This window comes from Dipteris shenzhenensis, chromosome 5, assembly GCF_047967505.1.
Source record: "Dipteris shenzhenensis isolate YYH24624 ecotype China chromosome 5, Dip_SZ_1.0, whole genome shotgun sequence".
Taxonomy (NCBI): domain Eukaryota; kingdom Viridiplantae; phylum Streptophyta; class Polypodiopsida; order Gleicheniales; family Dipteridaceae; genus Dipteris; species Dipteris shenzhenensis.
In genome coordinates, this window is record NC_141600.1 from 51,346,770 (window position 1) to 51,466,001 (window position 119,232).

The following is a 119,232-nucleotide window of genomic DNA, read 5'->3' on the forward strand; positions in this document are numbered from 1 at the left end:
TGCCACTGAATTAAGGCTAAGTCAGTGCCATGCTGAATTAGCTAGGGAATTGCCAGTTGACTCTCTTTGACGTCTAGTTCACCCTTATAGCTTGTACCTGCCCCAAGTGATCGCTCATCTTGAGCCACTACATGCCACTCAGGTTTGGAAGAGTGCTTGTATAGCTGAACATGACCTAGAAAACAGTGTTGTCCAATTAGTTAGCTAGCTTGGTCTCTATTCAATTAAGAAAGCTCACCCTCTGGGCACATACCTACATAGGCCAACATTTTTAGCTCTGAGGATTTTATGAGCTTTGAAGGAGAGATGGGTGGAAAACCCAAACCTTGGGGCCTCTATGGCTCCCAACTCTAGTTTGCAACACCAATCCCATACTCTATCCGTTACGGCATCTCAAATTAGAAAACCTTCTCCAATACAATGGGAGGGTTTGGGTTGTTCGAGCCTAACATGGTGAACCCATTCATAATGCAAACCGGAGTGCTAGTAGAGCTATAGAAGCCACCATCATCAACTATGTTAGAAGCCATACAAATGAGTAACAGGAGGGGCCAGTGTCAAGATTAGCATCCCCGCCCCTCTGTATCCAACTTGGGGAGGTGTTCTGGATAACACTCCATACCTGGCAGCTACCCCCTATAGACTAGTGCCTAAATTAAGTATGCATATGCCTAGGCCACCATCAGTGAGCTAGTATGACCAAGCTCACATGCTAGCAATCCTCCCTTGGAGTAGCTTCCTTAATTTAGGGATTTGGCCCCAGCAATCCTCACCTATTTCCAAGGCATGATAACATTTGGTGTGGCAGATGCACAGGAAATCATCTCACCAATGAGTGTCCTTGTATTAGGGTGAGGACAACACTCTATTGTGCTCATTGTGAGTGATGGGGAAACCATTATACCTTGCAATGCTATTATCCTAAGGTCATCCCCTAGCCAATTTATCAACAAAGGCCACCTCTGACATTGCCTGCACCATGTAATCCATCCAACTAGGGACACTTCGCTATTCAAGGAGCCCCTCTTGCCAAGTAAGGGCAATACAGGGATCAATATATTTTGCTACCCTTGCCCATCCTGGGTCTTCACCACCTCCATCTCAGATCACTCCTATGAGTGAGGTGATAGTAGAGGAACCACCTAGTGGTTGGGAAGATCCATGGAGATCACACCCTCTCAGCCAATGATTATTCACAATATTGGAGTCCTCCAAACTAGTCCAATTACATAAGCCGCTATGTTATGCAAGTCAAGCAATATATCCCCGTCTATTAGATGGCCCCCATCTCTCAAAAGGCTAGGGATATGAATACCTTGACCTGTAGAACATCCATACAATGCTATACATGTCAAGGTCCCCATCGATCTACTGAGTGTCCATACAAGATGCTAGGCGATCAGCTAGTGTCATGCTATAAGTACACGGACCTCACCTTTCCCTCTAACAAAAGCCATGGATCCTAAGACCATCATCAATTTACTGAGATTAGAAAAAGGCCAAGTATCATCAGTGTCCCTTAATGTGATAATCCAGGTGCAAGCTAGGGCTTTTAGTAAGGAACCTTGCAAGCAAGCCAAAAGGGACAAAGCTAGCACATCCCAACCTAAAGAGGCAAACCACAAGGAATGCAGTTAGAGTGGGACAGGGATATAACAGGGTGATCATTCAAAGTAGATCCGAAAGAATAAGCAAGCCGAAAATGTAATGCATTCCATTCACGTCATTCTCGCATCTCAACATACATACAATCCAAGAGAGAAAGATTACAAGACCAAATTTAAAGATAGGTGATGGAGAAAGCATATGCTTTCATCATTTGGTTTTAAAATCTCGTCTTCCTTTGGAAAGAAAACCACTTTCGGATCTTCATCAACACTTAATAATTTATTTTCTTGCCACTCCAAATGTTTATGAAATAATCTAGAACTGATTGGCATTGGATATTCTTTATACATACCATCATCTTTAGAATCAACTCTGGAACTTGAATCATCATACTCATCTTCATGTGGAGCATATTCTGATTGCAAAATTTGCACTCTTCCTTGAAGCTCTAAAATGTCACAAACATGTTAGCAAGATCTCCAATCACCTCTTCAAAAATTTGATATGCCAAGTCATCATGCAAATTTGAATAAACTGAAAGCTTGTAAAGAGTTTTTGGACCTTTTTGCTGCAAACAATTCTTCCAAGAATACAAGGCACAAGATTTCCAAAAATCAGAAAACAATGAGCATTTTCGTATCTATTTTTTATGTTTTGACTTTGCCATAATGATTAGAAATTAAAAAATTATGCAAAAAGTGGTACAAAACACTGCAGCTTCAGATCTTGGTTACTGTGCCAAAATCAAGTTTCGAATCTCAATCCCATAAGTCTCTGTTCTGGATCCCTCTAGAATCCTAGACACCTCTCTAGAATTTTGAATCTCTGTAAAGATGCACTTTGTACTATGGAGCATTCCCACAAATATTTGCTAACAAGGGATATTGATCCTTGTTTTGCTGACGATTTTCTAAAGATAATCTTGCGCTATTATACATTCTTAAGACCATTTTTATATATAGCATATTGATCGGGGGAATTTAATCACTGGGGATATTTAATTGATAATTAAATACCATTTTTTTTTCTATAGTGCACTTTCGATTAAACCCATAAAAACCTTTATCCATAGAGGAAGTGCATTGGAGCATTCGTGCTCTCTTATTTATTCACAGATTCTTTTGTGTATAGACAGAGACAGAACAAGTTTTATTGATCAATTCTACTGCTCTTTATCCATAGAGGAAGTGCACTCGAGCATTCGTACTCTCTTATTTATTCACAGATTCTCTTGTGTATAAACAGACACAGAACATTATTTATTGATCAATTATACTGGCATCACATAGCAGAACTGCTAAAACTCCATGAGTATAAAACATGCGTCTCAACTGAGCCATGCGAGGCTGATGAGAACCCAACATAGGCCCTCTCTGGTAAGAAATCACATAAGGCAATTGTGTACTCCAGGGCTGGATTGCCCACCGGTTTTGTATTACTAGTAGACACGTACACTCGCAGCCCTTTTGTGCTTCCATCGTAATCCACCCATGCCATTAGATTGCCTCCTTGGTTCAACGTGATCCCTAAGCTGCTTAACGATGCAACCTTGACAGAAGCAACGCTGTTGACATCTATCCCTACGTGATTGTCGGAGGGATCCCAGCTCTCCTTCGATGTATCAAACTCAACAGCCACCAATTGCTTCAGAACAGCGGTCTTATTGAACATGCCAAAGGAGCCAGACGAGACGTACCTGACTAGTGGCGGCTCGGACAGATGTGGACCCAAAAAGAAAAGGATGCCGTCTCCTTCGTAAGACTTATTGGCGCTGGTGAACGAGATCTTGAACATGAAGGAGGTATTGAAAGATGCTGTGGTCTTGGTTGAGGGATCGCAGATACGGATTGGTTTGTTGAACATCAATCTTCCCGAGCTCGAAATGAAGTACGCATCAGCTACTCCCAGTGTCAGTCGGACTTCGTTTGGAGTGAAGAGAGAAGCATCGCCTAGATAACTGAAGTTACTAGACGCTCCTGTCCATTGAAAGCTCTCAGCCCAGGCAGTGATGATAGAGCCCAGATAGAGAATCGCGGTGCACAGGCCAAGAGTTGCAACAGAGAAGTAGAATGTCATGTCGTCCAAACAAGATTAAATGAGCCTTGTCTTGCTCTGTTTCTCTCTCACACCCTCACACACACATACTCACTCCTCTCCATCTTTCACTCACATTTAAAGACACGCCCCTTCTCTCTCTCTCCCTCTCTCTCTCTCTCTCTCTCTCTCTATCACAGACACACACGCATGATGATAGTTATCCTTAGTTCCATGAAAAAACGAATTTAAGAAGACATATACATTTCCTTGCGCAGGACGCAGCTGACTGACTTTCTCGTCTACTCTGAACAGGCGAGCGGACGAAAACCGGCCCTAGGCATCAGCATTGCAGGCGGCAGCCGTTTCTATCCTTCTTATGACGAAAAGTCGATGCCCAACGAGCCGAGTTTCACTCAAAGGAGTCCTACGCCAGCTGACGATTGCCTACATTGACCGGCTGCAAAAACTCCCAAAACCGAAATTGACCAGACCAAGCCTCCCTTCAAATTTGACGACGTGCTCTGTGAGTCGGGCTTTTCTTTCCCATTGGAAGAGTGGACCTAAACAAGAGGGCACAGTTTGTGTACCCGACAGCCATTGTCTATGATCTATAATGTATGGTGGAAGCTTGGGAGGACATCTAATAGCTTTAAATTTATTAAGTGTTTTGATTCTTCAAAGCTAAATTGTATTCTCTCAAAGAAGCCGTGCATCATCAGAAGTACATTGTTTCTTTTATCTACAAAGTTTACTCATTTAGAGTTTCGTGCATCATCAGAAGTACATTGTTTCTTTTATATACAAAGTTTACTCATTTAGAGTTTCCTCCATACACATACTTTGTATTTATTTCCCATGAATACAAAATTGAATGGCTCCGCATGTTGACATGAAGCTATTGGCATGTTATTCTCGAAATGATGGAGCAGTAGTAGATGTTGATGCGAGGCTGAATTGGCTTTTATTGATGTGAGGCACCCTACGAGGCTGAATTCGCTTTTGTTGATTGTTGATAGATTGTTTGCAACTTGTTTTAGTGTGCAATAATTCATGCTTTGTTTGTTGGATTGCAATCTTGGCTTCAACATCACCTATCAAGTTATTGGTATGTTATTGGCAATTGATTCCAATAGTGGTGCATTTGTCCATATGTGATCTAAAAGTAATTTATGAAGTGTTGTTGGTAAGTTATTTACTAGCACTAGGTGATTTATAGACATTAATGAGTGTGGCATCTTTGCTTCTTATTTCTTGCAAACATATTAATATTGAAGTCACCAAGGATAAATGTTGGGATAGTAGTGGGAATTGTTTTTCTCTTGTTACTAAGTGTTGTTAAGAAAGAGTTTGTATTACTAGATGGCAAGTGGTAAATTGCTATGATATAAAGGGATGTGCCTCTATTAGTGCCTAATCTTGCTTCAATTAGGTCATAATCAGCTGTTGTTTGTGTGCTTGTTTGTGTTAAGTTGTATTTACTATCATATAGAAGTGTTGTTGCATATTTGCTCTAGGAGCTGCAATGGATTTATATTTGTTAAGTACATAAAGTCTTAGAGTGTTCACACTATTCTATTACAAAAGAGAACATACCAAGCAGACTAAGTCTTAGAATGTCTACACCATTCCATTGGGGAGTAGAATGTACACACCAAGTATATCAAGTCTTAGAATGTTCATACTATTCTATTATAGAATAGAATGTACACACTAAGCACACACCGTCTTAAGATATTTATACTATTCAATTATGGAGTAGATGTACACACTGAGTATATCAAATCCTCTTAGAATGTTCACACCATTCTATTACAGAATAGAATGTGCACACTAAGCACAGCCTTAGAATGTTTACACTCTTCCATTACTGAATAGAATATACACACTAAGCATATCAAATCCTCTTAGAATGTTCACACTATCCTATCATGGAATAGAATGTACACACTGAGAGTATGAAATATAATGTAGACACTCAATACACGAAGTGTTAAAATGTTCACACTATTTTTGTTATGAAATAGAATGTACACATTAAATACAATAAGCCTTAGAATGTTCACACTATTCCATTCTAGAGTAGAATGTACACACTAAAGGTACATAAAAATCACGGAACATAATGTACATACTAAGCATATCAACCTCATATCAGCTCTTGGAATGTCTACGTTATCCTATTGTAGAATAAAATGTATACACTAAGCAATGTTAAATGTTCACACTATTTCATTACGAAATAGAATGTACACATTAAGCACACTAAGCCTTATAATGTTCACACTGTTCCATTCCAGAATAGAATGTACACACTATGGTATATCTAGAGTGTACATGTATACATTAAGTGCACTAAGCCTTAGAATGTTTACACTATTCCATTTCAGAATAGAATGTACACACTAAGATATATGTAGAATATATATGTAGAATGTACATGTTAAAGGACACTAAGTCAAAACGTTCATACTATTTTAGTAAGAAATATAATGTAGACACTCAATATATGAAGTGCAAAAATGCCCACACTATTTCATTATGAAATAGAATGCACACATTAAGCACACCAAGCCTTAAAATGTTCACAATGTTGCACTCAAGAATAGAATGTATACGTTTAGATCAAAGATCATGCTATGCAAAATGAAACAATAATAAATGAAAACTTTATAGATTATCTTTTAAAAAGACATAACTTACACATAGATGTGATTCATTCTTTGAGGACAAAGATAGCATGATGATTTAACTTCCTAAACAAAGCACATTGAAGTTATCTGAGTGACTTCAAAGACATAAATAAAGTTAAAATGCTTTTCAAAAAGAAATAGAAGAATATGCTATACAAAATGAAATCTCAAGGGAAAAGTTCAATAATGGGGCTCTTTCTTAGGTAACGTCAAAAGCATAAGTGAAGTTCCAATAGTTTTCAAAAAGAAATAGTAAAGTACGCTACACAAAATAAAACCATTAAAAACTTCATACTCCATATTTTATGTTTTCAAAAGGACTTAATTTACACATAGCATAGGAATATATACACATCTCATTACCTTCCTAAAAACAAAAAGTATTAAATGTAAAATAAACGGAGTAGAGGAAATGCCCACGTACCTGTGGAAAGAGAAGTAGGCTAAAAGGAAAAACATACTCTTGAAGCAAGTAGTGGAGCTCAAACCACACCTAAGTATACAAATATGTCCATTTAATTGTGTAGAATCAAAATAATAATGACCGTAAAAAATGTGAGGGAAAGAGGGGAGTGGAACTATGGGAGACAAAGACACAAGGAGTGTGGGTGTGTAAAGAATGTGTTGAGCCACACCACAAACTCAAAGGTTTTATTAGGATTAGGTATTCACCCTATAACTATCTTAAGACAGTCATAGGTGTCATAACATTTTAAAGGGTGGCAATGTGCCTTTACCCAATAACCTCCCACCTAAAGGCCAATGTGCCTAAAGGGGAGAAAAGAATAAAAATTACAGCAATATACAGTCACTGTATACAAGACCATAAAATAAGAATGGTCTCAACCTAATCCCATGATGCGGCGACAATGTGCAAACCACTCTGTAGGCAAGCTCTTAGTGAGCAAATCTGCAGGATTATCATCAATATGCACCTTCACAAGCTCAAGCCGCTTGTCTTCTAGTACCTCCCTGATGAAATGGTATTTCACATCTATGTGCTTGGTCTTCTGATGAAAGACCGGATTCTTTGCCAACATGATAGCACTCTGACTATCACAATGCAAGACTGGCATATCTCCTGTAATGCCCAAATCTCCCACCAGCCGAGTAAGCCATATTGCTTCCTTGCAAGCCTCAGTGGCTGCAACATATTCAGCTTCAGTGGTTGACAGTGCAATGCATTTCTGCAACCGAGACACCCATGATATAGCACCTCCTGCAAATGTGAAAATATAACCGGTAGTAGACTTTCGGTTATCTGCATTCCCTGCATAGTCTGAATCTGTAAAACCATGCACCAATGCATCCTACCTACCATAGCATATGCACAAGTCTTTGGTACCCTTGAGATACCTCAAGGCGCCTTTCACTGCTTCCCAGTGCCGCTTGCCTGGATTTGCCATATACCTGCTGATGACTCCCACCGCAAAAGCAATATCCGGACGAGTGGCAACCATGGCATACATCAAAGAACCAACTGCAGATGCATACGGAACCTTGGCCATCTCAGCCTTATCATCATCTGATCTGGGGCTGTCCTTACTACTGAGTTTTAAATGTGGAGGCAATGGGGTACTAATAGACTTCCCCCCCTCCATTTTAAACCTCTGCAGTACTTTGTTAATGTACTCCTTCTGTGACAGAAACAAAAGTCCCTTGGACCTGTCACGAATAATCCGCATACCAAGAATATGGTTTGCATCACCCAAGTCTTTCATGTCAAAAGACTTATGCAGTTGCTTCTTCAAAGCACTAATCTCCTGCTGAGATTTGCTGGCAATCAGCATGTCATCCACATATAGAATGAGTAGCATCAAACTGCCATCCTTTGCCCGTTTGGTGTACAAGCAATGATCGGTCTCACACCTATGATACCCTTGGGACTGCATGAAGGCATCAAACTTCTTGTACCATTCCCTTGGTGCCTGCTTGAGTCCATACAAGCTCCTCTTGAGCTTACACGCAAGCTGCTCTTTCCCTTTAACAGCATATCCCTCTGGCTGACTCATGTAGATCTCATCATGGAGATCTCCGTGAAGAAAAGCAGTCTTCACATCCATCTGACATAAATTCATGTCCTCATGAGCAACAAGAGCTAACACTGCTCTCAAAGTAGTCATCTTGACTACAGAATCTCATCAAAGTTAATGCCCTTCTCCTGCTTAAATCCCTTGGCAACCAATCTGGCCTTATACCTCGGTAAAGCATTTGAATCCACTTTGACTTTGTAAACCCACTTGCATGGCAAAACCTTTCTGCCTGCAGGTAGCTGCACCAAGTCCCATGTATCATTTTGAAGTAAGGAGTCCATTTCTGACTGCATGGCTTTCTCCCACTTCCCTTTCTCTATTCTTCCCATAGCTTCCCTGAAGCTGGAAGGCTCACCACAATTTGTCAGCATGATAAGATCAGCCACATTATTGGCTCCTGGAACAAACCTGTCAGGAGGCCGTTGTACACGGGTGCTCCTCCTAACAAAATGCTCTGTATTAGGCTACTGTCTAGCCTGTTCATCATGCATGACGGGTGGCTGTACCACCATATTTGGCTGTCCTACAGTGCCATTTGCTGGCATATCCAGTGGTGCATCATTGGCAAAATTGTCTGGCTGATTTTCAACCTGTATACCCTCTTGAATAGGGTTATTTACAGCAGCCTGCTGCTGCATATTAATGGGAATTCTTTGCTGTCCGACATCAAAATAAACAACCCTCCTGTATTCCACAGGTTGCACGGGTTCTTTGTGTACACTATCCTCTTTAAAGATGACATCATTGCTCCGTATAATCTTCCGTTTAACAGGATCCCATAACCTGTACCCCATTTCACCTTCGTCACCGTAACCATGAAGATGCATCTGAAAGACTTTGGCTCCAGTTTGGTGCGCAGTTCTTTGCGTACATGAGCAATGCACTCGCAGTCAAACACACGTAAGTGCTTGTATGAAGGTGGCTTGCCAGACCACACCTCCTCTGGCACTTTCAGCTCCAAAGCCTTGTTCGACGACGTGTTAATTAGGTGAACTGCTGTTTGCACGGCTTCTGCCCAAAAGCCATGGGGCAATGCAGCATAAGACAACATACATCGAACTTTCTTCTGAATAGTTCGATTCATCCGCTCACTCACACCATTTTGAGATGCATTATGAGGGGCTGTGAGTTCCTGTTTAATGCCCTTAGCTTTGCATAACTGTACAAAAGCATGTGACACATACTCACCCCCATTATCGGATCTGAGGCATTTCAGCCTGCGTCCTGTCCGATTCTCAACCTGAGCGACAAACTTCTTGAAAGCATCTAAGGCATCGCTCTTATGCTTCAAGAAATAGACCCACACTTTGCGTGTGGCATCATCAATAAAAGTAATGAAATACTTTGCACCCCCTAGTGATAGCTGTGGCATCTCACACAAATCAGTGTGCACTAGATCAAGCGGTGCTCTATTCTGGGGAGTTCTCCTCTTATGAGGCGTCATAGAATGCTTTCCAAAAATGCAATGATCACAAGTAGGCAAATCTGAAAATGAAAGAGACGGCAGATAACCCAAACGTGACAGTTCTTGCATTCCTTTAACGGACATGTGTCCCAACCAACTATGCCACAATGAAACCTTTGGCAGCTCGGTTATGGCAACAACATGATTACCTACACTGGAAACATAAAGAGGGTACAAGGTATCACTCTTATAACCCTCAGCCACTACAACCTGGCCATCAGTAATCACCCAATGTTTGGAATCCCCAAATGTGGTGTGGTAACCACAGTCATCCAACAAGCCAGTGCTAATCAGATTTTTCTTGATTTGCGGCACATGGCGAACACCATCAAGCATAAATATGCGTCCGTCAGGGAATACTATCTGTATACTACCAATCCCTGCAATCTGACATGCATAGTTGTTCCCAAGGTGAACAACTCCATGAGTACCTGTGTAGGAAGTAAACCACTCCCTATGAGGCGTAACATGAAAAGAAGCACCTAAATCCAAGAGCCAGGTGTGCATGTCATGGCCATCAACAACCAGGGTATGTGCAATCACAACAGAAGAGTATAAAACATTATGTCTGTCACTGTCACTGTCCTCTGCTGCAACATTCACTGCATCAGTGTCATCTCCCTTGGCCTTGCCTTTGCCTTTGCTTCCACTGCCTGCATCCTTTGCCTCAGCCTTCTTGGCTTTCTGATCCCGTATAAACTCGAAGCACTTAGACTTCACGTGTCCCTTCTTGCCACAGTAAAAGCATTCAATATCCTTTTTGCCACGGGAATGACTGCGGGATTTGGACTTGCCAGCAGATCTCCCCTTCTGCTGAGTCCTACCTCTTTCCTGTACCTGCAAAGCATTGGAAGACTTGCTGCCCGCATTATTCTTCCTGCTCATCTCCTCCATGAGAAGAGAGCTCTCCACATCAGCATACATAAGAGTGACATTTGAATTAGACAGGGTTGTCTTAAAAGTGTCCCAACTCTCAGGAAGGGTACACAACAAGAAAGTAGCCTTGAACTCCTCATCAAGGTTCAATCCCTGTGTAATAAGCTGCGTAAAGATGGCATTGAACTCACTCAAGTGTGAGGTCATAGCTGTACCTTCCTTCATGCGAAGGTCGACAAGCTTCTTCAACCAATAAACCTTACTGGCTAAACTCTTTTGGGCATACAACTTCCCTCTACTTACCCAGTGCAATTTAAGAGGGGGTGTTGAGGATGGTGTCAATTGGACCATACCTATAGGGCATTATAGGCAAACCCTAACCCTAACCCTAACCCTAACCCTAAGGGGTTCTCATGTATATATTCATGTTTATGTTCAATACAACACAGTGTACAAGTAGCTCTCTCTCTCTCTCTCTCTCTCTCTCTCTCTCTCTCTCTCTCTCTCTCTCTCTCTCACTTCCCACTTTAGCATCCTCATGGGTTTTATGGATTCCATACTTTGTACAATGCATCTCAAGTATAAACAACAAACCACATGCATGCTTAATTGATCCTTTGCAACAAGTTCTTGCAGTATCTATACTAATTATTTCACCCAAGCCAACAACCCTTTTTCTTTGAAAATCCAGCTGCTTCACCTTCTCATTCATTGTAGACGTTTTTTATAAATAAAAATTCACAAGACAAATTGACAAGCTATTATTTATTTAGGATACTTACATGTTATTAATAAATAATTCATCTTATGTACATAGTTGTAAGGCGACAAAGTAATAAATAATCTTTATAGCTCTCTAACATAATATATTTGGTCAATATCATGTGTTTACTAACCTTTGAATTGTTTCTATAATGTTTTCATATAAGAATCATTTGGATTGTTATCCCAATATCATTATGTTGTAGGATCTCATAACCACCAAACACTATCAAAATATCATTCACCAAGGGTTTTGGCATATTGTTGATGATATATTGCTAATCCCATGATCATCATCTTTATTATTGTCTAGTGCTACATCCACATTATCTTTGCTATGCCATTTGTACAATCCGATGAATTTAAAATTCCATAAAGTCAAGAATCACCTATACAATTTAAAAGAGAGAGTGAGACTCAGAGTGTCTAGATTGAGTGCAAGAGTAAAATAAATTATAATAATTGTAATTATCCATATAACCATTGTCTACCAAATAATATTAAACCAAATCTAATCCCCTCCTCTTCCACTCATGGCTCTAGCAGCTTGAAGCTTCTCCCTCCCCCTTCTCCCCTCACATTTGATACCCTGGGCATATCTTCTTGCATGCACTCAAGCGTGGCTACTCTATGTGCCTCTACTACTATAGCTCACTGATGTATTCGTTCTCTAGGTACCTTCCTTCACCCATGAAAATCAACCTTTAAGGTTTAACATTCATCCTATGGTTGTGAATTGCTTTGCACATACACAATTTTGACTTTCTTTTGGTTCCTTGTGACCCAAGTGTCTCTCTGAGGCTACTTGAGTTGATTTTTTGAATCTCAAAATAAGAAAGAGTAGCGAACCACTACCCAAGTTGAGAGAGGGATGTTGAATGGGGCAGGGGAGCGAGGGAGAGTGGGAGGGATAGGGGAGGATGCTCGGAGGATGGATGGAAAAGGAGACAAGGAGAGATCCTTTGATTGCAAGGTTCCCAAGTGCAGTTCAAAGCTAAAAGCAACAAAAAAGGATTGGCAATGTCAATAGGGCCCCCCAGCGAGAAGAAGCTCACTATTAAATAATTTGTTGAGATTGGGGGGGGGCGACAGGAGCCAATTACCCTAAGCAATATTAAGGTGCCGACAGGGGTTGAGAAATTAAGGTGCAGGGCAGTGGGAAGTTTCCATGGGCATCAAGATGTTTCAATGTACCACCTCTTGCAAGTTGTATAAAGGGAGGAGGGATGATAGATTGTAGATAGAGGGGTTGTGAAGGCCTCTTGAAGACAAGGAGGAAGAGAAAGGGAGGAAGAGGGAGAGAGGAAGGGTTGAGCAAAAGGCAAGGGGAAGGGAGAGGAGTTGGAGAAGTGAGAGGGGAAGGAGGGAGGGAGGACAAGGGGAAGGGGCTAAGGGAGAAGAGTGGGAAAGGGGGAGGAGGGAGGAGGTAGAGAGGGGGAGGACGTAGGAGGAGGGAGCGGGGGATGACGGAGAAGAGTGAGGGAAAGGGGGATGACGGAGGAGGTAGAGAGCAGGAGAAGAGAGGAGGAGGGAAACGATCAGAGCAGGATTAATTAATATTTAGATTAGGTTAATCCGCAAAAATGAGGGAGTGAGGGAGAGATGATTAATTAATTAATACATTTAGGGAGCATATGCGATGTCAATAGTACTTGACAAGAACATAATTGACAAAAATCCATAGCTTACATCTTGAAGGTTCACTTCTGCACTGCTACCATTGCGCAACTCCTCAATCAAATGCAAAGCCCACTTCAACATTCATCACACACCAATTTGTCTTTCCTTGCCTTGCCACCCCTGCTGGTAGCTCACTTCATCCCCCCTCTATTGTCCTTGTTTTACCCAAGTGCAGGTTCCAAGGGTGTTGGTCACCTATAGTCGTGTTGTTGCTTGTTGTAGCATAGGTGTTCACAAGTGTAGCATAGGTCCTCGGGTCATGTTCTATTGAGAGGTGTAGGCTAAAGCATGGAAAGCAAATCTCATGCACTCGTGAATGAGAAAGAGGGCTTGATTATAACGATTGATGGAGGCTCTCACCTCCATGGGAGTTCAAGCATTTAGAAGGGGATTTCAAGGTTAGAAGTGGGGACAGGGTTGAGATAGTTAACTAGGAGTTCCAGGGTTCAGAGGGGGTTGCAGGGTTTAGGAGGAGTCCAAGGTTGAGGAGTAAAGAGCTAGTCTCCTTCGCGGATTCGAGGGGTAAGGGTTGAGGAGAAGGGAGGGAGGAGGAGGAGGGAGGAGGAGGAGGAGGAGAAGGGAGGAGGAGGAGGAAGGAGGAGGAGCAAGAGGGAGGAGGAGGATATGGAGGAGAAGGTAGGAGGAGGAGATGGAGGAGAAGGGAGGAGGAGGAGGAGGGAGTTGAAGAGAGGGAGGAAGGAGGAGAAGGGAGGAGGAGGAGGAGGGAGTTCAAGGGAGGGAGGAAGGAGGAGATGGGAGGAGAAGGGAGGGAGGAAGAGGAGATGGAGGAGAAGGGAGGAGGAGGAGGAGGAGGGAGTTCAAGGGAGGGAGGAAGGAGGAGAAGGGAGGAGGATGAGGAGGGAGTTCAAGGGAGGGAGGAAGGAGGAGAAGGGACGAGGAGGAGGAGGGAGTTCAAAGGAGGGAGGAAGGAGGAGATGGGAGGAGAAGGGAGGGAGGAAGAGGAGATGGAGGAGAAGGGAGGAGGAGGAGGAGGGAGTTCAAGGGAGGGAGGAAGGAGGGGAAGGGAGGAGGAGGAGGAGGAGGAAGGAAGAGGGAGGGAGGAGGAGGAGGGAGTTCAAGGGTAAGGGCATGCTAGAACATGATAGTGTAAGAGAGCATGGACGCAATGGAAATCAATCGCATGAACACAATAGTGAGCTTGAACACTGAATCCCAAAGAGTGGGAGCTTCATTCCATTTGAGAAATATTTATACATGTTGGTCTCTTCACTTTTGGGGGGGACCTTTTGGGTCTCTACACAAAGTGGGGGGACCTTTTGGGTCTCTACACAAAGTGGAGGGACCTCCGAAAGTGTAGGCTTTTAGTATTTTTCTCTCTAGATTTAGTCTTTCTCTCTCTAGATCTTGATTTTGCAAGTATGATTGGATCTTTTCTAGAGAGGATTTTGGCTATCCTCATCCTTTAAGATTTATCATACTATCTTTCAGGATCAAGATATTACAAGCGGAGCTTCGCTGCTACTCTACACACAATGCTCTCATAGCTGTTGTCCTAGACTGCACTTTTGGCCCTTATTGCCACAGGGTTAACAACTCCCTTGGACCGATTTGATTATCCATCCATGGGTTATGGTTGGGTCTTCAAACGATGTTGTGATGCGGTTGTCTTTACCCAATGAGTATGGTAAAGATGGCAGCAATGATAGATGGAGTGAGCTTCTTGTCAATTTATTCCTTGTAATCCACAAACACCGTAGATTGCTTGCTCAGTTTTTAAGAAGCCAGTGTCAACCATTTCTTCAAATAAACACACATAATGCCCTTGAAGAGATATGGCCCTTTGAAAAAGGCAACTTGTTGTTTGAGCATCTATCTGTTGATTTGGATTGAACTTGAGGTTGAGCAAATGGTTGTCAATGGTGAGGGACACCTCCAAGATGACTGCTAAGGCTTCACTGTATCTTACACTTTCCTTGAGTGTTTTTTCATAACTACTTTGCATAATTGATGCATGTCTGTCCAAGGCTCTGATGAGTGTTTCCTATCTTGTCCATTTGATTTTAAAGTTTCTATTGATTAACGGCCAATTGTGAGGAGCATCTACATTATCTAGATCATGATGATTGGCATCCCACTGGTAGCAACGGGGCACCACATCAAATGTGGGATGCATGCGAAAGGAAGATGGAGCCTGCATATATTCAAGGAGGTACTTTTCATTAAGCAGCTTTGGTTTACGCCAAGCAAGTTGTGGCTCCAATTTCATGCTGATGTTTGGAGTGATTTGTGCTTGGTGGATACTCATTGAAATTCCCAAGAGGTCCCATCCTCCTTTGACTGTATGTTTGGGTATTGCCTCCAAAAACCACCAATGGGATTACCAGGCATGGGAATCCTATCTGTATCTTGTTGCAACTCCCTTGTGGGTGTGCAAATTGGATTATCCAATTCTTGAAGCTCATTGATGGAATCATTAATGGGGTCTTCCATAGAAAACTCAAGGGAGATATGGAGGGACATGTGGTCTTGGGGGTGATGAAGATGTTATAGGGGAAAAGCTTGAGGTCGAAGCAAGTAGTGAATTCGAGAAGTTAGAAGTAGGGACGTTGGAGTGGAGGGAGAGCAGGACAAATTGATTTAGCAACTTGATAATCCTCAACGGATGGATTGTCAAGTGTTGGAAAAAAGTTAGGTGTAATTGGATGATAGGAGTTAGATTTTTGGATTAGGCGATAGTGTTGAGATGGATGGTAGTCATAAGAGCATAATTGGTGGTTTCAACCTGAATTGCTTTGCCTTTTTGAGCATATGTCAATCTGGCTGGAGGTTTGCTTTCCTTAGTAGACCGTCTGAGTTGCTGTGGCTTTGGTTGGGGTGTTGCTGGTGGCAATTCTTGCTCTTCTTCATCAACCTGTTCTGTAGATGACTGTGAAGTTAATGCTTCTATCTCCTATGTAGGTGAGGTTCTCCATTCTGATTCCTCATCAAAGATTACATCTCTAGAGATAATGACCTTGCAGTTGATGGGATCATACAATTTGTATGCTTTGCTTTCTTCAATGTAGCCAGCCATGATGCATTTGCATGACTTTGCATCCAATTTCCTGTGATGATCATCATGTATGTGGGCATATGCTATGCAACCAAATATGCAGAGATGCCCAATGTGTGGCTTGTGTCCAATGAATGCTTCATAAGGAGTCATACGCTGTATCAGTTCGGTAGGATGCCGACTAAGCAAATAGTTTGCAGTGGCTATTGCTTCTACCTAATACTGATTCGGAAGATGCTTTTCACTAAGCATTGCTCTAGCAATGTCTACTAAAGTCCCATTCTTCATTTCTGCTCTTGCATTCTGTTGAGGAGTATCTACACATGTGAATTGTCTTTGTATGCCACGATTTTTGCAAAAGTTCATGAATGCTGAAGACATATATATACCTCCTCTATCTGATCTCATGACCTTGATCTTTCTGCCCGTCTTGTTTTCTACCATGGCTTTGAATTCTTAAAATCTGGAAACACTTCAGATTTCTCTTTCAGAAAGTAGACCAAACAATATCTACTGTAGTCATCGATGAAAGTCAAGTAGTAAAGTGAACCATTGATGCTGCAGGTTTGGGCATAACCCCATACATTTGTATGTATCAAATCAAGAATACCTTGCACACAAGAGGTACTTCTGACAAAGTTGGTTTGCTTTTGTTTGCCAAAGCAACATGCTTCGCAAACTTTTCCAAGAAACTATAGCTTCGGAATCCCAATTGCCATATTCTGATTCCTGAGATCTAACAAGTACTTGAAGTTGACATGACCATATCTCTTGTGCCATTTTGCAGATAGTGGCATCTGTTGCGATTGAGTTGACATGGCATGCTTATCTGGTACTGTAGCTAGCATTCTGTATAAGCGTCCTTCCTTAACACCTTTTGCTATTAGTTGACATCTTTTGGATTTATCTCTGATAGTGCATTCATCATCGTCGAAGATGACTCTGTAATTGTGTTCCATCATTTGACCTACTGACAAGAGGTTTTTACTAAGCTTCGGAACATAGAGCACATCTTTCACTAATCCTTTTGTACCAGTGAAATTGTTCATAGGGATAACACCTATCCCTTGTACCGGATTTGGTGTATTGTCTGTTGTGTAGATGACATTTTTTTGACCTTCTAATGGCTTCATTTCTGTGAACCATTCCTGATGATTTGTCATGTGAGATGATGCACCGCTATCGATGTACCAAGGATCCTACTCCACTTGGTCGACTTGGTAGCTGAAATCCTCTTTGGGATTGAAATCAGTGTTTGGGTATACTGTATCAGTTTGATACATTTCCTCGCTTGCAAGAAACATATTTCCATGTTCATTTGCAAAATGATTGTGACTAGAATGTCCACCATGATGATTTCCTCTACCTCGGGAATTCCCTCGATTTACTATTGGATTGACCGCCTTGGTCATACTGCTTCTTGCGGCAATCTCTTTCATAGTGTCCAAACTTGTGACAGTAATTGCACTAGATGTTTAACATGCTAGTGGATGCATTCCCTCGTCCTTGAAATCTTCCTCAGTTGGAATGATTTCCTCTTTGCTGATTCTGATGTTGCTGAGGATGATGTTGATGCTGATGTTGATGTTGATTTTGCTGATGACTCTATTGCTGATGATGACCACTTTTCTGATATGATCTACCTCTGCCTCTGCCTCTGTTTTTGTCTGAAGCTGTGAAGGCCTGATCATTATAATGACCTTTTTGAGCTTGAATAACTTGAGTCCTGAGTTCTTCACCAAGTAGGACTGATTGAAGTTCTTCCAGTGTCGAAATTTGTTGTTGAATGGCAATACTCTAGACTAGATTCTCGTATCCCTCTCCTAGTCCATTCAGAATGACTTGAACCATTTCTGCGGGGTTCATAGTCTATCCAGCTATGCTGCAAGTTGATTGCTGTAGCCTTTTATGTGGAGTACATAAGCATGACCGGTTTCGCTACTGTTGCAGAAACTTTGGTTGATCTGGTTTCTCAGTGTGAGAATCCTAGATGTGTTCTTGGACTCATAGAGAGCTGCGAACATATCTCGTGCTTCTTTTGATGTCTTGATTGTGTTAAGCTATCCTAGCATGACATCTTCCACATTCTGCTTGATCAGATGATAGGCGTACTTATCTTTCTTATCCCATTCTGCCTGAGCTCGGGCAATGGCAGGATCTGCAACTGGTGTGGAAACTATTTGTGTAGCTGTAGATGCCATTGCTCGTGTTGTGAGAAGACAGATGAAGTAGAGCTACTTGTGGCTAGATCGTCCAATGGTCTAGGTGTAGACCAATCGACATACTCCCATTTGTCCTGAAGTATAAGAATGGTCTCCATTTGGTATTTTCATGTACCATAATTGTTGTCGTCTAACATAGCAGATGCCTCCAGATTGAGGTTGCTAGTCATAGACATGGTGCAAGAAATGTACTCAAAAGTGTCATGAAAATTTCTGTATGAATCAACTGCAAATACACTGACTATGCCAGGTGAAATCTATGAACCGTTGGTGAAGATAGAACTGCAATATATAAAATCTGATCTGTATTACAAGGCTTGTGGCAATGATGCTAGGAATAGTCAAGAGGCTTTACAAGGCTAAAATGATGAGCACAATGCCGTGAGATAGCCGAATAGGCTTTACAATGGTGGCATGTGTGTGTGAAATCAAGTGGTTTTGTCGGTGAGGCTCAAGTGTGAGTGTAACTCGGGCCGAAATGTGTGCATGATGGACGAGCGCATAGAGCACAAAAAAATGAGCGACTTTTCTTTTTGGAGCGCCGTCAAATTCTTCCTGGATCAAGAGATACGACTTGATCTAGGTGGAGGGACAAAAGGAGTGCAAATGGTGCTCGATGATGATGTGTCACTATGGGTCACATGCAGTGATGATGTGGCACTGTGCCTAGCAAGAGGTGTGCCAATGGAGCCCTATGCTGAGGTGGCACAGATGATGATGTCAATAGATGATGTAGCATTGATGACATGGCATTGGTGATGTGGCAGATGACATGGCACTGGTGATATGGCAAATGATGTGGTAGGTGATGATGTGGTAGGTGACATGTCCCTAATAACATGGTAGGTGACATGGCCTACTGATGTTGCAATGATAATGTGGCTGCCAGCGTGGTAGATAGGGCTGACATGGTAGTTGACAACTGACTGATGATGTGGCAGCCTCATGAGGCCGCTAACATGGCAACTACATGGTAGATAAGATGTAGATCACCACATGGTGACCCTATCTTATAGGTGCCACGTGTCATTAGATTGGCAGCTAAAATCTTCAAGATTCATCGAAATCTATGAAGATTTCGTCAACTAGTCGATGAAGGCGTCACCCGTGCTCTTGGTGCTACTATGGAGCCTTGTAAGAGCTAGGAGCTGAGGATGTGGCCGGTGAAAGCTCACAGGTGAGAGCCCGCGATGGCTCGTGGAGTCGCAACTGTGAGCTGACGTCGCCTGCTATTATAGTTGAGTGACCAATGTCGCAGAGTTGGTCTATTGCTATGAAGCTCAATGGCTGGAGAGCTCTTGAAGACATGCAGAGCAAGGTTGAAGTGCAGATCTTGCCATGGCCATCGATGGAGCATGGCCGTCGATGGAGGCTTCCTGTTGGTTGGAGCATGGCCGTCGATGGAGGATTCCTGTTGCTAGGTTGGACCGGAGTTGCTTTGAGGCATGCAGAGCTAAAGAGCTGTAGTGGAGCATGGGTTGGCATTTGGAGTTAAGAGAGCGCTGTCGTTGAGTTGGGAGTCTAGGGCATAGTTCATTGCCTTTGCTGGAGCTACAATGCTTGGTTGTCGAGCATTGGGCTGTTGTCGTGAAGCCATTAAAGGGATGGCTCGCCCGTATAGTGGAGAGCAGCCTTGTAGATGTGTATAAAGATCGGCCGAAGAGAAGATGTACGCACGTACTTGGGTAAGATGAAACGATTAATCGCCAAATGTGACCCATGCCCAGATGCAAAGTACCTCATGGCATGGTTCATTGCAGGACTCAGAAAGAAAATCCGCAAGGATATGAAAAAGATAAGCAGCTATGAAACGTTCAGTGCTGCTCATGCGATAGCCATTGACATCGAGGATGGCATGACCGACTCAGACACTAGTAGTGATGACGGCAGATCTTATACACGAGATAAGCACTCAGAAAAGGGTAAATCAAAGGACACTGCCGAAACATCCAATGAAGATCGCCTCAAGGCCATGACCTTGAATCTGAAAGAAGACATGCTGTAGGCCATGGAACAAAAACTTCACTTGTCTCAGCCGCCAACTCAGACATATCTACGGCGAGGAAATGTCTAGTGTCCACACTGCATGGCCAATCATACAGCAAATGAGTGTCTGGCCCTAAGAGCCAGAATCACTACACAAACAAATCCACCACCAAGGATGTGGTGCCATATCTGCGTCGTCAGCGGCCATGATGAAAACAGTTGCATCTTCAACATGCGTGACAACCCACCTCAAACTCAACAATACCAAGCGGCACCCATGCCAGTATACAGGCAACCGGCACTTGTACAAGTGCCCCCAGCTCCGAGGCTAAATCCTGTACTCATTCGAACACAAGTCCCACAACTCCTCAGGAATCCAAATCCACGACCATATCCAAGAGCACCAAACCTAGCTCCTCAAGCAGTTCCAATACATCAATTACAAGCTGAGGAAGTAGACTCGTCATTTGAGTATGAAGCAAAGTACCCAGTGTACTATTTAGAAGGTGCACAGGGTCTAATACCACTTTATGCAAATCAAGTACGTCCCAACACATATCGCACACCAATCAAGTGCTACGGTTGTGGAGAAAATCACCGGATGGCAGAGTGCCCTCATCGTGGTAGCCCAGCTACTTTCCAACCACTCTGCAGAGATTGTGGCATAGGACATGCCTGTATGGATTGTCCCCTGAAAAATAAGGTCCCAAAACAAACAGAGGTTAAGCCTGACGTCCCAATCGGCATCATTGGGGTGGACCATCAAAGTCTGGGTCTGGCAAGTGTCACAACCTGTAAATGTAATTACAAGCCAACAGAAAGAGGCCACCAAGGACCCTAACATTCCAATCCAACCAAAGCAACTTCTTAAAAAGAAAGCACAAGTGCCCCCACCTCTGCCAAGCAATGAGCAACTGAGTTCACCCACATCAACTCCCGAGCCTCAAATAAAAGAAACTCCATAACCAAATTAGAGGTGGAGAAGACTCGCTTTCAGGCACTTCAACAATGGGTACAAAAGGAACAAGCCCGATTTGACGCTGAGAAACAAGCTCAAGACCCAATCCATTACTTGGTCCCACAAAGTAATGATATTGTACTTGAGCCTCTATTCCAACAACACACTCCAAAGCATAATGTACCACCACATCAACTTGAAGAAGCCACACTCTCTAGCATCCTGAGTTGCCCTATGTCAATTCCCATCGAAATCCTCTTATGAAATTGTCCCAATCTCTGGGAGAGTTTCAAAGGATGGATTGAACTTGCAAATCCCCCTCCACCTATGAACGACATTGAAGATATCCCTGTGCGGATGGGTGAGAGAGATGACATATGCAACATTACTATGCCTTTGATCCACAAGGCATATAATGAAGTCCAAGCCATAGTGGATGGTGGAGCAGGTGTAAATGTCCTATCAAAGGAGCTCTACAAAGAATGGGGTCTCCCACCAATGCAAAAGGCTAATTTCAACATACGCCTTGCTGATGATTCACGGGCTAAACCCTTGGGGATATGAATGGCATATCCACAAAGATCGCAGGAGTCTGCTTTTCCCTTCAATTCACAATCTTGGATCTCCCCAAAAAATCCTGTCAAATCTTACTGGGACGTCCTTGGGTATGGGAAGCATCAGTCCTCCATGACTGGGGAACTGATAGAGTGACAATCTAGAATCGAGACATTGTAGTCAGGGTGAATGTGGGGACAGGAGCTATTAAACCAATTGTGCCTAAAGCGTTGGATGACACATCTTCAACAACAATCTCAAGCAAATCAAAACCCTTGCAATAGCATGCCATAGCAGGTGACTCACCAAGCAATGTCAATAACTGGATACAAACATTGGCAACCATCGACAACTACCATTCATTAGACCCCATCTTCTCACAGATTGATGCTAAGTCACTACAGGTAGATCCTCCACTCCAACATGAAGAACCAATCGATCTAGAGACACCATTCTTTATGGCTAACCTCGAGTGGGATAATGAACCTGAAGAAGGTACCCATACAAAGATGACTCAGATTTTCTTTGGGACCTTGAAACAGAGGTTGCAAATGCTGAAATTGAAGATCAAATCTTTAATAATGACTTAGCCATTCTGCGTGCCATAATGGCAGTCGAGCTCCCAAAAGTTGAACCTCCAAAGTTGAATAACAGCAGAAGATCCCGCAAGAAAGCTGAAGGAGGAAATTGCAAAAAAGCCAAGGCCAAGCACTTTAATGAATTCGAATGAGTCCAACCAAGGATGGTGAAATTGTACCTTGCAAAGTCAACTCCCTCAAAATTAGAATCACCACCTCTGGAATGGTCACTTGAGGGACTGGAAGAAGTATGCGCAGCAAATGAACCCTTACTTGGAAACACCTTAGCAATGGAAAAGTTACCCCACAGTTCCCAACGTAAGAAGTTTTGAAAGTATAAACCATATGTGCATATGAATATCGATCAAGAGAATTCACCCAAAAAAAAAAAAAAAGGGTCTCCAAGAGCCAAACAAATTATAATACTATGCCACCCCGTACACATGGCACATGTCAGGCTAGTTCAACACATCAAAGGCTGATCTTCAAGAAGTGCTAGAGTACTTCAAGAATTACACAAGTGGCAGTGTTCCCATAGCAATGCCAAGACCACAAAAAGCATCTGAAGTTTAAGCTATGCTACTGAGTCCAATTCAACACAACAATAACCGGGAGCCAACTAAAGCACTACTACTTCAACATGCAAGCCATCCCCGCCAAAAAGGACGATTTGGGAAACCAATTCTTCCTTAGTTAGGACTAGATTGTATTACAAGCACTCACTAGCATATGCACGTTTTTTCACATATAATTTGCACTAGATTGTTACATCCACACTCACTGGCATATGCACGTTTTTGCACATGTAGGAAGACCTAATCAATTTCATATTAGGGATGTTTGAGTCTTAGTTTCCCTATTAAATCCCACAAATAAGCATATAGTTAGACACATCACATGCACTCACATGATTTTGCATAGGCACATAATAGATTGCATCAAAAATAGTATCACACACTTTCATTCCATACTCTCAAAGCATGCAATGAATTCACAAGCAGGACAAGAAGCTATGCCAAAACTCAAGGTGAATTGGCAAAAGAGTCTACAACCTCTGCAACAAGACCCCCGCAAACATCACAGCCATCTCCTATATGCAAAAATATCAGATTGCATACTAATTATCTACAAGCTCAATGATACGGGTGCAATTGCATCCAACATGTATGCAAGATAGCAAGAAATGCCAGCCTCAACAACGAGACTCCCGCCAAACCTCTTCCCAAGAAGATTCGATGGTAGAGTCTGCAACCTCAGCACGAGATCCCCTCTAAAATTCACAACTGTCTACCCCTCCTTAAGAGGAGATAAGCTTCTTGACTACAGACCACAAATTGTATGGTGCAAAAGCATTACAGCAGGAACAATTGGATTACACACATGGCATCCCAACTCTGAAATCAAAATAAGCCATAACCCGAGGACAGGTAATAAAATGGATCCGGGAGTATGTTGACTCTATGCCAACATGAACTTATGTAGAAAGAGAATGTGTTACAACTTTGTGATACAACTTTGTGTTACAACTTCTACATATGACTTCTACATATAGAAAGAGAATGTGTTATAACTTTGTGATACAACTTTGTGTTACAACTTCTACATACGACTTCTACATGTAGAAAGAGAATGTGTTACAACTTTGTGTTACAACTTTGTGATACAACTTTGTGTTACAACTTCTACATGTAGAAAGAGAATGTGTTACAATTTTGTGTTACAATTCCTACATGCAGAGAGAGAAGCTCTCCAACTTTTATAAATACCCCATAATGGAATGAAGCCCACACTCTTTGGGGCATTGTGTTGAGTCTTCTCTGGTATTCCAAGCATTTGTCTCAAGTGTCCATGCTTCCTTGCACTCCACGTCCAAAAGAATGTCCTAACCTTGCAACTCCTCCTCCCCTCTACTCCAACCTTGCAACCCATCCTCTCCCTCGTCCTCCTCCTTCCTCCTCCTCCCTCCTCCTCCTCCTCCCTCCTTTGCCTCCTCCTCTCTCCTCTTCCTCCCTCCTCCTCCTCCTCCTCCTCCCTCCTCTCTCTTCTTTCCCCCATGCTCTTACACCTTTCTCTCCCACTCCTATGCTCCCCCTAAACCCTTTGTTCCTCATCCCTTAAACTCCATGATCTATGAGGGAGACGAGTTCTCCACCATGTATTCTACCCTGAACCTTGGATCCTCCTTCTAACCCTGGACTCCTTCTAAATCTTGGAACATCCTTCTAAACCCTGGAACTCCTTCTAAACCCTGGAACCTCGTTCTAACCTTGGAACCTCCTTCTAAACCTTGGAACCTCCTTCTAACCCTGGAATCTCCTTCTAACCCTGGAATCTCCTTCTAACCCTTAAACTCCTCCTAAACCCTACAACCCCCAATGAAGGCAAAAGCCTTCATTACCTCAATCAAGATGATACACGTTCCTTTTACACATGCATGCACTTTCTTTGCTTACCACACTTAAGCCTACGTCTCTCACCGGAACACGACTCGAGGTCCTAAGCTACACGTATACTACAATCGACAACTCTAATATATCTATAGGTGACAAAAAGCCTCGAAACCCTGCATACTGAGAGAACCCATCTCTTCCTACGAAAGCAATAGGAAAGAGCCAACAATTATCTACTATGTAGATGACATTTTTTTGACCTTATAATGGTTTCATCTCTGTGAACCATTCTTGGTGATTTGGCATGTGAGATTATGCACCGTTGTTGATGTACCAAGGATCTTGTTTTGCTTGGTCGACTTGATAGATAAAATCCTCTTTTGGATTGAAATCAGTGTCTAGGTACACTGTATCAGTTTGCTGCATTTCCTCATATGCAAGAAACATATTTCCATGTTCATTTGCAAAATGATTGTGACTAGAATGTCCACCACGATGATTTCCTCTGCCGTGGAAATTCCCTTGATTACTGTTGGATTGATTGCCTTGGTCATACTGCTTCTTATGGCAATCTCTTTCATAGTGTCCAAACTTATGACAGTAGTTGCACTGGATGTTTGACACGTTGGTGGATGCATTCCCTCTTCCTTGGAATCTTCCTCAATTGGAATGATTCCCTCTTTACTGATTATGATGTTGCGAACCAACTTCGGCAGAAGTTCGATTGCCAAATGGAATCCTAAGGTATCTCCCTTATGTGCTTTATGCAAGGCACGAAAAGAAACTCAAATACATGTTTTCTGGGATTTTGGTAAAAAGGAGCATTTGGTGGAAAGTATCTTCTTGGTGGGTGGTCTATATTCATCCATCCTACTTGGAAAAATGCTATCTTAGGAGATACAAGTGGATTGAATGATGTGCTTTATAGCTTGTGGCAACTGGTGAGAACTTGAGTGATTTATAACATTTGGAAGCTTCACAACTCTATGATCTTCAGGAGATCTAAGTTCTCAAGCTCACTTGAGGATGAAGTGCTCTCTGCTTCCACAACTTATGATATTCAGGAGATCTAAGTTCTCAAGCTCACTTGAGGATGAAGTGTTCTCTTGATTAGACGAGAAGTCTTAAGTGGCAAGAAACATCGGTTGGTTAGAGTAATCTCAAGAATGTTTGATAAATGAAGGGCTGATCTTAACCAGGGATTTATGGTCAGGTCTTGGAACTTATTGCATCTGCCTTCGTGAATCAGGAGTCTGTCCATTGCCCTTTTTTTGTTGACTCGCTTCTTGTTTTGGTAGTATCTTTCCGAGTAAAAAAAAAGAAATACAAAATTTAGCTTGTCTTGTACTGTGCATGGTGACAAGGCTGCCGTCCTCAACGAATCAGTTGCAACGATCGATTTCGTCATTTTGACAGTGAATTCCAAGAATCCAGCAACCCGCCCATTCATACGTGTGATCCTTGGATTCGCCTGCACTTGAAGAATTTTTAGCCGGCAATCCAAGGAGCTCAGCTTTTTCCAGCTCCTATCCGACAGAACATCAGCTTCCAATTATGCAATTAGGAGCTCTAGCGCCTTGTCTAAACCGCCGGCATTACTTCAGTTATCCACGATGAGACTTCACGTTGGATCGAAGGAGGTTCGAATTAATCCGATTGTTTATCCCGGAAGCTTTCTTTCGCCGCATCTGCATGCGATGAATTAGCTCAAGAACTTCAGCGCAATGCAAGCTCCAGTTGGGCTCTAGCTCCATCATCCTGCCCAATTCAATGGTTTATCTTGATATGACCTGCCTTCCCCCAGAGACTTCGCGATAGAAGCACCCCGAAATCACTAGCGCCGGCAGCAGCCATGGCTACTACGACGAAAGAAGACATTTCACCGGCTAGTCCGAAGGAACCCAAGCCACAGGCGGAATTAGAAGGAGAGGAAAATCGAATATCTGACGGCGCGCCAGTTCCATTCTATAAGCTGTACTCGTTTGCAGATGGCCTCGACGTCGTTCTCATGATTCTAGGTTCAGTCGGCGCAGTTCTGCATGGCGTGTCGATGCCAGTGTATTTCCACATCCTCTCAACTATCATTGATATCCTCGCAGGACAGGCCCCCTCCAAGTCCAAAATTATTTCCCGGGTGCGCAGCGTCTGAAGCTTTAAGTTACTGTGATTTTGATGGAGGCATCACTGTGTGAGTGCACAGACGTTATTTTAAAATACAACGCCTCCCATGTCTGGATTGTGCAGTATTCGGTCGGTCTCATTTATCTGGGTGCTATCGTCTGCGTCGCCGCTTGGGCAGGTAAGTGCTCAGCTATGTAACCTCCATGCACCTTTGCTGTTAACATTAAAGGTCACCATGAATTACGGCTTCGTCGACTTTTCAATATAAGTTCAAATTTCTGTCTAGTCAATGTCTAAATGCTTGCAAGAGCAGGCCGGATGGGCATTGTGTATAGGCGACAAACAAGTAAGGAAAGCGAAGCAGTGACCGTTCACTGAGGAGAGAGATACTCACCGAATCACTTGGAAACAATCGCTCGTCTCAAAAAATGTCTGCGATGAAAAACTACATTTGCGAAATCGTTATGCTCTCACGCATGCTTTCCACGTCGCTGCTCATGTAACCGGCTTTCAAAAAAAAATACAGAAATTTACCGTTGAGACCAGCCGAAATGCTTGGCTTTGAATTTACAGGATGTCATCACATTGGCCCATTGTTTCTCCTCGAGCAATCTAACTAATTCTGCTGAACTAGCAGCAAAGTCGAGGGTTTCAATTGAACTCTTTTATGAGTTATTACTGCTATTTCCTATGTCGAGTGGAGTCCAGTCTACTTCGAGAGTGATTTGGAAGAGGAAAAACGATTCTGGAAGCTTCCCCTCATTTTGGTGCGGATGAGGCATTCTCACTGATCCAACCTAGCCTACAATTATAGCGATTCCCTCCACTTTTCGTTTTGTACGTTTCCTGAAGCTCCATTTCATGATCGTTTCCTCGGAAGAAGACAGTGGTAAATACTTATGATCGAATTTTTATCTGCTCAATTCAAGGCCCGTGTTTGGCTCATGCACAAACTCGATCATAGTAAAGCACATTGTTTTGTAAATACCAATAAACAACATGCATTTGAAGAAGTAAGAGGAGCTCCCCGTGGAGGCCACGAGGGCTGGCAGATTCCTATTGGCATGATCAAATCGCAGCCCCATGTTGCCTTAATGCTACTGAAGCTCCTGAAACTCAGCAGTGAAATGCTAGCTCAGCACCTCCTTTTGAAGCCCTGCTAGCCTAGCAACCCAGTGCACAAGCACTCTAATTGGTCCAAAGAGAGCATCTTCATTCCTGTTGGCTACAGTGACCTGCAAAATCTTGGACAAGCCTTCATTAATCATAGGGTGGGATGGGTGAAGGCTTCATGAGGACATGACTTCTAAAATGCTGGCTTGGCATTTGAAAGCTACTACAAATCTTGGACATGCCCTCGTTAATCATAGGGTGGGATGGGAGAAGGCTTCATGGGGACAGGACTTCTAAAATGCTAGCCTGGCATTTCAAAGCTGGAGTTGTAGCAGTGGGAAGAGTGGGGGGAGCTGCTCTAACAAAGAAAGCAGATTGTGACACGAGTGAAAACTTTATCCTAGGCCTCAACAGAAAAAGCTTTCCTGCCAATTATTGAACCTAAATAGTCATATAATGTACCAATCATAATGGAAGCTACCCGACCACATATCGATTACTAAGCAAGCAAACGTAGATAATACAGGCAGGAGTAATGATAGTTGCCCATACAGCTTAGTATTGTAGGGCGCTAGTTTGGACACATCATTTCTAGCAACATTTGTTTTGTCCAAGAATCATTGAAACTTGATGGGATCAAACCCCATGTTTTGTGGAGGATTCGATGTGCTTACTACAGACATGCATGTTATCGATGGGATAAAAAATAACCAGGTTCACGCAGGGAGATTTTATAATCACCAATTTGCTTGGAATTCATTCCAACCTTAATTGGAGATCATCCCAACCATTGATGATCAATAAAGGATTAGCATAACAATCAAAAGGTGAAGAGAAAGACAGAAAGAGAGAGCTCGACTATCAAAAGTTGCCAAATGCATTGCTTGCTTAGCCTTTTATTAGTGGCTTGGCAATGGCCAAATTACATAAAGAATGGAACTCAACCAATTCGGTAGATATGGCTATGCCTACATCGTGGCCATCGTGGCAAGTGAGGCACCTATGATGGGCCTGATGTTATTTCTACGCCTCATAGGTTTGTCATTTTCGCGCGACAATGGGCCCCATCCAGCCAGAGGCGATTTTCTGGCACTGGAGTTGCAGGTGCACAAGCGTGATCATATATGTGCAATGAGTGCACACACCTATGCACAAATGCATGGATGGTGTGGTGGTAGAGCTGTTGCAGTGGTTGCGGCCTCACAAAGGTGAAGTGTAGAGTTCAAATCTCAGCGATCACCCGTTTTTGCACATATGTGCAATGCACTTCCCGACAAGCACATACGACAAATGTATGAGGCATAGAAATAACCCTAAGCATATGATGGATGTTGATTCGTTAGCTTTGGGCAACATGTAGTAAGCCTCGCCTTGTTGTATATGACACTGGCGAGATCTATATAGGCCGGTCGAAGGCATGCTGGAAAAGCGAGCATGCATGCGAGCTTCATGTATGAGGGATGACTTTAAATTGTTCTCAAATTGTTGTGGAAACCCAATCTCAGCAGCAGCAATGGAGCATAGTTTGCTGTGCCGATCATTGATCTGTGGATGGAACTATCCGTAGTCGAATCCTCCTACTCGTGACATGGTTGAAGACATCCGAAATGGAGACATTGAGACTCGAGGACATGGACATTCCCATAGTTTTTTGGAGGCCGTGCATTTCATGCAACTTCCAGTGGAATCCAAGAGGGCCCCCATATGCATGAGACATGCACTAATGACAATGCTAAGATCACTAGATTTATCCTAATCCAATGCGTCATGTCTTTTTCCCCTATTAAGAAATATACAGTGCAAGCAAGAAAAGGTTTGATCCTAGAAATATGTGCCATGGTCTAGTCTGTAGAGCAACCTGGAAATATGTGTCGTGGTCTTTGTTTCTTAGATAGTCCGTAGAGCAACGCTCGATAACATACGTGGTTTCTACTTACATGCCTTACAAATTGGTATGGGTTGACCCACTTAGCCAAAATTTTCTCTACTAGGCCTTTCCTTTTTACTAGGAAATGGACCATTACCAAATTTATTGGATTGTACACCACCGGTCTGTGTTTTTGGACGTAATGGACTTGTTTTGCCTTGAGCTCTCCTTAAATGTTCCGTAGCATTTAGGTGAACAAAGATGAGTGCATCATGAAGAAGATCTACCCTTTCTTCTTTCACTCATATCTTTCGTCTGCTGATTAGACCAACTCTAGGAGGAAAAGTAGGTGGGCAACCATATAATATTTCAAATGGATTATGCAAGTGGATGCATGGATCATGGTATTGTAAGCAATACGACCTCATATGGAAGCGAGACATCCCAATTAGTGTGATTCTAGTTGACTTACATAGTAAGCATAAACCTTGATTGTAGATTCAATCTCTTTTGCAATCAAAATGATACGGATTAAAAAACTATTATTTAACTTTGAGCCTATCAGTGTAATGACCTTGTAGAGACCTTCTTCCTCTACTCCTTTGGCTATCCCTACTTCTATGCTCTTAGACCAAATGAGGACTTTGTCTTCATCGAAGACCACACTAGGCATTCACCCCCCTACACTGGTCTAGTATTTGCCGTGTGGGTTCACCTCTTTTGATGCATGCTTGTGATGGCATAGAGACACCCATATTGTAGGAAATAAGAGCTTTACATGTCAACCATCTACTCTCCATGTCTGAGAGAAAAATCTTTATCACGCTACACTCTACTCTTGACACCTTCAATCTTTGAGAAAAGTAAAATGTGTCTATATCACTACAAAAATCTTATTGCAATAGTCCAAATGGGTTCGCCATTTGGTAACAGAATATGAGAAAAGAAAATATGTTTATATTAAGTTCTATATTACAATAGTCCAAGCATATTTCTTCCAAGGGAATATTTTTCATCCATACAAAATTTGGAAAGAGAATATTGATCTCTTTTTATCAGGTTTCGGTCCTACAATCGGCCATTTACATAGAAAGGGGCATCTCAAACATGGTATATAAGGGCATGATAAACATTTAGAAAAATACCTTTGGAGAGGGATTTATAAATACAACAGAGCTCCACTTTGAAAGAAATACTTCGCTATTCAAGATTTTAAAGGAGGTTAGCTATAATCTTGTGGTGGCCAAATAGAGCCACCCCCTTACCATCCCTTTATGGAAATCTTATGTGGGCATATGTGGAGATGAGGGTGGAGATGAGGAGGACATTCAATTGGAAAAATGAGCAAAATGAGCAAATTCTTTCATAAATAGTAACCCTTCACTGATGTCTACATGGTATCCATAGAAAACAACTAGGTATAGGATGGCTTCTTGCATCTCAAATAAGTAGGCAATCTTGAGATCTCTCCCAACCAGCTAGAATTCAAGCTAAATCAATCACTCATGCCAACTCAAAGGCATGTCCAAATAATCATGAGTCACCTTTAATCAATAAAATGTGATCCATATACTGCATGCAACTAATCATGTATGCCAACCAGGTGGGATTCATTCCCATTGGAGTCCCATTGTTGGGCCACCAAGTTAAATCTTGGTGATGACTAGTAATTAATTGCTTACACTACTTAATCACCTGCACAATGGTCCTCACTCTGCATGCATGCCTAGTGGTTTTCAACTTGATGCATGTGTGGAATTTATGATTGTAGTTTGATATATCATTAAATTTTTAAATTGACACACACCCTTGCAAATTCCCTTGCACTCATGATCCATCTTGCTACCTTGCACACCCCCTTGCCATCAGCTATGTTAAACTTCTTGCAACCTTTATCCTCTCTCATAATGAATTATCTAGATACATGGAGTTTCAAGCTTGCCATCTAGCCCCTCCCAAGTGAATCCATCTTGACACGCCAAGATCTAAAATTCACCATTCAAACCCTCCCGAATGGATCCCACTAGACACACCAAGTTGCGGCACTCTCCATCTAGCTGATCCCATCTTGAAATTTTGACAACATGTCATATCCACCTTTTGAAGCTGGATATGGGTCTTATCAACTTCACTAAGATGACAAAGCAAGTGAACATAAAGGAGGGATGCATTGTTTGTCATGATCAAAAAATTCCACCCACAAAAGCCTATTTGAAAAGATACTCAACATCCATAGAGCTAGCAAGCTTGTTACTTGGCGTAGTCATGGAGGAAAAAGTACCTTTTAGATTTATTCCCCACATCTTAGATTAGTATAGATATTGAAGTCAAGGCTTTGAGCTTACCTCCAAATGTTTAGGCTGGTTTGAAGAAGACACGGCATTTCTTTCCTGGTATGAGAGGAACCATGAAGTTTTGGTAGGTTTAAGTAGTAGTAGAGAAAATGTGGTAATATTATCTCTTTCTAAAGGGCAATCTTCAATACCATGCTAAAAAACTTGAAAATGTAATGAAGGAAAAATTCAAACTAAAATTTGAGACTACAAGAGTTGGATCGTACCTAATGGAGATTTGCCTAGATTTAGTTTTTGAGAATATGACAAGGAGATGAGGAAGCTACAGATTTGAATCCACCCATGCAACATTGATAGTGCTAGATGAGAGGATACTCAAGAAGCATGCAGAGGCCAAGGTAGTACAAGAACAAGCCATGGTAGAGGAGGCAAGAGCAAAGGTTGTGTAGGCATGAGGGAGCAAGCCAAGGTAGTTGAGGCCCAAGCAAGAGAAGCTTAAAAATGGCCAATAAGTAAATGAAAATAAGAGAATAATGAAAGAGGCACATTAAGTACATCTATAGATTTAAGACATTAAAACAAATGAGAATCAAGAAAAGATGAAAGAAAAACTTGATCCTCAAAGAGCAGAATAGGAAGGTCTTGACCAATCTCTTTTTAAGATACAGAACACATTGAACATTGAGAAGGATGATCTTATAAGTCAACTATTGAGAAGGGACAATGCACAAACTAGAGCAATGATGCAAGAGCTAAGGCTGTAGATCAAGAAGAGAGCAAGAAGGATGCAAATTGGGTAGAGAGTAGCCATCGGTGTGCATAGAGAGTATCCAAAATGGACAGCACAACAAGAATGAGAATGTGCAATTTTGGCAAGATAACCACAATTCCCTGCTACTACTGAATTACAATACCACTGTGTAGCAGCTTGCCATGGCTCTTGAAATTTTAAAGAGGAATTCCTTCATCTTTTCTAAAACCCAAACTACTCTAGCAATCTTACAAGAGGTATATGGTAAAGTTGCTTAAGAATTTAAGGAGGTTCAAATATAGTTGAAAGAATCAGATAAAGTTGTTGTCACTAGTGGGCACCAAGTCAAGCTACTAAAGGAGAATGCCCGAACTCTCAAGATGAGACATTAAGGAGCCAAGAAATAGCTTTTTCATGTACAAGGTGAGATTGTGATATTAATTGCAATATCAATAGCTAAATTAGAATAGTACCATGTTCCAATGTGGCAGGGTCATATGCACACAATCTACCATGGACACACGATAGATGATTACTAGATCCAATAGCCCTAGTGTGGCTACTCTAAGTATGTGCTTTTCTTTGGAGTGTTTTTGCATACAACCTCTATATGTAGAGCTTGTAATATTCTAATTCTCAAGTCATGCCTATTGTAATTATCTAACTAGAGAGAGTAGCAGCTACACGTGTGTTGGCCAAAAAAAGGAACATTCGGCTTAATGAAGGGAAGATACATCCCCCTAATGAAGGGAAGAAGAAGCACCCTCATGAAAGGAAGAAGAAGCCCAAGCTTGAGCCCATTGATGAAGCTCAAGCTCCCATCAGGGAGAAAACTTGATAAAGGGTGGTAGAAACAAAAGTCGCAAACCTGATGCTTTTACAACTCTTTTTGAGATGTACATATTTAATTATTAATGAAACCATTTTGTAATTATTTGCCAAAGTTCTTGTGCATTTAGCAATGAGAACATAATTTTGCTTTATACAAGCTATTTTAGGATCAATTAGAACTATCACAATGGCTGTAAAAAATAAGCAGTTTAGAGCTACTGGAAATAGCACGATGGTTGTACGAGTTAAGTGCTTCAGGATTAATTAAAACCAATGCAGCGGTTTCTCAAGATAAGGGACTTAGTAGATTTAGTATTTATTGGATAAGCAAAATATACTTTTCTTAGTTTTGGATTAACTTCAACTAGCGCGGTGGTTATAGGATTAAGTGCAACTAGGATGGTGATTGTGCACGCTTGGTGGTTGATGCTGAACTGCAACTAACATGATGGTTTTACAAGTAAGTGGTTTAGGATTATCTGCAACCATGATAATTTAAGGATTTATTGGATAAGTGAAATACATTTCCTTGGTTTAGGATAAACTACAACCAATGCAAAAATTATTTGCCATCATTTTATTGTGTACTAAACAAACTAATTATAAAATGAGAGTGTATAACTAGAATACATTTTCCTCTATTGTCTTAGCCTCTACTCCAATACACCTGATGATGTGCTCATGTGTATAAATCCATTTTGAAGGCACTTTTTTCCTCATTCAAACATAGCTTGCAACTCATACTTAATAGCTCTTACTAGATGAGAGTACACTTATGTTTATAGACTCTAATGTAACAATCTATATTTGTGGGATTTTTGGATGTTTTTTTATACTAGATTCCATACATTGTTTCCCAATGATCTTGAAATGCTTCCTCAACCATATGTTTGGGTTATTACACTACAACACAAGTATGGGCCATCTCCCTCATTTTCTTTAGAGGAAATGACAACTGCAAATTTATCCCCCTCTTTGAGAGCGCCAATGAGATCATCATATCTCTCCTTGAATTGTGGTATCTCATTGTTTGTCTCTTCAGAGAAATATCCCCATTGAGTGAAAATATGACATAGCTGCCATTACGCAATGTCCTCACAAGTTTTAGGATCTTTGTGATGTATACACTGTAAAAACAAGAAAGCTTTCTTATTTTGAGCAAAAGGTGGTTGTTTGAAAAGCGCCATATGCTATGCAAATTGCATTTTCCTTTAGTGGTCTCACAATCCTACATGCTTTTCCTTTGCACTTCATCCACTTTAATTTCATGGAACACTCTGCATACTAAACTATTGTTGAGGCAATTCATGGCTACTTAAATTGCTTGTCTTGCTAGGTAGCTATAAAATTTTGAATCGTGTATTTTGGGATGGATTTAGCCAAGTGATCTATAAACAAACTTTGGTGAGTCCACTTGTACTATAGTAGCCATCTCTTTTTGTCTAATACTTTAACATCAATATGTTAAAATCTCCTCCATTTTATAGACAAATTTTGTTTTCTTTCCTCATTTTGTTTGGATAAACATGTTGCTTTGATTTCACACCACAATCTGAGCATTTTCCACAAATTCATTCAATGTAGTGCCACTCAAAGTCTCCCTTTGGACGAAGCACACAAACCTTAGGCTACCAAGCTTGTTATCCCGTGCAACACATGATGAGGATCGAAGTGGCATACAAATTGAGCATTCATCTATGAGACATGGGAATCTATCTCCATGAAGCAATGCTCTATCATGATTGCATCTCAAGCCATTTAAAACTTATTGAGCTAGGTCAAATTTCATATGTGTTCTATAACAACACTGTTAGATATCAATGCTCCACTCTCGTGTAACTACGCAGGAACCAGCTAACTCTACTTGTAAGCCCCCCATATGAGGAGAAGGGATTTGAGTAGCTCGGTTATCGTAGGTCCTGGTTTAGACACTAGATGGGGGCCACCATGTGTGGCCTGATGGTTGGACGGCTTCAGATAGAGTTGGCACACTGCCAACTAGGCTACATGCAAGTGCGGGAAGGCATCCCTTGACTGACCGCATTGAGGGTAGATAGAGCATTTCTGGGGGTAGCCCACTCTCGAGTTGCAGGGCCCGTTTGGAGCCTCAGATGATCCCGAATGGCTCTAGGCCGAACGGTGACCATAGATTAGTTTCTCTATTTTGCACACCGGTTCTATCGTATAGTCAGTGGCCTATTTCGGGACCGACCCCCAGTCGATCGTTTTGGGTAGACTGGGTTGGTCACCCAATTGAGCCTAACCGACTACGACTGGTGGCTATATAAGAGCAAGCCCGTGAAGCCCATCTCATCACTGGCACCAGCAACCCTAATTCCTTAGCATCCAGCCTCCGTCTTCTACTGTTTCTAGCATGCCATCGAAGCTTCTTTCACAGGAGTGCACGGTTGGGAGGCAACGCCATCTATTGTATCAGTTCTATAGTAATCAAATTTTTGATTCTCCATACTATCTTGTTTTCTCTCTTGCATACGAGATCCTGTTACCTGTTGAGCGTAGACGTTGTATTATTTTCTTACATGGTATCAGAGCCTGGACTCTAGTAAGAAGATTTAGTAGTGTGTTTTCTGTTTGTGAGCAGATTGTGAGAGATGGCCCAGCCCGCAAGACTGCGAATCCCACCGTTCGGTGAAAGCAAAAAGTTGGATGGCTCTAACTATCCACTCTGGAAGTTCAAGATGAAGACCATCCTAAGCACATACGAGATTAGGGACACTGCTACTAGGGTGGACGTGAGGCCGGTTGCAAGATCGGATCCAGCCAATGCAGGACAATAGACAGTACCAACTACAGATGAGATTCTCGCGTGGACAAGAAGAAATGCAGATGTGCTCTATTCTATTGTCTGCAGTGTTAGTGATTCCGTCATGGCGTTAATTCAACATGTCACCACAGCGGAGGAGGCATGGATGGTCTTGAAAAATCAGTATGAGACCACGAATCAGACGCGGATTCAGAATCTGGAGACTCAACTCACGAACGAGAAGTTGTCTGAGTCTGAAGTGGCAGAGAAATTCATCACCAGGGTGAAGAATCTGTGTGATCAGATGACTGCGATTGGCATCACTATCACCTGCGAGAATCTAGCACGAAGGTGCATATGGATTCTCCCACTAAAGTACAACGGTCTTGTTACCGCACTGAATATGCAGAATAGAAATCTACCCCTCAACTTTGAGGATTTCAGTGCGATGCTTCTGGAGGAGGAGATGTGTCAAAAGACGAGGACTGGAGAAGATTCGGCTTTCTGGACCGGATCAAAGAAAGATAAGGGTAAGGACTCTGGTAACCCATCTTCTTCTGATGATAAAAAGAGAAAGAAGAAGATCAAGTGCTTCTATTGCAACAAGGCAGGGCACAAGTAGAATGAGTGCCAAAAGAAGATTGCAGACGAGAAGAACGGAGTAAGGAAAGAGTCCAGCAACAGCGCACAGGCAGTACCAGTAGAGTTGTTGTCGCAATTGAGGAGATTTGCACGGAGGCAATTCATGTACCTACGGATGAACCGTGGATCATTGATAGTGGTGCATCACGCCACATGACCAGTCAAAAGGATTGGTATACCTCTCTATAGCCGGTAGGGAATGACATCCTAGTAGCAATCGGCAATGATGCAAAATGTCCAGCAAAAGGAAAAGGTACGATTGCTCTCAAGTCTGATGGATTTGTAAAAGAGTTGTCTGATGTTCTTTATGTGCCAGATATCAAGAGGAACTTGTTGTCCATTTTCGCGATCACGGATCGGGACCTCAAAGTTCAATTCAATAAGAATGGCGCACAGATTCTGAATCTTCAAGGGAAGGTCATTGGTAAAGGTACACGGCGCAACAACATTTACGAACTCTCAGCTTTCAGTGCTCGAGCGGATGTGAAGAACACTAAGCTGTGGCATGAGAGGTTTGGTCATCTAAACCTTAGTTCTTTGAAGGAGATGCATAAAAGTGGAATGATTGCAGACCTACCAAAAATTTCAGATCTGCCCGATGTATGTGAAGCTTGCATGATGGGCAAGCAGCATCGGCATCCCTTTCCTAAAGAGGCCAGTAGGGCAAAGGCTCCTCTAGAGTTCGTTCACACAGACCTCTGCGGAAAGATTACGGAAGCTTTGGGTGGTTCCTACTACTTCATGACACTAATCGATGACTACAGTAGAAGGATATGGATATACTTCCTGAAGACTAAAGACGAGGCTTTTAGTAGGTTCAAGGAATGGCATGTAATGGTCGAGAAAGAAACGGGGAGGAAGGTGAAGAAGTTGAGATCAGACAGAGGTGGAGAGTTCACATCAACTGAATTCGAAAGTTATTGCAAAAGTCATGCAATCAAGGGGCAAAAACCCCCGACACATACATCACAGCAAAATGGAGTCGCAGAATGCAAGATGCGCGTCATCTGTGAAATGCGCCGGAGTATGATGAAAGGGAAAGATTTGCCAAAGACTTTCTGGGCTAAAGCATGTAACACTGTAGTTTACATCTTGAATCATAGCTACACGAAGGCTGTGAATGGGATGACTCCACTGCAAGCCTTTTCTAGTAAGAAACCTTCAGCTGCACATTTCAGAGTTTTGGATGTGACTGTTTTGTGCATGTCCCTGATGCTACCAAGACCAAATGGGAACCGAAGAGCTGGAAGTGTATTTTCTTGGGCTACAGTGAAGAGGCGAAGGGTTACCGTCTCTATAACCCTGTTACCAAGAAGGAAATTGTAAGTCGCAATGTGGTCTTCTTAGAACAACCGCATCAATTGGAGGAGGATGCTTCCTTCCCAGACAACCAGGACCAGGATATCCATCCAGTACCACCACCAACAGTAGACCGAACTCCCCCAACAATGCTTGGGAGGATTCAAGACAAAGAAGATGAAGAAGAGCCTGCAGAACTCTGAAGTGGGTAAAGCAGCTTTTGGATGATAGAGAACCTCCAACCATTGAGGAGGAACCATCCGAACACCGCCGGTCCAAGAGATTAGAGGAGCAAAGAAGGGCGCATGAACACTTGGTCAACTATGCTTTGATGACAGAAGTGATCCATGCTTATGAACCCAAGTGTCTTGAAGAGGAACAGGGCGATGATAGGTGGATGGAGGCTATGCAGTCGGAGTATGGCTCCATAATGAAGAACAACACTTGGGACCTTGTGGATCGACCACCAAAATGCAAGGTAATCGGTACCAAGTGGGTGTACAAGACCAAGTACAAGTCCGACGGCACGTTGGATAAGTACAAGGCTCAGCTCATGGCAAAAGGATTTGCACAGGTACATGGTTTTGATTATCAAGATACTTTTGCTCCCATAGCTCGCCTAACCACAATTCGTAGTGTTTTGGCTTTAGCTGCCCAAGGAAGTTGGCCCGTGTTTCAGATGGATGTGAAATCCGCCTTTCTGAATGGAGATCTCAAGGAGGAGGTATATGTGGAACAACCACCAGGTCTTGAGATCCCTGGTTTAGAAGGTAAACTTTGCAAACTGAAGAAGGCACTTTACGGGCTGAAACATGCCCCACGAGCATGGTACCAGCGAATTGATGCCTACTTTCTGCAAAATGGGTTCAGGAGGAGCCCATCTTATGCAAATTTGTATATCTTTAGAGAAGGAGGTAGGTGTATGATCGTGGTTCTTTATGCAGACGACCTTGTCATAACAGGGAACCATGAAGAGAAGATCTCACAGACGAAGCATTTGTTAGGAAGAGAGTTTGAAATGAGAGACCTCAAACTGATGCATTTCTATTTGGGGATTGAAGTTTGGCAAAACAGATCTTCATTTCACAGCTAAAGTATGCTAGAGAGATATTGAAGGCATTTGGCATGGTTGAGTGCAAGACAGCTGGTATCCCTATGGAGGTGGACGCGAAGCTCTCAAACGAGGATTCATCACCACTGGTGGACGAAGCAAAGTACAGAAGGCTTGTGGGCAGCTTGATTTACCTGTGCAACACACGGTCGAACATCAGTTTTGCGACTGGTGTACTAAGCAAGTTTTCCAATAAGCCCCGGGAGAACCGGAGGGCAGGGATGCGGGTGCTGAAATACATCAAAGGCACACTTGATTATGGCATCACCTATACCAAGGGCAACATCTTGACTGGATTCTGTGACTTGGATTGGGCAGGAGACGTGGATAGTAGGAGATTAGTGACAGGGTACTGTTTCTCACTTGGATCTGGAGTTGTGTCATGGGTCAGCAAGAAGCAACCCACAATTGCTCTTTCTTCTACCGAGGCCGAGTACAAATCTGCATGCTTTGCTTCTTGCAAGGCAGTGTGGTTGAGGAGGATTTTGGGGGACATGGGTGCAGTGTAGAACAAGCCTACATAGTTATCATGTGACAATCAGAGTTGCATGGCGATTGCAAAGAACCCGGTGTTCCACACTCACACAAAACACATTGAGATTCAATATCACTTTGTACGCGAGCTCATCATGGATGGAGAGGTCGACTTGGTGTATTGTCCGACTACAGAGAATGCTACGGACATCTTCACAAAGGCTCTTGAAAGAGACTTGCTGGAGAGGCATATTCATCGACTTGGCATTGGGCCGAAAAAGTAAGTTCACTTGTGGGTAGACATTGAGGGGGGGTGTTAGATATCAATGCTCCACTCTCGTGTAACTACACAAGAACTAGCTAACTCTACTTGTAAGCCCCCCATATGAGGAGAAGGCATTTGAGTAGCTCGATTATCCGGTAGGTCCTGGTTTGGACACCAGATGGGGGCCATGTGTGGCCTGATGGCTGGACAGCTTCAGATAGAGTTGGCACACTGCCAACTAGGCTACATGCAAGTTCGGGAAGGCATCTCTTGACTGACTGCACTAAGGGTAGACGGAGCATTTCCTGAGGCAGCCCACTCTCGGGTTGTAGGGCCCGTTTGGAGCCTCAGATGATCTCGGATGGCTCTTGGCCGAATGGTGACCGTAGGATAGTTGCTCTGTTTTGCGCATCGATTCTATCGTATGGTCGGCGGCCTATTTCGGTACCGACCCCTAGTCGACTGTTTTGGGCAGACTGGGTCGGTCACCCAATTGAGCCTAATCAACTACGACTGGTGGCTATGTAAGAGCAAGCCCGTGAAGCCCATTTCATCACTGGCTATAGCAACCCTGATTCCTTAGCATCCAGCCTCCGTCTTCTACTGTTTCCAGCATGCCATCGAAGCTTCTTTCATAGGAGTGCATGGTTGGGAGGCAGCACCATCTATTGTATCAGTTCTACAGTAATCAAATTTTTTATTCTCCATATTATCTTGTTTTCTCTCTTGCATACGAGATCCTATTATCTGTTGAGCACAGACGTATTATTTTCTTACAAACACATTCCTATCTTTGAGTGTCTTGATGTACAAAGTATTACAATGCACATAGCTCCTTTGCCAAATTGAAAAGCTAGAGTTCTCAACCATAAATTTAAGGTACAAATTTGAGCATTCCAACCATCATGCTAGTTTTAAACATAAAGTAAACTATCATTTAAACTATAACAACATGTTCCAACCACCGGGTCGGTTTTAAACCTACTTGCGGGGGCTAGTGGCAACATGAATTAAACTATTAAGAAATGCAATTATTTTAACCACCAAACTAGTTGGAAAGCAATTTGGACAAGCTAAGAACATTCATCAAACTAGCTTTAGAAATAACCAAACTATTACAAAACATAGTACACACGAAATCATCGAGCTAGTTTAGGACAATCACATTAACTCCATGCTAGCCCGGTGGAAAATAACTTTTGGGAATGCAAAGAATGTTAATTTGACCACAACAAAACATGTTACAGAGTACATATTTGCTATAAAAAACCTTAAGTAAACAATAAATTTATAGGAATGCAAAGGACATCAATTGAACAATAACAAAGCATAACACATGAGAAATATGTTGTTGTTTACTTTTAGTAGGTGAATCATGATATTGGGTCGTATATGGCTTGTCAATATCATTGCCCTTGCTCCTAAAGGAGACCCCTCAAGGGCCATATTGACTTTGATTGAATGAAGGCCAATCACATTAATTGGTGTTTGACTTAGACCACACTAGTTGGAAATCACACATTAAACTATAGTAAAACACTACATATAAATGCAAAATATACTACTTTGTCCCTATGTAGCATACTATTTGAGTATAGGCACATGTGACTTGGGTATAGCAACACTATTTGCCTGTATTAATTGGGCCAACTGAGCATAGATAGCCCCGATGCAATTACCAATGGGCTAACAGCACGACCTTGAGTGGCAAGGACAAGCAAGTGAAAGCTATACCAAGGAGCCAACTAGCGATGGTGATTTTGAGTTGTCCCTTCAAAAGGTAGTTCTCTAAAACCGACTAGTCTAGAGTCTTAAAAATATTTAGCAAGAAGCCTAAGCCATTTGTTTTTCTGCAATGCTCGTATTTTGTTGTCAATGCTCATCCACCCATCTTTATATGATTTTTTCCACATCAACACAACCCCATGACAAAACAATGTCTATCTCTTGCATCCAAGAACCGAGTAATTTCTACACACCACCTTTGAGTGCAAGAGAGGGAATCTTCCACACCAAGCACCATATTTTTCCACCAAGAATTGGTTACCAAGGCCATTGGTCATCAAGAGATGAGGAGAAAAGATTGTTAGCATTTGGCAACCCTGCTAGTGAGAGTGCTACGGAAGGAAGTGATGTAAGAATGAGTGAGGAATTAAGTGGATTGAGCATAGAAGTCCTTGTGCAAAATCATTGAGAGCAAGAATTCATGCTGACAAGTGACAAGATATGGTAGCCACTTGGTTTGGCATATTAGTATAAAATACATCTCTGAGTGTCTGAGGATGATTTGAAACTTTGAAAACCTACTTGGTGACTAGTGACCAGATGGAAGCTTATCCTAGCAAGCCTACAGAGTCAATCCAAGCCTTGATCAATGGCTGACATGCGCCAAAAGAGGCACCACAGGTGTTGGGAAGAGCACCTGCATCGAGGTTGAAGCAATAGGCCAAATTCAGCTTTGGAACATGGGATAACATTGCAACAAGGGATAGACAATTGATGGCAACAAGTGGGAGTAGCAGATGGCCCTTGCAGTGGAAAGCTTGAGGAATGAGAAGGCTTTACCATGCACATGGAAAAACGACATCTAGCTATTGCACCAATACCAATAGCAAACTAGTCCTGGAGCTTCACCAAAGACATCTTGAGGAGCTTATCATTGGAGATTTCTTGAGGCAATGCCATGAAGATTTTGAGCATTTATCTAGAGAAAGCTACATCCATGAGTTGAGCCACAAGCACAAATGTCAACCTAAAAGGTATGCATCGATTCACATTCTAGGTGAGCCTCAAAACCAAAACTAAGACAAAGAAGACCTATTCATGCAATCCAGAGGTAGTCCAAGTGGCAAGGACATATTTGGGGATAGAACGTGCCAATCGGGCTAAGTGTAGAAACAAGACTAGCTATAGTTACTGGAAGGCTATCCAATTGGTGGATATACTTGAACCCAAGCAACCGCCCATGTATGCTTGAAGACATGGGGAATGAACACCAGGACGACCACATGAGCATGTCCACACTGACAATTGCCAACATGGGGCAAGCCAAGACCCAAAAGGTCCAGTCGGTCACCGAGATGCACGAACCTATTTTTAGGGTCCTGCTTAGGTTGAGAGTGAATGATTCCAACCAAGGAGTCCTGACCCTGTGACCTATGACCACCAAATCCAAAATCTTATTAGCCCATCAAGGTGAAATTCCAAGACAAGAAACTAAGGAAGATTATCCTTACAACCACTTGCAAAATTTTCTACATGTCTGCCACATTGATGGAGCCACAACCAAGGAGGAGTACATGCATTACTTTCATTGCACCTTGTTAAGACTGTCAGGCACTTCCCAAACTGGTAGCACATGTCCAAGGCTTTTCTGAAGTGGTTCAAAGATAGGAGATTAAAGAGGAGGATGTCCCACCAAACTCTGTGAACTAAAGATAAAGAAGAATGATTCCATCCAAGATTTTGTCTTATAGATGCAAGGCCTCATTAATTAGTTAGCGCACCACTCAATGATAATTCTTTATGTAGTAGTAGCCCTAAAGAAGAGGACCTACCAAGTCCAAGCCAAAGAAGAAATATAAACATAGGAAGAATAAGATACCTCATCTAAGAAAGAAATCCAAGCTCAAGAAGGCCTTGAATGAATAGGGTATTTGAGGTAACAGTCCAAATGAGAAATAGTGCAATAAGTGTTGTTGATAAGGACACACTGAAGTTGACTATTAGATCAAGTACTGTAGTACTTGTACAAAGTTTGAGCAAAATAATTCCAAGTGTTAGTATGGCAAAAACTACACTATGGATGTGCACTAAGTAGCACAAGATACTAAGCCCAAAGAGGATGCCCACCGAGACCCGCATAAGGCAAAGAAAAAGGTAAAAGTGACAAAGGGAAAAACCAAGGACCACCATAGATTCAGTGTTATTTTTGTGGAAACATGGCCACACTAAGGCCGTATGTAAGCTTTGATTGGAGCAATGCAGAGAGGAGAAATTAATCTTGATTGTCAAACAATCTTGGCTTAGATTCTTGACCCATTTGATGCCAATGCAGTCTCATTAATATCAAGGACCAATGATTAGTTTTGAGAAGGCCCCCACCCAATCCAAAGGCATCAATTGGGAGTAGAAATAGATAATGTTCATGATCGGTAGAGAATTAAAAGGGAAGGCACTTGCAGATGATTTACCAACTAGTTCCCTAGATAATCGGTCTTAATGAGGCTTATACAAGCAATTCCTAGATCAAGCTAAGTTCCACCAAGTACTCGAGAGTTCAAAAGTGACCCAAGCATGGATTATGGATGCCCAATCGAATTTTTCATTGATCAAGGAACTCATTTTATGAATGGAATATTTGAGTTACTAACAAAAGAGTTTATGGGGTCGTACATCAAGTTGCCACAACCTACTACCCTTAGTGTAATAGACACGTCAAGTAGACCAATAAAAATCTTAAAACAGTACTTGAAAAGACAATGGGTACACATTGAAGAGATTGGGATGCCACGCTTCTTGTTGCATTATGGGATTATTGGACAGCCTATAACGGTCACTACAAATTTGACTTCATTATGGATGGCTTTTGGCTATTCTACCTATCAAGTTTCTTGTTTCAAGTTTGTGAGTTGTTGCTAATCATTACCTTGATGAACTAGAAACAATGCCATTTGGAATTTACAGACCTGTGTTGCATCAAACATGTGTATAATGTTCTCATAATACTGCTAGCATTCCATCTAGTTTTTGTAGATGCCCTTCTTGTTTGGAGAAAATATCATGGTGTTATACATAAACAATTTCACTCTAGCAATGACTTTCTCACTTAGGATGCTCTCCTTTAAATCTTGCATTCTATTGCTCTTCTATTGATTCCCACAAATCTTTACATCGATGGAGTTGCATTGCCACAACTCTATGGCCAATCATTGAGGCTATGTTGGTCCTTCTAATTGACATCTTCAATTTTATGCATCAAAGCCAATTCTCCTTTGTTTTAGGGGACACCAACATAGCTAATGTTTCACTCTTTGTAGCTAGTTGATCTAAGCTATGCACCCCTTTACTTTGCATATCTCTCAATTTAGAGAGTAAAGTCTCCTATGTGTGCATCTCTCAAGATATTCATAGAGTTTTCATTCTATGAATTTTTGGGTGATGTTTGAATGGCTTGATGTTGCTACTCTAAATGCTCTGCCTGTATTTTTTAATCTGATGGCAACATTCAAATGCTTGCATCTACAATCGTTAAATAGTGCTCTACAAGAAGTATTTTTCTTTGCGTTTCAAATACACATGAAGAAGGCTCCCCACACTTGTGGAAGATGATGCGCTATTGATAGGGATACAAAAAAAATGGGTGGATTGGCATAGGTATCCTAGGACATAATAGAAACATGATTCTTTAGTTTTTTTTTGGAGAAAAAAATATTTTATGTTATAAACAATTCATAAGATATACATTTAGCTCCCAAAAACAGTTCATAAGATATACATTATAAATAGTTCATAAGAAAAAATGGAAACTGACTGATTCTTTAGTTTATGCAGGGTGATCAACCATGGGTGTACATGATGTGACCTTGCTTTCGCATTTGTTTATTGTTGCATTTAATCACTAGTAGCCTATCAATGATTTTCACTTGAGGCAAGTTGATGGTAGGGTTAAGGGATGTCCTTTTGTCACTTGCATGCTTTCTGACTAGAAGCACATACTCTTTTATCTTAATGGAATGGAAGGGATGCTCTTGATGGAAACTCTTTACTTGCTGAGTGATTTAATTGATCAAAAGTTTTTCGCACATCCATTAGCGTTGCAGAAGCCCTACCACTCTTATTTTATTTGGTCCAAAGGAATACTCCTTGTGGATGATATGATTGATGATGCTGGTATAGTATTATCTTTTTTGCAATAGTTACATAGTTTGACTTGGACATAATTATAGATCCCTCTGGCACATATTGTCATTGAGGCTTCAAGAGTTTCGACCAGTGCTTTGTTTTGAGATTATATGCCGCCTCAATGACTAGGCCCTTCACTTAGATATTCCTCATTACTATTCATTGATGTCATGATTGTAAGCATTTATTACATTTTACTGCCTCCTCCTTGGGTTTGTGAACATGCAAATTGCATTTGCTCTATGACACATACTTCTGGGTTGTGGAGAAAAATATTGCTGGTGAATTCTATCCCAATTCTATCCACAAACTCCCCCTTCAATCAACTACAAATTTTCTTAAGGCAATTTCTACTTGGTGTTCTTCCATTTGGATAGATCTAGGCACACTAGCATATAGTTTGTGCCATTTGTTGTCAATGTATGTCTCTGGGGAATTCTATGTCTCATCTACTTTGGCATTTCCATGAAACTCTTGACTTCTTATTTTTTCTACACGGGCGTCTTCAAGCATGCTTTCCCAATGCTTACTTTGGCAAGCTATTTTGGTTGCTTGGGGTTCACCCTGTCAGGTGTAGATATGGTCTTTTCTTTACTTGGTTTCGTTGTTGGGCACTATGGACTCTATGGAAGGACTAAAACCACATGGTATTTGGTGATCCAACCCTTGCTAAGTATCCCTTCTTTCGGACATCTTTACAGAAATATAACTTTTCCTACTGCACACTCGAGATCCTGATTATCCTACTTTCTTGTCATATAATGAGATCTTTTGAGGTTGCAACTACACATCCCCTCATTGGGGACTACTTTTTGTGATATAAAGAAAAAACATGTGTACACATATGCTCATGCTTGCTTGCATGTGTATGTGTGCATGTGTGTGTGTGTGTGTGTGTATGTGTGTGTGTGTGTGTGTGTGTCTATCTATCTATGTGTTTGTGCATGCATGTGTGCACACATGTATGAGTGCATGTGCAATATGTATCTATCTATGTGTTTGTGCATGCATGCGTGCACACATGTATGAGTGCATGTGCATGCGTGCATGCGTGCATGTGCATGCGTGTGTGCATGCGTGTGCATGTGCATGTGCGTGCGTGCGTGCGTGCGTGCGTGCGTGCGTGCGTGTGTGTGTGTGTGTGTGTGTGTGTGTGTGTGTGTGTGTGTGTGAGAGAGAGAGAGAGAGAGAGAGAGAGAGAGAGAGAGAGAGAGAGGATGGAGAGGTTGTCTGCTACCATGCAGCCCTCCTAGCCCCCGACCTAGCCTTGCAAGTCTTCAGTTCTACTTTTGGCTTTTCCTCGCCTCACCATAGGTATTCGCATTGGGGTTTTGGAGCATTTGTTGCTCAATCTGCCTCCCTTCTTTGCCATATTTTTTCTCTGTCTAGTATTTGCATGCTCTTTTGGGTCTTTTTGTCCTTTTTCCTGCTTTCTCTCTCCTTTGCTCTATGTGCATTCATACGTTCTCCTCTGGTGTGCCAATGGATCTTAAAATAAAGGCAACAAGCCTGCGATTGTAGTCCAAGATAAGGGAAAAGCTTAGATTGTTTCAAATGGGAATGCTTCCAACTCCTTGCCCTCCACTTCTCAATCTAAAGTTAGGGAAACAAATTCGAATGAAGCTTGGCAGACTCCAAGGAAAATTGTATGAGCTAGGAGACCTCTACCTCCTCGCACATGGAATGGTACATCTGCCAATGCTCATACTCTTGAAGAGAATTCAGGAATTGGCATCACATGGGCTATTATGACAGCAAGCCATACTCTTTTTCTTAAAGAAGAAATTCATGGTTTGTTGTCTTCTCCACAAAATGTTGTGTCTCCTCAAGGTCGAGGCCCAGATCCTAGTGTGGATATGCAGACTTGATCTAATTTTGCTATTAGTCATACATAAATGGTAAATATGCTATCACAAATCAAATGTTTGACACTTAATGTACAAGGTTTATGTGATGTAAGAAAATGGAAACTCATGTGGTTGTATCTCAATCAATTGCAGCCAAATATGGTGGCTTTACAAGAACACAATTAGCATATGTATGCAGGATGCCAAGGTCATTTTGTTGGGTGTGATATCTTTTATGCAAGAGAGCCCTCTTTCTTGGGTGTAGTCTTTTTGGTGAAACATGACGTTGAACCAACTATTGCCCTCAGTGACAACCAAGGCAAATGGATTATCATACAATGTCTTATCTAAGGAGAGATATTTGAATTTGCCTCAGTTTATGCACCTCAATCCTCTCGGTAGAGGTTTCATTTGGGACGCTATGCAACATTATCCCTAGAGACATTATGCCTTCATTTGTGGAGATTTCAATAATACGCCACAACAGGGACACAATACTTCTGGTAATACTCATATGTTGGCTTTTGAAAGGTGTCATTGGTCTCAATTATTGCTTTAGCTTGGTCTTGTTGACCTTTGGAAGGAATTACAACCCATATTACCAAGCTATACCTTCCAACAGAATGCACAATCTTCTTATCGAGCTCGCCTGGATCGTTGGTCACAACATTATGATAACATGGCTTGCAAAATGTGGGCTGATTATGCCTTTATACATTTAGATCATGCCCCTTTATGATTGAGGATATCCCTTCATGAAATGCCGGATGATAGGTTATCACAAAGGAGGCTTCTTATTGTGAGACGGATCTTTCTTCCCTCATCCATGCTCTATCATTATATGGCCCAGTTGCTAGTCTACATGTGAATTTTCAAAAGTCTAAGCTGTTACCTTTGCATTCCAAAGACTCACATAGTCTTTTATGACCGGGCGAAATTGCCCTGCTTACTGAGTTACTTCGCCATTTTGGTTACCCTTTCAGCTGGATGGTTACTCGTCTCACCAACAAACTGACTGGGTAATTGCAAAGTTGAAGAAAAAGCTTGATACTGGAAATTAGCAACTTGGCCATTGTGTGTTTGCCTAAGGATAGTTCAATCTATTTTGTTGGCATACCTTCCGTTTTTACCTGCCTTTGATTATGTTTGATAAGGGAGATCTTACATACTTCATGGCCGAAAACTTTTGAGATTGCTTTTTGTGCAACGTTTATGTTTGCCAAAGAAGCATGGGAGTTTAAATATTCTCAACATTCACGTACACATCCTTGGTCATAAGGGAAAATTGGTGCTGCAATTTATGCAAGGAGATTGACCTTGGGCTGCCATGATGCGTTATTTACCTTTGCAAATCAACACCTCTGCTTTTGGTTATTGGCAACCCCCAACTCAGTGGGATTTTCTTCTTGGTTGTATTAATGGCAGGATTAGAGGCTGTCCTTTGGTCTCCAAAATGTTATTTGATTGGAAGCATATCCTTTCCTACTTGGAATGACACGGCAATTCTTGAAGGGTTGAAAGTTCACATTGGTCAAAGGCCTTTGACCCTCTGTTGGCTCTACAGGAACCGAGACGTTCCTATTTTATTAGTTTCAAAGAGATTTTCTTTGTGTCTTATGTGATTCATGATGATAGTACCATGATATCTTTTCCTTTGGTTGTGAGACAGTATGGCTTAGGCATGCACATTATCATCCTCTGTGGCAAAATATTGCTCAAATGCTTTAACCTTTTCCGCTGGCTTGAGGCTATCTCACATTATGGTCTCTTCCTTGTATAAATTTTTTACGTCCCCACCTTGGGCGTCAAATAAGTCAAATCAACTCTGGCACATGAATCGCTCAGGAAAGTGGTGGAGGAAGAGATTACAACAGCTTTAGACTTCCAAAGTTCCTCTTCGACAGTAGGTTTTCTTGTGGCGGGTGATGCTGTGGATTCTTCCATCTAGACAGCTCTTAGCATGAAGACATGTTGCTCTAGTTGTTTGTCATAGATGTATGGCTCCACGAAAATCTGTGCCTCATCTCCTTTGGCATTGTCCACACACCTGTGAATTCTTGGGTCTACTTCGGCAACATTTGAGAGCTAGATTTTCTAATGCTACCTTCGAGAAGCATTTTTTGATTTTTGGGATTCACCCATGCAGATAAGGGTTTGAGTTCTTCTTCACTTGGGTTCATTACTAGGCACTCTGGACTCTATGGAAGGATAGAAATCATAGAGTCTTTGGTGATCCTACTTTTTCTACTTTCCCTCTTTCCAGACGCTCTCTACAGCAATCTTTTTTTGATTATCTGCAAACAATTGCATAGACTATGATGTATATTTGTCATTTTAAGCTCCCCATTTAGGGGAAGCCACTGTGTAATATAAAGCATGAAAATTTTCAACCCCAAAAAAAAGTATACACGTGCGTATGCATGTGCGTGTGAGAGAGAGAGAGAGAGAGAGAGAGAGAGAGAGATGGCCTATGGGACTATACAAGTTCATAGGTCAATCAAGGACTAATAGTCCATCCAAACATCAGATGATTTGTTATCTAGATGCTTTGGATAAATTTTGTAAACCAAGAAGTTTTCTTCAATATAACAAATGTAATAAATAAAAACATGCTTCAACTCCAAATTTACTCCAAACCTCACAGTTGATACCTACCACCATCTAACACAAACAACAAGGAGTTAGTCTATGATGGGAAGGCAAGTGTCATGGGTGCTAACTACTTATTATTAATGTGTAGAGTAAACACATAATAAAAGGTAACATGATATTCCAAAAATTAAGAGAATTACAAGAAAGATACTATGATACATGTATTGAGATTTGCAAGAAAAATTTATAGAATAAATTTTATTTTGCCAAGGTACATAAAATTTAGAGATGGACATGCCACAATATGTGTGTCAAAGTATAATGATGCCCACTAGGAAAATGCAAAGCCAAAGAATGCCACCATGGCTACATTTCCTTATATATATAAAATTCTATGGACTATCTCAATGAAAGAAAATATACGCGTGAAAATTTTCCAAAAGCAAGATCCACTGTCCACTAAAGCACTTCTAACAATGCTCACATCCATAAATAACTAGACATGGTTTCAAGCTATGGATTGGAAAAGCATAAATTTCTAGCAAAGCATTAGCCAGAAAGAAACTTGTTAAAGATTTTATGGATAAGTAAATTCATGAGCATACCCTCTGGGCCTTAGCACATCCCCACCTCCTAAACAATTGAAATGATGCCATGTGTCCTCTTCTACCTAAACCCATCCCTAGTTCTTTTTAGGACTTCCTTCCAGGCAGCGCTATCGTTAATACTTTTTTTTAAAAGTGTCCCATACCATTTTTCGCCACGTGGTCCCCCTTCTATTTTGGTTCTTTCTCTCTCTCACACACTCACTCACACACACTTTCTTTTTAAAGAACTCTCTCTCTCACTCTCTCTCTCTCTCTCGGAGTTTGCAAATCATTCGAACTTTCCTATACAAGGGCTTCCATCATCACAGGTGTTGCAAATTAATCATTCATTCATCTTGACAACCGTTTCGTTTGATAGAACCAATTGAAGGCAATGCTCACGAGTTCTTGTACTTACTTGTTTTGTTAGCGCATGGTGGGATGGAGAAATATGCATGGGACCACCTCAGACCAGCTTTTCCCATTCCCATCCTATTTCTTCCCATGTGCTAAGCCCCTTTGTACATTCACTAAACCTAGTGACTCTCCCAATTGTGACATTTCAATGAAAGATCGTCAAGGAGCAGAGCAAGATTGGGCAGAGGAGCATTTCCAAATCTCTCTCGATCACCTCCAATGAAGCGTGTTCCACAAAAGGCTACAAAGATTTGAAGATCCTGCGCAGCCAGAATTGATTTGAAGATCCTGGCCGTTGAGGGTTCCAAGTGGATCTCCCCTCCCTCCTTCACATGTTTGTTGCCGAACTGAACAGATGGGAAGAGAGTCCAATTTGATCTGCGGGTCAAGGTCTGTATAACTATGGATTCGACAAATGGGGGAGGAACCCAACATCGGATATGGAAAAAGCATAAGAGGGATGATGGATCTTGGGGGGAAGGCAAAGCGCCTGAGATGGACAGCTGGTAGTTTAAAGACAGAAATATGGAAAGAACAGAGAAAGAGGACAGGAGGACGACAAGAGAAAGCGATGGGTGAAAAGGATAAAAGGGGGAGCGCATGGATGGGCTAGGCAGCATGAGGGATGGGATTAAACAAAGGAGGAAGCGTGCAGAGCTCTGTGGCGTTGGAGACTGTGGCAATGTTTGTTTGAAGGAACCTAGTCACAGTAAGAGGGAAGCAGGATGCCCTATACTTGAGCTCGAAGACGTGAGCGATGGAGGTGAAGGAGGTAGACCGCCATAGCCAGACAGCTCGAAGGTTCTGCAAAGATAGCAAATTGAGTTGAAATCTGTATATTGTTGGTCGAGAGAAGTAGAGAACATGGAAGCAATTCTGATGATATTACATCAGATCTTGCTGTCTCGTGTGTGCAAAACAAGCACAGACGATTGCAAAGAACAAACGTAGATTATCGGAGCAAACAACTCGCATGGATTTAAAAATAATATGGAGGGAGAACAAAAGAAAGCAAGCGAGCCAGAGATTTGAACATCGCCTCAACAGGAGTGAGTGCCTCCAAATTAATAGCTTCACCAAAGGTCACCATGGTAGAGACGTGGGATGTAGGCTCAATGAAGAAATGAGGTATTTATAGCCATATATATAAGCTAGAATTCCAATGGACCCAAGAGCCTTAAACTTTTGATCTCCTAAGACCACGAAGAGATGCACTGGTTTAATATAAAAGTCTATTGACCTTCCCATTTGATCTATTGGATTGTTATGCAAGACCATCGGTCTTTCACAAAATAATAAGAAAAGCTATACTTTCTTTCTCTTAAAAGAATTTGGTGCAAATTGTGTGTGGAAACATGTATCCTCATATATTCCATAACTCTTGATATGATGTGGTACTTGACAATCATGTGCATGATGATTGAGAGCCACAATCGAATGATACAATCAAATGTGACAATCTTATGGATACAAAACATTCCATAGTACTCAATGAGTACTACTTGTTCATTCAAAGGGCTATTCAATTTTTAGTATGCCTTAGGAGAGAAGATTTTAATTTGTCAAGGAAAACAAAACGAAAAATAAATAGGTGTTTGTGTGTGGGTAGGCGCATGTACGCGACCATGCACGTGTTAAAATTTCTATTTAAATCAACAAGTGAAAAATAAGTCCAGAAGTTTAATTTTTAAGGAAATGTTGCAAAAAGGGAAGATTAAAAATAAATAAAAAATGGACATTGCAAGACTATGTATGCGCATGTGTCTATTTGTATGTGTACGCGCACGCGCGCGTGTGTGTGTGTGTGTGTGTGAGAGAGAGAGAGAGAGAGAGAGGTTCTCACCAAAAAAAAAGTGTGTGTGTGTGTGTGTGTGTGAGAGAGAGAGAGAGAGAGAGAGAGAGAGAGACGTTGTTGGGAAGTCTAGACTTGGGACTCTGGAAGTCTCTCTACTAGATTGTGAAAGTACCTCTGTACTTGAAGGAGAAGAAGGAGAAGGAAAGACGACTGAATCGGACTGATCAGCAGCGAAGGTAAAGTTGAAAAAAAATTATTACCCCCTCCAACATAGCTTGCCAGTGAACTATGTTGGAAAGAAAGAAAGAAAGAAATTTTATTAGTGTCTTCGGAAGACCGATGGGTTTATGAGACTGAAAGAAAACCTCATACAAATCACAGTAAGGGTGGAGCTACTAAACGAGCATCATCACCCATGCTGAGTCCTAAGTCTGATCATACATAATCAAATACATCTGGGTGTGACAATGAAAAGAAAAAAGACTGGAGCGGAGCAGAATCCTCCGTATGTCATGTCATCCTGGTTGGTGCATAGCCGGTGATGGGACGCTGGCGTCTGTCAAGGGGTGCCGTGCGTCTCGATCTCCTGGAGGAGGCTTGACGCAAGACCAAAGCCACCATGACTCCCATGGGACGTGTCCCGGGTCTAAACAAAGATGGGAGGTCCCCCAAAGTGATCTGTGTGTCCCAAGGTTGTCAGGTGGTCGGCCATGAAATCAGCACTTGAGCTGGCACCCAAGGTTGGCAAGATCTGCTGGTCGGCCAGATATCTAATTAGCCACTTATAAGCAAAGTTTCTACAAGGACCTGGTTGGCCAGCAAAAGGGAGGGGACAGACTGCCAGAGCGCTGTTGCTCCAATCCAAAAATCCACAGACGCCTTAGCATAGGCACACAGACAAGGAGGGAGAGAGCAGCTGTAGGAGCAGTCCTCTTGGCTGGCGGTAGACCAGCGAACAGGCTGCCTACATGGAGTACTTTGTGCCAGCTTTGTACCAGTCCACATATTTGTGAAGCTTGGTAAAGATACTTTTGCTGCCTTTCTTGCTGAGGTTTTTCTAGATATGTCTTTGTTAGTACTTGTGTACACATGTATGAAGAGAGACATGAGAGCTAGTATAATCCATGGAAACCTATCATTCATCTGCGGGGGTAGTGATGACTACACTGCCTATAGAGAGAATGATGATGATGATGATATATTATTGTGCTTGGGAGGCCAGAAATGGCCTATGAGACCGTACAAGTTGGTCCATCAGTTAAGCCACGATTGTCCATCCGAAACATCAGTTAAGGACCAAAGTTCTATATCTAATGAGAAACGGTACATGTTAGGATAGGGAGTGCTGTGAGGTATGGGTGTTTGGCTTGGTGTGATGAGCCGATCTTGTCTATCTAGAGCGTCGGCGATGAAGGCGGCCATGTCATCCATCCGGACTGCGAAAGGAAAGTTGCAATCGAAGAGTGGTCGAAGAAGAGCTGTGGGAATCTAGTTCGGATGTCTTTGTTAGCAGTGCAGGTGAGTAGCACATCTAATCCTTGATTGACTTGAAATCACAGCATGTGCAAGTGAGATCGGTGGCTTGAAGGAGCCTGGAGTACGTCCTGTGGTCTGCCCAAGACATGTCTCACTGCATACTCTGCGGGATCCAATGTGGATGGTGGAAACTATTTGTTGAGTTGATCAAGGTATGAGTTGATCAAGGTACTGGCTCAAGGAAGTAGGGTTGTGTACAATTTCCTAGAATTGCGGGCATAGCTAGCAAGAGTAGTAAAGAAATTTGGTGCAGTCCTCTGCCTGCTCCTTGAGATGTGGTCCCAACCTCCCACTAGGGGCATGAGGCATCTAACTCCACAAGCAACTAGGGTGTCCTGGGATAACTCGATGATATCCTTCCGTAGCTATCTGATGGGGTCATCTGGGTCCATCCCTGCTATAATATATAGAATCATGATACTGGATATAGCAACCAGCAATGTATAGGGGTTGGGAGTGGAACCAGATCTAGTTTTAACCAGATGTACCTTTAGTGTAGGGTATGACAGACTAGACATGAAATTCCCACGTGCCGCACTTGCTTGATGCCCTCTTAGGCCTTCATAGAGTGTCAAAATGTGCTTTGTGGGGCAACCTGTTCTCATATCTCTGCTAAGAAAAAGGTGTATGTATCTTTTAACACTGGGCCTAGGCCTACACCTGTACATTTCCAACAGCAGGCTCCAAGCTGCATAGGCCGCATCTTCCTATTTCGGAAGACATGCCTGGGCCACCTTTTTCTTTGTTCTTCTGCATGTGTGCTTTATTTGAGTTTGACTTGGATGAGAAGCACAAAGAGGCTCATTAGAGGAGGCATGAAATGAGACAGGATTGATAAGCTGAAAAAGAGCAACGTGACATTTCAAAAGGACAGTAAGAACAAAGAGAAAATTTAGAGAAGTACCAGGAGGGGGAATGGCAAACTCTAAAAGCAAACAATAAAACTGGGGTCTTGGTGGTAAAGAGAAGCAAAGGGCAACGTGAGGATTGTGGTAAAAATGAAGAGAGAAAAGCACTGCATCCTCCGCAGAAGAAGAAGAAGAAGACAGCAGGGACTCTGCTTCTGCAACACTATACAACAATTACCAGAAGATCCCTTTTGTGTAAACTATATGGTAGGAACCCAAAATCAATGAATAGATCACTTTAGCTTTTTTGTTTCCAGATGCCTGCAAAGGAAACCTAACATTTCTGAATCTTTTCAAGAACGGAGCAATTACATTTACGAGGACACTGAAGTCTGACGTCTTGCATTCTTTCCTCCTTGCAGAGGTATCTTGTTGGACTTACACTGGAGAGCGGCAGGCATTCAAGATAAGGTCAAAGTATTTAGAAGCAATACTGCAACAGGATATGAAGCAATTTGACATGCACTTGCAAACAGGCCAAATGATTGAAAGCATTTCTTCTGACACATTGCTCATACAAGATTCCATCAGTGAAAAGGTTTGATCCCTGGAATCAATGCTAATTAATTTGGAAGTGACACAGGATGTGTCATGGTACGTCAGCCCAGAAAGTCAATATTCCAAGACCAAAACTTCATTTTGGCGAGGAGAAAGAGGCTTAAGTGTGCTTTGTAATTATGATCTACGAAAAGTTCCCTTTTTACAAAAATGAAAATAAAAATAGAAAAAAGGTCCTCTTACCTGGAAAGTATGCCTGGAACCGATAAAACATACTTATGAGGAATAATCCACATCAGAATCTTTTGGTGTTTGTTTCTAGGAATTTCAAGATGAAAAGTACCAAAAGCTATACAAGATTTGCATGAGCAAGCTATCAAATCGATGTTTCTGATTGAAATCATGGAATTTTGTAGATGGGAAACCTAATACACTTCCTTGCTACGTTCGTTGGTGGAATGCTTATTGGATTCTTACAACTTTGGCAAATGGCACTAGTAACGCTAGGGATAGTACCACTGCTTGCTGCCGCTGCAGCATTACAAGCATCCATGATCAGTAATATTTCCTCCAAGAAGCAGGATGCAAATGCGCAAGCCAGTGTTATTGTAGATCAGGTCACCTCTTTTCTTTTACATAATATTGTTGCCAAAATTATCTCATCAGGATGAAATTTTGAAATTGGCAAACATAGTGCTCTGTTATCATTTTCTTTCATTGACTTTATAGCTGTGTGAACAGACTATTGCACAAGTTCGCACTGTATACTCTTTTACTGGTGAGACAAAGGCAAATCAAGCATACTCAGCTGCACTGAAATCCGCACAAAAGCTTGGCCACCAGGCTGGATTTATAAATGGTCTTGGCATTGGCACATTATTCATCGTAATATATGGAAGTTTTTCTTTGCTGGTGTGGTTTGGGAGTGTGGTCGTGCGTAAAAGAATTGCAACCGGTGCTACAGCCCTGATGACCATGTTCGTTGTCATAATTGGTGGCCTGTAAGCACTTTTTAAATCCATCAGAACTCTTCATCTCACTGGAATTTTCCCCATCTTGTGGTGTCTGCTTGATATTTGGTTTGCTTGTTGCTCTTTCCAATTCTTACAAGTGAGTAGGGAGCTTTTAAATGTATTCCAAAGAATTAGTTTTTGATAGCAAAAAAAAGGACACAACTTGGATTCAAAGCTGAGACACTGGTTAGGACAAAAGTAAAGTTGTGTAGAGGCTAGAGAAGAAGTCCATCAAGAATCCAAAATTCAGAGTTGAGGATCCATGTGCAGCTGACCATAGCTCCAGCGCACAAGGGAAGAATTGAGGGGAACCAAGATTGAGCACAAGAACATGGTCAATTGAGAGGAGTCTGTGACCAAGGTAGAAAAGGAGGCGGCGGCCTTGGCTAAAAAAAAGAGAGAGAACTCAAAGGAAAAGAAGCTTGAAGCCCGATCTTCAGCAACCCTGGATTGCCACAAAACTTGGGGGTAGCTATAGAGAAGGCAAAAAGGATGCACGTGCTAAAGACAAACATGAGCCAATTCGTGAAGATGCATTGAAGTGTTGAGAAAAGCTCATAGCATGGATGGCTCATGCATGGCATAAAGTTCACAAACCCATTCCTGGTAATATCAATGGTTTTACACACACACACTTTTTTCTTTTTTCTTTTTTCTTTTTTTTTTGGGGGGGGGGGGAAATAGAAGAGACTATCTCATTAAGGAAAAATGTACATTCATAGCTGCTCCTCACTCAGCTACTACTCAAAAAGTAAAAGCATTTCTAAAGGCCAGAGGAAGTTCTCCCAATGAATGCACTTCCTAAAGGGAGGGATGTAGGGAGGAACGGAAAAAATGATAAACATCCACAGAGGAGTGCCTGTACAACTGAGTGTTACGGGCATGATATAAAGACCATAGAACCCAGAACGACACCAACTGAAGAACTGAACATAGTCCAGAGTAGAGGCATATCTCCCAAGCAACCAAAACTACCTGCCAAAAGAGATACCAGGAAAGTGAGCATAAAGATAAGTCCCAAGTCTTTTGGGAAAGTTCAAAGCAGATGTGGGACTGTCTTCCTGGAATGAGAAGAAGATGGGCCCGCTGAGGAAGCTATGCATCTAGTTAACAAGAAAGAGCCCACCGGTAGTGCGCCCACCAAACAACTCCATAAGAGAAGCCTTTGTCTGAGAGGGAGCTTTGAAGGCACATGGTGGAGAGGGAGAGGGAGAGAGGGTAGGCTAGGGAGAGAGATAATGATACTTAAATAAAGAAATAATGGAATGGAAATGAAATGACAGGAGCAATGAACCAAAATGAAAGTACTCACATGTAGACCAAAGAGCTTTTAGGCTTGATACTTGTAGACCAAAGAGCACACACAAACATATGAAACACCAATGCATATGGGATAACTCCCAATGTGACACGTGGCATACATAGGACACACTAGACTAGAACTCACCCTAGAAACTCACTAGAACACACCAAACTGACTCATCTTGACTCCATTTCCTAACACCCCCCCATGGAGGAAAGGTGAGTGACTACTGGAATGGAACCAAGAATAGAACATGACAATGATGGTCATCAAATTGTGCAATGACGGTCTAGAATTAGACATGGCTCCCATGCTAACTTAGAGAAAGTGAGCATGGCACAGAGGCTACTGAGCATGGTATAGACTCAGAGGCTCACCTAGCATGGCTCAGAGGGTCATCATGCATGGATGCATGACCAACTCAGAGGTCTAGGAGACCAATGCACCAACTCGCATGCCAGGCTTGATAAATAGACCTATCAAAGCCAATACATGGCTCCCACAATACATCCCCCTCTTGGCTCCAGGGACTCATGAGGGACATGGAGTCACACACAAGAAAACAAACAAATGAATACATCATTTTAGGACTTTCCAAGGCAAAGAACCTTATTGACCCATATAAAGGAGAAAACGTTTCATTCACTAAAAGCAAGGGCAGAGAACCCATTTATTGACTCTTTTGCGCATACATAGAATGGGCCTAAAGACCCAATCATCAGCCTCCAAAGAGGCTCTCTAGTTGATTCCAAATCTCCTTGGTGTGGATTTGAAGTCGACGTGATGAGCTACAGAATTAGACAAGCTGAGACCAATGATGGCAATAGCTTTCTCATTCCGTTGTTCTTTTTCTTCGGGGGATAAGCCTGGATTTTCTTCCTCACCAGAGACAACACCCCATATTCCTTCCCGTATTAGAAGCATTTACACTCTGGTTTGCTAGGAGGAAAAAAATGAAGATGCCATAGAACTGATTTGGTATGACAGCTCCAAATGATCAAGTGCAGGCAGAAGAGTGCGGGCAGAAGGGAAGAGCTCAACCACAAAACTAGTGCAATGAGTGAAGCAATCGACCAGTAATGTACAGCACCAAACGAGCAGAAATATGGAGGCAATTTTCAGACCAACAGTAGTAGCAAAAAAATGGGCATCCAATGTGACAATTTCCAAGGTGTAATCACTAGTAAAGGGCAGGTAGAATCAGCAGTGGCTAATGTTGGTTGAGGAGGAGTGGATCCAGAGCCCCGGCTAGCTTGATCAGTAGGGGGAGCTTGTGATCGCCCCTATTGGGGGCCTCCCCCTCTAGATCCCTCCCCCCTTTCCCCCACACTCCCCCCCCCATCCCCCCTTGGGTTCCCCCGCCTCTCCTGCTATGATCACTCTCACCACCCGCCTCCTTCCCTCCGCCCCCCCACCTCCTCCCGCCCCCCTCTCCACCTCTGTAGCAGGTTCCTCAGCCTCCCTCCCCTCCCCTGCTTCGACACCCCTGCCAACAGGCAAGGGTAAGATGACGTCCCCTTCTGCTCCCTCACTGCAGCATCAGGCCCATTCAGGGAGGGAGCCAGAGGGATAGGGCTCGTCCTCCAGGTCAGCAGCTCCCCACCTACAGCCTGGGCACCCCTTACCACAGGACTTCTGGAGGTTGGGACCCTGGAATTACCAGGAGATCGCGGACTCCTATCCTTTACCGCTGGAGGTAACGCTTAAGATCCTGCAACCACGGGAGGGGGGTTTGATCAGCGTAGTGGGCTCTCAGACACGCCCCGTTTCGAGTTTCTAGTTTGCCTCCACAGGGTTGGAGAAGTGGACCCCAGAGGTGTTTGATGCTATTATGGGAGATCAGATTTCATGCATGATGGACGAGTGGATGGGAGCACGGGGACTGGATCTTTGGTACGCCCATGGTACGGAGGTGAATTTTCAGCTGAGCTTCACGCGAGAGGAGCCGATGTGTGGTTTGGCGGTAGGAGTTATCAGATTGCCGCTTGAGGCAACAGTGGATCATGTATACTACTGGCCCCTCCAAAAGTGTGCGGAGAGGTTCGGGGTGGAAGTCTCCTTCATGATGAAGTGGGCACGGAAGATCGGCATTGAGCCGGTATCCACCCTAGTACATCGTCGCACATACACGGACTATTCGCCCTCCAAACCCTCGACAAAGTCACATAAGGCAGTCTTTTTGGAACAGGCACCCACTCACAGGAGAGCCTTGTTCTTTGCACCCCCGTCCTCATGAGCTGGACCATAGTGAGTTGGAACGTGCACGGGCTCCATGACCGTGCTCGTAGTCAACCGCAGTACCTAATACTCTGGTAGGAGTTGCAGAGGGCAATGGTAGGGTGGACAATGGACATCCCTTTGATCCAGGAGCATATGTTCTCAGCAGCAGACATCAGACGGCATCACCACCTCCTCCCAGGGAGAGGTCCGGAGGAGTGGTCCCCAGTAGTAGGACGAAGCGGAGGGGTCTGCATCTCAGTCTCATAGAATTTGGCTCCAGAGGTCTACGATCAGAGCGAGCTTATCCCAGGACGGGCAGGTTGGATGGGAGTTAGGACGGGAGAATCCAGGATTGGGATCCTGAACGTGTATGCCCCAACGTGCAGACAGCACCGCCCGACCTTTTGGAGGAGGCTGTCAGAGTGTCTTCCGGATGTAGACTCCTGGATTGTTGGACGGGACTTCAACAACCTCGAGTTTGGGAAAGACAAGTAGGGCGGCGTCTCCTTCTCTGAGATGCCAGCAGTAGAGCGTAGCACCTGGGAGCAGTTCATTTTCATGATCAGTGGTAGGGACCTGTTGCGAGAGCCATATTTCAGCAGGATACCTAGCAGCCTGGACAGAGGAGACACGATGGACTGCTTGAGAGACTAGACCGTTTCTACGTTGGGGATTGGGCACTGCACAGAGGCGGCTCTCCCGGGATTTTAGTAGGTACCACGATGTCAGACCACTCTCCCGAGCCCCGCCGAGGTCTCCCTCAGAGGGGGTCCGCATTCCAGAGGACCTCTTGCAAGACGAGGAGATCCAGCAGGTCATGGCAGGGATTTGGGAGCAGTCAGAGATGACACTGGGCGAGGGTTGGGCTTTGTGGGTGGCCGATGCGATCCAGAGGAGCAATGAGGAGTTACAGGCTCACGCCCTTAGGCGGAGGAGGATGCTTCAGGAGCGTGAGCGGGCTTTGAGGAAAGACCTCGCCTCCATAGAGCGGCTTAGGGAGTAGGACCCAGGTTCTCAGTGGCTTACCGACAAGTGTGAGAGCGCTTGTCCTGAGCTTCAGGACACGGAGATTCGGCGGGCTGAGTTCTCCTATCACTCTTTCCAGGCCCGGTGGACAAAATAGCAAGGATGTGCCAAATAATAAAGGATAGAGGGTTTTTGGGGCTTAGAGGAATGAATAGGGAAGGAAGCTATGAAGAGGCCCCATGTCGTTCTTGGTGTGGTCTCATGTTTGGCCAGCTCTCTCACTCAACATTCTCCCCATGCACGCGTTGGGGGATGTGGTTGAGCACATTGGTTATCAAGGGAGCTCATAAACTGCTATCTTTACAATTGTCAACTTGGCTTCAAGTTTGCTCAATGTTTTTCGAAGAAGAAGATTTCAGTTTCCTTTCTTTTTCTTTTTCTGTTTATTTGTTTGTTTGTTCTTTTTTTTTTTGGGTGGGGGGGGTAGGGGGAGGCTTCCTTTTTGTAAAACAGAAATAAACATGAAATATGCCTTGGTTGCATTGTCATTGGAGATTTTCGTTGGAGAATAAGAACTCTTACTATGCTAATATTAAAGCCTAAAGACGCTAGATGTTGTCCATGACAATGGGTACAGAACCCAAGAAACAACAGTGTGCAGGGTCCTTTTCTAGCCCTAACTAGACCATAGAGCACCTTTTGCAAAAGTGCACGCAGCTCTTCATTACCTTTTCCAATTAAACAATTGACTATACAGCTAGTTACATATGAAATAATGATCTAGTACTTAGGGCTCATGTCCTATGTAAACACCAAATACCCTAAACCCCCCAATTGCATGAAGACATCACGATGCACAATGAATTTGCAACACATCAATGGAACTTCAGACAACTTGTATGATGCATGTTAGAAAGACAATGCTTGCTTGGTTATGGTGTGTATCATGTAACGTACGGGGTAAAATGGGTTAGTGGGCTTAGTGATCTTTAATATTTGTATATAAACAAAGACGTCTCATTCTAGATCATTACATATCTAGACTGAGTTAGACGGTTAGGAAGGACGGATGCGGGTTAGCAGAGACTACCATGGAGAGACCTCTCATCATCGGAGCAACTTGCAGCTGATGGAAATGAGCAGTGTTGGTATGCATGGGCATCCATATGGTTTCGATCATAGGGCATGTGTATTAATCATTTACCCCCATACTTGTATTCATTAGATGCCTCTTTATTGTGCTTGACTTAGTACGAGATTGTTAACCTTGGGTGACCACGAGCCATGGTCGTGGCCAAGAGATAGCTACAGCCAAGCATCGAAGTGGCACTTGCAGCCTAGTTAGAAGGCCGCGAGCACAGCAGCCAAGCGATAAGAAGATTGCAGAGCACCGAGGTGATTGGGAAGCGCCGAGGCAAACAAGCAACCAAGCCAATGGAAGATCAACACTTAATAAGGCACAACCCCAAAGGAGGGCGGGTCATTGTTGCTGCTAATTGATGCTATTAATACCCAAACTACGGTTGCTACTTAGATGACTTTTGCTCGGTTGGACACAAACTACTGTTGTCGATATTGTCTTGTCTAGAGTTGAGGCGTGAGTGAGTGAGTTGTGAGCATGTATTTACTTTTTGGCAGCTATGGCTGTTGTAATGGGCCACAAGCCCTCTTTTGGTGAATACAAGTTATCCTTTCTATCACATTCTCTCCCTTTGTTTGGATTTTTGGTGCATCCTCATTCCCCCGTCATCATACAGATCTGTCCATGCTTATAGCAACGTGGGTAGTAGATGCTCGTTCCCCTACAAGCAAGCACCAATAGGACATTAGGAACATCCGACGAATGCAAGCAAGGACATCTGTTAGCACATGCACCGTGTCGAGAACCCGAGTGCTAGTAAATTGAAGGGTGAGGGAAAAAGACCGTCGGTAGTGATTTATCAGACCATATGAGATGATCTATGGCAACTATAAAATTCCATACGACATGGATAACCAAACACCCCCCCCCCCCCTCCGGAAAAAAAAAAAACAAGCCACACACAAGCAAGATGACCTTCTATAGAGAGCATTTACTTCATTTGAGCGAGGATAAGTTCATCCAAGTACTAGAATACCTACAAATCCACCTTTCTCATGCAATACAAATTAAGATTGGCAGCTCATCCCACCAATTCTAGATGGAAACAGGACGCGAGCTTGCAGCCATAGGACACCATAGAGATGTGAAACTCTACGAGGTAAAGCCGAGGAGCATGTTTTGATTCTAGATGGAGACAGGACGTGAGCTTGTAGCCACATGACACCATAGAGATGTGCAATACAAATTAACATTGGCAGCTCATCCCACCGATTCTAGATGGAGACAGGACGCGAGCTTGCAGCCATAGGACACCATAGAGATGTGCAATACAAATTAACATTGGCAGCTCATCCCACCGATTCTAGATGGAGACAGGATGTGAGCTTGCAGCCACAGGACACCATAGAGATGTGAAACTCTACGAGGTAAAGCCGAGGAGCATGTTTTGATCAGATATCCTAGAGACTACGAGATCTGAGGCCTTCAACCCATCTCAGCAGAGTCATCGACTACCTAGATTATAGATGTATCGCAATATTCATACAATGTGGTCACCCGACTCATGTTTAGACTCATGAGACACACCATGGATCACAACATCAGATATTAGGAGATCACATGTTTTTCCTTTACAAGAGAATATTTGACTGGGAGACACCAAGTGCAAGACCTTGACTTTCAAGCATGCTAGGTCAGCAAGAGATAGAGGAAACTCCCGGAAGTGCACATCCATCCGGGGCACCATCATTGTGGATTGTCACCCATGAGTACATCCCACCAAGGATGCCAACGACAAATCTCAGACATGCTCCATAAACACTAGGACATTTGATGGAATCCTAGTTGGGCCCACATAAAGCTTTGACTACTCATGATTGACATAGGACATGACATCACATGATAGGAGATCCTTCAACACGGAGATTTGTCTTGGTTATGTCGATTTTTCTTCAAGTTTCATTCCATCTCTTCATCAGTAGTTTCCAGAAGGTTTGCTAGACACCCCTAGCCTCCCCTAAACAAATATTTCTTTCTTTCTCTCCCTCTTGGCCTCTTTCATTCTTTCCCTCTTTCAAAGGGATGTTCTTACTTGAGATGCATGGACATAGGGAGATCCTCCTCAAAGATTGCCGACCTCAGCTACCACCCCCTCCATGCTAGACTACTATCACTAGCTTTTTAAGAATTGGGGGGGTGCTAGAGGATGAGGCCGACCCTATAGATTTGACAACACTAGCACCAACGAGAGCGACTTCATGAGGCGTCCTCGGGACATCACATTGGAGTGATCCTTTTCCATCCAACGCAGTAGGAGACCCTATCCCCCACGACGGCGAACCCTCTTTGAACGATAGATTCATATCCGAGATATCCTACAGCGCCCCAGACTACTTTCTCATAGACAATCAATTCAAAGGATTTAGAGGATCTAGGCAGCCTCCTTGCCGCTGCCTTCGATTGCCCCATTGCCGATATTTTACATGCCCATTGACTCAAATGATTCAATCCGAGTAGTTGCTTCTACTCACATGGAGCTTATTTTGGATTTTTATGCCTCGCTTCTCTTGGTTGATCCTGATTATTTGGCCATAGATGATGTCAGACATATGGTTTGGCAAAGTATTCTGTATTGGTAAAACCCCAAATGATAGATTTATTGATGCCTCTTTCACCAATACAGACTCATGACTGCACTTCTTGCCCTCCATGAGGGCAGATGCCTGCTTAGATGGGCTGACACCTTCCTTTTTTATTGCTTTTTGGGACATAATTGGGGACCATGTTATCTCAGCCCTATAGGGCATTTGGGCCTCTAGTACGATGCTTGACTCACTTACAAAGGGTCTCATTCATCTTATCCCAAAGGGAGCTTGTAGAAATTTCATCTCCCAATGGAGACCCATAACTTTGTTGGGAACTTTTTAGAAGATTTTCGCCAAAGTAACCAGTCTGCGTTTGCAGCCCATTCTTCCAGATCTATTCATGATAGTTAGACTAGTTTTGTGCGTGGTAGAAGCATTTTTTATAATATGTTTTCCTTCTGGGAAGCTTCTAAAAGGGCTATGCAAAGTGGCTAGTGTCTTGCTATTCTACTCTTGGATTTCAAATTGGCATATGACAGAGTAGGTTGGAGTTTTTTGGAAAGTATCCTTGCATGTTTTGGATTCTTAGATACATGGATCACAAGATTTCCTCCTTATACAAAGCAGCCCACAGTCGAGTACTCAGCAGAGGAGAAAGAATGGAGAGGTTTCAAATTTCTAGATCAGTCCGTCAGCCATGGCTGAAGCAATAAGCAGTTTTTAAGATCAGAGACAGACATTGTGGGGCTGAGACTTCCTCTTAGACTGAATGAGGAGGTCTTTGATAGCGAAAGTGAGAGAGGGAGAGAGAGAGAGAGAGAGAGGAGTGCACACGATATAGCTACCTGTACACTGCGTTGTATTGAACATGTTATGTAGAGGATCGTAAGTTGTACTCATTGTACATGCTTCCACTATGTAGTCACTGTGGTCACACATGCACATACTACTCTGTTTCTTTTCAGTTTTGGATGCTATCAAATGCACCAAACGAAATCCACAAAAAGGTCTTGTACATGCATCCTCTACTTACCCAGTGCAATTTAAGAGGGGGTGTTGAGGATGGTGTAAATTGCACCATACCTCCAGAGCATTAGGGGCAAGCCCTAACCCTAACCCTGAGGGATTCACATGCACTTCCGCTATCACTCTTGGATAGTGAGCTAGCTGATGATACTGCTGTTTTTTGGGATTCCAACACTCATAACCTCACATCTTTTAGTGCAACCTTGGATTTGTTTTGCCTTGCAACAGGTGTGCACATTGATTGGAACAAATCAAATGTTTTTGTATTAGTGATGAGGACACCCCAGCATGGGGGGGCGATTTTGGTTTCTCTTGGATCCAATCACTTTGATGCCTGTGGTCTATAAGCTCATTTCTAAAATGTTGGTATTGCATGTATCACATATCTTATATACAAGCTTGCACCCCGCGCAATATGGGTTTGTGCCTTGCAGGCAAATCATGGATAACATTGCAAACGCCTATATTGATATTGAATATGCCAAATACACGCAGCATGATGTTATGGACCCAAAATGGCAAAAGTGGTTTATTTATAGATCAAGAGTTGAAAGGGCCATTATCTAGATTGAGACCTCCAAATCCATGGTTGGGATGGCCTCACTATGGAGTTTTTTGCTGAATTTTGGGATCAGCTCAGCCCTGTTTTATTGTATATGATTAATGATGCTTGGCTCTTTGGCTCTTTGCCCTCCTCTTGGAAAAAAGGCTTGCTACATTGGATTCCCAAGAGGTCTTTGTGCAAGAGATTGGCGGCGAATCACTTTGATGCCTGTGGTCTATAAGCTCATTTCTAAAATGTTGGTATTGCATATATCACATATCTTATATACAAGCTTGCACCCTGTGCAATATGGGTTTGTGCCTTGTAGGCAAATCATGGATAACATTGCAAACGCCTATATTGATATTGAATATGCCAAATACAAGCATCATGATGTTATGGACCCAAAATGGCAAAAGTGATTTATTGGCTTTATGAGGGTGGCACCACATCTTACCTTTTATCCGATGCCCTCTCCTCTCCATGGACACTAGGACACTCACTTCCTCAGGGTTGTCCTCTCAGTACATTGCTTTTTGCCATTGCCGCTCATCCACAACTGATGCATATGGATGATTTACTTTTACACCAGCGTTTGCATGGTATTGCACTCCTTTTGTCGGTCAAATCTATGCCGATGATTCCTTCTTTTTTCTTAAAAGATCCTAATTGGATGTTTGACATCTTATGCAAGTTTTTTATTAATATGGTCATGTAGCTGGGTTGAAAGTGAACTTTGCAAAGTCCAAACTCTTGCCTTTGCATGAGTGTGATTGGCACCACATTTTTTGGCATGGACTTGTGTTGCCCTTTGATCAGATTTTGTGCCATTTGGTCTATCCCATTGGTTGCTACAAAAGCTTTTTCATAAGATAGACTATTGGAAGCTGTCTACTTGGCCATTACATGTTCATCTCGGATGGTGCAGTCTATTAACATGGCTTATGTGCAGTTTCACTTGCCACTTATCCCTTGGAGTTTTTCAGATTTTGAGAATTTTATCTCTAGGGCTAAGGAATGCCTTTGGCGCACTAAAGCTGACTGTAAGGCGCTCCGGATTCTCAATTACAATTATGTTTGTTCGTGCAAAATGCATGGGGCATGAATATTTTAAACATTCGCACTCCATGAAAGACTTTGGGTGCTACAAAAGCTTTTTCATAAGATAGACTATTGGAAGCTGTCTACTTGGCCATTACATGTTCGTCTCGGATGGTGCAGTCTATTAACATGGCTTATGTGCAGTTTCACTTGCTACTTATCCCTTGGTCTTTTTCAGATTTTGAGATTTTAATCTCTAGGGCTAACGAATGCCTTTGGCGCACTAAAGCTGACCGTAAGGCGCTCCAGATTCTCAATTACAATTATGTTTGTTTGCACCAAATGCATGGGGCATGAATATTTTAAACATTCACGCTCCATGTGATAGTCACAAGACCACACTTTTGCTTACTGACCAACACCAGCCATGGACACTTATGCTCTTGTGTTTGATTGCCACACTTCCTACAGATGCCTTTGGCCATTGGATTCCAGCTATATCACATGTTATTTTTGGGCATCTACATGGTCGTATTCCTAGCTGTCCCTTTTCCATTCGTTTGCTACATGATTAGCAGCATCTTCTGGATCATTTACATTGGTTAGGCTGTCCTCTGGATCATGGAAATACCCTTTTCTTGTAGAGCATTAATTGGAGCATTGTGTTTGCTCCCTGTTAGCTCATCTACAGCCTAAAAAGGCTTATTTTCTGCATTGCTTGAGAATCTCCACGGTGGCTGATGTGGTGGATGATCAGGGTCTCACTCTTTCTTTTCCACAAGCCAAGAGACAATTTTGGCGTATTCTTTTCTTGGGCTTGCATCACAACCCTATTTCTTACCGCCATGCTGCGACCCTTTCAACCTGTTCCCCGTCTTTTTACTACCTTTTCTCTGATGGATTGAAGTTTGATTGGGGCATCCTAGGTTATCTCTTTTTCCGTTGTTGATCTTTCTGCCAAGAAAGTTTATAATCTTCTTCTCCTACACCCGTCGATTTAAAAGTGTGGGATTTATATTTGGCGTCTTGACAAACCTCTTCCTTGGGGGAAGGTTTGCCTCCACCTTACTTGAAATATCAAGCTTGTTAGGAAATGGAGTGAAGATGAGTCAGTTTGGTGTGTTCCTTTTTTATTTTCAAAGAAAGGAACCTTCTATTAATGCTTGAAAGACTTCATACAAAGCAGCAGCCCCGGAGGTGCTGAGTATGGAAAAAATCGGAAAAGGCTGAAAGAAAACCGGCTTGTTCCAGAGAAACCCAGCTCACTGCCTAGGGGATCTCTGGTACTGGGGCTAACAGCCAAGTGGGGGAACTATACAACCGAGTGAAGATGTAGAAAACTCCTGTAGGCCAAGCCTTCAAGCGAGGACAATCCAGAAAGGTGTTGCTAGGATTTTCAGCACCTTTCTATATGACCTGGGGTTCAGGGCTTGGTTATCTCTTACTGGCCCTAAGGTGTTTTTCGAGGGACATGATCCAGTCCAGCTCTCATTGTACGGCGACACTCAATAGAGTCTTGTTCCCTCTAGGATATTCCCTTCACTCCTTTCAAAGCTGCTCATGCCTTAGTAGACACGTCTTGAGAGATTTTGGCTAGCATTGCAGCTTGGCATATTTGGAGAACTAAGTGTACAGAGGCGATGGAGGGTATCCAGGTTCACCCTTCCCAGGCTATGGCCAGTATTTGGACCGACACACTACACACTCTAATGGCCATTTGGGCGAGAGCATGCAGGGATCCTCCAGAGCAGCCATTGCCAGGAGAGTTACTTTTTTTAGAGTTTGGAGAGGATCTCCCTTTTCTCTGAGTCTTCCTCAGGTTTGAGATGGCATTTTCAGCGTCTGCCTTGGTTCTTCGTTAGCTCATTTTGAGCTGTTTTTTTCCTCATGCATGGCATGATGTACTCCCGCATTTGAGCTTGCTCTTGCGGTTTTCTTTCATACTTAATGAAGTTTTTTTTTTGAAAAAAAAAAGCCTTGCAGAATCGAGCCTAGAGTCCTACGCTCCCAAGTGGAGCGTAGAGTGTAGATGATATCCTGCCAGATGGCGACCATAGTAGCCGAGGGTGGAACTGGGTGCTCACCCATCACGAGACTGCAGTGAGCCACCCAAATGTTCCACGCAGTGATACTGGCTACCACCTCCCAAACGCTGTCTCCAAAGGAGAAAGGGGAGCTAGGCTATCAGGAGGGACTGCCTCATGGAGCGCTATCCTCTGAATGCTTTGACCCTGTATCCGGTAGGCTAGGGAGATCTCATCAATCTGGAATGCGTGTCCTCCCTCAGTCAACCAGGCCACCATCCCCCAAGTGTAGTCCCTCTGAAGACTCTGCACACAGGTCATGATCCTGAGGGCTCCCATCTAGATCCTCGCTACTCTGCGACAGCTCCAAAGGCAATGCAGAATCATCTCTAGGAAACCACTAGAGCAACAATGGCACTGCCCCTCCACTCGCATTTGCTCCAACCACAATCCGATGGGCAAGCCTCCGTGGGCGGCCAGCCAGAAGAAGTAGGGTATCTTCCTCGGCCGCAAATTGGACCATAACCGCGTCCAAAATCTGGAACGGACATCTTGGGGCACTCTCTGGGTCACCCAATGCGGCTGCCTCAAGGGTTTCGACCTCGAAGAGTCCATTTGAAGCCTCCTACCAATCCATGCGGTGTAGGAAAAGAAGGGCATCTCGTCCATCTGCTCAGCAAGGCCGCCCCTAGAGGGCTAGAACCACTCTCCCATATCCCACTGGACCTCCCTCAAGGATCTACCCTCCCACAGCCAGAGGCACCATCTAGGGGCATCCTGCTCTGAGTCATGGGAGGGTCAATGTGTCACTCCTTCCCCAAACGTCCCACCACTCTAATCATCTACCAGTGAATCCCATCAAGACTCCCATCCATCTTAGGGTCTCTCTCAGTGAGCGGATGAAGTAGGCCTCTAGGTCCTACATGGTGGAAGCCGGGGTGCATGTTGCCTCGCTGCATCATCATCCTCAAAGGGACACCAGTCCGAGAAAACTGCCCCAACCAAATGATGTCCCTCCAAACGCAAAGTCCCTCCCACCAGGACTCAGGGATGGCTAGGTTGATCTCTCTCATCCGCTGCCCTGCCCCTCGCAGATGCGCTATTGTGCCAAGCCTCGCCTCTGCCTCCATGGGTAATTTGCTCCATCTGCCAAAAGACCCGGCCGGACCACTGTCCCACTGTGCCCAACCAATGTGCATCCGTTGTCCGAGCATACGCCCCTCTTGATCTCGGATCTCTGGGTGCCACATAAGGGGCTGACGCTCAAACTCCTCTTTGCATCTGGGTGGAGCACGAATGAGACCCCCTGCTAGTCTATGCCAGACCCTGTGAAGGCTTCTCATCAAGGGGGAACCCTTCCCTGTAAGGGGGGCCTTTGAGAAGATCCACCTATGTGAAGGCTGCCACTGTCCTCCGGTGCGTGGGGTGTTTCTGAGAAGCCCTCGCTGTAAGAGGAGCTTCCAAGGCTCTGCACCTGGGGTGAGGCCGCGAACAACTAACTTGCCCAGAAGGGCTCTGCTCTGCATCTCTGGATCTATGATACCTAAGCCTCCCAGTGCCAACGGCATGATCACCGTCTCCCAAGCGACTCGGGCTCTAGTCTTCCGCGTGCCGTGTGATCCTGCCGAAAGGAAGCTCCAAACCAACTGCCGGAGCTGCCCAATGCATCCTCTGTGAAAGCACCAGCAGGAGGCAATATACCAGGCCCTAGCAAGAAAGACCTGGTTTGCTACTAAGGCCCGCCCTACTAGGGAGAGCTTGGCCAAGCTCCAGTAGAGAAGCTTGCGCCGAACCCTCTCAAGGACTGGGGTGATCTGCTGCTCCACTGTAATGTCAATACTAACCTGGCAACCAAGGTAACTCGTTGTCTGGCCCCGCGATATTTATCTAAAGCCAAAGCCATTCCCCCATTCACGGATCTCCTGTGTCTCCTCATAGCCCATGAAGAAACCTATAGACTTTGTCCAGTTGATCCACGCACCCGAGGCCTCGCAGTAGATAACCAGGCTCCCCTGACTCTCTCCAAACTGGAGGCTTCCCTGACTTTGTCCAGTTAATTCGCGCACCCGAGGCTCCCTTGACTCTCTCTCCAAACTCGTTGTGGTGTCCTCAACATACAAGGCCGTGTCATATGCAAACTCAGAGTCAAGCAGTTCCTCCTCTTGTCAGATTGGGAGCCTCAACCCTGTGAGGCCCGCCATCTATGATCAAGCCTCCGCCATGAACAAGAAGAGGAAGGGAGTGAGTGGGCAGCCCAGGCGGACCGAGCGAGAGAGAGGGAAGGCCTCGCCCGTGTGTCCTCCGATAAGCATCTGGCTAGAGCTCCCCGCATAAAGCGCTGAAACTCCTCTGACCCATCTGTCTGAGAAACCCAATCTCCGCATAGCGCCCTCTAGGAAGGACCACTCCATCTTGTCATAGGCCTTCTGAAAATCCAAGAGAAGGACGGCCAGTGGCGGCTGTGATTCCTCCTTGGACCAATCCACTGCCTCCCAGAAAGTGAAGATGTTGTCCAAGATACTGCGCTCCTGGACAAAGCCCGTCTATGTGTCGTGGATGATGTCAGTAAGATGGGGCCATAACCGCAAGCTCAAGACCTTGACGAGGATCTTGTAAGCAGTATCAAGTAGAGTGATCAGTCTCCACTCCCGGATGTCTGACCTATCTCCGCCTTTCGGGATCAAACAAATCCACCCCCTGCTCAAGGACTGAGGGAGGGAGTGCGTGTCGAAAATCTCATGGCATGCTAGTCAGAAAGGGGTGGAGATAATCTCCCAGAAGTTCCGGAAGAAGGCCAGAGTCAAGCCATCCTCGCCAGGAGGTCGGGAGAGCCTTGAGGGCTTCCCAGAGCTCCTCATCCGTGAAAGGCTCCTCCAGCTTGCTACATAAATTTTGCGAGACTACTGTCGGAATGTGATCCCAAACTACCTCTCGGGCCACAATACCAGCTGGAGTCATCCGCTCCGTCTGAAAGAGATCGCTGTAAAAACCTGTGGTCAGGTCTAATATCTCTTGCGGGTCAGTGTGCATGATGTCTTGTGGATCCCGGAGACGCTGCAGCTGTGTGCCTGCTGATCGGGGCCCAGTGGTGTGGAAGAACTACATGGCATTATTCATGTCCATGCAGTTATTTGTCTTGTGCACACAACTGACAGGTCATCTAATCATGTACCACTGCCAAGCGTAGAAGCTCCAAGGACCAAACATTAAGAACAAAAGCCATACAAAGTTCCCATATTGAATTCTCTAAAACTGGGTCATAGCAGCCCTGTAATGCTGGATTTTTTTTTTAATGGTGGTGCAGCTAGTCTGTTTGCCATACAAAATTTAAACTTTGAAAAGTGGATAATCTCAGCTTATTTTAGATAGTATTATTTTTGTGATCGAAAAACAAATTATTAATAGTTTTTGAAAAACTGTGATCTTATACTGTTCCAGTGCTCTAGCACAAGCTGCTATGAGCTTTTCAGCTTTTGCACAAGCACAAGGAGCAGCTCAGAAAATTTTCTCAGTGATCGAGAACACAAACAAAAGTGACAAGAAGGATTTAAATGGAAATCAGCTTACAAGCTTACAGGGGGATATTGAGTTGCAAGAAGTGGACTTTTCTTACCCCTCAAGACCTAATGTACCTATTTTGCAAAAGTTTTCCTTGAAAATTCTCCCTGGAAAAAATGTTGCTATAGTGGGAAGCAGTGGTTCAGGCAAAAGCACAGTTATTGCACTTATTGAAAGGTTCTATGACCCTATTGCAGGTATGAGAACTGTATTGGTTGATTTTGAGAATTAAAGCATCAATTGTAGGAAACTCTCAGATGATTTAACAGAGAAATCTTGGAAACTGTACAAAAAATTAATCTATTATCTGAGATACATGACATAAGATGGCAATTCAGTTTCCTTCCATGCAAAACATTTGAAAGATGACCATTTTGGTTACTAACATTCAGGACTTACTCAAAGCGCTTACTCTTTCCATTTGTTGTTGACATAAAGGCTGTGTTTTGCTTGACGGACATGACATCAGATCCTTGCAACTGAAATGGCTGAGGTTGCAATTGGGATTGGTCAGTCAAGAGCCAGCATTATTTGCAACCACAATAAAGAGAAACATAATTCTAGGAAAAGAAAATGCTACCATGGAAGAGGTAGAGGCCGCAGCAAAATTTTCCCATGCACATGAGTTCATACAAAAGTTTCCCGATAACTACAACACTCAGGTCCACCTGCTTCCGTGAAATCTGTTCATTTTCTGGAATTGGTGATGTAAAGATCCAAGAGAAATTACCCTTTTGTCATATTTTTTCTAATTGACTGTTTCTCCTACATAACCATAACTCAGGTTTTTCAAGTTTAAAGCTACTTAAACATATCATGAATTCTTTTGCAGTAAGATATACTTCTTGATATGCAGGTGGGGGAAAAAGGAACTCAGCTTTCAGGTGGTCAAAAACAACGTATTGCAATAGCAAGAGCTGTGCTGAAGAGCCCTTCTGTTCTCCTCCTTGATGAAGCCACAAGTGCCCTAGATTCTTCTTCAGAGAAGCTGGTACAAGATGCTCTTAACAAGTTCATGACAGGAAGGACCACAGTAGTAGTTGCACATCGCCTCTCCACTATTCAGCGTGTTGACACAATTATAGTTGTGGAAAAGGGTAGGCTAGTAGAAACGGGTACACATGAGGAACTCATGTTGAAAGGAGAAAATGGGGCATACTACAAACTGGTAAAACTCCAAGAAATGAGTCGTGGATCTTCAGGTGCACATTCATCCATCCAAAACACATCTGGCATATCGACTCCTTTCTATACACCTAAGTCTACTCCTGGGTATGATTCATTCCTTCTAAAGCAAAGTTCTATAGCTTAAAACTTCTTGAGCACAGCTTTACGATCAAAGAAGTCTCTAGAGAATGCAGTATATATGGCCAATCATAATGCAGTCTCCATGCATTTAGCACGATTGAAAGAGCTGAAGCAGATCCCTTTAAAAAAACAGAAAAAATGAACTTTCTATTAGTGCTTGAGGAAAAACCAACAATACAAATCAGCTGTCTGTGTGGAGTTGATCGTGGAAGAAAATACAATGAGAACCAGCCTGTTTTCAAAGAACCCAGCTCACTAAAGGAATCTTTGAAACAGGGGCCAACAAAAAGGGTGGGGCACTATACAACCAATGATGAATGCCTTGCTCCCTGAATGTGTAGAAGGCACCTACAGACCAAACCTTACAGAAACGTGTCTGCTCCTTGGCAGTTGTCTGAGATCTCATTGTCCCTCGCTCCCATATGGTGCGCAAGGTAAAGATGATACCCTACCAAATGGCAACCAAGGTGACTATTGGGGGGGACCTGCTGGAATCCCATCACCAACTGCAACGGGCAACCTGGATGTTCAAAGTAATAATGCTGGACACTGCCTCCTCTCCCAAACACTGCCCTTGGGTGAGAATACAGACCATTGGCAGGAAGGAGGAGTTGTGTCTTGGGACTCAATCTGGAAGACCCTCTATCCATAGGCTGGTGACAAAGACAACGTCCCGACTAGTGAGGATCTGCCTCTTGTCTAGGTTGAAGAGAGGACAGACTTTCGATTCCTCTCTATACCTGACTAATATACACTTCCAAATCCTAGGATCTAGCTTCTTTCTTTCATCGTCATGCACATGAGCAAATGCATTAGAAGCGAAGACCTTAAAGTGTGAAATGATAGGGTTCTTACCATAGTAAGCTCCATGAGGAGCCATATCTGAAAGTGCCTTTGTCTTTGTCATGCATGGCTGCATTAACCGCCTCACCTTCACCCAATAGGCCTTGGAAAGGTTCTCCCCCTCATCATGGTCAACCCCATTTCCACAATTACATGTTTCTTCCTCTTTGAAACCCCATTCTGCTTGGATGTGCAGGCTGTCTTTTGATTCGTTTCTTTTACAGAAAGCATTGAAAGCTTCTAAAGTAAATTCTCCTCCCCTGTCAATGTGGAAGTCTTTACAACTTTCCTTGACTCCTCTACCTTGGCTTTCCACTCCTTGAGTTTGTCCAAAGCTTGAGACTTGCGAGTGAATCATGCAGCTGAAATCATCAATGAAAGTGAAAGTAGTGAGAACTTGCGAGTGAATGAGTTGACATTGGTCCACATGTGCCGGAGTGTACCAGCTCCTGCACCTTTAAGTGGCCAACAGCACTCTGTCGCCACACCCACCCTGATGTCTTGATGGTGGTGATGATGATGATGATGATGATGAGATAGTCGACTACCGACATGACATGACTATGTTGTATTTAGGATTTAGTACTGACATTCTGCAGATTTTGAATTTGCATTGGTGTGGATGCTCGTTTAGTAGCTCCACCACCACAGCTTGTTTGTACTAGGTTTTTCACAGTCTCATAGACCCATCGGTCTTCCGAAAACTTTAATAAACTTTCTTTTTTTCTTTCTTTCTTTCTGGCCCTCGATGTGGCCTCCTTCCGGAATGGTTCCATGTGCCGTTTGCCCTCCAAGAAAGCCTTGCATGCTCCTTCCATGTCTACTATCGATGGAAGTCCATCCACCATCTTCCCCTTCTTTATCTCCAATGAGACCAAATCTCACATGTGACCCTGGAGCTACCTTTGTCACCATGAACCACCAATGCATCAATCTAGTACAGGCCCTCTTCTTTGACTCCTCGAGCCACATTTCTCTGGTATCCTTTGATCTAACTAGGACTTTTTGGTCGTCGAACTCTACCTTCATCTTGTTCTTGTCATCTGACTCATAGAAAGAAAATTCTTACAAAAATCAGCAACATAGAGTTCATCAGTGATTACCTTCTCATCTTCGGAGTCGATGATGAAAGGAATACTCCCTATACCCTTCACAAAAGATGTTCGATTATCTCCTACCATCTCCTTTTGAGTGTACATGTATCGGCTCCATGGCTTTGAACCAATGTTCATGTTCGACATGTGTCGTGACACCCCACTGTCAGCATACCAACTTGTTTGCTTTTAATCATCACATGTGCTGAGCAATGCTCAATGACCACGAATAGCTCCCCTTTTGTCACATCGTCTGTTTAGATTGGTTTCTTTCTTGGGCTTGGCCTCGCTCTTGCTCTTCTAGTCTGCCTTCTTCCTACAATCTTTTGCGAAGTGGCCAGCTTTCTCACAGTAGAAACACTTCTATTTCTGTTTTTGCTTTGTGCCATCTGCCTTGCTGCTCTTGGATTCTTTGGGCTTACCCTTTTCTTTTGCCAGAAATGCTTTTTCATTGTTGTTTTTGTACAGCCTCTCCCAAGCTTCTTCTTATAGAGACAAGGGGCCAAGTTCCTTGAAAGTCAGAGACCTGGTCCTCTCTCCAGCCGCTGCTCATGGTAGTAACAAAGCTCTTGAAACTCCTTGGAAACATCCCAAGAACCAGCAATACTAGCTGAATAGAGTCCACTTATAGCCGAACGCGAGCTGATCTTTCACCACCTGCACCTTCGTAACATGGTCATGTACGTGATCCCCTTCCTCCATGTGCATGCTAAACAACTAATTCTGGAGGGATAGGATCCTAGATTTGTTATTTATCTTGTACAAATCTTTCATACTGTCCATGCCTCACCAAACGTATAAGCATTTTGAATGTGCAGAATGATGGAATCTGCAATCGTCCCTATCATCATTGCAAGGGCTTGGGCGTCTTTGTCCTCCTATGTTTCAACTTCGTCTGGATTACAGCCGTAGTTATCTTTTTTGGAGTATGCATGGGCTTCGGATCTACTCCCGTTGCTATCCTTGGATGGCTCAACCCAACGGGTTTGTGACTCATGCTGGTGTGTTATCTCCATGTCATCGATTATTGTACTAGGGTATGAAGAAAGCAAAATGCAAGCGGAGGAAAATATGACCTGCACCATGAGGGCTTGGGTAGTATCAGTGAAACTCAGCTAGAGAAGAAAGACACCTCTCCCATGTATGGTGACCTCTTGCATGTGGTCTCTCTTCTAAGCCAAACTCGCCTTGATCCAATCTCTAACATGGCTCCTCATGGGCATGAGGCCTTATTGTAGGATACAGAGATCATCCAAGACCATCTAGTGAACCGGCGTACACAATCATCTGGTTGTCTCGGTCGGGCAATGGACATGGTCACGCGAATGGCATGGTCATTGGGAGGATGATGACATAGTCACATAGAGGACATGGTTACGAGGATGACATGGTGCGGACACGATCACCTAATTGTCCCAGTCAGGCGATGGACATGGTCACGAGGATGACATGGTCACATGGATGTCAATCACATGGAGGCATGGTCACGAGGATGACATCATCACAGGGAGGACATGGTCACATGGATGTCAATCACATGGAGGCATGGTCACGAGGATGACATCATCACAGGGAGGACATGGTCACATGGATGACATAGTCACATGGAGGACATGGTCACATGGACAACATAGTCACATGGACGACATGGTCACGGGGAGGACATGGTCACTTATTCTCACCTAATTGTCCTAGTCAGACAATGGACATGGTCACGAGGATGACATGGTCACATGGATGTCATAGTCACATGGAGGGCATGGTCATGAGGATCACATTGTCACAGGGAGGACATGGTCACATGGATGACATAGTCACATGGAGGACATGGTCACATGGACGACATAGTCACATGGAGGACATGGTCACGGGGAGGACATGGTCACTTATTATCACCCAAGCACATGGCCATTCGTTAAGGGTCTTCATTTCAAGCAGTCCACTTTTGGCTGTCAGACTGATAGGTGGCACACATGCTTCATTCGCCGGTCAAGCTCCTTGTCAAAGATACAGTGGTGTGTGTGCAATGCACCGGCAACATTTCAACGCCTTGTCACCAAAATTTTCCATGAGAATATTGGGAAATTTCTGGAGGTGTTTTAGGATGATTTCTCTGCTTGCAATGGTAAGAATGCCTCTCACCTCGACCCTGCTGTACAAACTGATCACATACATAACTTGAGATGGGTTTTGGACAAGTGCAGAGAAGCCCAGTTGTGCTTAAATCCAGAAAAATGCTTCTTCCTAGCACTGTGAGAGGTTCTTGTCGCCCACATTGTCTCGACTGAGGGACTAACCATAGACCCAGTGAAGCACTTCATCGACACAACTTCATCTACTAAGGAGAGCCAGTGGAGATTGTACAGTCCTTCACCTACTTCGGGACTTTTTTTGTTGGGCCAGTCTTCACGATGACCCATGCAATTGGGGCACATCTTACACAAGGGCGGGGAGCTCTAGCCCGACTGGAATGGCAGTGCTTTCAAGCACATTTTCAGGATCTGCAGTGGCTATTGACATGTTAGTGAGGCCGACATCCATGTGCAGAGCACCTTTCTGGGAGCGTAACCTGACTCTCACTGAGTGGCAACGCTTCAAGAGGCTGTAGGTAACTATGGGATCCAGGATGATTCACAGCAAGCCCTCCATCCCCCACTAGATCATACAAGCAAAGTTTGTCGTGACACGGCTTGAGATCGATGCCATTTTCCAAGCGGTCACCTATCGAGGGCCTTGCCTAAAGGGCGGCTACCAAGGGTGGCGCTGGAGTTATCCATACGACTAGACGAGAGTGGGGTTTGCATGGCTTGGTGTGCATGCATTTCCACATAGTGGAGATATGATCGAGAGTGAATGTTGTCTCCTAAAACCAGCCTGTCCCAAAGCTTGCCGCTGTCCTAGGACACAGCATGACTTAATACAATGATGCTTCAAGAACATGACAGGAACACTCGTTGCCCAGGACCCAGAATAACTTGGTCATGCATTGTGCTTCAAGACATATCATGACTCAGTCACTCTGGGTGCACCCAGGAGACGATATAACTCCTTCACCCCTTCATGCTTGCGGACATGGAACACCTTGGTCACCTTTAAGCTTGGTGGACAGCACACATGATCCACATGGTCATTTCATGTCCAGGTATGTTTGTAGTGTCACATGGACATGTTAGCTTGGTGTTCCCTTAGGTCCGGTGGAGATGCACAAGGAGGTTTGGTGCCAGCTAGGTTTGGCGGTGGGTGTACAAGGAGGCTTGGTGTCACCTAGGTTCAGTGGTGGGTGTGCAAGGAGGTTCGGTGTCCTCTAGGTTGGGTGGTGGATGCAAGAGGTGGCTTGGGGTCACCTAGTTTCGATGGTGATGCACAAAGTGAACCTAAGTGCAGTATTCCTTACCTCTCTTACATGCACTCTTGACAAAACATGCGTGTCTCAGGATCTATGGAGCACTCTAAGGTGGATGGAACCTATGTGGAGACATGATGAAGAGAGTGCTCATGACATGTACCTCAAGTCAATTAGGTTCCAAGATAGATTAGCTTGGACTCATAAAGAGAATCTTGAGGTAGTGCAAAGTGCTTGATTGATATTACTTCAAATGAACCTCCCTTTTATAGGTGAGGGTACTTACATCCATTTGCTTGCTCACATGTGGGATATCTCCTCCATGCCATGTGGCAGCTTGCCCTTTACTCATACCTTTGCTCTATAAGTGCTCATGGCACCACAACTCTCAATACCTCCCCTTGGTGCCATGATCCTTTGGCTACTGCAAGGTGGTCAGATGTGAGTTACATTCCATCACCTCTCCTTAGTGCTTGCATTGCTACTTAAGGTGGTCAAGTGTGGCCTTTACATGTCAATACCTCCCCTGGGTGCTTTCATAGCTACTCTCAGGTGGTCAGGTTTGATTTACAAAATATAGGCAAGGTTTTTGTTTCTAAGTACATTCCATTGATGTCACCTTTTGGCTCATGGCTTGATGACGATGGTGTGTAGTTGACCTGCTGGTTCTTCAATCTGCAATCTTCTTCCTTGTGTAGCTTCATGCATGATGCTTTGTTCTTCCATGTGCCTTGATGCTTTATGTGTGGATGCCATGCTCTGTGCTATGGTCATCTCATGCACTTGTGCTTTTGGCATGCTTATGACAATGATGTGTGCATTCATGCTTTGATTTGTCATTTGTTGCAAAGGTCTTACCAATTGATTTCTTTCAATTTTGGCAGTTTCTAATTGCTAACAATGATTTTTATCTGACAGGCGCGTAGAGCTCGAAAAGACGATCACTTTCTCTTTTTGGAGCATGTCCAAATTCTTCCTGGATTGGAAGTTATGGCTTGTCGAAGTTTTGATCAAGAAGAGGGCCTTTGATGATGTGGCACAGGGATTCACATGCAAAATTCAAACTGTGCTTACAAAGGGACTGTGCTTAGGTGGCACTATTGACTGTGCATGCTTATGTGGCAGTTAACCAACCCTAACTCTAACAATGGTGGGTTAAGTTAACCAAACCATGATTGAGTCTTATCTGCCACGTGTCAGAGAAGAGCTTAGAGAGAGAAATGTAGAGAGCTCTTTTGTACAGAGCGATGGCGATGGCGAGGAGACATCGCAGCGGCGGGACGGTCATGGTCATGCAGACTTGGCGGCAAATTGTAAAGGCAATGGCAACGAGACGGCTGTGGCATTGTGATGAAGATGAAGAATGTATTTGGAACTTGCTTAGCATGCGCAACCATCCGTGGCTTGCCGTGGAACAGCCTCGCTATACTGAACAGCAGTATAGTGCACCTGCCTAGATTGTAAAAGATCTAGAAAAGCTTCTTTCTTGAGGTCAGTCGTCTCAGGCTGTGCGCTGCTCCTTTAGTTGCTCATCGTTGTAGATAGGAAGCTTGCTTGTTACAGGTTGATTTGATGCTTGTCTCACTTTGTCGGGGTAGTCGGCTAACTGAAGGACGCACTCATGGGAAACGACCCGTGGAGCAAAGTCTGATCGAGCTGAAGTTGTAGAAGCTGGCTGGTATACTCGGTGTTGGCCACCATTGTAAAAGCGGCACTGCTGTCTATTGTGCTGATGTACCAATCGTTTGTGGCTGTCTAGCGCTGCTTTGCACGGAGGAGCAAAAGAGAAAAAGGTGCATGGAAGCGAATTAAGGAGTTGCAACGTTGTGAAACAATTCGTTGGGTGCTCCAGCGGCTGCTGTGACTTTTGTTACTGGAGCTTGGAGGCCGTAGGCTGATGGAGAGGCTTTTGTAGTCAGCCGTGAGCGCCGTATGAAGGCTGAGGCAAAGATTGGAGCCTATGGAGTCGTAGATGCTGCTTCAGATTTGCTGCTCATGCAGCTCGTGGCGTCGCTAGCTGCACTACACTATGGTGCTTTCCCTCTCCCTCAAAGAACCAATTGCCCTTCTCTCTCTCTCAATGGAGAGTCGAGACCTTCCTCTTTCTCACAAGAAACACTCTCATGAAATGGATGGACGGAAAATTTCTCTCTCAAGAGACGGAAATTTGTTTTCAATCTAAAACTAAAACTAACCTAGGAGAAAAACATGAGCTCCTAAGGCATGCCTACAACTAATCTAGGAATGGGAGCAATCCTAGTGAACTACTAATGAGCTAAACTAGGAGAGCTAAACCTATGCTCTGATACCATGACAAAACATGCGTGCCTCAGGATCTATGGAGCACTCTAAGGTGGATGGAACCTATGTGGAGACATGATGAAGAGAGTGCTCATGACATGTACCTCAAGTCAATTAGGTTCCAAGATAGATTAGCTTGGACTCATAAAGAGAATCTTGAGGTAGTGCAAAGTGCTTGATTGATATTACTTCAAATGAACCTCCCTTTTATAGGTGAGGGTACTTACATCCATTTGCTTGCTCACATGTGGGATATCTCCTCCATGCCATGTGGCAGCTTGCCCTTTACTCATACCTTTTCTCTACAAGTGCTCATGGCACCACAACTCTCAACAACTCTCTCTCTCCACCCTATCACCTCTCTCTTACATTCCACCCTCTCTCTCCACCCACCTCCCCTTTTCGTAAATCGTTCCTCTGCATCCCTCCACACTCTCTCTTACATTCATCTGTCTCTCTCCAATTCTCCTCACCTCTCTCTTACATTCATCCTGCTCCCTCCACCCCACTTCATCTCTCTTAAAATCAGCCCTCTCTCTCGGATACACGACTTTGCCATACGCCCCCCCAATTGGAGCTGACCACTCATACCTGGCCTTCCATATCTCTGCCACTATGCCAGCCACAGGGAGAGCCCCCCCGCGTCTGCACATATCCAGATCCACTTTGACCGTGCCCTTGACCCAGTGTACATGGGTCACTTAGCCAAGGAGCTCCCGGTTCTACTTGGAGATGATATAGACCTCAGCAGCACCTCCAACACCCTTGTCTCTGTGGTACAAGACACTGCTACAATGTCATTTCCCACAAGCCAACCCATGCAGATCCAAGATGGGAAGATGCCCCAAAACCCTTGGTGGTTCGACGATGAGTGTGGAGAGGCAAGAGCCTACCTGACATGCGAATGCTCTTTACGAAGAAGAAACCATGCGAATTGATTTGGGGATGATGACACCGAAAGTGAGCATGCACTGATGGAAAGTACAAGAAAGAAAGATCAAGCTTTAATGGCGAACACAGCATTGAAATTTCTTCCTAGTCATCGATCCTCTAGACGCAAAGGAAAGTGTCGATACTGTGGAATAGAGGGTTTTTGAGTTTGAATGTAGATGCAAGCTGGCGGATTTGGAACGGGAAGTAAAGGAGTTGAAGATGGGATCGTCCAATTTTGGTAATGATAAAGTTTGCATGCATAACGTTCATGAAGTTGGCCATGTTTCTAAGGCATGCATGGTGGATAGCCTTATCCTCGATTCAGAAGAAAATCATCATAAGAGTTTATCGAAGGAGTTGGGGACGTGGAATTCACATTACCAACATGTGATAAATTTTATTTTTTGGAGTGTTGTATGTTACAAATTTAAAATGAACTTATGTTCCAAATTTAAAGCAAGTTATGGAGTGTTGTATGTTCCAAATTTAAAACGAGATCTCATTTCAGTAGCTTGCTTGACTAATATGCACGTAATAGTTGAGTTTAATTCTAGCTCCTACATAATTCGTTGCAAGGATCCAATCAGATAGTTGCCAAAGGTCTCTGACATCAGTCATTGTATCTCCTCACTGATACAACAAACATTAAAAATAGCCACTAGTGATAGCAACCTTGATATTTGGCATAAGCATCTTGCCCACCTGAGACATGGAGGATCTTTCGAACAATTGACATGTCGTAAGAGGTGGGTCTTCCTCACACATAGGATGATGAGATTGTGAGGTCGTTTTGAGAAGGAGACCCGACCACTGGATGGGGGTTTCTATCGTAAGGGAAGCCACCTATTCCCATCACCGATCCAGATGTGTGGCACATGTATGCATGTTCCCTCTATGATACCCATATGCGGACACCATCGGATATGCCCTCTATGCCCAGGCTAACCGCTTGCCACTTGTTCACCACACAGAATGTACGGGCTGCACTTCGACGATTGCCTAATCAGAGAGCACAGGACGATGAGGTCCTACGGACTGGAAGTCCTAGCCCCGTCCTAGTACAGATGTTCAACTGGACTGTGTGCCACGGCTTCCCACTTGCTTGGAGCACTACCACTATTATACCGATATACAAAGGTGGGGACCCTAGGGAGACTGGGAGCTACCGTACCCTCATGATTTTTTCTTTTCATGAAAGAGGCTTCTATTAAGTATGAAAAAAACCCGCAAGAGCAAGCTTAATGCGGAAATACATCATGCTGGACATGAGAAAAAATAATCTAGAAGAGTAAGCAAAAAGTCAAAAAGAGTTGGAGAGAAACCAAGTTTGAGGCTGAAAATGCCACCTCAACCCTGATGTAGTCTCTGAGCAAAAAGGGGAACCCCTCCATTCTGTAAGGAATATAACCCTCCTGGAAGAGGCTGCCCTGGAGGACCCTTGCATGCTCACCCAACTGGCCATCAGAGTGTGAATGGTATCAGCCCAAATAGTGGCCAAGGTATGAGAAGGGCGGACCTGAGATTCATCAATGGCCTTTGTGCATTTGGCCCTCCAGATCTGCCAAGCAGTAATACTAGCTAGTATCTCCCACGCAAAATCCACACCAGCATGCACTAGTCTATATCGGGGGATAGGCACGTCCTCTAGAGAGCAAGGCTCAACCAGGTGCTATCGAATAGAAATGGCCCAGGAAGCATCTTGCCACTCAGAGAATATCTGAAGACCTGATAAAGAGATCCAAGCCACTGATCTCCACGTGATGAAGAAATGAGGGGGGGGGAAAGTGCTAAGAATCCTAGCAGTCCCCATCACCGACTCATCTACAGTTGAGCACCTCGGACAAGTGGAATCTGCACCAGATCCGGACCTCCACCTGTTCACTGCAATCCCTCCATGTATAGAAAGCCAAAAAAATAAAGTATTTCTTCGGGATTTCGAGAGCCTTCTCCAAGAGCATCTCTGCAAGTAAGCTGAAACTTGATAGCCCTCCCAATGAGTGGATTTGGAAGGTCTCCAACCTCTACAACTGATCTGGGACCTTCTGGCATTACTAACCGTGTAACCAAAGAAAGGAAGACTCCTCTCTTGGTTCTCTGCAACAATCCATCCCCACTCTCAGGGGTCCCACTGAAGATACTTTATGGGGACTCCTCCATAGAGCCACAACCTCCATGAACCCGAAATATAAAGATGGGGTCTCGGATCTATATGCCAAGCAAAGTCCTTCCCCTGTTCCACATAGCCTATGATCCTGACAGACTGAAATGAAATGCCCAAAAGAATATCATCTAAGGAAATAGACAACCTGCCACCTGACTGTACATCAAAAACCAAGGCATCCTCTTGTGCCCCTAAGAAAGCAATGACCTAAAGAGGAATACGAGTCCTGGAGAAAGCCCCCATCCAAACTGAGCAGGCCACAGGTCTGTCATCTGTAACCACCCAATCATGAGGTAAGGTTGCAACTATCTGAAGTATCCTCCCTATACTTCTTCTGAGGTGACTCACCAACTGTTGTTGATGATCTTTTGGAAGCCTTTTGAAGGCTTTCCAAGAGCCGCCGACAGAAGCGGCAAGGCCTTTATGCCACTTGGACCACTGCATATAATGAGATAAAGCAAGTTTCCTACCATGCTCATCAAGTATGCAATCATTCCACATGCTAGGTTGCCTGTCAATCTCTTCGAGAGAGGAGGGAGTAACTCTCCGAAGGGTACTTCTAAAGCTTGACCAAGCTTTCAAAATAGCAACCAAAAGCGGGGAGGATAGAGATGTGAGACGGGCTGAGGTGAAAATCCATCTAGTGCTATCAATCCAATCTCCACCTGAGGGGGGTCTGCAAATCTGAATGCCCCGAATGAAGAAATTTCTTCAAGGCTCCTCCCTAGGCAAAAGGCCTCTAACCACAAATTTGCAAAGCAAGGCCTTGCATTGCAAATCTGGGTCTATGATGTTGAGACCCCCCTCCTGCGTGGGAAGGATTAAGGTCTCCGAAGCCATCCTGGCAATAATGTCTGCTGTGCCATCTAGCCCACTCCATAAAAAATTCCTTATAGGCCCTATGAGCTGAGTGATGCAATCCCTGGAGCTACACCAACAGGAGTAAACATACCAAGCTGTGGCCAGTAGAACCTGGCTGACAATCACCACCTTGGGTGCAAGGTCTAATCTGGCTGAACTCAGAAAAGAAGTTATCTCCTGATACTCAACACCGGAGAAAACTGCTGGGAAAACCGACTTGGCACCCGAAGTACCTGACTGACACACCCCTTTGGGTCCAAGTGAAGCCCAGATCAGCCCCCCAATTTGGAGTGTCATCATCACTGATCCAAAAGCCATTGGATTTGTTCCAATTAATGTGAGCACCTGCTGCCATACAAACAAGTCCAAGGCTGTCCTGAAAGAGGTGAGGGTCTGAGGGGAGGCCTCCAAGAAAATAGTAGTGCCATCTGCTACCTCGTAATCAATGAAGTCCTCTTCATGTCTGAGCGGTGATCTGAGCCCAAAAATGTCAGCTTGAGTTCCGAGAAAAATGCTCATAGCCTCAGCCACAAAAAGAAAAAGAAAGGGAACAAGAGGTCATCCCTGACGGACTGATCTGCAAATCTGAAATCTATCTCCCCTAACCCCTGCTATAAGTAGTCAGCTGTGGGCTGATCTGTACAAAGCTGAAACCTCTCTGATCTATGCATCTGAAAACCCAAAATGAAGAAGGGTACCCTCCGAGAAATCCCAGTCTACCCTGAAGTGCCCAATAAAGTGATAGGTCTCCACTATGACACTAAATTTCTGCACCCTCCTTTTGGGATTAGATGTATGAGACTCTCTGTAAGTGAGTCAGGCATCTCACCGGAGTCCCAAACACCCTGCAGGGCTGAGGTAGTGTGATCCCCAATCATATCCCAAAAGGTCAGGAAAAACGAGGGTGTAAGTCCATCTAGACCTTGGCACTTCCCCTTGTGAAGGGTAAGAAGCGCAGACTTAAACTCTAGGTTGGTGAAAGGTGCATCAAGAGAGCCTCATATCAGGTTTCACCAACCTAGGAATACACTGCCATATGACCTGCCTGGCATCATCAGTGTCCTCGCTACCAGAATCTGTTGAGAGAAGGGAGGCATAGAAATCTGTAGCTATGCGCATGACTGCATTCAGATCTGACTGTAAAACTCCATCTGAGTCATGAGTTGACAAACACTCTCTCTACTATGTTTGGGGCCATGAGTAGAGAAGAAATGCTTATTGACCCTACGTCCCATCTGGATCCAGAAGGACTCTCGTGCATGAAAGGCATACTCTGCTCTCTGATCTAACAAAATCTGCTGGTGAGCCCTTATTGCAGCAAAGCACTCCTGAATCCAAGCATCGTGTGGCCTCTTTTGCTCTTTCCTCTGCAAGGCTGCCAACTGTTGGCAAACACCAATCTCTCGTCTAAGAATCTCACGTCTCCTGGTACTCACAACCACATGTTAGAAGTCACTAATATTAGAGAGGGCATGTGCCAAATGAGATGAGGAAGGCATTCCACCCTATAAGTAAGAAACCCAGATTTGCAAAGCTGCCTCTATAAGGTCCTCCTCTACATAAAGGGCATCAGGAATCCTAATATTGGCGGATCGACCTCTCAAGTGCGGCTCAGAAAACATCAGCACCACCGGTAATTGATCCAAAGTAGAAACCCTAGGAGCGAATCAAACTGAACCTCCTCTATCCAAGGCCCAATCGTCAACATAGAGACAGTCAATACATGCACGGATATGCATCTGCGGTCTCGTGTTTGACCGAGAAAACAAGAGTGACTGTGACTGAGTGTGAAAGGCATCATCAAACCAAGCATCTCTGCCATTGAAACTGAAGAGGAATGCATCCCAAGCTACCCTTTCCAAGAAGTGGAGGCCACCCTCTCTGACTCCTTTTTAGTCTGAAGGCAACTCCACCATGTTGAAGTCTCCTCCAACGACTCACGAACAACAATGGGGGCCCAGGAGAGCAACTCCCTCCAGAGCAAGAAACGATCCCCTCTATTATTAGGGTCGTACAGGTTGAGGAATCCAACTTTACGTTCCCCAATCAAAAGAAGAATCCACTGGGCTCTAGAGGATAAGATAACTCCGTGTCCAAAAACTAGAGGGAGAAAAGAGTTCAACATTGATTGCATGTGTCTCCCCTGGTGCTCAAAGCAGGTGACCAAAAAGTGTGGCATGAAAGCAACTTACCTGACTTTGTGCAATCTCTGCCATCCATCTTGTGCTCCATAATGAATAAGACAGACATCAATGGAGCTACCAGAAACACCTAGATGAAGCTGATTGTTGATAGGATGTCTACGGCGGCAATGAGGGATGCCACCAAGTCTCTGAATGTTCCAACTAACAATCCTCATCGATGGGAGGAAGTAGCATGGAACATCTTACCCGACCTAGTGGCGGAAACAAACTCCTCAATGGGGGAAGACCTCCTGCTCAATGAGCGAGCGAGAGAGCCAAGTGGAGGAAAATACACAAGGGAAAGGACTCGTCCACCTGAGGAAGAAGACACCCTATCAATAGGAACCCCAACCATTGTCTCACCAAAAGTAGAAGGCACAAAATCCTCCTCCGGCAAGTCCGTGAGGTTTGCTAGGGCTACAAAAGACTTCTTATGAACCAAACCTGTCACAGGGGTACAAAGAATCCCTTCTGAGGGAAGCGGATCAATAGTGTAAATAACCCCTTTCCCTCTGTCCAAGAGGAGAGCTGAGGGAAGGGATTGCTTTGAAATGCCAAGATCTTGGAAAGCTGCAGGGGCCTCTCTAGCCGAATAGATATCATCAAGAGCTTGGCCAAGAAGAGGGGCTGAAGCTAACACTGAGTCAAATGGGAGAAGCTACAACCAAGGTTGCATCTGGAGCACTAGCGCCCTAAACCGAGTGATGTGTAACATCAACAGGAGAAACCTGAACGGGAATATCCAAGGCTCTAGAGGGGATGGCATCCTAGACGGTGGCCTTCTGATCACACGAACCGGAACTCATCTGGGGACAGCGGGGGCCATGGAAGTAGGTGGAGGTACTGAGGGAGCACTCTGTCGAGAAAGAGCGCTTTGACATGGAGGAGCTGTACCAACACCCTGTCGAGGTCGAGGAGGAGGTGCTGGAACTGTACCAACACCCTGTCGAGGTCAAAGGAGGAGGTGCTGGAATTGTACCACCCCCTGTCGAGGTCTAGGGAGAGTTGCTATACCTGAAGATTTTTTGGGCCCCTTCTTCTTTTGAAGGCATTCCCTGACGAAATGCCCAATGGTCCCGTAGATCCTACACTGGTCCTGTCTACCTGCGATCTCCACTCTGTATCGAAAGAAAGAGCCATCCAAATGCTGATGCATGATATGATCATCTGATAAATTAGGGTCCAATGTAAGGACCCTAACTCTAGGAACCTCGTCAGACCTGATCGCCTCTGCAGCTATCGAGGGCCAACCAGGGAGGGGGGGGATCTCAGTGACAATACCAAGCAATGGTAAACCTACGGAAGACCGGGAAAACATACGAAAAAAGAAAACCCCTACTTGGCCTCCTCCATAGGGTCAAAGCCCAGCATAAAAGGGCCGAAAAAAACTTTCTATGTCCCAAGTGTAAATACCTAGCTTTGAGCACTGTGTTCGCAACCTAGTGAATCAAAAACAACCTGGAAGAAACCTCGCCCTAATAAGCGAACATCTTTGAGTCGAGGGGTGAGGTCTGAAGGTAGCATCGCAAGCATCCAGTCTCTGGCTTGTGATCTAGAAGGGTGAGACTCGTAGATCCGTGCAATCAATGTGGTAAAACTTTCAATCTCTACATCTTTCTTGAGCTGCTGCAACTCGTCTTATGAAAATGTAACTACTTTCGCGGCCAGTGTAAGTGGAGTAGGATTGGCTAAATGGAAATCCATCGCCAATCAAGGTGAATAGGCCGCTGAGAGAGGGGCGAAAGGAGGGGGTTGAGGGGCAAAAGAGGAGGCAGGGAGGGGCAGGAAGGGAGGCGGAGTAGGAAGGGGCGTAAGCGGGGTGCAGGGAGGAGGGACGAAGGAGGGGTGTAGGGAGCGGGAGAGGGGGGGCGAAGGGAAGAGCGTAGGGAGGGGCGTAGGGAGCGGGGGGGAGGGGGTGGGGGAGAGAGTGGGGAGGGGGGCAGGTTGAGAGGACGGAAGAGGGGGGATGGGCTGAGAGGGACTAGTAGCGGGAGAGGGCGGGGGAGGAGGGGGGGCAGTGGGAGAGGGCGAGTGGAGAAGGAGGGGCAGTAGGAGAGGGCGGGTGAGGAGCGAGGGCAGCGGGGGGGAGAGGAGAGGCGGGCTGAGAGGGAAGGGGCTGAGGATGGGGCTGAGGGAGAGGGAGAGGGAGGAGAGGGGTTGGGGGACAAGGAGGGTCTGAGGGAGAGGGGGGGCAGCAAGGGCCGGGGAGGAGCAGCCGTACCCGTGTGGGGTACCCCATTCGTGCCCTCGTGTAGGCTCCTTTTCACACTAATTTGCTCGTAACTTTCAGCCGTGACCTCCGATTGACGATCCGTCTGCACCGGCACATTCCCGCACTCAAGGGGGACAATCCTAGGCACAATTATAACATGACGGTCCCTACTACACTGCCATGTTGTGACTTGGATGAGTGTAACTGTTTGGATGAATTTCAAGGGGGGGAATTTGGGGTATAGGGTGGTGTCGAAGACGTTGGCCGGAGCGTAGTTGCATGCATAATTGTCGAGAGGTGGACCAGACACCTCTTTCGCAAGTCCAGGTGTTGATGTATGTATGTTAGGGGAGTTAGAGATGTGTTAGCCCGCTGAGCATGTGCTGAGGTCAAGTGGTCAGAGGAGATCTGTAGAATTGCCGTAGCTTGTACTGCTACTGTCAGCTGTATTTGGCTCTGGTGGAGGTTGGAAGTCACATCCCGCACTGCCTTCTGTTGAGCTTGGAGAGCTTGGTTCACGCACGCTCCTTCAACCTCTCTCATCTATTTGGACCCGAAGTACCGTAACCTCTGTGACGATTTCATAGAATTGGTCTCAGATGTCCGCTACGGTTTGTCTTTTCAATTCTCGGGCATGCTCGTCCTTAGACAAGCTAGTAAATAGTTCTAACATTTGAAGCATTTGGTTGGCTTGATGATGGAGTATGACAGACGGTGATGAGAATTGGTGAAATTGTTTATACAATTGGTGCCCATGTAGCCATCCTCACGATTCTGTAGTACTTGTTGGGGGTTGCTCCAATGGTCAGCCACTTCGGTACAGTAGTCGTATTCCTTATCTAGCACTAGATCTCCTTGTGGCTCATTGACTGGCATGATGTTGATGGGTGGTGCTGGTGCCGATGTAGCCTCAGGCTCTTGCTGTTGCTATTGATGGAGATATATTGGTTGCAACTGTACGCCAAGCTATAGCATCTCGGGGGGCAATTCCTCATTTCCTATCTCCATAATAAGCATTTCTTCCGAGGTATCCGCATTTGCCAATGTGATAGTAGGAGAAGGTAGTGATGTCTTCCATGCTGGTGATAAGGGGATATCCAGATCCTCAATAGGTATTGGCGACCGGGACAGGGTCGTTTCTTTTTCTTGTATCTCCTTACTGATGATCACAGCCAATAAGTGAGGAATCTTGCATTTTTTGCCAGATGAACCATCGAGTTTCTTTGTGAAGAATATGACCAAATGCTAGATCCAGTCTTACTTTAGCTGCCTACTGAGAAAATTAAATGTGCGGACTGGGAGGGATCGATTCTTGCTGCGCCTGACCCCCAGGACTGTTGATAGGAATGTCGATGCTTCCTTCAAAGATCTCAAAGTGCTTACTTGGGGAATGGTAATGGACAATTATGGACTTTATCTACACCTTGCACTCCATGTGGGAACAAAGGCAAGGGGGATCTCATAGGACACTGAAACATGTGAGTGATTTATAATACAACTCTGCCTGCAGGCACATTTCAACACCCTTCACAAATTGAGATAACCGATGGATGTCTAGCTCCCTTGAGAACCTTGACAGATTGAGCTAACCAATGGTCTATTCCAAGGAGTTGTCGAATTTTGTCAAAAGAGTTATTTCTGGTGATAGGACACTGCTCCGCCCATACAACATCAGAGCACAGTGATGATTGGTATGCAGATAGCAGTGCCTCAAAATACATGTCAAATCACAAGCGCTGGTTTAAGGTAATGAATCCCATGCATCCAGATTCTTCTGTTTTGGCTGGTGATAGTAGGAAGTGCCAAATGGAAGGCATTGGGAAGCATTTTGTTTAAGACTAATATAGGAGAAGAAAACGTATTGTCCAATGTCTTCTGTACATAATTTGTATAAGATTTGCTCTCCACTAAGTCAAATAACTAAAAAGAAAATGAGAGCAGAGTCTCATCAAAAGGAGACTGGAAAGCTTGTTTCACAAACGGGGTGGAGGATGGAAGATGAGGAGAGGAGTAATATTTGGACAACGGATCCCTCAAAACGCATGCACCCTAGACATACCTAAGGAATGCAGATGCCTATCTCAGATCAGCACTCGCCCCACCCCTCAAGACACCCTTGCATGTCCCCTACACCGTACACGTCCAGTGTGAAAACAGTCTTGCAATATCTGATCAATTTTTGTAACACCCTCTGTTCTCTGTTCAGTCCTACTGGATTAGATCTCCATTTGCTTGGTGAGATGTCTATTTCAGGTATCTTTGGAAGCATAGGGGTGACTAATTGAAGGAAAAATATTGAGATTAGTTCAACAAACCAGAGCTTTGGGATTGGGAACAATTTTCAGACCAGTAGTAATTGAAGGTCCAAAAGACAGCAGAGTTTCTCTCTCTTTGTAGTAATGCCTCAACAATAATTTCACTGGCAATGACTTGAGGACGTTTCTAGCTAACAGATCCTGTGGATTTTGAACCCTTCACATACGAGGTTACCTACACATCCTGAACGGCTAAGCTCAGGACTCCAACAACTGCCACTTCTTAATCTGTATCCTGGTCTGCTTTGTTCAATTGACATAATGATCATATGTTGCATGATACCCAGCATATATGGTGCCCTTTTACAAATCATAAACAGAGTCTTTCCAGTGCAAACTATAGGATCAAGTAGAGGATCTTCAATTGAGTCTTTTCGAAGAACATTAATCCGTATTCCATGATAAGAGCTGCCAAGGGTGCTGTCTTTTGGGTGAAATTTTGCAACTGGGTGCATGCAGAAAAATAAGGGCCTCACCATATACTTCTCCGGCTTTTGGAAGATTGTCCTTCAATTCTGAATATCAGAGCATGTCAGTCAAGTTGGACGAAGGAAGGGATTACATGGAGGAAGAAGCATCAGACACTGCAAACTTTTGGAGGCTTCTCAAACTTAATGCACCGGAATGGCGTCAGGCTCTCTTGGGTTCATTTGGATGTATCTTGACAGGAGTTGTAAATCCATTTACTTCACTGTTACTATCATCTGTGCCAGGCCTTTTCTACAACCCCGACCATCATTATGTTAGAAGACAAGTCCGTTTGTATGCAGTATATTTAGCAGTAGTTGCCGCAGTGGGAATGATCGGATATATCATTCAGGAATATTTTTGGGGCTATGTGAGCGAGAATTTAACAAAACGTGTTCGGGAAAAAATGCTGTCAGGTAAGACATATGGAGTTTGTTCTTGTAGCTTATACTTCGCTGTCCCTCTCAGCCTCAGTTTATTTTCCCCACCACAGCTCTGATAACCAATGTATGGAATACTAATGGTGCAATTACTGCAACTGACTTGCCAGCTATTCTAAGAAATGAAGTTTCATGGTTTGACAAAGAGGAGAACAACAGCAGTGAATTAAGTGCACGTTTAGCTTCGGATGGGACAACGATTCGAGCCGCAATTGGGGGGAGAATCTCTTTGGTTTTGCACAATCTCACAATCATGACCGTGGCCTGCATCATATCATTTAAGTTGTCCTGGAAAATGAGCCTTGTTACCCTTTCTGTAACCCCTCTTGCTTTTATTGCAGCTGTCGCTGAGGTATCTCCTTCATTCTCGCCAGCTTAATAGAACACCATTAATTATTATGTTTCAAGCATCATGATATATCCATTTCCACTGGCTTATGTTTGGCTCTTCAATCTGGCAGAAATTGTTTCTCCAAGGATATTCTGGCGATCTAGAGCGTGCACATCGCAAGGCAAGCATGATAGCAGGAGAAGCTGTGGGAAACATACGAACAGTTGCAGCATTCTGTGCCGAACAGAACATCCTTACCCTATTGGAAGGAGAGCTAGAGGAAAGTAAAAGGCAGAGCTTTAAGAGGGGGCAGGTCTCAGGGATATCCTATGGATTTGCACAGATGATCAAATTTGGGACCTTTGCGGTGGCATTGTGGTATGGGTCACTGCTTGTAAGGCAGAATCAAGAGAGTGGGTCAGACATGGTGAAAGTATTTTTTGTGCTCTTGATGGCAGCCATCGTGGTGGGAGAAGCAATAGCACTGGTTCCAGACTTGGTGAAGGGAGGGCAGGCCCTAAGGTCTGTCTTCCACATATTGGACAGGGAGACGGAGATAGAAGCAGATGACGAGAATCTTCCAAGTTTGAATGAGGTCAAGGGGGCAATTGAGCTGAAGAAGGTGAACTTCAGCTATCCTGAGAGACCCCATGTGCCCATACTGACTGACTTCAGCTTGAAAGTTGAGGCAGGCGCCAGCTTAGCCTTGGTTGGACCTAGCGGTTGTGGTAAGAGTACAATCATAGCTCTGATTGAGAGGTTTTACGACCCTCATTCTGGCAAGGTGATGATTGATGGGATGGATATAAGATGCTACAACCTCAAGTCGCTCAGGGGGCACATTGGGCTGGTGCAGCAAGAGCCCGCACTCTTCTCAACGTCCATCTATGATAACATCCTGTATGGAAACGTGCATGCTACCGACGCTGAGGTTGAGGCTGCTGCCAGAGCCGCCAATGCCCATGAATTCATCTCTGCCTTGCCTCAGGGCTATCACAGCCAGGTGGGCGAGAGAGGTGCCCAGCTCTCTGGAGGGCAGAAACAGCGTGTGGCCATCGCCCGTGCCGTGCTCAAGAACCCTGCCATCCTCCTCCTTGATGAGGCCACCAGTGCGCTCGATGCCGAGGCAGAGGTGGCAGTGCAAGAGGCCCTCGAACGCCTCATGCAGCGCCGTACCGTGGTGGTCATTGCCCACCGCCTCTCCACCGTACGTGGTGTGGATGCCATCGCTGTACTCCAAGACGGCACTGTTGTAGAGAAGGGGCATCCCTCTGAGCTCCTTGCTAACCCCCACGGTGCTTACTCCTGCCTACTTGCCCTTCAGAACCTTTCTCAGTGAATCATCCCAAACCAACCCCTTTGCACTCCTCAAGTCCTCCACAACACGTTCTATGCATAGTCCCGCCTCTCGCCCTTCAAAACCTGTGCTATTGTCATCCTCCTCCTCCTTGTAAAGCAACAAGCTTCTCCTCCCAGCTCTTTCTCCTCCTCTCGTACGTCTTTCTCTTCCTCGACTATCTTTTCCTAACACCTTCCTCCGTGCTCCTCTCTTCAAAACGTGCACATACCCTACAAGATGCACTGTGCACTTTCTAAACTTTCATCGCTCTACCTCTTCTTTGACATTCGGATATCTCCATGCCCACCACTGTATGAGTGCATCAATGAACAACATTTCCTGCCATGTTTGTGTAAAAGAAATGCGACGTTAGTGGAGCTGTTTACAGCTTAAAATTCAAAACGATTATGCTTTCCACAAGAGAAGGAAATAATCTGAATGTGGACCTTATGAATAAGAAAGTTAATGTTATGTAAAATTGAATGAGTGACAATTCTGTATCAAAGGGATCCCGTTCTAGTGAAAAGAAAAGTGTCAAAACCATGTTTCCTAAAGAAATATAATTTTTTAAATCTCTTGAAAAACACGCTCGGATAAACTTGCGCATAGGTTTCTGCTCGTAAAATTGACGCATCCCAGAGAGCCATTGAAAGAAGCCAAAGAGAGATCATAGGAGAAAGAGGACTCAAGAGGAAAGGAGGGGACCAAGGACTCAGGACTAAAGGAAGAGATTCAAGAATCTAGAGGTTGGGGGTAAGGATTTGCAATTCGGGAAGCTACTCTAGGCATAGGAGGGAAACTTGAAAAACAATAGCAAGCCTCTTGACTACTCACATCACTCATGAGTCATGGAACATGGTCAAGTGGCAACAACTATAACTTGATTCTCGAGTCAAGACTCAAGACTCAAGAGCCAAGGGCTAAGGCCCAATCCCAAAAACATGAAAATGACTTAGTTTTGGATGGGCATTCACTCTTTTATTGACACTTTCATGTTTGTCATCATCTCTCTCAAGATAGGTAACTTTGAATCAACTATTCTCTTGACAATTTGCTCTTTTGTATCCCTCCTAGGACGGGTTGAGGGCCATTGGATGGGCACATGTCCATCAAATCCTATTGTTGAGCCTAGATGGTACCCCATGGCCATGTCAATCAAGGCAACTACTTCTCAAGTCCTCTTCATTCTCTCTCATACCTCTCTTCCTCCAAACATCTTACCTCGATGGCCAACATCTTACCTCGATGGCCAGCAGTTCTCCTCCATTCCTTTTGATTTCTTCCATGGCCTCTCCTCCCTTGTCCTCCTTTTTCTCGACTACTCCCCCTCAACTCCTTCGATGGTTGGTCTCTTCCCCTTGATGTTGCTTTCCTTTCCTCTCACCCTATGCTAATGATGCCTCAGACACCCACAAAAACTAGCACCAACAAAGCTCTAAAGACCTGCACCAACTTACTACTATGAGAACTAGCAATTGTAGCGCAATGAGCACCTACAATTCCCAAATAGGTTAAAATACACTACTAGTCCTACCATCTCTAAATGGTAAGTTATCGCATATATGGTTTATGGTGCATACCTTTGGGATTTTGTTTTCTATCACATCAATTTCAAGTGTTCTTATGCAATCTACTTTGGGATACATGGTTGTCACAACGGCAATAAAAAGCTTGCTTGGAAGAAACATTATGCTTGTAATTGTTCATTTGAAATTCCCATGTTTGAAGTTTGAGTGACGATTGCATCAAAGTATATATTGGTTTTGGGATTGCATGCCAAATATAGCTAGCCACTAGCTATGTCCTTTGTGGTTGGCTTTTATTGAAAAACTCACAAAACTCACAAAAACAAAACTCACAAAATGTTGTGTTGTCTAGCGAAAACACTCGTGTCGTGGGGATGCTGGAAGTGTGACGACGGAGCTGCTCACTCCCGTGCTACTCCTTGTGGGAGCATTACGTAGTAAAGACTTCACTTGTGTCACTTGAGTGCCTACTGAATCATTGCAATGGGGTTTCCATCGAGAAGAAGGGGGTCAAAAAGAGAGAGGGAAGGGGATGGAGAAGGAGAAGAAGGTGAAGGGGGATCGTGGCAAACACCAAAGGCAAACAAGGAGAGCAAGAAAACCTCAATCTCAACACATGAGCAAGAAGAGAGCTTGTATTTCTAAAAGGTTGCTTACAACAATTAAGACCAATGTCAACCACTTAGCCTTTTATACATGCCACCTTTTGAAGGGAGGACCAACCCTATTCTTTGTATCACTCTCTCTCTTTTGCTACAATTTCTTAGCCCATTTGGCACCAAGGCATATGTTGATTCTCTCAACCTTCTCCTTGTCTTCAAATGGCTTGTGTTATCCATATATGCGATCCAAATGGCTCTTGTGTTATCCTTGCCAATTGGGGCCATTGTACATTGTCTAGCTGGGAGGAGGGGGGCGCTAGAGGAACATCATCATCTACATTTGGCATGGGGTCCTCTACATTGCCTGTGGTCTCGCAAGGTCGATCGGAGTGTGGACTAGAATTGCCGACGACCAGAGCAATGTATTGAGAGCTTCGTCTGGGAGGTCGACATGAGTATTTGAGGATATGGACGGGGAGGTCCCATGCTGTGTGGTGCTAGTTTTGGAGGCGTTAGAGGAGTTTTCATGCTAGTTTGTGCAGGGAAGGGGAGGCGGAATGGGATTGGCGGGTTGATGAGGGAGGTGGGTGAGATTTGTGGGGTGTGTGGGATCTGGGTTGGGAATATCTGTCGAGGGAGGGGAGGGGAAGGGGGGTGGTAGCATTAAAGATGAAGATGGCTTCCACCATCCTCCTTGGTGACAACTTCGAGGCATGCTACATGAATTGTTTCAAAATTGCTCACCAAGGACTCGTGTGAGTCTTGGAGAGCTTGTAGCACCCTATTGAACAAAATGATAATGCCGAGGGGGTGGTAGGTCGTGGGGCGATAGGCAGCTACATGCCCTTGAGTTTGAACTACCAAAGCCGGACCATAGTAGGTCTGCATCCAGTCGATATCATCTTGTATGCTCTTCAAAGTACAGGCCCATGGGATCCGTTCGTCTTCTGAGGTCCTCCCTCATCTGAGTGCAAAAATAGTCTGCCCAGTTTGTGACCTACGGCTCTGCTAGCCTTGCAAGGATGCTCGGCACTATAGAATAATGGTGGTCCATGTGTTTGACCTTGGTCAACAGCTAGAGCACTCTTGCCAATTAATCCAATTCAGACACTGTCAGCTCTAAGAAGTGGATGCAACCCTTGGTTTTCTTCCTATCGTTGTAGATCGGGCTCGTGCAGGTTCTTCTTGTGTGTATACTTCTTTGCAACTACTAGTAGGTCAAAGGCAAAGCTCACAACATCCACATTGAGGTGGTGGAAGTGGGGGGTCCCTGTTGCATCTCAGAGTATGCATGCCTGCGAATTTGAATTGTAAGTGCCGATGAGCTCCCTGAGCAGCTTCATGTTAAGGTGGCATGGCAGCAGTCGGCAGTCCGTCGACTAGCTTGAGACCTGTCATTAACCAAGGAAGCTTGCAACTCCAAATCCTTGAGCGCTTGCTATGCGGCCGTGTTGTGGTAATAGATGGTATAATCCTGACCCTCATACATATATTTGGAGTGGATAATGCAGCCGTTAAGTTGTTGGAGCGAGGCTTCCTGGAGCGGAGAGTGTGCCAATGACCTTATGACTTTGTTCTCCCCTTGTGCTGGAGCTGGCATGCACTTCCTAGATGGTTAGGAAGGAGGGGTTATAGCCACTGCTAATGGCTCTTGAGAGGCATGTTGAGTCGTGAACACTTCCTCGGTTTGTAGTTTGGCTACAGGGATGTCGGATGGCATCCTAATTGACCTTGAGGGCATGCTTTGGGACTTCGAGGGACTAGTGGGCAATGGATCGACATGTGTTGGATTTGGGGGGTGGAGATCGAGTTCCCTTTTGAATTCCAAGAATTCATTTTTGGCATCCATTAGGAAGAAGCAGGATAAGCGGGTAATGAATGAGTCTATAGAGGAGGAAGAGGGGCAGGGCATTCAAATGGTGGCTAGGGGCAGTCTGGAAGGAGGCAGGGATCTGTGGGAATTCTGGCAAAAAATTGACAGAGTCTGACTATTTTTGCTAAGGCGACAAACCGGGGGGATAAGGGGTCCTTACATAGTTTTCAATATCCCACTGATCGTGGGGATAGCGTTATGGTGACAATCCGGTGAGTTGCATTATGACAATGAGTCGAAGGGATGACTGTGTGGCATCGATCAGTGGGTTAGTAGTATGGCAACGATCTGGCAGGATGGAAGGACGATGACGATCAGAGGAATGACTATATGGCACCGGTTAGCGGGTTAGTAGCATGGAGACGATCCGACGAGATGGTTGTGTGGCACCAGTCAATGGGTTAGAAGTATGGCGACAATCCATCGGGATGGATAACATTATGATCCATCAAGTTGACAATAACGCGACGATCTAGTAGGTTGATAGTAAGGTGACAATACGACAGGTTGATAGTTGTCAGAGTTGTTGAGGGGTGCTGCTACTGCTACTGAGGGTGTTGCCTAGGAGAGGAAATGTGATACACGAACTTGGGGATGCATGGACTTATGAGGCCAGCATGCACAAATGCAAAACTATAAAAATGCAACAATTTATGGGCCATATTCACCTAATGCTAATTGTGAATTTGGGTGGGTGTATTGTGAATACCAAGGACTCTGAACTACTGGTGCTGTGGGTGATATGCCTACCGTACAGACTCACCTAGACCTAGACTTGATGGTCACGCACCTTAAAGAAGGATCGATTATGTGGAATGCAATGGAGTTGAATGCCGAACAACATCATACCTCGTCATCAACCAAGTAGAGCATGTGCTAAGTTTGTGCATCATCGTGGTTGCCAGGTGTGTATCGGCGATGTGGCATTCACTTTGATGGACCTCTCTCAGAACAAGGCACACGGGTTCTTGTGTGGTTGTACCGGAAGAAGGGGCAGGTTCTTGTGGTACCACGGCTTTTGATTTGATAGGAGTAGGTCCAAGCGACACCACATGTGCTACCCTGAGTATGGTGATTTCCGATGGTGTTTGCATGGGCTTGGAGGAAAGTTCTTATGTAACTACCATGCTTTTAGGGGTCGATTCTTATGTAACTACCCCGCTTTTAGGGGTCGATTCTTGTGTTGCTCCCTTGATGACTTTGGCGACTTTTTCATCGAGTTGCATTATACGTGGAATCATGATGTTCTTTGGGCTCATAGAATAGTCCATCGTATTGGGCTTGAGGGTACGTTACTGTGGGACTGCCTCAAGAGGCGAAGCAGGTTCTTGTGTTACTACAATACAAATCCCAGCAGTGAGTTGAGGTTGTGTATTCTATGTTGTTGGAAGCTTTGGAACCTAAACATATCGCTCGCCTTGATAGTATCTTGGGTCCTCAAAAGCTTTGTCACAACCCAATGCTTGTGAAACTTCTGTCCGTGGAGTGTTGGAATTTGTCCTTGCTGGCGAGGTGATTGGTGTCATCGGGCCCTGCTTTTTGATGGAATTGCCCATGTTGGCATGGGGCAAGAAGGGGTCGGAAACCCTTCCACGTTTTTAGTCTCCCAAGGTTATTGTCCTCTTTCGGAGTAGTGTTGTGCACGGAGGATAGCCTTGTGCACATATGGTTTACGGAATCTCTGGGTCATGCTCATGGCATTGGGCATGGGAAGTAGAGGTGGAAGAGTAGGTTGTGGCAAAGATTTGCCTTTATTGCAATTAGGGCTAGGATTTCGAGCAACATTGGGATAAATTTCCTTCTAGGGACCAGACCAGGGGTCGCAGGGATTACCTTTTGTTAAAATTTCCTTGCATCTTAAAGGTGGTCGTACTTGGCCACCATTGTCTCTTCGTCTATTGGAACGTTTCTTGTGGCTTCTTTGTTGGCAAGCCCATATCCAATTAGCGGCTTCTATTCCAACATGTGGTAGAGAATGGGCATATAAATCATTAGGTTGCCCAAGACATTGCCATGTGTCTTCAGGTCCTCCCTCATCTAAGTACAGAAACAATATGCCCAGTTCGTGACTTGTGGCTCTGCTAGCCTCACAAGGATGTTTGGCACAATAGATTGATGTTGGTCCATGTGCTTTGACTTGGGTCAATAGCTGGAGTACCCTTGCCAATTTATCAAGTGCAGGCACAGTGAGTTCTGAGAAGTGGATGCGGCCCTTGCTTTGCTTCCTATTGTAGTTGCAGATCTTACCAAGGGGATCGTGCAGATTCTCCTTGTGTGAATACTTTTTTGCAACCACTAGCAGGCCTAAGGCCAAGTGCACTTCATCCACATTGAGGTGGTGGAAGTGGGAGGTCCCTATTGCATCGCAGAGAACACCAGCCTACAAATTTGAGTTGTTAGAGCCGATGAACTCCCCGAGCATCTTCATGTTGAGGTGACATGGCAGTTGATCCGCAACAATTGGCTTGAGACATGTCATCACCAAGGAGGCTTGCACCTTTGGATCCTAGAGCACTTGGTATACGGCCGCCGTATGGTAATAAAGGGTGTAATCCTGACCCTGATAGATGTATTTGGGGTGGATTACACAGCCATTGAGTTGCTGAAGCCAGGCTTCCCCGAGTGGAGAGTGTGTCAATGACTTACAACTTTGTACTCCCCCTATATTGGTGCTGGCACACACTTCCTGGATGATTGAGGAGGAGGAGTGGAGGCCACTGTTGATGGCTCTTGAGAAGTCTGTTGCGTTGTGATCTCCTCAATTTATATTTCGGCTGTAGGGATGTCAGATGACATCTTGAATAACCCTGAGAGCATGCTTTGGGATTCAGATGGGCCGGTGGGAAAGGGGTGCTAGATTTGGGGAGGTGGAGACCGAGTTCCCTTTTGAATTCAAAGAATTTGTTATCGAGATCCATTAGAAATAAAGTGAACAGGCAAGTAACTAGTGAGTCTGTGGAGAAGGACGAGACCAAGGACATTCAAATTGTGGCTAGGGGCAGTAGGGAAAGAGGCAGGGAGCTGTAGGAATTTTGGTAGAAAATTGGAGAGAATCTGACTATTTTTGCTAAGGCGATGATCCAGGGGGGAATAAGGGGTGCATTTTTTGTTTTTAGTATCCCAACGGCCAAGGGGATACCATTAAGGAGACGATCCGATGGGATGGATGTAAGGCGACAATCCGAAAGGATGGCTATAAGGTGACGATCTGGGTGGAATGTCCATAAGACAACGATCCGGCAAGATGTCTATAAGGAAACAATCCAATGGGACGGCTATATGGTGACAATCTAGCGAGATGTCTATATGGCGACGATCCGACGAGATGGCTATAAGGCGATGATCAGGCAGGATGGCTATTGGCATAGATGTTGAGGGGGGCTACTGATGCTAAGGGTGCTTCTAGGAGGGAAAACGTGGTGGACCGACTTGGGGATGCAAGGACTTGTGAGGTCAGTGTGTAAGGATGCAAAATATGAAGAAAATGCACAAAAATGTATTGGTTGAATTCACCTAATGCTGAATGTGAATGTGAGTGGTGCATTGGAATACTAAGGACTTGGGAGCTATTGGTGCATGTGGGTGATATGTGATAGTAGAAGTGAGAGGGAGAGAGAAAGAGAGGAGTGCACATGATAAAGCTACCTGTACACTAAGTGTATTGAACATGAACATGAAGATATACATGTGAACCCCTTAGGGTCAGGGTTTGCCCCTATACCTTATGTAGATGGTGCAATTTACATCATCCTCAACACCCCATCTTAAATTGCACTGGATAAGTAGAGGGTGCATGTACAAGACCTTTTTTTGTTTCATTTGGTGCATATGATAGCATCCAAAACTTTAAAGAAATCAAGGTAGTTTGTGCATATGTGAGCACAGTGACTACATAGTGGAAGCATGTACAATGAGTACAACTTATGTAGTCCTATACAAGATGTGCATTTCAGGTCATCCTTCGCCTTTGGGAATGAAACCCAAAAGATAGGCTGAAAGGAAGAGGAAGGAAATATGTAGAAAGTCAAGTCCACCTGGATCAAAGACCCCGGTCAGTCAAAAGATGATGGCGTGTAGAAGGATGTGTATGGTTGCATGTCAAACATGTTAAAGCTGAACATGTCGTGTCGACATGGACTCTACATCCGCAACTGCTTTGTGGAAGAGGCATCCAGAGGTGAAGCTAATCGATGTAGCTATGGCAATATGATCTCGTAGGTTGTGGCATATAAGAGTGTCACCAACCCAAAAGAACTATAGCAATGTGCAAGGTATGCTGCAGTAGAAGTATAATCTCTATCAAATGATGCGGGGTTGAAGAAGACCGCATAGTCAATCTGGACAAAGTGATCCAGGGGCTGAAAATTTGGGGCCGAAGTTGCAAGTATGATACATTTCTCTACTCATGAAGAGGCTCATAATACTAACAAGGTTATGGGAACCTATCCAACGTGTATGCTCAATTGAAGGTCGTCTGATGTGTGCATGGCTAAAAATCCATTGACATGGGATGTAGTGTTTGTCATAGGCTCGAGGTGGAGCTGACAGTGTAAAGGCCTAAAAGCCTAAAATAACATTAAGAATGCATAAGATGTCCCTGAGGCATATGCGATGTCAAATGCTAATGTAGGGATTGATATGAAGTTGTGAATCCAACCACTGATCTGCATCAAGTATGGACTATATATATATTACAGCCATAAGTGCATACTAAAACACTAAGTCTCCCCAGGTTGCACTCTGGCTGGAACCTGATGATGTCTACCACACTGACGCACTGATGCATAGGTATCCTCATGCTGAGGAATGATCTGCTGACCGAAAGTGTTGGTGATCACTAGATCTAAGGGTGGTGCAATGCGACATGACTGCACCGATGCTGGAATGTCCTGAAGACTAATCTACTAATTTGTACCGCTCATGGAAATTGTGTCCAAGGAGATGATCTGCTCTGTATCAGAGGTGAAAGCATCAGTGATGGATGCTCGAACGGAATCACCTAAGATGTTGAATGCGATGTGGCATGTATCTCTGAAAGTGGCGGAAGATGTAAGTTCCTGGTACTGAGGGCTTACCTGCTGCTGAATAACTACATGATCATAGGTAAACTCCTACTAAGTATCTGCATCCATGCAAAGGATGGAGTCGGATCCATGCATGAAGGTGATGGATGTACATCACTAGAATCAATTTGCGTTGATGTAGATGGAATGGCCTCGTACTAAGGACTTACCGCGTCAAATTTGCCTCATGCTGAGGACTTACCACCGTTATCTGCGTTTGATCTCTCAAGGCCAATGAGGCTCGAGTCGGTGTCATAAATGGATACATACCCTATGGCAATGAATGGTCATATTAGGCTCTCTTTCCACTCATGGATCTCGTCCGAAGTCATGACTAGTGTATCATCAACCATGTGATGAGAATAACTCCATGATGGAGGCGGTCTGGTGCTCTGTCCAAGAGGCTTACCCGTGTACGGGGGCGAGAGTGTCTACCCATGACAACACTGTAAAAGAGCTGCCACCACTAGGGGGCTTACGCTAAACGGTCAAAACTAAACCAAGTCATGTGAGAGCTAATATGTGCCAAGGATCAAGCCTATAATGAGATGATGACAACTAGGTGTCGAGAATAGGCAAAAGGTTGTACAAGGCTACTGTGTATGTGTGCAACAACTAATGCCAAAAATAGTCAACAAATGTGACTCTACATGGGTGCCATATGTGCATGCAAGAAGAATGCAACAATACTGAATCTGAGAAGGAGAACTCTGCCAAGTGTCACGTTGGTGCAGCAAACTGCTGAGTGCCAAGAGGCTGAGCTGGTCAAATATATAAGTGTGTACACCAATGATAGAACCAGAGGGACTGACGCTGGTGGGAACTAATCGGGTTATGTGACAATGGCTTACTTGGCTTGGTGGAGTTGGATCTCCTCTATGGCAATGCTAGTCTACAGCTAGACTACATGTGAAAGCGTCAAATGCAACATAAGAATTTTGTCTTAATTGATTTTATGTGCTTGGTGCACTACAGAGGATGAGAAGGTGGTTTCAATGAAGAGGTTTCAATTATGTTGGCCTGTGGAAATCTCAAATGTGAAATCTGATGTGATAGGTATGGGGAGCGCGAGCTGGAGAGCACTTTTTCTTTTTGGATCACCTCCAAATTCCACCTAGATCAAAAGTTATGGCTCCCAGGAGGATGGGCCAAACTTTGTCTAAGGAGGGGTCCAAATTAATGTGTAGGTTGTCGTTAGTCGTTGAGGCCCAGGCACTTTCTTTCTTTAGCTACTACTGCTGCGGTGCTTGCTGGAAGAGATGCCACCAGAATTCATTTGGAGCTACAATCGAGCTTGTGGTTGGAGGAGCCAGTGGTGGTTTGCATGGTTGTGATAGGCTATGCCAAGGCGTAGACATTGAGGCACTATTTGATGTAGAGGCTAGCTGAGTCATGTAGGTCGTTGATGAGTATGAGCTGCTACTACAGCCTCGGGTCGATGAAGAGCTATGGCGGAGGAGCCTCAATTGAATGGGCAGCAGTTGTTTGGATCAGCAAGTTTGCTGGTTGTGCGTTGTAGAGAGGAGCCTCGGAGCAGGTTGCTGCTGAGCAAGGCTATGGAGCCGGTTGTCAGGTTCGACTGCTGTGTGAGTCGTGGCTGTGTCGAACCAAACATTGCTGGTGCTATCGGTGAGCACTTCGTAACTTGAGGCATTGCTGATCATAGGAGTCTATGGAAGCTTGTTAGCCCGCGTTGGAGGCAGCTAGCCCTCGTTGCCATTGGATGAAGCTTCGAAGGCTGCTCTCTCTTTTCACTCAAACTCTCTCTTAACTCCTACCAGAGTAGAAGTAGAAAGAAACTCTCACGAACTCAGAAACTCTTGGAGATCTATCAAAGCATCTCTCTCAAAAAATGGTCTCTCCCTTACAGAAATCTGTCAAGAATGGACATCACCACTCACTAGAGGATATCTTGAGCTGCAAGAAGCGGAATCGTGAGATTTTTTTATGCAAAACACAGAGCGGAATGAGATCTATAAGATGAGCTAGAGAGGTGCCTCATGGAGATGGATTGTGCCTTGACAGAGCAAGGGCTTACGCCTTGATGAAGCAAGGGCTTTCGCTCTCTCTAACGGAAAAGTCTCTCAATGGAAGATGCCTCATGAAGGTGGGCTTGACACTCATGAAGGGAGTGGGAGCACCATCGGCTTTGATGCCATGATAGCGGAAGTGAGAGAGGGAGAGAGAGAGAGAGAGGATTGCACACGATAAGATATACATGTGAACCCCTCCCTATGCCCTATGTAGGTGGTGCAATTTACACCATCCTCAACAATATGCCTATCGTACAGACTCACCTAGACTTGGAGTTGATGATTGTGCACCTTAAGGGGTGGGGGGGTGATTATGTAGAATGCAATGGAGTTGAATGCCAAACAATAGCATACCTCTTCATCAGACCCAGGTAGAGCATGTGCTAAGTTTGTGCATCATCCTAGTTGTCAGGTGTGTATCGGCATTGCAGCATTCATTTTAATGGACCTCTCTCAGAATAAGGCGTGTGGGTTCTTGTGTGGCTGTACCCAAAGTGGGGGTAGATTCTTGCGATATTGCGACCTAGAGGAGTAGGTCCGAAAGGCACCACGGGTGCTCCCCTGAGTACGGTGACTTCCAATGGTGTTCACACAGGCTTGGAGGAAGGTTCTTGTGTAATTACCCTACTTTTAGTGGTCGGTTCTGGTGTTGCTTCCTTGGTGACCTTGGCGACTTTCTCATTGAGTTGCACTATACGTGTCCTACTCCTTGATGGAATTTTCCATGTTGGCACGGAGCAAGAAGAGGTCAAGATCCCTTCCACGTCTTCAGTCTTCCAAGGCTGTTGTCCTTTGTTAGCATAGCGTTGTGCACGAGGGATGGCCTTGTGCACCCATAGTTTGTGGAATCTCTGGGTCGTGCTCATAGCATTGGGCAAGGGAAGTAGAGGTGGGAGAGTAGTTTGCAGCAAGTGTTTGCCGTTATTGAGATTAGGGTTAGGACTTCGAGCAACATTGGGATGGATTTCCTTCTTAGGATCAGGCCAAGGGTTGCTAGAGGCCTTTGGAGCTTTGAAATTGCTTTTGTTTAAAATTTCCTTACCTCTTGCGAGTGGTTGTACTGTGGGGGAAGTGGAATAGTCTTTAAAGAATGGAATTATTGTGGGCCTCCCCTTGTACGCAAGAGTGGCTATTCTTGCTCTCCATTTGATTTCGCAATTTCCGGCATAGCAACAGGTCCTTCCCAAGATCATCCGTTTGTCGGTCATCTCTATGGGAAAAACACAAAAACATATCTCTACCACCTAGTAGCAGACAACAATTAGTTTCAAGTCTACATACCCCAATGTAATTAAGAGTTGACTGTTGATAACCCGAACTGAAACACATTAAGGGTTAGAGGTATCTTTACTGCTTCCCATACTTCGCGGCACGAGATGAAGTTATGGCTCACTCCAAGATTCACAAGTGCCTTGATGCTTGTACTCGGGTCCTACAATTAGACACTCAACCTAGCCAAATCTACCATTAGTTCATCAGTCATTCTTAGGTATTCTACAGTTGCTTTAAGCAGAGCCATTTGTTTTCATTGCCTAATTTTGGCATTACATGCCTTGGCTTCTTCGATGGCCTGGCATTTCATCCGGGCTACCTTGACCTTGAGCTCCTTTTCCCAATGTATGGCCTGGAGGGTCTATAGAGTGAGGGGGCCATAGTATCTTTTCAATTTGCTACCATTAAGGATGCCATCCATCTCGACTCCATCTAGGGTGGCTATTCAGCATGTGTCTTGTGGAGTAATCTCCACTACATAGTAGGGACCCATGCCCCTATATTTAAGTTTACGCTTGGTATTACGGACGCTATAGAGAAGTGTCGGATCCTTTGTTCCATGATAGTGGCTGCAATCTTGCAATATGCCATATGAAACTTCTTCAAGAGGCTATCCACATATTTCTATTGGCTCATGAAGATGCTGTCTGAGTCTCTCCAGAACTCTATTCCAAGACAATAGTGCATAAGTCCAAGATATTTCATGTTGAACTCTATAGATAAGTCTTGTTCCAGCTTGCTAATGAGGCTATCATAATTTCTTTTGGTCACAATCACATCATCTACATATAGAAGTGCAATAGTAATGTCTTCCCCTTGAAATTTGTAGTAGAGAGTATAATCTGCAAATATGTTGGACTTCATGTATCCTAGATTAGCAAACTACTTGTCGATTCTGCTATACCAATTTCTAGGTGTGTTGAGATATGGTGCCATGTGCACATAATTAGAGGCTAAGGTATAGTATAGGAATGTATTAAAGTAGCTACCCTAGGATGTGGACTACATGATGTCATGATGCGGATCAACGACATCCAGAAGGAGAGATGTGGATCAAAGGATCCCACAGGTGTTGACTATTCTAAGGGCTCTCTCTATATAAGAAGCCTATTATGTATTGTTGATGATATACATTGCAATAGATTGAGTGTTTGCTACCCTATGTCTCTATCGTGGTGCTTTGATCCTCCTTGACCCCTCGCTTTAACATGGTATCAAAGCATGGTTCTACCTTCCAATGAGAGACCACCTTCCATTGCTTTTTGAAAGAAATTTTCATCCATTGCTCTTTTGTTTTTGTGAGAGAGAATTCCATTTGTTTTAGAAATTTCAGATCATTTAGCTCCATTGAGAGAAATAGAGAGATAGATTGAGGGGCATTGAGAGAAAGACCTGCTCCTTGGCTCTCCATAGCTCTTGCAAGGACTCCCTCGAGGAGTCCATTCTCTTCAAGAAGTAGTTCTCTTCAAGAAGCAGAGATCTCTCCAAGAAGCCGCGGCCTCCTTTGAAGGTGATCTTATCAACAGCCGTCGTCCAGTGCTATGTCTTCATCAACACCAGATTTGCCACCACGACAGGCTTAACAACGCCCACACACAACTCCATTGAAGGCTCCCAGCTTCATCAACGAATAGGACAACGACTATCAGCAACAAGCACCTAAGGCTCCAACTGTAACATTCGTTGTTCTCGGCACCTCCATCAAGCCTACAAAACAACGCCTTCAAACGGACTGTCCTATCTCCCGTCTCACGGCTTTGAAGGCCTTCCTGTCAATTACATTACCCTAAGCTTCTAGTAGCAAAGAATGGTGTCAAGTCTTCTCTAGCCAAACTGCCCTCAAGCCCTAGAGCATGCATTGCATTGTCAAGAGCTCCAACAATGAGATAAATAAGTCAGGCTACAACAACAAGCCCTACACAGTGCATGGTCACAACAGCGATGCACGCATCTCCTACACCTCGTACATAGAGCTCTAGCCCTACTCCAACCACCTTTTTAGTAATGAAAATCCTCCACACTTATTCTTGCAATGATGAACTCCCGCTTCAACACATCTTGCATACAATCTCTTGCGACACCGGCCGATCGCCACAGATGAAATTCCATTAGAAACAACACTTCTCCCACAAGGTCCCGACTTCAACGCCATCGTAGTCATCTCAGAAACCTTAATTTTTTTGCACTCTCCTCTAAGGTTAGACCTTAGGATACATAGCAAACCTATTGACAGCCACGTGGTAGATAGGACTCCTCTAGTCAAGTCAACCCGCTATGCCATGGTTAAGTTTAGGGTTAGGTTAAAAATGCCACATCATCATAAGTGCCAACTAAGCACACAATACCTAGCAACAAATAATTTCTTTTCTTTTTTTTGTTTTAGGTGCTGTGGGTCAGATGCATCAATGTAGAGGCTTATGTGCATGTAAAAAATGGATTTGATGCCGAGGCTAGAAATTATGCGATACTTGCATCAAAATGTGTGCATGATGTGATGAGCACGTAGAGCACAAAAAATCAAGCGTTTTTCCTTTTTGGCAAGAGGGGAAAAAAGGGAGGAAATTGATGATGTGGTAATTGGAGTCACATGGAGAACTGTGTCTTGCAAGGGCTATGCCTGTGGGGCACTATGTGAGGTGTTAACTGTGTGCACATGTAGTGTGCACAATGTGCCTGCCAAGGGATAATTGTGCCTAGCAAGAGGCTATGCCACGTGTCATTTCTGAGGTGGCATGATGATGTGACTTGATGACATGGCAACCATGGTGATGTGGCACTACTGTTGGACCTGCTGATGGGAAAGCTCATCGTATGCATGTTGTTTAGGTGTGCCTTCGCATGGTTATTTGGACATTCAGTTGATGAAGATGCCCATGAGCTTGGAGATGTACAGTGTCTATGCTGGGAAGTTGATTGTACATGCAAGCTTCCATTTGCTCGATGGTGATTCGCTACAACCTACAGACATTACTATAGAGGCCTTTGTTGCTAGCTCTTGCTTGCTAATAGGTCGCTATAGAGGTCACCCTCTAGAGTTGATTTGCAGTAGCTTGAGGTTGCGCTATCTTTATAGAGAGGAGCTTAGTAGTAGAGCCTTGCAGAATAGCACTCTTGTTTTGTCGAGCCTCTCCAGTCCTCGCTCACTCAGAAAGAAGAATCTTACTCCCTAACTTTTATCTCAGAGACAAAAAAACCTCTCTCTCGACTATAGTAGAGGGAAGAGTCTCTATCTTTTCTCACTCACGATGAAGAAAGAATCTTAGAAATCTCACAAACTATACCTCTCTCTCACAGAGACTGAAACTACCTTCCTTTCTCTCTTAGAACTATACTCAATCAACCAATCACTCAAAAGATCAATATCTCAAAGAATAGATCTCTCACGGAAGAATGAACATAAACCTTTTTCACTCAACAAGAATACATTTCATGGACATAAATTTTCTCTCAACAGAAGTGAAGATCACTCAAGAGAAACTCTCAATCTCACAATCTCTCACATGATGATCTTGATGCCTCAGTGGAAGGCAAGGAATCTTTGATACCATGAACAAATATGGAGCGAGGAGAGGAGAACAATGGAGATGAGGAGAGAGGGCACAGCTAGAGAGCACACCACAAATGACTAATTGTACAATAGATTTAGTTGAAAATGATGAATATATATAAAGTTAGGGTTACAGTTTCCAACCCTTTCCTTTTTAGCACTCTTTTGGGTTAGTGCTATGCACATATGATAACATGATGTTGAAATGGTTCCTCAACACCAGGTAGGTAGGTGCCATACCATTGGGTCACTATGGCTTTCGCTCTATTTCTCGATCTATTCCCCCCATATATTCCCTAGTGCATTTGCATAGCATAAGGGACATAGTTATTTCTCTTGTTTTTTGCCATCATGATATAAGGTCCTTATGATAGCTCCATAGAAGAGGCATTATGGAAAGGGGAGGGACAGTGCTTTAGAAGATGAGGCGTCATCGTCACACCTGTTCATCTCCTATTATGAAAGGAGTGATATTCATGGTTATTCATGCCTTGAAGATACCTTCATAAGCATGGAGTGCCCATCTTCAAGGGAATGATGTTGATGTAGAGTTTGAAGATGGTGCTCCCAACATTGGTGGCAAAGGAAACCTATTATCAAGAAGAAAAAGATGATAGTCTCGCATAGTAGCTCAAAGTTAGGTCTGTGGTGCAAGTCCTAGCACCATCTAGTTTTTGTGTTCTTGCATGTTGTGTAGTCTCAACGGTGACTCACATGTCATGGGGATCTTGAAGGAATGCCGATGGAGCCTCCATTCCAAGCTACTTCTTGTGAGAGCAATGCAAGGCACGAGCCATCCGCATGTGTCACTCAAGCGGCTCTTAGATTGTTGCAATGTGGTTCCACGAGAGAAAGAGGGAAGGGGGAGAAGGGAGAAGAGAGGGGAGAAGGGAGGGAGAAGGAGAAGGGAAGAGAAGAGTGAAAGGGGATGGAGTGGCAAACACAAAGGAAACAAGAGAACACCCAAAGACACTCTTGGAAGAGAAGAGGGAGCTTGTATTCCAAACTTGTGCATACAACAATGAAGACCAAAGTCAACCATTTGGCCTTTTATACAAGTCACCTTTTGAAGGGAGGGAAAACCATTTAGCGCTTGGGACAAGCATGGCGTTATGAGGTGCTTCTAACTAGCTCCCAAATAGCGCTTGTGTTAGCCTTGCGCCTCCAAGCCTTAAGCTATTTGGGGCTCAAACCCCCTGTATGAGGCTCAAATCTTAGGCTACTTACGACTTGACTCCCGTGAGACACTTAACCACCGCAGCTTGCAGGTGGAACTTGCAACCTATGCCCATTGCTTGCAATCTTTGACCTAGGGGTATTGGGGCTCAAACTCCTTGAGCTTGTATTGTACATCTTCCATGGCAGCAACCGTTGAAGTAAATCATGAATCCTAATCACCTCTAATAACTAATTACCCTGCATTCTACGACTATACTTTGTGGATGTTAACATTACCCCCTTCTTGTTGTTGAGCCGCCCTCGAATCAACCGTGCTGGAGGAGGTGTGTGGAGAGGACTGTCTAGAGGACTGTATAGCGATCCAGCTGGCATGGAGTTAGCCGAGTTAGGTACGAATGATACTTGCAAAAGTGGGTGGATTGCATATCCTCATATGTGCAGATGTGGTGGCCGTGGAGATTGTGGACGCAGAGGTAGAGGTGGAAGTCCTGAAACTACGTAGGACCGATGTCAGGGTTGAAGACAATCTGATTGGACAAATTGTGGAGGCACTCGTCGATGGGGCGATTGTGGGCGGGGCAGTCACCAAGGAGTAAGAGGAGGCAGTTGAAGTGGACTGCTGTTACGATGGCGAGGTCGAGTACCAGGTTGTACGTGTTGGTGAATGACTGGAGGTGGAAGCAAAATCCCTCCTGATTCATTTCTTTGGGGAAGTTGTACTTCAAAAATTGTACAACATATTGGGGTGCTTTTGTTGGAGCTCTCAGAAATCCGCCCAAGTCCATCATTATTCCATTGGCGTGTACATGGGGTGGATCCGACGATCGACGTGGGCACTACGGTAGTACCACCAAAACTACTCCATTTTGAGGAAGGGGATGCACCATCGAGGTTGTAGACCGGCATTGGCATTGGTTCATGGAGCATCGGGGGCGAGGTGGTATCCTCCTCTTATGCACTTTGGATGTGCGTATCGCCAGTCATCGTCGAAAGGCTGAGTGATGAATTGCATGAGGGGGCGCACCTACAAGATTTTGTAGAGGTTGAGGTGGGAGCCCTCGAGTTGGTGCTTCCAATGGTGCATAAGTGCACTAGCTTGCAATTCTTAGAATGACTACAAATTGGAGCGCCACTATACATTTTTGGGCGGGGAGGAGGGAGGAGCTTGTGGATCCTTGTCATCATTAATGGACATGGGTTTCCCCTCGGCAAATTCCTATTGGCGTTATATCGTTACCCATCTGGACAAAATTGGCTGCTTTGAGCAGCGTGTTGAGAGCCTCTTTAGGGAGGCTGATTGGAGCCATAGAGGAAATGGATGGGGAGGTCTCGTGTTGTGCAGTGGTGGTGTTAGAGGCATTGGAAGAATATTTGGGCAAAGTGGTGTGAGGAAGGGGAGGCAGAAGAGGTTGGGTGGCTTGCTAGGCAGGATCCAGAAGAGGTGGTTGTGGGATTTGGGCAGGGGGGCCAGTAGAACTAAATATTGAAATGGCTTCTTGGCCTTCCTCCTCGGCTACTTCCTCGGGATATGCTACATGTATTGTTTCAAAATTGCTCACCAAGGACTCAAGTGAGTCTTGGAGAGCTTGTAGCACCCGGTTAAATCAAATTATAATGCCAAGGGGTTGTAGGTGATGGACTTGTATGCCACAAGATGCCCTTGAGATTGTATTGATGAGGAGACTCAGCCATAGGTCTACATCCAATTAATGTTAACTTGCAAAATTTCGGGGATGCAGACCCATGGGCTGTGTTCCTCGGGCTTTGCTAATTGCATCACATCATTGTCCACTGGATAACTAGTGGACTCCATGATGATGATGCGGCACCAGGCTTGGAAATTGAGCAGAATGGGATGGGCGGCGAGAGTTTAGAGGTCAAAGGGGCAGAGAAGAGAGAGACTAGATGGCTGAAGATCTAATGAAAAAGAGGATATGGCGAGAATGGGATGGCAGCAGGGATCGGGATTACGACAGAGGAGGATTGTTTGGAGGGCATTAGATAGGAGTGGGGTTGTGAGATCTAGGTGGAATATAAGGTTTTGTGTACGGAGTGCATCAAAGTGCATTTGGAGTGTCTGGGGGATAGTGTGTGGTGTGAGAGTGTATATGGCTAGTTGTGCAGAGACCTCCCTGTACATCCAAAACTCTTGTTGCTCACGGTCTTCCAACCCTGATTCTTCTGGGTGACCGGGGGTGCGTTGCCACTCATTCTGCTCCTAAAGGGACACCGTCAGTGCCTGTTCCTATGCCAAGAGATCCTATAATGTTTGGATTTAGCATTCGTAGTTTCTCTTAAGTCCTAACGTGCTATGCCTCTGCCTACGCCTTTTGCTCTAATGTTGTTCTGAGGCCAGACTCTGCTTTGTCAGCCTGGTCCGTGAGTGTTTGGACGAGGGATTTGCTGGTAGAGAGCTCATCCTTGAGATATGTAATTGCCAGCTCTAGCTCTTCAGCTTTCATTTGGTACTCCTTTGCTCTGTCTAGGGCCGTTTGCCCTGTGGCTTAGGAGGCAACCATCATTATGTGGCTATCGCGCAGAGAGTTGTGCCTAGAGGAAGGTTGTTGAGAGTTGTGTGGCCTATTCTTACCTCCTTTGTAGAAATGTTTATGCCACCTGTGGGATCTGTGCCATTGCTTCAAATAAATTTTGCTCCATCTGGTCAACACAAGAGAGTTGCTCGACAGACATGTGGCTATAGCCACTTGGTGCCCAATAATGGGGTGCATTACAAATTTGTAGAGCCTCTGTGAGGCTTGCCCATGGAGAGGAGGAGGTGCTAGTGGACGAAGGAAGTGGTGTCTTGAGGATGGGCCGTTGCTGAGGCCGAGACCTAGGGTGCAATGGCGGGGGTTGTCGGAATAGCTTGGGCTCCTGGGTGGAGGCCAATTGTGATCATGTTTTGTCACGTGGGAGTTCATCAATCAAGATGGGCTCTTGTTGAACCCTTTTGCCCTTGTCCTGAGGATCCGCTCATCATTAGAGGGTACTTGACCGCTTAGGAATTCTGCATTTGTCGATCCTCGTATTGTACGAGCAACTGAGTTTGGTCTAGTTGCGCAAGACGGCCGGCTGGAGTGGTACTAGGCTCTATTCTTGCTCGCCTAGGCTTGACCTCTGCTTCTTCTTCCTCTGTTTGTGGCCATACCATGGAGGACTTTTTGGCCAACCCATAGCCGCCGATAGGTAGATGCTGCTGCAACATGTGGTAAAGAATTGGCATGTAGAGCATCAGGTTGCCGATGACCTCTCCATGTGTTTTGAGGTCCTCCCTCATTTAATTGCAGAAATAATTTGCCCAGTTCGTGACTTGGGGTCTGCCAGCCGCAACATAATATTCGGCATGATTGATTGGTAGTGGTTGGTGTGCCTTACTTGCATCAACCTCTGCAGATCCCTTGCTAGTCTTTCCACCTTCGGTTTGATAATTTGTGTGAAGTGAATGTACCCTGTGCTTTTCTTACTGTCGTAGTGGCAGATTTTGCTAAGGGCCTTGGGCATCTTCTTCTTCATTGCATACTTGTTGCTGATGACCGGTAGGCCTAGGGCGACTTGTACCATGTCTTGATTGAGGTGGTAGAAGTGGGGCGTGCCTGTTGCATCTCGGAGGATGCCCACATTTGTATTGGAGTTGTAGGCCTAAAGGAACTCTCCCAAGAGCCTCATGTCTAAGTGGCACGGAAGGCGATCTGCCACCACTGTACCTACGCCTGTAACTAGTGCATCTTGCATTGTTGGCTCCTTTAGTGTGTCATAAGCTATTGTTGTGTGGTAGTGGGGGGTATAATCATGTCCCTCATAGGCGTAGCGAGAGTGAATGGTGCACGAATCTAGTTCTTGGAGCCAGGCCTCCTCGAGCAGTGAGTGCGTTTGTGAGCGCATGACTTTGTACTCTCCTTGGGTGGGAACCAGGGTGCACTTTCTTGATGTCCTTGAGGGGGGCGTGCCTGCTGTTGTCAGACCCTCCTGGGTGGCCTGTCGCATAGGCACTTCCTCCTCCTCTTGCAAATCCTCGATTGAAAATTTAGAGGGCATGCAGATTGTGGCCGAGGGCGTACTTTGTGAGTCAGAGGGACTAGTGGCCTGTGGAATAAGAGCTCAAGGGTGGAGTCTCAGCTCCATCTCGAACTCGAAGAATTCCTTTTGTGGATCCTTTATATAGATTTTTCTATCCCCACAGTCGGCAGGGTACAGTTATGGCGACGATCAACAGGATATAGTTATGGCAGCGAATCGACGGGATTTGTGGATGGCGATGATCAACGAGATATGGTTATGGCAACGATCAGCATGATAATCAAATAGCGATGATCGACGGGATCTTCGGATGAAGACATTTGGTGGGATCTTCGGATGGCGATGGTTGGCATGATCTTCAGATGACGATGGTCGATGGGATATGGTTATGCATGACTTGTGGGTTGTGTGTGCGTCGAGTGATATGCCTACCGTACTGACTCACCTAGACCTGGACTCGATGATCATGTGGAATGAGGTGTAGACGAACATCTGCTCCCTCATAGAGTGTTAAAAGCCATGTAGAGCATGTGTCCAGCTTGTGTCTTACCTTGGACGCCAAAGGTACACTGGCGTTATGGCGCGTCCTTGCGGGATGGTCCTTTGTCATGGGAGAAGCAGGTTCTTGTGTGAGCCTTCGGTGCAGACACTTGCTCTCATGAGTCAAGCGTCATAGTTGGAGCTAGTATGATCGCAACTACCCTTGAGGGTTCCCCTTCGGGTTCGAAGGGAGGTTCTTGTGTAACAACCTGCATTGTAGGGGTCAGTTCTTGTATTGCTGCTTTGCTACCTTTGGCAATTTTTATGCTGAGTTGTATGATTCGTGGTAATAGGGCATGTTCGAGATTCTAGAGCGATAGACTTGACTTTCACAATTGTATCCTTTGAGCACACGCTTTCATGATTTGGCACCAATTTGTCTTCTAAGTTCATGTGGCACATGAGCATATGTTAAAGACCCATAAAACAAATACATAGGATGGCATCACCCTTTTTCTTGTCTCGTATTGTCCAAAAGGGTAGACATGAAATGCCTTATTTCCTTAAGACTAAAAGGGTGGCCTTGGGCTATCCTATTTCCTACCCTATGTCTAATAGGTGTGGGTGTCCTGTCTCTACCAAGGGGAACCACAGGTTGTCCTATTTCCCTAGTGTCGGACATGGTTACCCTTTATGTGGTCTAAAAGAGCTGACTATTAAAAAAACATCCCTTTTGGCCTAATGGCTCATCTTTCTAAAAAACTCATCCTACGCTTAAAACATGAAATTTTAATAGTTGGGATATTTCATGGATCCCTTTTGGCCTAATAGCTCATCTTTCTAAAAAAACTCATCCTACGCTTAAAACATGAAATATTCATGGGTAGCTCTTTTAGACCACGTTAAGGGTAACCATGTCCGACACTAGGGAAATAGGACAACCTGTGGTTCCCCTTGGTAGAAACAGGACACCCACACCTATTAGACATAGGGTAGGAAATAGGATAGCCCAAGGCCACCCTTTTAGTCTTAAGGAACTAAGGCATTTAATGTCTACCCTTTTGGACAATACGAGACAAGAAAAAGGGTGATGCCATCCTATGTATTTGTTTTATGGGTCTTTAACATATGCTCATGTGCCACATGAGCTTAGAAGATAGATTGAACCAAATCATGAAAGTGTGCTCTCAAAGGATACAATCGTGAAAATCAAGTCTATCGACTATGGGACCTTGCTAAAAGGCAATTCATTCCCTCACATGATGTTATTGTTCATAAAGAGGCAAAGCGTGTGGCAAGAAAAGGGAGGCCCTCAATTAAGCATCATATTACTTCCCCATACCCTCACTTTCACTAGAGTCTTGAGATGTTTACCCTCTGCCTCTCATCCTCCATCTCAATAATGATCCTCTCTCACATGCGATGATCCGGTTGCATGAGGATCCTCTTGGCCCTTCTCCTTTTGCTATCAACATCAAAGGATGAATTGGAGCACCTCTTGTGGCTCAAGAGGATGTATAGAAGGTATGCTATGATAAAGACACATACAAATGTACATGGCATATAGACTTTGAACCAATAAATGCCTCAAAAGCATGTAAAGTGTGTGCAAAAGCATGTAAAAGCCTAGACAACAAACCATGTATAATTAGGAACATGAAACATGAGGCAAATTCAA

General features: G+C 44.3%; 2 protein-coding genes across 2 annotated transcripts; one reads left to right on the top strand and one right to left on the bottom strand.

Moving 5' to 3' along the window:
• Positions 1-2,862: 2,862 nt before the first annotated feature.
• Positions 2,863-4,141, bottom strand: LOC147902164 (putative L-type lectin-domain containing receptor kinase S.7). The gene has a single exon (XM_087375250.1). The coding sequence runs from the start codon at positions 3,682-3,684 to the stop codon at positions 2,890-2,892; it is 795 nt and encodes a 264-aa protein (XP_087231376.1). The 5' UTR covers positions 3,685-4,141; the 3' UTR covers positions 2,863-2,889.
• A 22,564-nt stretch (positions 4,142-26,705) lies between these two features.
• LOC147902165 (ABC transporter B family member 1-like) lies at positions 26,706-96,372 on the top strand. Its single transcript, XM_087374444.1, has 12 exons — positions 26,706-26,987; positions 27,098-27,152; positions 55,960-56,178; positions 56,334-56,509; positions 56,886-57,086; positions 57,211-57,470; positions 73,711-74,027; positions 74,269-74,492; positions 74,687-75,102; positions 93,844-94,268; positions 94,403-94,644; positions 94,754-96,372. Exons 1-12 carry the CDS (start codon positions 26,706-26,708, stop codon positions 95,960-95,962), a joined length of 4,026 nt encoding a protein of 1,341 aa, XP_087230570.1. The 3' UTR covers positions 95,963-96,372.
• The last annotated feature ends 22,860 nt before the right edge of the window (positions 96,373-119,232 follow it).

Excerpts from the sequence above, each read along its gene's own strand:
- LOC147902165 (XM_087374444.1), top strand. The coding sequence starts at position 26,706 with ATGGCTACTACGACGAAAGAAGACATTTCACCGGCTAGTCCGAAGGAA. Across the intron at positions 56,179-56,333 it reads CCTTTTGTGTAAACTATATG|AGGTATCTTGTTGGACTTAC; the intron begins GTAGGAACCCAA and ends TCCTCCTTGCAG. Across the intron at positions 57,087-57,210 it reads CCAGTGTTATTGTAGATCAG|ACTATTGCACAAGTTCGCAC; the intron begins GTCACCTCTTTT and ends CTGTGTGAACAG.
- LOC147902164 (XM_087375250.1), bottom strand. The coding sequence starts at position 3,684 with ATGACATTCTACTTCTCTGTTGCAACTCTTGGCCTGTGCACCGCGATT.